The 106,701-nt window shown below is 34.3% G+C and overlaps 15 protein-coding genes, 1 long non-coding RNA gene and 2 pseudogenes across 25 annotated transcripts; 13 read left to right on the forward strand and 5 right to left on the reverse strand.

Moving 5' to 3' along the window:
* Positions 1-314: 314 nt before the first annotated feature.
* Positions 315-2,348, reverse strand: LOC125602392 (annotated as a pseudogene).
* A 16,036-nt stretch (positions 2,349-18,384) lies between these two features.
* On the forward strand, positions 18,385-21,969 carry LOC106451641 (serine/threonine protein phosphatase 2A 55 kDa regulatory subunit B). Of its 2 annotated transcripts, none has more exons than XM_013893590.3 (14): positions 18,385-18,660; positions 18,855-18,949; positions 19,050-19,148; positions 19,239-19,358; positions 19,493-19,636; positions 19,824-19,915; positions 20,034-20,152; positions 20,228-20,351; positions 20,552-20,675; positions 20,791-20,859; positions 20,949-21,040; positions 21,128-21,205; positions 21,293-21,357; positions 21,455-21,969. In XM_013893590.3, exons 1-14 carry the CDS (start codon positions 18,546-18,548, stop codon positions 21,592-21,594), a joined length of 1,476 nt encoding a protein of 491 aa, XP_013749044.1. In that variant the 5' UTR covers positions 18,385-18,545; the 3' UTR covers positions 21,595-21,969.
* Positions 21,970-29,122: 7,153 nt separating this feature from the next.
* LOC106454998 (dof zinc finger protein DOF1.7-like) lies at positions 29,123-30,086 on the forward strand. Its single transcript, XM_013897061.3, has one exon. The coding sequence runs from the start codon at positions 29,335-29,337 to the stop codon at positions 29,893-29,895; it is 561 nt and encodes a 186-aa protein (XP_013752515.1). The 5' UTR covers positions 29,123-29,334; the 3' UTR covers positions 29,896-30,086.
* A 5,274-nt stretch (positions 30,087-35,360) lies between these two features.
* Positions 35,361-37,034, forward strand: LOC106454997. Of its 3 annotated transcripts, none has more exons than XR_001290105.3 (5): positions 35,361-35,464; positions 35,630-35,736; positions 35,818-35,874; positions 35,993-36,056; positions 36,397-37,034. It is a non-coding gene; the product is annotated as an uncharacterized LOC106454997 (long non-coding RNA). The 3 variants fall into 3 exon arrangements; XR_002664751.2 differs by having other exon boundaries at positions 35,365-35,464; positions 35,590-35,736; XR_007334820.1 differs by lacking the exon at positions 35,993-36,056.
* Positions 37,035-38,791: 1,757 nt separating this feature from the next.
* On the forward strand, positions 38,792-39,745 carry LOC106454996 (ras-related protein RABA5c-like). Its single transcript, XM_013897060.3, has one exon. It carries the CDS (start codon positions 39,206-39,208, stop codon positions 39,527-39,529), a length of 324 nt encoding a protein of 107 aa, XP_013752514.2. The 5' UTR covers positions 38,792-39,205; the 3' UTR covers positions 39,530-39,745.
* An 891-nt stretch (positions 39,746-40,636) lies between these two features.
* LOC125575098 (RWD domain-containing protein 1-like) lies at positions 40,637-42,616 on the reverse strand. 6 transcript variants are annotated; one of them, XM_048774056.1, is made up of 11 exons: positions 42,425-42,616; positions 42,270-42,335; positions 42,106-42,173; positions 42,013-42,046; positions 41,871-41,940; positions 41,743-41,800; positions 41,517-41,645; positions 41,350-41,441; positions 41,181-41,259; positions 41,024-41,105; positions 40,637-40,937 (listed from the first exon to the last, which is right to left on the reverse strand). In XM_048774056.1, the coding sequence occupies exons 1-11, from the start codon at positions 42,429-42,431 to the stop codon at positions 40,879-40,881; spliced, it is 744 nt and encodes a 247-aa protein (XP_048630013.1). In that variant the 5' UTR covers positions 42,432-42,616; the 3' UTR covers positions 40,637-40,878. The 6 variants fall into 6 exon arrangements, with proteins under 6 accessions (XP_048630013.1, XP_048630011.1, XP_048630012.1 ...); XM_048774054.1 differs by having other exon boundaries at positions 41,871-42,046; XM_048774055.1 differs by having other exon boundaries at positions 41,871-41,935; positions 42,013-42,173.
* Positions 42,597-44,458, forward strand: LOC106454995 (FBD-associated F-box protein At5g38590-like). The gene is made up of 4 exons (XM_048774053.1): positions 42,597-42,741; positions 42,830-43,678; positions 43,763-43,903; positions 43,989-44,458. Exons 2-4 carry the CDS (start codon positions 42,851-42,853, stop codon positions 44,277-44,279), a joined length of 1,260 nt encoding a protein of 419 aa, XP_048630010.1. The 5' UTR covers positions 42,597-42,741; positions 42,830-42,850; the 3' UTR covers positions 44,280-44,458.
* A 217-nt stretch (positions 44,459-44,675) lies between these two features.
* LOC125602391 (uncharacterized protein At1g51745-like) lies at positions 44,676-48,084 on the forward strand. Its single transcript, XM_048774052.1, has 3 exons — positions 44,676-45,956; positions 46,064-46,291; positions 46,362-48,084. The coding sequence occupies exons 2-3, from the start codon at positions 46,104-46,106 to the stop codon at positions 47,758-47,760; spliced, it is 1,587 nt and encodes a 528-aa protein (XP_048630009.1). The 5' UTR covers positions 44,676-45,956; positions 46,064-46,103; the 3' UTR covers positions 47,761-48,084.
* A 7,893-nt stretch (positions 48,085-55,977) lies between these two features.
* On the forward strand, positions 55,978-58,747 carry LOC125602389 (IAA-amino acid hydrolase ILR1-like 4). The gene is made up of 5 exons (XM_048774050.1): positions 55,978-56,501; positions 56,917-57,042; positions 57,128-57,442; positions 57,518-57,646; positions 58,114-58,747. The coding sequence occupies exons 1-5, from the start codon at positions 56,151-56,153 to the stop codon at positions 58,516-58,518; spliced, it is 1,326 nt and encodes a 441-aa protein (XP_048630007.1). The 5' UTR covers positions 55,978-56,150; the 3' UTR covers positions 58,519-58,747.
* Positions 58,748-58,891: 144 nt separating this feature from the next.
* LOC106454994 (glycosyltransferase BC10-like) lies at positions 58,892-60,850 on the forward strand. The gene is made up of 2 exons (XM_013897056.3): positions 58,892-60,006; positions 60,086-60,850. The coding sequence occupies exons 1-2, from the start codon at positions 59,476-59,478 to the stop codon at positions 60,722-60,724; spliced, it is 1,170 nt and encodes a 389-aa protein (XP_013752510.2). The 5' UTR covers positions 58,892-59,475; the 3' UTR covers positions 60,725-60,850.
* A 246-nt stretch (positions 60,851-61,096) lies between these two features.
* LOC125602388 (probable LRR receptor-like serine/threonine-protein kinase At1g51880) lies at positions 61,097-68,130 on the reverse strand. Of its 2 annotated transcripts, XM_048774049.1 has the most exons (13): positions 67,913-68,128; positions 66,786-67,811; positions 66,557-66,695; positions 66,404-66,475; positions 66,262-66,333; positions 66,098-66,169; positions 65,824-66,005; positions 64,299-64,669; positions 64,075-64,201; positions 63,752-63,814; positions 63,468-63,657; positions 63,350-63,375; positions 61,097-61,615 (listed from the first exon to the last, which is right to left on the reverse strand). In XM_048774049.1, exons 1-13 carry the CDS (start codon positions 67,986-67,988, stop codon positions 61,233-61,235), a joined length of 2,799 nt encoding a protein of 932 aa, XP_048630006.1. In that variant the 5' UTR covers positions 67,989-68,128; the 3' UTR covers positions 61,097-61,232. The 2 variants fall into 2 exon arrangements, with proteins under 2 accessions (XP_048630006.1, XP_048630005.1); XM_048774048.1 differs by having other exon boundaries at positions 66,557-67,811; positions 67,913-68,130.
* On the forward strand, positions 61,622-63,757 carry LOC125602390 (nuclear pore complex protein NUP62-like). The gene is made up of 4 exons (XM_048774051.1): positions 61,622-62,344; positions 62,448-62,526; positions 62,623-62,736; positions 63,156-63,757. Exons 1-4 carry the CDS (start codon positions 62,118-62,120, stop codon positions 63,363-63,365), a joined length of 630 nt encoding a protein of 209 aa, XP_048630008.1. The 5' UTR covers positions 61,622-62,117; the 3' UTR covers positions 63,366-63,757.
* Positions 68,131-76,865: 8,735 nt separating the features above from the next.
* On the forward strand, positions 76,866-79,185 carry LOC106454992. Its single transcript, XM_048774060.1, has 3 exons — positions 76,866-76,996; positions 77,363-78,216; positions 78,294-79,185. Exons 2-3 carry the CDS (start codon positions 77,365-77,367, stop codon positions 78,969-78,971), a joined length of 1,530 nt encoding a protein of 509 aa, XP_048630017.1. The 5' UTR covers positions 76,866-76,996; positions 77,363-77,364; the 3' UTR covers positions 78,972-79,185.
* Positions 79,186-79,199: 14 nt separating this feature from the next.
* On the forward strand, positions 79,200-80,540 carry LOC125602393. The gene is made up of 3 exons (XM_048774061.1): positions 79,200-79,478; positions 79,570-79,651; positions 79,727-80,540. The coding sequence occupies exons 1-3, from the start codon at positions 79,354-79,356 to the stop codon at positions 80,408-80,410; spliced, it is 891 nt and encodes a 296-aa protein (XP_048630018.1). The 5' UTR covers positions 79,200-79,353; the 3' UTR covers positions 80,411-80,540.
* A 1,250-nt stretch (positions 80,541-81,790) lies between these two features.
* LOC106427514 lies at positions 81,791-84,248 on the reverse strand. The gene is made up of 3 exons (XM_022706702.2): positions 82,095-84,248; positions 81,916-81,984; positions 81,791-81,802 (listed from the first exon to the last, which is right to left on the reverse strand). Exons 1-3 carry the CDS (start codon positions 84,246-84,248, stop codon positions 81,791-81,793), a joined length of 2,235 nt encoding a protein of 744 aa, XP_022562423.2.
* A 7,721-nt stretch (positions 84,249-91,969) lies between these two features.
* LOC106453753 (uncharacterized mitochondrial protein AtMg00810-like) lies at positions 91,970-93,085 on the forward strand. Its single transcript, XM_013895968.1, has 3 exons — positions 91,970-91,990; positions 92,089-92,181; positions 92,279-93,085. The coding sequence occupies exons 1-3, from the start codon at positions 91,970-91,972 to the stop codon at positions 93,083-93,085; spliced, it is 921 nt and encodes a 306-aa protein (XP_013751422.1).
* A 4,910-nt stretch (positions 93,086-97,995) lies between these two features.
* LOC125602395 (LRR receptor-like serine/threonine-protein kinase IOS1) lies at positions 97,996-102,421 on the forward strand. Its single transcript, XM_048774062.1, has 12 exons — positions 97,996-98,620; positions 98,696-98,849; positions 98,941-99,321; positions 99,390-99,868; positions 99,952-100,093; positions 100,194-100,265; positions 100,367-100,438; positions 100,536-100,616; positions 100,717-101,137; positions 101,251-101,377; positions 101,460-101,715; positions 101,803-102,421. Exons 1-12 carry the CDS (start codon positions 98,533-98,535, stop codon positions 102,215-102,217), a joined length of 2,688 nt encoding a protein of 895 aa, XP_048630019.1. The 5' UTR covers positions 97,996-98,532; the 3' UTR covers positions 102,218-102,421.
* A 133-nt stretch (positions 102,422-102,554) lies between these two features.
* Positions 102,555-106,585, reverse strand: LOC125602394 (annotated as a pseudogene).
* Between the last annotated feature and the right edge of the window lie 116 nt (positions 106,586-106,701).

Raw genomic sequence — 106,701 nt, forward strand, 5'->3', positions numbered from 1 at the left:
TTCTGTTCAATTTACACAGAACAAAACAAAAGAAAGCAAGTGTAAGAAGGTGACAAAAAAGGACATTGTCGTTAACCCTAGGCGCAAACAAACCAAAACCATGTTCGTTTCATATAATTGAAATGAACGCTTTTACTGCCACGTTTTTGACTAAGGACAAAAAAAGCTTCAACGTTTTTAAATCTTTGGGGTTAGCGTTTGTTTTGTTGTTGAAGGGTGTCATCACTTTAACCACCACTAAGAATCAAAACATGCTAAACGTGTCGCTCACGCGACAACTACAGAAGATAGGGTTTTAAGTTTTTTTTTTGTACTTACGCGACAACGGCCACGTCCGGTGATATCCTGATGACCGATGAGGAGAGCCTCTAGCTCAGCCGGAGCCACTTGAAAACCTTGTACTTGATAAGCTCTTTCAAACGATCGACAATGAAAGCTCGTCGTCGTCATCGATCAACCCGATATCTCCGGTGTGAAGCCAGCCGTCTTTGTCAATGGTCTCTGCTGTAGCCGCCGGGTTGTTGAGGTAAACTTTCATGATCTGGTGACCACGGATGCAAATCTCTCAGTTTTGTTTTGGAAAGTGAGTCTCCGGTGTCTGGATCGATGATTTTCATCTCGGCGTTTCTAACCACCGTACCACAAGCTCCTGACTTCACTGGAAACGGCTCTTTCGCGAAACCTAACGACATTGCTAGCACCGGACCTGCTTCCGTCATTCCGTATCCCTAATCATCAAACATTTTAAAATAATTTAAAACATTTTTAAAATGCATAAATAATCGAGATTTATTGATCATTTGATTTTACATGTACCACTTTACAAAACTAATGACCAAAATAATAAAATATAAAATCTGAATTTATGTTGTTGGGTTACATCAAGTTTTAATTGTTACAAGTTTTGTAACTCTTTTCATACATTTTCTTGATTATGTCAATAGCAAATATCTAATAAGTAATCTAATAATTAAATCTTTGATAATACTTGTTTCTTGTGTAGATTAAAGATGAATATTCATACTAAAAACCATGAAATTACTAAGCAAGAAATCTACGTTTTTTTGTTGCTAAAATACTTCACTGTTCATAGCCAGCTTACTTAAATTAGTAAAATTTATCATTTTTTTTGAAAAAATAAATAAATTTAATCATTTTTTTTAGCTAATCTAAATATATACTATTCCATAATTTTTTTTGTAATGTGATTCAATTCCATATTAATTTGGATTTTCTAATATGTTACGATTCTGTATTTCCGAATAAAGAAACAAATCGAGACACAAACACAAACCTGACCGAGTTTGGCGTTAGGAAACTTGGCACTTACGGCATCTTCAAGCTCCTTACCCAGCGGAGCAGCACCAGACTTCACAACCCTAATCGAGCTCAAGTCATACTTCTCCGTCTCCGGCGACTTCGCCATCGCCAAAACAATCGGCGGAAACCATCGGAGAACCGTCACTTTACACCTTGTATGAGCTCCAAGAGCAGATTAATCCGAACTTGGGCATGATCAAGATGGAGGCACCAACTCTAAGCCCACACAGCATGATCGATTCAAAGCGTAGATATGGAACAGGCAAGACACAGAGTATGACGTCATCGCTGTGGAAGTAAAGATTCGGATTATCGCCGTCGACTTGCTGAGCGACGCTCGTGACTAGTCCCCTGTGAGTCAGCATCACTCCTTTGGGTAGACCCGTCGTGCCGGAGGAGTAAGGAAGCGCCACCACGTCGTCGGAAGAAATCTCCACCGTTTCGATTTCGGTTGACTGAGTCAACTCGGTGAATCGGAGGCAGCCTTCCGGGATCGGAGAAGGTTCCTCGTCGGTGCAGACGATTATAACGCCGTCGTTTTGGAGGGTCTTTGATTTTGTCGACGTAGCGAGACTGGTGACGATGAGCTTCGAGTTCGAGGCTTTGCCTGCTTGGCAATCTCCGCCGCGAGTGAAAAAGGGTTGGCGGCGGTTGCGGTTGCGCCGCGGAAGAGGCGGCGAGGAAAGAGAGGACGAACTCGGGGCAGTTCGAGAGGAGGATCATCACGACGTCGTTTTGGTTAACGCCGAGTTTTTTGAAAACCGGCGGCGATGCGACGGGAGGCGACATGGACGTCGGAGTAAGTGTACACGTGGCCGTTGGGACCGTTGATCAGGCAAGGCTTGGAGGCGAACTCGGAGATGTTTTGGAAGATGTAGTCGTGGAGAGGGAGGTGATTGGGGATGTAAATATCCGGAAGCTTTGATCGAATATGACGTCACTGTTGTTGTTGCTGCTCTGTTTCTGCATGGCGTCTTCTTGTGGAGCCATTCTAAGTTTTAACTCTTTGGTTTTGCTTTTCCAAGCTTGGGGAAGGTTTCGTTTTGTGATGTGTGTTTTAGGCTTTGGCCTGAAGGGACAGGAGCTGTCTCGGAGGAGCTCATATAGGAACTTCACCGGCGAAGAACTGTGGGGTGGTGAAAGGGTCATAATTGTAATTTTAAGATACAGGGGTATTATTGTCATTACATCAAGAGTACTTCTGAAATTTTCACGTCGCGTTTGGTAAGCTGCATTTTTATTGCTGAAAATCACATGTTTATGAAAAAGTCATTAATATTACTGTAATTTTTACATGATTTTATGCGTGTTAAACATATCCATTGAGTAAACCCATTGGGTATTTTAACGAAATAGGAAATATATATCATTACTTTCAAGAAATAATATTGCAAAAACGTTAAGATTTTTGCCACGTTTTGGATATGTGTAATGGATTTATACTACTTTGATATAAATCTTTGCATGTATTTTGACTTCTTGAATATTCTCTTTAATACCTGCAGATTTTATCTACTTTGTTCTATAAAAGAAACATACACATTACCAAGAAACATATCTGAACTCTTGACCTTCTTCATATATGAAATCAAAACCATTAATTCGAATCTGGAAGTCAATCAATTCAACTTTAAAAAAAGAACTTATGGTTGGAAACAGGAAGCATACGAAATACAGGGGTGTGACTGGAAATAAGAAAATGGGTTGGGTGAAAGAAGAGTGGGTTGGTGAAGAAAGCGAAATAGATATTGATTGGGCTTTGGTGGGAGAGTGGGCCCATGTTGTTGACGATAAAAGTCTAAGTAAAATGAAAAATAAAATATGTCATAATTTTCACAACCCCACCTATCTTAATATTTATATTATATAAATATATCAAAGATAAGAAAATTATTATGTTATCTCTCAAAATAAATGGACGTTAGTTCTCTTCACCAAACAGTCAAACAGTCAAACACATCCTTTTAGTGATATTTACTTCAATATCTCCTTTTTTTGTATATGAGGTCTTGGGTTAGGAATGGGTTAGTGGATTGGATTTATAGCGTTGATATTCAAATCTATAACATATTAAAATTCATTATTTTTTTATTTATTCAGTCATAACAACTTCAAGAGTCTAATAGGCATATATTATGTTTATAAAGTCAAATGCAAGTTTATATGTTGAATAGATTTACAACATGATTTAACTATTATGTTGACAATTTTGCAAAGTTATGACTTGTACACATGACAAATTTTGTAGGAAATAATAGCATGATTTAGTTTGATTTTGAGATAAATCATCACTAATTGAATAGATATAGAGAGAATGTCAATTGACCACACAAATGCAAATTTTCCATTCCTCTTTGCATTTAATACCAACATTATCATCCAAAAGGACAATAATCTCTAATGATCATGAGTTAGCATCAGGTTATTCGGTATATAATCCAATTTGACGCAATTTTATAATTTGTTTAAATGGTAAATTGGTTATAACCGAAATAATTTTTATTTTTTTTATTTCAACATTTTAAGTCGATTTAAATATTTAATAATTTATATTAGTCTAAATAAATATAAATTAGTCTAGTTAAACCAATAACATTAAAATGAATGGTGAGTAAATTTTGTCTATAATCAATGATAATATTTTTTTTCAACCTTTTGTATTATTTCAAGCACCTAAATTTTCCTGATTTTCAGTATATTTAAGTTTTTATATTTTTCATTAAAATAAACTTTTAATAAAAAAATATATTTAAAAATATCTAATATAACTATAAATATAGACAAATAAATTATTATTGACAAAAATTTTTTGTTAACTTCTTGTTATGTCTAGGTCGCGAATAATCTACCTAGATGCTAATACTTTATAAATCGTCTAGTTACTTTTCTTAAACACTTGATTCAATTGTCATTTGTGCATTTACTTTAAAATTCTAAATGTAAATTTATAATTCAGATAAGATAAGTGCGTGGAATTTAATATATATATACAATTTAATATTTAGATAAAAAATTATACACTTATTTGAATGATTTGATCAAATATCTTACCGATTAACTGATCAACATTTGTGAACGTCATGAAATAACTTATTTTGAAAAATGGTGGAATTGTTTTACTAAAACATTGTCTCTTTGTAATAATATTATAACTACATTTAAAATTTTGTAATTAATTAATTGATATATTGTAATATTTTTCTTATTTTTTAACATATAAATTGGAACACAAATTTTTTGAAATTTTAAGTGATAAATCTTAATTTAAATTTGTTTAATTGCTTGTAAATTATACTAAAATGCAAGTTATGCTTGTAATTAAAAAGTAGTATAAAATGAATTCATATTCGTTTAAAAAGGAAATAAATTTATAGGTACATTATTTATTTTTATAATGTAAAAACTAAAAGTATCATAGATTATTTTATTTTAGTGCATGATTTCTCCTACGAAAGTAACTATGTATTTATAAAATATCAATAAATTAATTATTTTGACTATGAATAAACTATCGAACAAAAAAATATTATATAATAACTTATAAATATTTTGTATATTATTTATATATATATATCAATTTTATGTAACGTGTGGAACTAACTTTAATAACTTGGTATCATCAGAAACATGCAATTGTAATAACCATATGATTTAGTGCTTTGAAAATTAAATGGTATATGATTCTGAAAATGATTGGAGATAGAAATGCTACAATTTTTATAGAAAGTTGCATGAAACACTAATATAATTATTAAATTTATGATTATATTTCTATAATATATATTCTTTCATGTACACATAGTATATACTATATTTATGTAATTATTATGAATACTTCATTGACTGATTATACATGTAAAACAATAAATAGTTATATTTGTATACGTATATGTATATAATCATTTTATGATAGTGTAGCCTGTATGATTATTGTATTGCTCGAAAGCACATATATCTTTGTCATTGTCATTTCATCGTCATTAATTTTTTTTATAAACCCTGTCATTAATTTTTTCAAACATCCAACAAAGTCAACTTGAATTAAACACAAAACAGAAAAATTAGCACACAATGTTTGTAATTAGTATTTTAGCAGTGATTTATGTCGATTTTTTACCATCGATTTAACTAACTTAATCATTTTAATTGTCAATAATTTATAATATTTTTGAGACAGGATGAACATTTTAAAATTACTCCCAAGTAGTTTTATACCAAGGATCTGAGTCAGATTTCTAACTCTTTTGAAGGGGTCATGCAAACAACTAAACTAAGACTTTTTTGATGGTCCTACATTGTTTTAATTTTTTGTTAGGTTAATAAAAATTAAAATTCTTTGATATATTTTCACTATATTGCATTCTTGAAAATAATAAAAAATTTCAAATAATTATAAACCTCTATCAACAAAAAGAAAAAAATAGAAACATTCAGAGAAATAACGGTTGGTGCAAATCAAGAGAAATTGCTAAAAATACTATATTGATAGTATCATTTTGCATGTTTACACTAACTTTTAACGAATGATAAAAAATATTTATAACTATAAGATTAACTAATATATATTTAGTGTTTAGAGTTGAGGGGTGAGTGGAGTAGGACTTTTAGAATGTAAAATTTATGATTCTAATAAATATATAAATAAATACTTAAAAATATAAATAAATTTTTAAAAATAGTTTCAAAAATATTTTTTTTGATTTTCAAAAAGAAAAATTGAAAATAAAAAAAAAATTATAAAAAGTTTGAATTTGAAAAAATATAATTCAAAAACATAAAAAAAAGATTTTTTTTCTTTTAAATTTTTTTTATTTAAATAATTATTTATTATATATATAGAAAACAATGATATAAAAGTCTTTTGCTAGTTAATGAAAAATATTTTTGCAAATGTCTATTTACTGATAGTAAACATGAATAATAATATCAAGAAAGTGGTAAACATGAAAATTTCCCGCGAATTAATTGTGACTTAGGATTTGTTTAATTTAAATAATTCATTTGTACTTTTGTCAATAAATTATTTTTTGTCAGCACTTGGACACTAATGACTGATTATCTAGTGGGAACCCAGACATCTATGGAATATAGGATCAAATATGAGCAAAATATTTGTCAAAAAAATATGAACAAAAATAACTATAATATATATATTACTTTATAGATCTGAGAATGAAACGACCATAAAACCGCTGTCTCTATGTAAAATCATGTTTTAAAGATAAAGGATACAACTATACAAGCAAATGGCAAGAATCAAGACGCATGTTTAGTTCGATACGGCAAAAATACTACGATTCTTACAGTGCGTCATGTCTTTTTCCAAATGTTAAGGTTAGGCAAAAAGTATAAAATATTTTAATCAAAATTTTAACAAATATGAATCTTGTGCTGGATTATTTACCTTTCAAATAGTTTCTTACAAAACATGCAAAAGAAATGACTGGAGAATATTTCTGTATTTGTGTCTCTATTTGGGTCTCTTATAAGTTATAAGCCTAACTTATTAACTAGAAGTTTCGAAACAAATCAGATATTGTTGGTAAAGGATATAACCGTCAATTTGATGGTCCACACCAAACAAATTCTAGAGGAACCATGCATGTGGGTTTGACCGAGTCATGTTTTTAAAGCAAAATTTTAATTTTCATCATAAAACTTATGAAGTCATTTCACAATCAAATCTGATGTGTTAGTATTCATGTTCTAGAACCCGGCCGCCTAGCCGAGTTAGCGGCCAAGAAATCACTATCCGGTGAGTCACCGTGGCGAACTGAGGGTATGCATTCTAAAAATCAATTTTTTTTAAAATTGCATTTTTTACTTATATAAACTTGTAAATCTAATAATCAATGTTACATCTATGAAGTTTTGATAAAACAATAAGAAAAATGAAAAAAAAATGATGTAAATCCCGTCAAAATCTATGACCATCGCATTTTTTTACAGTTGCATAAACCAAATACCTATGGAGGAAGACAATATATACAATGACGACTCTAGCCTTCATTAAAAATAAAAAAAAATTAAAATTAAAATTCGCTTTCTTGGATTCAAACTGGGAGTGATTGCGTATGTGATATAGAATTTACCAGTCACCACGACATATTACTTGTATTTTGTTACAATTATTTATATATAACCTAAAACAAATCGCCAATTAATCTCCGAGTAATCTCCGATTAATTGATTCAGCACTAGGCCTTACACGACCGTACGCGTAACGCCTACGGAATTTCTGAACAGGGGTTAGTATTGCTTAGTACCACGACTTGTACAAAATGAATTATAACACTTCATCAGATTTGATTGTTCGGGCAGCTGGATGAATCAATTTCTTGTTAGTGTTGTGTGCATCTTTTCGCTTGTCTTCGGCTTCTCCTTTTTTGTATGGCTCGGTCAGTCCTTTCGCTTGGATTTTCAAGATTTGTATATCTATTTGAATAGAATGACTAAAACATCGATTGCTTGTGATTTCATGCTTTTACCTTTTTGTCGTAGACCAAGTTTGTTTTACTATTGTTAATCAAGTTTAAACTTAAACGGTTCATTTCTAAAATAATATTTATTTATTTATTAACAAAAAAAAAAAATCAAGACAATGAAACATGTGAAACATGTAGTACATGTCCCTATGAAAGGATTTTGCTATCTTAGCTAATAAATAAGACGATACATTTTCAGAACGAGGAATAAAGATAATCCAGAAATAAATGAATCTACTCTTTTGTTTCATCAGCTCCTTTAACTCTGTGGAAAAATTAGGCCATGATCCTGGGTACTGAATCATGAAAACTAGATCCTTGCAATTGGTGCCAAAAGCCTGACATGTCGATAGCTGGAGCATGCACTCTATCACCCATGAGAGGGCGTCGAGCTCCGAGTGAAGGGGTGATATTCTTCGCTGTTGGTTTCGTGCTCCCAAAAGCTGAGTTATTTCCTTAGAAGTTATCCATGTCCATCCATAACCACTGAAGAGTGCATAATGTGTCGATGATCCATCTATCATGCATCTCTCAGAATTTGCTACATGTTCAAGATTTTATATAACTTCTGGTTCTTCCTCTTTGCGATTTGCTTCAAACCAAGCATGACATTCTACCTCATCATGACGGACAGGTTCCAATGGGTCCATATCTATTCTTCTGAATAATTTATCATTTTTTTGCTTTCCAAATGTATCACATAATCCAAGGGTATGGGTCTTTATCCATCTTGGGGTCTTCTATATCGTTTTCCGCCAAAAAAAAAAACTATGTTTGTAAAGTGGCTTGCACTGGAGAACCTCTCTGGTGCAAGTTAGAGTTTCTGCATGTGCCCATGTATGTAGAGTTGGGGGACATTCAAATATGGCATGGTTTATAGTTTCATCATCTGCTCCACATCTGGGCAGTGGTTGTCGCTTCGCATATAACGATGTGTTTGGTTGCTTGTCACTGCTAATTGTCCCGAGATTGTTTGCCAAATAAAGTGTTTTAGCTTTGGTGGAGCTTGTACCCTCCAAGCAAAAGCTTGGAGTTTAGTAATATTCGGCTCTAACGTTTCTGGCCACCCAGTATTCTGGTCCCATTCTTAGTATAGCTACAATAATACTCCTTCTAATGATATCTTTGGCTTATGGCCAAAAATTGAATCAATGGTATATCCTCTGGATTGACATAGTTTTCAAGCATCTCTGAATCCCATCTTTTGAGGTTTATTCCGTACTGACATCATTGGGTGGACCACTAGTGCTATTGGTCTACCTAGTCTTGTTGGTATCGTTGGTAACCTAAGGTCTTCTCAAACTCTAATCTCATTCTCGAAGTGTACCTTTTGTCTGATTCCCAACAAAACTAATGGTTTTGATGCCATAATACTCGTCCACCCATATGAGGGCCCATCAGCTGTGTTTAGCCGCAAAGGCGTGTTATATCTGAAGTATCTATACTATTAAAAGGGAAGGATTCTTAAGAAATCTACATATGAAAGGTTGTTACATCTATTCATTAACTATTCATTATATTTTGGTCTTACCTTTATTTTCTCTAACAATCAAAACAATAAATACATGAATACTTTTTGGAAATATCGTTGCTTTGTTTATATATATTATATTTTTTGCCATTGTCATTTATTTATTCATCTAAAAATTATTAAATATATTTTTGGGTATAGTAATATCCGTGAAATATATATATATATCTCATTAATAATATGTAAATGTGTAATATTCAAAGTATATTATTCAATTTATGTTCCTTAGTATGTAACATAATTTATTGACCGATTGAGCATATATTCATATTTTAATTTTAATCAATTTTCGATCATGTTATTAAACTGTAAAATATTAGAATTTACATTTTATACGATTATAAAATTATTGGCCTTCTTAAGTTGTATTTATACTAAATTTTATACAATTATAATATTTTAGGTTATCAGTTTTGTAATAAATCAAATTTTATTAAATCTAAATTTTGTAAAAATAATATCAGTTGGTAGAACCTCTGATAGAATGCTACGTGAAGAACATATGCCAATCCAGATTATATTTGGCTATCGGGTTTATCAAGATCAGATAAAAACACTGCTTATATCTTAATTTGTCTATAAACCATATGAACCCCTACAAAAAAGAGTTTTAAAAATAGAATAATTTTTCTCACTATTTAAATGTAGATGGACTGTTAGTCTTTAGCATTCAGTTTTGGTTTGATTATTTTGAGTTTTGGTTCTCGAAATTTAGGACAGTTATTTACAAAGTTTGATTTGGTTTGGTTTTAGTTGGGTTGTTTTTTTTTTTTTTGGTTCATTATCAAAGTTGAGAATCGCTTAATATGCAAAAAAATAAATTGGGTCCAATTAAGTAATGGTTCGATAGTGGTTTTCCAAATAATTACAAATTTATAGATAAATTTGGATAATTTGGGATTATCAGTTTAAATATCATGTAATTTCGGTTGTTAGGATAAAAATATTAGATAATTCGAATAATTTTAATAATTGAAAGAATTTTTTTTGGAAATATGTTTTATATATAGTATTTTTAAAATATTTATTTATTTAGAAATTAAATGTAATTATTATCAGTAACTATATAATTTGTATTTTAAAAATTCACTTACCCTTTTGGCTCTCCCTTACTTATGAAATTCAGTTTATTTTTAGTTTCAGGATTTTCAGTTTGGTACAGTTTAGTTCACGGTTCCAAATAAATGTAATCAAATCTACACAATATATTATATACAATATTTTTTTATTTTTTTAATTTCAAAAACAAATCTGCGCTTTCCAAACGCGGATCAAAATCTAGTTTTCTCCTTAAAACTAGCAACTAAGCAATATGGGACTTGTACTAGTCGCCATAATTATTTGCCTAGTAAGGCAAGATTGAATTCATGGATCATCCTGAATCTTATATCTTCCTCTTCTCTTGATTTGCATAGTTTTCCCATTTTACCCAATATATTCTTCCTTTAGGCAGATTTGAACTCCACCAAAACTGTGCAATGGCACTAGCTAGATTTTCACATGTCTCTATGGGTAGTAGCAGAGTCGAAATTAGGTAAGTAGGTAGGGCCAAATGATAGACTTTATTAGCACTTCCTTTCCTCCCTTCGTTAGCCATCAACTTGTCCATCGATTAACCCGACTTTGCAACCTCTCTTTCAGGAAGCAATGTTTTTAAACTCGACCCGGACACTGAACCAGATGACTTATCGGGTTGTCGGATCACTGGGTCGACCGCAGGTGAACCGCGGGTTAACAAATGAATTAATTTTATTACATAATAATATATCAGCTATGTAAATGAAAATATAGAAACTAAAGTTTAATATTTTCTAAATGTTTTTTTAAACATAAAATAATAGTTTGAATATATATATATTTTATGTTTAAAACATTTAGAAAATACTTAAGTTTAGTTTTTATATTTTATTTTCATTTGACATACAAAATATCAAAAAATAGTTTAGACTATTTAAAATTTTCTCTAACGAGGTAAGAATTATGACATCTAAAAAAATCAAGACATAAAATTTATAAATATTTAAATGTCTAATGTGAATAATAAATTAAACTTCAAATACAAAATAAACTAAAAATAAAAGATCGTTGTAATATATTGTCAATAACGGAAATAAACTAACACCAAATCACATCAACTAATTTTGGTTCTCTCTACCATCGTTCACTTCATTTTTTTCATATGGCATAGTGAAATATTCATCAAAATCTAAAAATCACAAATATAAAACTGAAAAGGGAAAACATAACTTTTTTTTTTGTCAGCATATAATTTTTTTAATTGGAAATTTAGTGTATAGAACATAATCTAAAACATAATTAAAAACTAAAAGGAGAAGTAAAAGTTATTTATTGGTTCAAATGGTGGTTCAATCGGTATTGGGTTCCGGTTTTTACGGGTTTTTGCGGGTTTCTAAATATTGTGTTTTTTACAAAACCCAAACCGAATTTTTTCTGGGTCACCGGGTTTACCGGTTCAACCGCGGGTCCGGGTCGGGTTTCAAAACACTGCAGGAAAGCAAACAACTTCCTTTTTAATCCACTAATGTCTTCAGAAATACCAAGATAGTCCCCATTCCCCCCTCATTTATAAATCTTGTTGATGTTTTGACAGCCTCCTTCACATTTCCAGGTATCTTCTTGCCAAAGAGTAATGATTATTTCTCATAGTTAACGCATTGTCCAGAAGTTTTCCCATAAGTCTTAAGAACTTCCATGATTTCATCACATTCACGAGGCTCCGCCTTACAGAAGAACATGCTATCATCAGTGAAGAGAAGGTGTGATACTGGAGGGCTAACGCATGATACACGCATTCCCGTTATCGTACCATGATTCTCTGCGTGATTGAGAAGGCTAACGAACGTTTCCGTGCATAAGATAGATATGAAAGGAGACAAAGGATCTCCTTGACGAAATCCCCTTTGTGGGGTAATGTTTCCTCTAGGTTAACCGTTGAACATGACATGATAATTTACCGACATGAGGCACCGCATTATCCATTCATATCTACCTTATGCACGGAAGCGTTCGTTACCGCATTCTATCCGATCATAGGCTTTACTCATGTCTTCTTTTATAGCCATCCTCATATTTCTTCCGCCAGGATCTGTACGAAGAGCATGGAACATCTCATATGCTATCAGTACATTATCAGATATCCGTCTTCCAGCAACAAAGGTTGACTGTGTCTTAGATATCAGGTCTGGTAGGATTTTCTTTAATCTTTGGCATAATACTTTCAATATTATTTTGTAACAGACATTGCATAGACTAGTGGGTCGAAATTTTGACATTTCATTTGGCTTTTGTTTCTTAGGTATCAGACAAATATTGACATCATTGAGACCATCCGCCATAAATCCATTGAATAAAAATTCATTAACCATACGGGTTAAGTCATCTTTCACAATGTCACATAATGTTTTATAGAATACGGCTGTGAAGCCATAAGGTCAAGGTGCCTTCTCTGGGTGCATTGCAAATAGGACCAGCTTTACCTGCCATTCTGATACATAAGATGTAAGATCCGCATTGAGTTGGTCAGAAATTGTTGTCGTAACATTGGCCAGAGCCTTCTCAATGAGCTCTGGATTGGAAGTTGTATATAGATCTCTAGGTTACTTGGTAGCGATGGCTACCAGTTTTTCTTCATCCTCCACTAGATTCCCATTAAAATCCAAAAGACCCATAATCTTATTCATGGTTCTTCTCTGTTTTGTAATGGCGTGAAAGAACATTGTGTTCAAATCCCCTTCTCTGAGCCAAACTCTACTCTTTTGCTTCCAAAATTATCCTTCTGCTTTAAGGGCCGCTGTGAGTTCTTTAAGTGTTGCTCTTATTTCTTCTGTTGTGGCATCATCGTCAGAGTAGAAGTTGTCGAGCTTAGATTTGAGATCTTCTATTAGTTTTGCAGCATTTAAGTCTTTTTTCTATTTTCCACTCTCTTAGAGCTCTCCTGCAACTGGGCATATGATCTATGATACTTGCATTAGGAGAGAGCTCAGGAAAATTCCAACCATCTATAAACACATGTCTTATCTCTTCATTATCCAGACATTGCTTATCAAATTTGAATGTTTTCCTTTTCCTTATTGGTTTGGATCAGATATCTGCTAGTATCGGACGGTGGTCTCATTCCCACATATGTAGTATTGCCCTTTTGAATGTGAGAATTTTTCATGCCAATCTTCGTTTCTAAGAGCACGATCAAAACAACATCGTACATATCCATTGGGGCGTTTTCTGGCCCATGACAATTGGTTCCTAGTGCATGAAAACTCAAGCATACCAAAATCTGAAATCATCTTATTGAACGAAAGAAATGATGTGTCAGATCTGTGTTTTCCTCCTTCTTTCTCATGGTATCCTGTTATTTCATTAAAATCACCTATCATAAACCAAAGACCATCTCTAGTTGTGGCAGAACGCGTAAGACGTTCCCAAACTTGATCTCTTATTTCTAAAACAGAGTCCCCATAAATAAATATATTATAGACATTTATTTCATTAATGACTGCTTTTACATTATTCGAAAATAAAACAACAACTTTAAAATCATCCATAAAAAAACAAAGGTAAACCAGGCCAAGTGGCTCAACGGTAAGCAATTTATTAAAATTTAAGCCAGACTAAATGTTTTGCAACAGCAGCTTCCTATCCTTCGTCTCAGTAAAGAATAAGAGTCTTGGGCGATGCTTCTGACACATCTCCGTGAAGTGTCGAACTGTGAGGTCATTTCTTATCCCTTGACAGTTCCAACTGAGTGTCTTCATTGATGAAGGTGGGGCAGATATTTGACATCCACCATACATTTATGTTGGCTACCAACACTTGTTGTAGCTTTCCTCGAACCAGATGACTTTAAGCCCCTTCTACCATGAGCAACATTCCCACTTGTGTTGTTTTAGCATTAATTCGCGGCGAAGCTCGACACTGGTTTCCCAATTGCAATGTTGGGAACAAAGAGCATGTGATACTTCTTGTTACTGTTTTCTCAGCCGCATTCTCATCAGCCTCATCCTTGTCTGCGTTTTTTGGTTTGCTTCAATCATAAGGATTAAGCTTCCTAGTATATTCTGAATGTTAGCTTCCATGTCCGGGGATTTAAAAGTTACAAGATCTTCTCCCAGCAAGTCATCTCCTCCATTATCATTAGCTCATTGCCAGTAGGCTCTTCCATGTCAGCATCAGCTGCGTCTCCTTCCTCATTATCGTTATCACACTCATTCATGGCAGCATTTAAAGCATTGTATGGAGGGATTAGGTCCTCTGTTGTGGCTTCTACATATGAGACAAGAGTTCGTGTGGATGAGTTTGACCTGAAGATTACATTTATATCAATAAGAGGCTGCTCAATAGCTGTTCTTGATTTTGGTTCAATGGAACCAGGTATCGCTGACCGAGGCTTAGTGGCCTCACCAGCTGAACCTGATGATGTATCCCTAGTTTGATGATTTATCTTCAAGGGTCTGAGCTGTTTCTCCTTCCATACTCGCTCTTTACTAGCGTTTTGATATCTTCCTGCAGTATCCTGCTTACGAACATATGAGTACGGATTGTATCGAGAGTTTCTAGGATTGGTAGCTCGATTAACGCGGCTTGAATGAGAAGACTGTTTCACTCGAGAATAAGAGCTCGTTCCTTCTTTGTAAGACCTATAAGTGGTCTCATCTATCACTCGTGCGTTTCCAGTGGTTACTCTTTAGCCAGCATCTGTATGTTCGCCTCTACTAGCATTTGAAGGAACTCGATCAAACATTGTTTCTCGAGTTGTCATTTGGCTTATCACATTACTTTATGTCGTCAAGAAATCTTGAGCCTCATGTGACATAAGACCACATGTGGTACAATGCTTAAAAAACTTTTCATAGTGGAGCTTAATGGTAATATCCTCCTTATTTCTTGTTTGAAGTTTCCTTGAGAACTTGAAGGGCTTAGAAGAGTCCATCTAAACATTGATCTTTCCCTTTGCAGCATCAATCTTGCCCACTTTCCCAAGTCGATTACCAATAGATTCTAGATTTGATGAGTGCAGAGATGAAGTGGGATCCCTTGGAGGTGAATCCAAAACATCACTATTGACGGATAGTGTTCGTCTATCACCGGCTCCCAGCGTACCAAAACGAACATACAGAAGTTGTGATGGAAAGGGCCTTGGTTGAGAACAAAATTAAGATCTTCCTCATTATCAAAATTGAATAGAAAACATACATTGCCCAAATCGTAAGCGGTAATCTTTTCTGATATAGCCCATTGTTCCGGCATAGCTACAATGAGTCTCTCCACATTTTTTTTAAATTTAAGATCTTGCTAATAAGAGACAAGTGGTATTCTCTTATGAGATGTTCATCGGCTTGATCCGGCAATTGTATCGGCTCATCATCATCTTCCTCGAGAAGGATACCTTTGCCCTTGCTTGATGCCATTGAATTGATTTCTACCGTACAAAGATAAGCTAGTTGATTTCCTTTAGATCGAGAACAGAGGACGTCGATAACAGGCTCCAAAGAACAGAGGGCGTCGAGGAAGCGTGAAAGTGAAGGAATCACCAATCAAATAAGGCCAAAGCATCATAGTTCAAAATTATTACTACATATTGACAATTTTCTTCACCTTTATCTCTCTCACAGTCTTTACTTTTCATGTTATCTTGAAGCCAGCATCTATAGTGTTAAGTATTAACAGTGAATGGACAAGAGTACAAAAGATATGTGGTTATTTTCGGTAGTAATGCATAAGAGTGTCAAAGACAGAGCATAAGAGGGTGGAAGATTTTTGTGTTGTGGCATGTGACCATGTAATCGTGTATCCTTATATACTAGACAAATCCAAGCAGAATTAGTGTATCATGGTATAAATCCACAAGCTTTAGAACCGTTTTCGGTGTATAACTCCATAACAAGAAATACACTATAAAGATGTTTTCGCACCAACAAGTTAGATTAAACATAACTGTAAACAAAATAGATAAAGATTCAAAATTTGCAAGAATTATGTATCTGCTAACTTCGAATTGATTCACCAAAGAAAATTTCTACCAATCCATACACTCGACATAGTAAATCACTCCTAACGAGATTCATTGAAACGTCATTCTTTTTCTTTGCATTGTTTTTCTTTGTGCACTAAATCTTTTTCTTCACATAAGCTTTCATAGCATCATAGTTCAAAATTATTACTAGATATTGACAATTTTGTTCACCTTTATTATCTTTCTCACAGTCTTTACATTTCATGTTATCTTGAAGCCGACATCTATAGTGTTAAGTGTTAACAGTGAATGGGCAAAAGTACGAAAGATATGTGCTTATTTTCGGTGGTAATGCATAAAAGTGTCAAAGACAGAGCATAAGAGAGTGGAAGATTTTTGTGTTGTGTCATGTGACCATGTAATCGTGTATCCTTATATACACGACAAATCCAAGCAGAATTAGTATATCATGGTATAAATCCACAAGCTTTAGAACTGTTTTTGGTGTATAACTCCATAATAAGAAATATACTACAAAGATGTTTTCGCACCAACAATTTAGATTAAACATAAATGTAAACGAAATAGATAAAGATTCAAAATTTGCAAAAATTGTGTATCTGCTAGCTTAAACGAAATAGATAAAGATTCAAAATTTGCAAAAATTGTGTATCTGCTAGCTTCGAATTGATTCACCAAAGAAAATTTCTACCAATCCAAACACTCGACATTGTAAAGCACTCATAACGAGATTCATTGAAACATCATTCTTTTTCTTCGCATTTTTTTCTTTGTGCACTAAATCTTTTTCTTCACATAAGCTTTCTTTTTTCTCCTATGACGAATGATCCCTACACTCACCGAGGCTAGTCACAGTCTGTGATATGGATGATCAAAGTGGGGTAAAAGAAAAATAAGAAGTGTACTGACCAATCGAAAAATTCAACTTGTATTTCTTTTTTTGAGGAATTATCCAAAAGGTCAATTTACATTTAAGCTAATCAATAGTATAATTTTTAGTGATGAAATAATATGGAAATTCTCACAAATATACAAAATTAATTGTATTTTATCAAATCGACTTTAAACAAAAGTAATAATTTATGTTGAAAACAACAACAAAACAAAAAACGTACTATAATTTATAGTGTCCAGACAAGACATAAATCTCACATTGCAATTAGTGTCTTTATATACACACATCAACATATGTGGGAAAAAAACACTGTCAATTCATGTGAAAATACTCAAATATTGTAGTTTTTACTGATATAAATGGATAAAAAACAAATGTATTATCTGACTAACAAGAGATCTTTATCCCAAAGAAACTTTGAAAATGACTTTAAAAAGGGGAAAAAATAATCTACATATCGACTAATTCTCAACACGTTATAAGACCATCTCCAATGTATTTTGCTATTTTCACTTCTAAAATAGAAGAACTCTATAATAGAGGTGAGATATGTTCCAATGTATTTCTCTATAATAGCAATCTCCTCCAATTATAGAGTAAAAAATAGAAGAATGCTATTTCTTCCTCTATATAGAGGAAAATATAGAGATCTCTATTATAGAGGAAGAAATAGAGTTGGGTTGGAGCAATTTTACCTCTAAATGCTATTATAGAGGTGAAAATAGCAATGGGTTGGAGATGCTCTAAGCGAATTGGGGGGGCAAAATAATAAAAATATAGATATATTTTCTTTCTTTTTATAATAATCGTCACATAGCCATTTGCAGGGGCGAAGCTAGGATTTATTACGACTGGGTGCAAAATAACAAATAAATGTAGTGTAGGGGGTATTGAACTCTGGTTCATTGGAAACTATGGGTGCATCATTGCCAAATTAGCCACTTGCCTTGTATTTGTACAAGTTGAAAAGTTAAATATTTTAAATAGACTGGGTGCACGTGCACCCTTAGTCATCAACCTAGCTTCGCCCCTGGCCATTTGTTACAGAGAAGGTAAAATACGGTAAGCTCCTACCATAAAAAAGCTAATAAAACCAAAAAGATGATTAAATCACATTTAACTAAAAAAATAAAAGAAAAATAAATACATTTTTCTTAATTAAGTCGAGAGAGAGAGAGAGAGAAGGGAGAGTGTTGTGTTGTGTTGTGATCTTATTTGTTTGTCGAAATCTGGGAATCATCTCAGACTCTCTCTCCTCCTCTTCCTTTCCTCGAACTCAATCGTAATTGATTTCTAGCCGCCCCTGATCGTCGGAGAGAGGGGATGAACGGTGACGATGAGGAGATCGTCGCAGCTTCGGTAGATCCATCTCTGCCTCTGGAATGGAGATTCTCTCAGGTCTTCGGTGAACGCAGCGCTGGTGAAGAAGTTCAAGAAGGTTTAACTCATCCATCTAATCTCTCCAACTGAAATTAAGGCATCTTTGAGTCTTCTTACATTTTTAATCAATGTTTTGTGACTGTTATGCTTCTTAATAGCTTATGACTTGTGACTAGATTACATTGTATTGTTTTCTTTATGTTATGTTATGTTGAAATCCTCAAAACTGGAAGCTTGTGTGTTCCTCCGCAGTTGATGTGATTTCAGCAATCGAGTTTGATCATTCCGGCGACCATCTTGCTACTGGGGACCGTGGAGGACGTGTTGTTCTTTTCGAGAGGAGCCATGTCAGAAACGTAACGTCCCCACTTTTTCTTTGCCTTTGCAAATGATTTCTCAAAATGGGAATATGATATATATGTTGTTGCATGCTATTATCAACTACAGAGCAGTGGAGGAGCTAGAAGGGATCTTGAAGACACTGATCACCCACTGAGGCATCCTGAGTTTCGTTATAAAACAGAGTTTCAGAGTCATGACCCTGAGGTATTATCATTTCATTACTCTCTTCTCCTAATACGTTGTGTGCTATACCTTTTATTTGCTGTCTTTTGATATGTGATCCTTGTCTACCAGTTTGATTATCTCAAGAGTTTGGAGATAGAGGAGAAGATAAACAAAATTAGATGGTGTCAAACAGCCAATGGCGCCCTTTTTCTCCTTTCCACAAACGATAAAACCATCAAGTATTGGAAGGTGAGAATATCATTTACTTCTCGATACCTTAATGGTCACTGACATTGTTTGTTGGGTTGCTTACTGTATCTAAATGGGTGCTAAGTCGTGAATGTTGTAAAGAATTTTTCTTTACTCATGTGAGTGTTTAACAGGTTCAAGACAAGAAGATCAAGAAAGTTTGTGAAGTAAATTCAGATCCTTCAAAAACTGGAGCGGTCGCAAGCTCTGGCAATCCAACCGCGTGCCTTGGGAACGGAGGAGTACCTGAAGCCATCTCATCGCTGCGGTTCCCACTGGTAAATAAATTCATTCTATATATGTTGAACATTCATTGCATCTGAGAGTCGAATTGAATGATGAAATTTGCTCGAATTTTACACTTCATTGATGCTAGACTTGTGCTTCTTAGCTCTAATCTCCCGTGCTCTTCTGTTTTGGAATTGATTCTCAAGTCATGCAATAGTTCAATTTTGGCATATACAGGTAACTAGCCATGAGTCGAGCCCTGTGGCTAGATGTCGAAGAGTCTATTCTCATGCTCATGACTATCACATCAATTCCATCTCAAATAATAGGTAGTTTATTCATATTCACCCCATTTTGAATTCCACTTGATTTATTAGTATGAGATCCATACTTTCATTGTCAATGTTTGGCGCTCCTAACAGTTTTTTTTCTTTCTATTTAAATCAGTGACGGAGAAACATTTATTTCGGCTGATGATTTGCGAATAAATCTTTGGAATCTGGAGATTAGCAATCAAAGTTTCAATATTGTTGATGTTAAGCCTGAGAAAATGGAAGATCTATCTGGTAAAGCCCTGGTTTACTTCTCTTTCTGTCCAATAAGCAATAGGGATATGCTAATACCGCATTTGGTTCTTGCAGAGGTTATCACATCAGCAGAGTTTCATCCTACACATTGCAATATGTTAGCTTATAGCAGTTCCAAAGGCTCAATTCGCCTGATTGATCTGCGCCAATCAGCTTTATGTGACTCACATTCCAAATTGTAAGTCTTGAGACTTGCAATCATCCAATATATAATATAACTTGAAAGGACAATCTAACTTGTAGAATCTAATAACTTGTCTACTTCATCAAAGTTTGCTAATTATTTTTCGCACCTTTCTTTGGAAAAGAAACATACAAACATACCAACACAAGAGATAAGTGTCTAGCAGCAAAGGCTAACATTGCTTGTTTCTGCAGGTTTGAGGAACCAGAGGCAGCAGGTCCTAAGTCGTTCTTCACTGAGATAATTGCTTCAGTGTCAGACATCAAATTTGCAAAAGAAGGAAGATATCTCCTTAGCCGTGACTACATGACACTCAAGGTCCGTACACTTTCATTGGCATTAGATATGACTATGCCCGTAAAGCTATCAGTGGCTGGTTTCTAATTCTTCTCGTAAGATAAACTGAACTTATAGTTATGTTTTTCTTTGTCAGTTATGGGACATCAACATGGATTCAGGTCCGGTGTCAACTTTCCAGGTTCATGAGTATCTGAAACCGAAGGTAAGTTCCCTATGCTTTTGAGAGATAGCTGCTTTTTACGAGCTGGTGCATAGCTGATTGATACTCCATTTCCCTTTGCCCATTTACAGCTCTGTGATTTATATGAAAATGATTCTATCTTTGACAAGTTCGAGTGTTGTATAAGTGGCAATGGATTGCGAGCAGCTACAGGTTCTTACAGGTATGCCCCCGAAAGCAGAGCATGTTTCTTTACTATTAGCATTATCATGTATACTCATATTCCTTCCGTTCACATTGCTCTATCCAGCAATATGTTCCGTGTGTTTAGTGTTTCCCCGGGAAGTACTGAGTCTGCAACCTTAGAAGCAAGCAGAAATCCTATGAGGTAAACTTGATAAAAGCTATTAAGAATTAGTGTAGTCGATCATATCTTCCTTACTTTTTTTTTTTTTTTTTTGTGGTTTTATCATAGGAGACATGTCCCAGTTCCCTCGAGGCCATCCAGACTAGGCAGTATAGCGCGTGTTGTAGGTAGAGGTCAGTCTCTCTCTCTCTCTCTCTCTCCCTTTCTCATTTAAGCTTATATATACCTTTTAAGATCAAATTAGTAAATACACTGAAACGGTGAAAGCAGGATCAGAGAGTGCAGGAGGAGTCGATGGGAGTAGCAATGCTCTTGATTACAAAACAAAGTTGCTGCATCTTGCTTGGCATCCAAATGAGAACTCTATTGCTTGTGCCGCTGGAAATAGCTTGTACATGTACTATGCTTAACCACATTACTCAGCCAAAAAAAAAAGGCGTATTTTCTCTGCTCTAGACTCTGTTTTCCTTTCTTCCTTCTGGTGATTAATGGGAATTGCTATATACATCATCATCATCAGTGATCATATAAGCTCTTTAATCATCATGCTGGACTTGTGCTCCTGGAAACTACTTTACAGGCCAAGAGAACGAAAGAGGTGAAAATCCGATTGAAAGAAATCGTGATTTTAGTAAAAGCTAATGTCATATGACTTTTGGATTGGATATACGATTAGATTATTTTACAATCTTTTCTGTCTTGTGTAATCATTGTTTTATTGATTCTTTTTCTTAGACTTGTTTCTCCTTTGTTGACTTATTAAAATAATACATTTCATTTACCTATATTATTTTCTTATTTATTTGTTTTGACTTTTTTAATATATAAAAAAACAAAGCATGCAACCCCTCCATAATAGGAATGGTTCATGCAAGTATTTGAAAATGGACAATTTGGATATTAAAAAGGTATTATTTGCAATATTCTAATTAAAACTGGACGCTAAATTCAAATAACGATTTCAAAACAAGCATTTTAGATATCATTTTCACTAATTTTAAACTGAACAAATAATTTGGTTATCCAGTCCTTTTGCACGTTGAGATAAATTAAATTATTCCAAATGATTAAGTATTATAAATTAAATATATGGGGCAAAACGAGTATAGATTTTTATTTTTGTTAAATGTATAAATAAAAAAGCTTTTTTAATATATTTTATTGGTTGATCCGGCCTGCCCAAAAAAAAAAAACTTAAGATTGACTATCACATTACTGTCTGATCCGAATTTTGAATGTTTTTCGACTAATGTTAGAAGATAACTGAACACCTGTTACTAAACTACCAGGTAAACTGCTTAGGCTAAATGTCCAAGCTCAGACTTCCCACATAAATGTGACTTTGTTTCAAGGGAGACTCGAACCTCAGAAAGAGTGTTGTAGCACATTCTCAGGTCTCATCTACCACTTGACCACACTCATGTGAGCATAAATGAAAAAAGTTTGTTACACACTGACATTGTGTTAATAAATTGCTTGACCTAAGATGATGATTTTATAGCAAAAAGATTTTTATTTACTTTTAAATGAAAACATATTCAATCGATATTTATCAACATTTCAGCATTGTACCATGCGATATAAGCAATAGTGATAAATAGCTTGAGTCCGACAAAGTCCATATGAATCAGATACCAAATCTCGTATAGTAAGTAGCACGAGGGATGCATTTTTCGACCGAGCGAGCCAGAAATCGTAGCCGTAGATGTGATGTCAAGATCGGGATACAAACGGTCATGGATGACGGCAGCTTAACGTGACGACAAAGATTGTCAAAACTGGTTTCGACACTTGTGCGGCTTTGGTTCAGTGTATCACGATAGAAAGTGACGATGGTGATTCAATGTTCCATGTAGGGTTTCAAGTCTAATGATGCCTTTTTTTTTATATTTTAGTTTCATGATCAAAACTCCAAGTAAAATAAAAAAACTGGCTTGTTAAGCTCGCAATCTGTTTTTTGGTCGGTTAATTCTGAGGCCATAGTGGGGTCAAGACTCAAGAGCATCATATCGTCTGTGTTTTCTTAACGTCTAGAGCATAATATCGTCCGAGTTTGTGTGTCCTCGTTGATTATAAATTCAAATTGTTTTATACTGCTATTTAAAAAATCAAGTAAACAAAAATAAATATGGTTTAATAAATTTTAAGAGAAAATATGATCAAAATGACAAGCAAGTAAACAAACTCTACAAGATTAGTTAAGTCAACAAGTCTATGACAAAGTTTCAACGCGTGAAGTGATGTCAATGAAAGGCATTGGAGGAAAATTCTAAGAAAGTTGACTAATTCCTACTTTTTAATTGTTTTTTTTTGTCAAAATAAAATAAATCATTGATATTTAACCACTACTCTTAACTCAAAAGTCAAAAAAAAGTTTAATTTTGTGCGCAAATTTTAAATTTTAATGATTTAGCATTGAACATACATAATTTAATGTCTCACCCTATAATGATTTTCATTTTAAAAAAGTAGTGCATTTTGTTAGAAGTTCATTACAAGTTAATGAAATTTCAGAAACAATGTCTTTTTGTTGGTTTTTTCAAGTTTATGTCCAACTTTTTGCCAAACGATTTATAGAAAGCATTATTTTTCGTTGAAAGTTGGAGGCTAATGATTTCACATAAATTTAGTTTTGGTTTTTTTTTTCAGAGTTGGATATCCTATTATAGAAGACATTATTTTTCTAAATTTTCAGTGTGAGATTTTGATTGCATGAACAATAAATTTAAAGCCAAATACTAACTTACTAGGTAATAACCCGCGCAAGGCGCGGGATGTGATTATTAGTTTCGTTATTTTTAATAAAAAAGACAATAAATCTGTTTAATCTGGATATTGGTTAGGTTTTACGTTTTTTTGTTTTTAATCTTCTAAAATATAACTATTATTTTAAATTAATATTCATTTTAGTTTATTCGGTTAAAACATTTGATTTTTTGGTTTTTTCGGATAAAAACCTAAAATTAATATTATATGTTTATTTTCATATTATGAAGTTTAAATAGTTGTCATGTCGAACCAATAGTTTCATATTATAGTTTTTAAACAGATAATAGTTTAAGAAAAAGAAAAGAAAATCATTAAGACAAATCATTTCACTACAATTTGGTCGGTAGTGAAAGAAACATTAAGAAAAAATATTTCAACTTTCAAAAAAATTAGATACTTCAGCTGTGGTGAATACTTAGTTATAAGATGCTCACATCAAGGTGCACATGTATGTTTATGTAAAAAGTATATAAAAATAGTTGAAAAATATATAAAGATATTGTTAATTAATATTAAATGACATTTTTGTTCAGAATAATACATGAAAGATAAAATAAAAATTTATTTAAAATAAAAAAGACCTTGACATTAGTCATTTTTTCATCAAAAGAAAATAAAATTATATTCGTAAATAGGGGTGGACACATATCAAGTATCTGGATATTTGGAAGCATTCTTGTCAATTCGATCTTTAGCCACCTAGATATTCGGTGACTCCGATATCCGAAATGTTTTAGAATTTTAAAGAATATCCGATTTGATTCGTAAATAAAATAAAATTTTAAAAATAATTTAATAATAACATTTTATTACAAAAATAAAACATTATATAACCTTTTAATTCTAGTACCTAATATAATAAATTTATATTGTAAAACTGATATAAAGTATAATATATATAATTCTTTTCATATATGTATATATATGCATATAACATATCGAATTAGATATATGTTCCTAAAAATATTGGTATTAGTGATTTGCTTCTTTTTTGGACATTGTATTTTAGTATTTGATTTTTTTCGTAAAGTTTCAAATATCAAGATTTTTTGGTTCAAATCAAAACGGATAACAAATCGAATCAAAATTTATGAATATTTTGCTCAATTTTATCTGTAAACAATAAAAATAATATATATATAGTTTGGCTTTTGATTCGTTATCTATTTTTATTCGAACCGAAAAATCCAGAGTTTTATTAGAACTATGTATGTGAGTTTTATATAAAAAAAAATCACAAAGTACATAGTGTGAACACATTTATGACTATAGTGTGAACGCGTTAACATATTTATTATCAAATCATTGTGAGGCTGCCACGTGTCTATTATAATGTGAATGCATTTATTACAATGCTTCTCTTTTAATATATAAGGGATTTAAATTTCCAGTGTGAACTTTAATTGTATCCACATCAAACTTTCTTCAAGCCACCACACAAATCATTAGCCTCCAATCTTCAACGAAATTCAGCACACATCTTATATCTCCGTAGTTATCAACAAGATTCATCACCTAACTCTTGTTACACTATTATAATTTATTCACTTAACCTTAATATCACCATTAGAACATAACCTAATCCTTACAACAACATTAAGAATTATCTAATTAATCTTTGTATCACATTAGGGAAATAATTTCTACGCAAGTCTCTTGCACCTCAATCGTAAGGTTATCTTGAGAATGTTCCTCCCAAATTTTAAACTTTTTGTTGTTCTCTATCACATATCTCTTCTTCTCACCGATGATTTGATTGTCATCCTTGAACTTTTTATATATTGTCATCATCTTAACTTTTAATACCAATTATTAGATTTTTTAAAAGTTTATATTCAACTATTTCGCGAACGGTTAGTATGGTATTTTTCACTTTAAACTTAAGAGGTAAATTCAAATGAATTTGGTTTTGAATTCTTTCTTAAAAGATCGTGTACTAATCATAATTTGGTTTTGGATATCTTTATATATAAAAAAATGTTTGGTTCTCTCCTGTGCTGCCACCTAGGATCCAGGTCAGAAAGTCATTCAACCTGCTGCAGACACGTGGATCTCTTAAAAAAATACAATCGAAGAGTTTAGTTAGTCGGTAAGTGTATGGGCCTTTGACATCATGTTTAAAGGTGGCCCAGAAAAATCTATATCAACAACGTCCAAATTTGTCTAACTAATCCACCGACTGTTTCCTACTATATATTTACGTGAAGACATCCTTAACATCAAAGATTCTCTTTTTTTTTCTTTTTTTTTCTTTTTGCAGTTTTGGTTTCTTCAATCATATGCGACAGATTCTCAACCTGGAGATAGTGGTTTCAACGTTTAAAGCAAAAACAATAGTTCTTCGGCGGCGTAATTTTAGGTTTTAGTTTTTCCAGATTTCAGTTTAAAATTACCTCAGTGGAAACCTGTTCTTCATATATTATGAATCTTCAATCGTGTTTTTAATGTTTTCTGATTTTATATATTATCCTTATGTCATTGTGTTCTGAGAAGACCTAAGAGCGTAAACAAATTTTTCATATCGATTCTTCTTATGCCAGATTAAATATACAACGACCTTTTGAATTCTCCATCGCCAATCAAGAATCGTTTCTCAATAATGAACTAAAACTTTATTTCGTTGCAAGTTTAACAGTCAGTTAATAACTACACGAAGGGATGAGGGAAATAAAAAGTAGTGGATCTCAAGGATTTATGATGGTAAGAATGGTCAATTGACTAACTAAAGAGGCTTTATTAAGCTCATATCATATGTAGTGTATGATTTTTCGTCACCATGATGGTAGTATTTAAAAATATTCAACTATTTCCACAAGTCAACCATCATCGATTTTCTGGAATATAGAGTGTCATTTCCGGGCTTGCATAGCTTAAGCAACTCTATTTCAAGCAATGATCAGGCAAGCGATGTGTTATCTGGATGTTATCTGCACATAATTTTTTCTTATTTATTCATGTATTGATTAGTACACTCTATTGTGGAAGCTAAAAAGGGATTTGAGCTTTGGTAAGCAGGACAATTGATGCTCACCTCTGTTTCTACAAATAGGCACGACGCATCTTTCTGTAAAAAAAAATTTAAGAAGCACACCCAACACAAAAACTTCCACTAAATTGAGCCAATGATTTTGGCTTTACAAGGAACTCCTTCTCTCTCGGCGAACTCATCTACCACATCAAATGGAGCCTTCTATCTTATGATACAAACTCTTTTGTATCATGAGTTTCTGTCTATGTATTTGGTCCTTTCTTAACTGAGCGATAGCATACTAAATGTGTTTGATTGAAGTCTTATTGCAGGAGTTGGCAGAAGAACACCAAAAGGATGTGAAAATCATAAGATGGTGTCACGTAACGAAAGGATGCAACAATACCAAAGCAAATTGATCGAATATGAACACAAGTGGTTCTCCAACTGGCATGAAAATACCTTTTGTACTGAGACTTAAATTGCATGTTAATTTTGAACTCAAGTGGTTTTCCAAATAAAATTAAAAATTTTATGTTAATTTAACCTCCGAGTTAATACTTACAGTACTAAAAACATTCCAAAAAAGTTCAAAATCGTCTACCTATCATACCACCACTAAAAACTCACTATTAATTTTGCACGGCCACATACGAAAACCAAAAAGAATTGTCGTCGTATTAACCCAAACAACATTTAAAAGACAGAATATAAGGACCAGTTCACGGACTCAAGCTTCCTATTTTAAAAGGGCCAAACACTAAAATTGAGATATAAAAAGTAAATTATTTATATGTTAATATGTAATAAATCACTGACATTAACTAAATGTGATCTTTTAAATAATTTAATAAAAAAAATTTAACTGAGAATGATATAATAACTCAATCATGGTAATATCCTAGAATCAAAAAGTCAAACAAAACTTATTTATAAATTAACTGACCAATAACTTAAATTAATAAAATAATATATCTCATACGCACAAATGAACCTAAACACACAAATTACAAAATTATATAAAAAATAATAACATAGATCACAAATAAAGTAAATCCCGCCCGTAGGGCGGGCCGACCTAGTCTTATTATATATTAGAAATTATTTGTCTAAACTTCCAATGTGTGATTTTGATTACATTCACAATATATTTTTATTGTAATTTTAGTTATAATTAGCTCACTATAGAAAAAAAAAAGTAAAAACAAATTTGATTGTCTTCTAATAATATTAGGTTGATTGTTTGTAGTTTTTAAAATGGTTTTTGGTTTTTGTTTCTGAAAAACTACTTTATTTGCCAATCAAAATTTTGCTAAAAATGATTTCCTAAAAACTAGGGAAACTAGTTTTTCAAATAACTACCTAATTCTACACAAAAGCCAAAATCTGTATTTTTTTAGTTTTCAGCCAGTTTTCTACGAAGATTTTTTTTTTTATGCATTTTTATTTATCATTTTCTTTTAATTGGTCTTTTTTATTTATTTTTTTGTAACTGGTCTTTCTTTTCATATTTGGCTCATTCCCACTATCATCCGTTTTTCACCATCACATCACAATACATTTTTTGTCCTTTATTAATATAAAATGGGTAAGTGATTATACATACAACTTTCGAGTATTTATATATATTTTACGATAGTTTTATTTTGTATTTATATATTTTTTAAATAAGTTTTTAAAATAAATTTATGTGTATTTTAATGACAGTGTTTTATATTTTATTATTTTCAGAATAAATATTTTACTATCCATAATATTTTTATTTTATTAATTTAAAAAATAAAAACTTAAACTAAAATCTAAAACAACCATTTATGTTTTTCAAAAAACCAAAATCTACTGCAAAATCAAAAACCAAAAATCAAAATCTAAAATCTAAAAACCAAAAACCAAAATCCAAAAACCAAAAACTAGAATCTAAAAACTAGGAAAACAATCATCACCAATATCTGTCAAAATTAACAAAACCATGATTTCAAAGTTAGAAATAGCTATTCGCGTACTTGCAGAATAGGAAAAATAGCTTAAGACAATAAGAAATTTAGTCTTGAAATTTTGATCAGCACAAACCCAATGTCAAATTAAAAAAAATCATCACAAACTCTTTAATTTCAGTTTGTGAAGTTGGTACTTTGGTTTGAATATAATCTAGTAAACGACAAAAAATAAGTGTTGAAATTCTGTGATTCCATTCAAATAATTCTCTCTCTCTCTGTCACACACACACACACACTATAAACCCACCAAATATCTCCACTCTTTATCTCTCTTATTCATAACCTGCAATTTGCTACCATCAAAAAATATTCCATCTTTCTCTTTAAAAAACCTTTGAAGACATAAGATTTCATTCACTTTCTTCTATTTTTCAAGAAAGACGTCATTTTGAACCAAAGGAACCAAACAAAAAAAGATGCAGGACCTGACGTCAGCTGCAGCGTATTACCACCACCAATCGATGCTAATGATGGCGGCTAAGCAGCAGCAGCAGCCGGAGTTACCGGAGCAACAGCAGCTAAAGTGCCCTCGCTGCGACTCACCCAACACCAAATTCTGTTACTACAACAACTACAACCTGTCTCAGCCACGTCATTATTGCAAAAACTGTCGTCGTTACTGGACCAAAGGCGGTTCCCTCCGCAACATCCCCGTCGGCGGCGGATCTCGTAAGAACACTAAACGGTCCACTTCTTCTTCTTCTCCGTCGAGCAGCAATCTGAAGGACAAAACCGTCGCTGTTCCCGACCAGAAACCTAACTCTGAGGAGGAGTCCCAAACGAAACTAGTGGAAGAAGAGAAGAGAATGACGGGTCAAGAAATGGATCCGACCCGGATGTTATACGGGTTACCGGTTGGAGATCCGAGATTCACTTCGCTGTTGGGTGCGGATGTCGGGATTAGTTATGAAACCGGGTCGAATTGGTATCCGGGTATACATTTGGGTTTGGGTCCGGGTATCCCGAGGGATGATTGATGACGTGCGTGAAGAGTAATAGTGGAGAAGAACTGAATGAAAGAACGTCAAGGGTAATGTAGTAAATTCCATATGGATATCTGTTTCTTTTTTTTTTTTTTTGATCAAAAGATATCTGTTCATCAATATATAACACAACAAAGGATGTCGGTTCATTCAGTGATATATCTTTTATCACTTTTTAGTCAGTATTTTTTATTTATCTTTTCACAATCAGCTCTACTGCATGCTATATTTTTTTTTCCCATCAACATATTTTATTAAACTAAAGTAGGATCATACAACACCAACAGATAATAAGATTCTCCGTGGTTAGCTAAACCGGCAGAAGACAGAGATATCTTCGGACACTAGAATCCACTGCGGGGTAGCAAACAAGAACGAAGCAAACTACACTCTTAACACAAGCAACTAAACTTCCAACCCTCCAAAAAAGTCTAACAACAACAGCAGGGATGACTAGCTTTTAGAGAATCTATGGCAGCTGTTTAACGTGAATGCCCTCGGCCAGACCACCGCTAAACCACAACGAAGAAACATCTCAAGAACCAAGTAACAAGGTTTCATAAACCAGAAGTTAGAATCAATCACAGATTCAGACGAGAACTTTCAAAAGCGGCTGGGTCTTCATCAACCCTTGAAAGCCTAGGAATGAAGCCACAAAACAACAAATCTCCACGAGATTTGAACAGACAGCTAGCGGCGAGGCCCACCTGATCCGGAAGACGAGCACAGGCCAAGAACGGCATAAGAGTGGACTAGATGGAAGCCACAGCAGACTCCACACAGACAGCCTACACCTACAAAGAAGAGACCATCCCAGAGGCGAAGAAGAAACGCAACATCAACTGGGCAAAATAGATCTAGAATGAGGTTCGAAAACAAAAGCCTTTGTAGTTAAACTACACCGTAAATCGATAGATCCGTTACTTTTGTAGCAAAAACCCCAACCAAATCAAAAAGCTCAAGTTGATTTGAAGTGAGCGAGTCTCTCCCAAAACAGAGGTAAAATTACACACCGACAAACCAAAAGTCATGGCTACACAAACTACAACCTAAAGGAGACAAAGCAAACTAGACCGGCCGTGGTGCTATCGAAGCCGCCACGCGCAGGTCAATCGGAGTTACAAAGCCGCCGCGAGAGTTGGAGAAAGGTGTAAAGATTACTTAAAGAAGACAAGAGTGATTAAAGGTTGAAGCTTTTGTTTCATTCATTCTGCTTAACGGCCTTGTTACATGGGTGTTTCTTATTTATACATAAACCATGACTATCCTACTACAGAAGCCCTAGACAGGTGTCATCATCTCCTCTTCAGCAAGAGCATCATAACGGTTCGATGTATCAATCATACCAGCTCGTCTTTTCCGTACGTCCAGCATGCTCTCTGCTTTTGTCCTGTAAGAGTGGTGATGACCGTTGTTCTGGTTTCGCTTCTTGAGTGGGCTTTGATTCGGTAATGGGCTTCGTAGTGACTATCTCCTTGGGCTTCCACACTTGTTTGATTGGAGTCTGCTTCACTTGATCCATTTCATTGACAAAAGGGAGACGAAAGAGGATCAGACTGGTTTAACTCTACTGCGTGATATATATGATAATATATATATATATATATATATATCTAATAAAAGTATATAATGAGATTGAAAAAAATCAATAATTTCGGTTAGAACTACTATATTTCTTACTAGGTGATTTTCCCATGCTGATTCACAAATATAAATATTTATAAAATAAACTAGGGTCGGCCCGCCCTACGGGCGGGATATACTTTACTTGTGATCTAGATTATTATTTTTGTATGATTTTGTGGTTTGTGTTTTAAGTTTGCATTTGTAAGAGATGTGTATGATAATGTTTCTTTTGTCTTTTAGAAAGTTTTAGGTGAGGAGGAATTATATGTGATAAGATATATGTTGTTTGTGTTACAATAGCTGATTATGTTGTTCAGAAAAAATAAACTTTATGATACTATATATTAGTTAAATTTTATCTACTTTATTAAATTAATTGATATATCATGTGTGTTGAATTTGATGATAGTATATAAATGTCTTTTATCTGCAATTCAATGGAAACATCGGAATGTTGAAATTGAAAAAAAAAATGAAAGATGAATTCATTTTTTAAAAGATGTTTTGTTTATGTTTATATAAAAGTTATATATAATAGTTATATTATTATTATTTTATCGAATTATGTTATATTTTACATGTGTCCAATTCAAGACCAATAAAACTTATTAATTATTGTGTCTATTCATTTGCCGAGTATTAATTTATAGATTTTCTACTGTATATATGTTATTATTTTTTTCATTATTTTGTGTCGATATAATGAATATCCACGTTATCGGTTAAATATTTATGTTGCTAAACATTATTATCGACTAAAGCAAGAACTTCATTGATTGTACAATTTGTTAAGAAAATGCATTTTAAACTGAAGCGAACATATAATAGAGTATGAATCAAAACCAATTGTTTCGTGTTAAGAACATCTCCAAAAGCAATTTGAAAAAATCAAATATGGAGTTTTACTTGCTCTAAAAGCAAGTTCAAAATTTTAAATTTTGATGTTTTGTACAGTAAAACTTCATATTTGAATTTATAATGTACAAAATCTCATATTTGAAGTTCCTTATGTTTAAGTCCTTGCAAGTATCTGTTTTTCAAATAACATTGTTACTTTTTGCTGTTATCACTTTAGTACTTCTAATTTTATTATCTTATACTATTTTTTAACTTTTAGTTTTTATAATGATATTGTCAACTTTCATATAATATTTGATAAATTGGAGTGAAGTAGTTTGATTAATTATAAATATTTTACTTGAAATATCATTAATTTATATTTTAATACATACTAGATTTTGACCCGCGCAACCGCGCGGGTGTTTGTTTTTACTTTTTTTATACATAAATTATTATTTTTAAACATTAGTGGTATATTTTTTTAACATTAATCATATACTTAAATGTTTATATAACTATTTCAAATATAATAATATTATATTTTACATGTTATAATCAATCATTTGATTAAAACCGTATGTATTTTTACTTCTTATTATATATTTATCTTATTGTATTTGCATTTAGTTATTAAGCAAATTAATATATTCATGAAAGAACATATTTGAAAATATTTTGTATTTAATTTATGCTAAATTCTGACTCGTGTTTCAAAGCTGTATTTCTTTTTGCTAATATTTTTTTAAGTTTATTCAATTTAGATAATATATTATTGTATATACAAAAGTCTAAAATATGTTACTTTTTAGACATGTATTATAAGGTTTGTTAATTTTAAGCCGTTCTATCATCATATTATATTTTTAAAATAAATAATTTATATTTATGAAAATAAAAATTATAAATTTATCAATTGAATATACTTTTATCATATTTATTTAAGTATAATAATTGTATTTTAACATGATCATGACATAAAGTGGATAAAATAGGATATAATTTATTTATTTTTTATTTTATAAACGATAACTTAAAATACATTAAATTATTGTTAAAATACTTTTACACAGATTTATTAGAATTTAAAATGAAAATATATTATGATTAAAGTAGTTACAAAGATTTTATATTATAAAGAAATACATGTTAATTTTTATACATGTATTATATATTTTCCTTAATCCATCTTACCAACATATTAGATTTTATTTTTGAACATAAATTTTTTATACTTATGAAAATAAAATTTATAAATTTAATACAGTTTTATTATACTTAGCTCAATATAATAATTTTCTTTAATATGATTGATTATTGTTATATAATATATAAAATATTACAGAATTTTTTATTTTTTATTTTATAAACGATTACTGAATTTATTAATGTATAATAATATTTCAAACTAATTTCGAAATTAGTGAAAAATATTTAAATATAATTTCGAAAACAGATTTGTTAGATTTTTAAAATAAATATATTTATATTTAAAATAAAAAGGATATCAAAAGATATTATGATAAAAGTATTTTAAAAATTCTATGTATTATTAGTCTTAATAAAATACATTTAATAAAATTTCTAAGTGATGGTCCAAATTAAAAAAAAATCACACATAAAAAAAGTCATGACTTCTCTTTTAATATATAAGATTTATATGCAGACATACGTAAAGATTCTATAAATATTTTATTGATCTATATGTATATTATATTTATTAAAGCATATAATTGAATTTAAATTATTCATTTGAAGAGAACGTAAATAATTTTCATCTCAGATGAATATTTATCTCTAAAAGAAATAATTTTTTTGAATATTTAAACATTTTAAACTTTGATGATCAATAAAATTGACACGGTGATAATTAAATCTTGAAGCCAAATTTTATTTTGAATATGTAAATTTATTTTGCTATTAAGGACAATCTTAAACTTTGATGTTCCTATAAAACATCTGTAAAATATTTTAGTATGAAATGTTTAGGGACTAACTACTTACACACATATGTAAAATATATTAGTATTGTGTAGGTACTGTGTCTTCTATATTTTTGAATTTTGAATGTTCCATCTCTGGCTTCTTTTTTTTTTTTTCTGATACATACTAAATAGTTATATAATTTGTGATAAGAACCATCAGTGAATGCACAAATGTGTCATATAAAGCTATCTGGCTCAAACTTTGCATTAATTTTCAACAGGCCCAATCAAATACTTTCCATGAAGAATGGCTTCTACAATACACCAATAAAGAGCATCATCTTGTTGACTTATTGATTCTCCGGAAGCACAACAAAGCTTAGGAAACAGATTTTGTTATCCGTACTAAGCTCCAAGAGACATAGAAAGTTATAACAACTTTCTCAGTTATCTGTAACATTAATTTTCACTATTTTTATAACAACTTTCACACATTTAATTATTTTACTTAACTCTTGATAATTGTTCTAAATTAATTTTGAAAGCAAGGATAATGTAAATTATAAAATTTATATCGATTGGATTTAACACAAAAACATAGATAATTTCTTTTGGTACGTTTAGGTAATTTATAATCGATTGGATTTAACACAAAAACAAAGTCATTAGTTTACTCTTCTTCTTCCTTTTTTTTTGATCAAAACTCTTCTTCTTCCTTTTGATTTAGTATATACTAGTATATCATCCCGTGCCAAGCACGGGTTTTGGCTTAAATAATTAAAATTAAAATATTTAAATACTAAACAAACATGTAGTGGGTGGGGGAACGATGGAGCCATATGTCGTCGTTTCATCTAGTTTATTGTAGCATGGCTGCGTTTGACTTTAAATCGGTGTTTGGTAAAGTTGTTTGTTTTTGATAGTATTAATTTTGTAAAAGTACGATACTGAACAATTACTTTCTGAGAAACAGAACGTGTGCCGGTTTAGAAGAAGAAAAACAACTCGCAGTCTCTTAAATTAGCATAAACATTAGAGGCAAACTCTTTAGTAGGGTGTGTGGGGTCTCTGTCTGTGCTGCTGTGTATCACAACTTTTTTACAATTCACATTTAATTGACAAAGCAGAAAAGAAAGAATTACCAGATCTTCGGCGAAAATTGAGCCTTCCATAAGGTAACGTATCCCTTTAATCTGATATGAGTTTTGAATATCTTCTTTTTAAACGAAAGATCTTCTTCTTCATTTCTGCTCATTTAGTGTTGTTATAGAAATTAAAATTTCTTAATGTTTGATCTCAGATTTTCCAAATTATTCAAATTTGAGTTGGGATCTTGATAGGTCTCTGGTGAAGTAGCGTTTTGTTTACATTAACAATGAGGAAGTTCGAAAGAGCTCTGTTTTGACAACCGTATATCTAACAGAGAAGTATACTTTGTGGAATTAAGGTGTTCAATTATCCTTTTTTTTTCTTCGTTCGTTTTCTCTGATCAAGGTGTTTTTAATCCTTTTTTTTCTTTTTTTCCCAGCCAGTTCAGGAACCAGTATTGTTCGCTTAATCGCATGCCTTCAGCTATGGATCTTAGGTCCTTACTTGACTCTTAATTTATATGTATAAACTGTTTTTTTCTTGAAAAAGGGCTTATGAATAAACTACTTTTGATAGTACTGAATTTGATTTTGTCTAACGGTTCATGTGGATAGTCAATAAATTCTTAATTGGCTGGTTTTAGTGCCGGATGCAACTAATGCCTATAACAATTGACAGGTTAGTGCTCTCTCTCTCTATAAATCCCCTAGACAATGAAGTAATATATTGATAGTTAAGTTGTGATTTTGCTGTTGTAGACTTTATGAAATTGATCAAGAAATGGCATTGCTTCCTTCTGAATCTTCCATTGTTATATTTACTTTGTCACTTAACGGATTGTAACGTGAATCAATATGTTAGCTCATTCAAACTCTGATATATTTATGTGCAAATCTGAGAAAAGTCAATGTATAAAAGCAATGTTATAGGATACATTTCGCTCACAATGAACAAAACAAAGCACTTCCTTCACGCACACATATATCCTTTTATACAAAGAATCATATATCGTTTTCAGGTGTAGGAAAGGATATAAGCTAATCTTGCTTGGGTCGAGGAGCTTTCGAGGAACTTCTTCTTTTGTGGTCGAAAAGAGAACGGAGGATTGGTGAAGTGGATCGTCGGAACATAGGATTGATCACATTCCTGCCCTCTAAATCTCCCGAAGCCGCAGTTCGGCGGTGGTGCTGCAGTCATCGTCTTTGAAGTCAGCAAGGAGAGAGAAGTTCGCCACTGGGGGAGATATAGTTAATTGAGACCTTAATGACAATGATTGAGCGCAGAAGGGATCCGTGACGGAGGAGAAGAATCTCAGACAAAACGACGCGAAAGAAGCTCGACCAAAAGATCCCTCTCCATTCAGGTAGATCGAAGAAGACGACTGGTCTCTTAATCGGGCTGGGCTATCAGCATCTTTCACAAAAATAAATAAGGTAGAGAAAGCCCAAAAATTGTAAAGAAGAAAGCCTATATTAAATCGAGACAACACAACAATAAATTCATTTAAAAAAAGATACACGTGTCACACACAAAGAATCTGACTTTGTGACCTGGATGCTGACGTGGTTCAACAGGAGGGAGGCAAACATGTTTATATATATATAGATATATTATAATAATTGATGATATTTATTTTTAATTTTAAATTAATTTATAATTTGTGTGAGTAATTTATATTAATAGTATTATATTACTTTAGTTAGACATATTATTTTAGATATGTTATATCTAGTCGTTTTTACAGTCGATTTAGTTATCATTTGGATACATTCGATTGCTTCTATTTTTTAAATTCAACTATTAATTGTTTTATTAAAAATACAATAAAAATTTCTAGTTAGATATATTACTTTAATTAGACATATTATTTTAGATATGTTATATCTAGTCGTTTTTTACCGTCGATTTAGTTATCATTTGGATACATTCGATTGCTTCTATTTTTTAAATTCAACTATTAAATGTTTTATTATAAATACAATAAAAATTTCATTAATTTTCTTATTTTCATTTAGATTGATTGTTATCTTAAATATGTAAATATATTTTAGGAAAATTATGTATATGTTAAGATATATTGTGCTTAGAATAAAATAAAAAATAAACTAAAGTGTCTGATTCCAAATGACATAATTAATATAATGATAATACTCTAAAGTCTTATGCATATATATAATTACATACATAAGTAACTTATACATTTTTGGAAGTTCATGAGAACATATCAATATTTACAATAATTAAAATATTTTATAAATTCTAAATAGTTTAAGAGAAATTTCCTAGGATAACCATTTTTAATTTTTGTCACAAAAATAGCCACCAATGAGAAAAATGACCAAAATAAGTTTTATTAAAGGGAAAAAGTATTTTTTTTATCCTAGGGTTAACTTATCTAGACTTAGGGTTTAGAGTTAAGAGGTGGAATTTCAAATTTAAAAAAATAAAAAATTAAAATTAAAATTTTCAAAATAAAAAGGGACTATTTTGGTCATTTTCGTTTTGAGGCTATTTTTTTATAAAAACTTAAAAAATGCTATTTGAGAGAATTGCCCATAATTTAATGCCTTAGATTTATTGAATGGTAAATTGAAATTTATTTTAAATAATATTAAAATGAGAATTCAGATTTGCTTTGGTATCTTGATTATATATTAATTTCTACAAATATAAAAAATTTAAAAGCAAATTATATATTAAGAAAACATATAATTTTAATAATTGATAAAATATAATGTATGTCCCTCGTTAAAGTATATAGTGTTATGCTATTTTAAAATATTATGTAATTACTTGATTTGCTTTGGTATTCACATTATATACAAATATATATTTTTCATATAAGAAAATATAGATATAAAAAAATTATTTTATTACTTCAAAAGTATATTTTATGTTATTTATAAATATTTTTGTAAATGGAATACTACGATTTTCTGAACTTTCATTTTTAATGAAATCATATTATATATACATATATTTTCGTTTTTAAATTTTCTTTTTAGACTTTATAAATATTTTCTTTTTGTTATATATATTATTTGGAAAATTTTAAAAAGGAAACTAAATAAAAAATTAATAATAGTATTTCAATATAATATTTTTAATTCATTAAGAATATCAGTGTAATCTACCATCGGTGAACGTGATAGGTAAGAAACTGACTTCTGGGTTAGTGTCATAGAGATAACCATAGAAAGTGAGAGTTGACATATTTTTTAATTTTCTTTGAAAAAAGTCACAGCGTTTACATGTGTCATTATAAATTGTATGATCACAACAAATACACCTATAGTCATGATTACTCATATTTATGTGAGAAAAGAACATATTGTAAGAAAAGTCAAAGATGAAAAAATGAAAGTGTGGTCCAAGTCTTTTAACACTAAGGAAATCAGAAGGGTTAACGTGCTATTTCTCCACGAGAACTATCGTATAGCATCAGATGTCCACGAAACTATGACCTCATGCTATATTTACATGAACTGAATATTACAAATGTATTTCTCCCCAAATTAAGAGTTACAGTCTTATTTCTCCCCGAACTATTGATTTTGACCTTAATTATACATAAAATATGATTTTGATTGGTTTATTATTTATCAAACCATATAAACTAACTAAACCAAACAAAAAACTCAATTTTAATTAAACCAGAACTTTTAACTCAAAAAAAAAATTAAACCAGACCCCACCCGACCCAATCTGACCCATTGTTCTCTTCTTCTTCACCCGACAAATTAAACCATACACACACACACTCTCTCTCTTTTTCTATCTCTTGAACAGAGAGCACAGAAGAAGTTAGAGGAAATTAAGGCGAAGGTATGTCGGAAAATGAGAGAGGTGAAGACTTTATCGTCGGCAAATCCAATCTCCTCACCCGCTACGCTCGCAACAAGTTCAACACGAACTCAAAAGCCATCATTGGCGTCGAGTTTCAGACTCAGAGCATGCTCATCTCCGGTAAAAAGGTCAAAACTCAGATTTGGGAGACCGTAGGTCAAGAACGCTTCCGCGCTGTCACTCCCGCCTATTACCGTAGAGCCGTCGGAGCATTCATCGTCTATGGCATCACTCGCATCTCAACCTTCGAGAACGTTGGTGGCTCGATGAGCTCAACAGTAGGTTCTCTTCTCTGTTTCAATTGAAACTTCGGGTGAAGAAGAAGAGAACAATGGATCGGGTGGGGTCTGGTTTATTTTTCTTTTTGAGTCAAATGGTTTGGTTTAACTAAAACTGGGTTTTTGTTAGGTTCTTAACTGGTTTATGTCGTTTGGTAAATAATAAACCAATCAAAATCATGGTTTATGTATAATTAAGTTCAAAATCAATGAATCGGGGAGAAATAAGATGGTAACTTTTAATTCGGGGAGAAATACATTTGTAATATTCAGTTCATGTACATATAGCACGAGATCATAGTTCCGTGGACATTTGATGCTATACGATAGTTCTCGTGGGGAAATAACACCTTAACCCAAATCAGAACAGATATAGTAGCCAGTCCTCCACTTCGTGGCTGTAAATAAAATGATTTGAAATGTTGACACCGATGAGTTGTTATCAAATCATATTTGCGAAATCTGTCATCTTACTGACTCTTTTGTCTTTTTTGATGGGTGATTCTATTTGTATTCCTCATGGCTGGTTTGATTCTAAGGACCACATTATTTGTATAGTGGATTGTTTTTCTTTTCTTATTTTTGAAGACGATTCCTGAATTATACAAATTTCAATTAGAGCATTTGAGCCATAATCTGCAAAATGCACCACCGATTATTTAAAATTTTGAAAAAGCAGAGTGATGTGGATTTTTAGACTTTAAATTGCAGAACGTATGCAAATCAACATATTTTAAATATTCACAATGCGGCTTCGACTCGCTTCCATGACTAATAACAACAATGCATGAATGTGAACGAGAACATGACAACCTATCAATGACTACTATTATCTCAGATCTTTATTTCAATTAATATCCACGAGAAAGACTGGCTAATTTTGGCACATTTTCTTATTATTGAAGCTTTTAAAAATACAGCACAGAAAGATGTTGAAAATGAGTCTTAAACCATCTCCAATAGAGTCTATTGGAGATGCCCTTACATAGAAACTGGCAGGAAGAACTTGCTCTAGTATTGGCAGTTTTAGTACTATGTTACTATATAAGAAAGGAACAAACTGAATTTGACTCACAGCTTCAACAAGGGGTTTCTAAATACGGATTCAACTATTCAGTCTCTTGATATTTGATCTGAGAGAACTGCTTTGTGCTCTGATACTAGCAAAAAAAGTTACAAAATCTCGGTGGCATTCTTATAAATGACAGACTGTGAAACTGATATAAGAAATGCAAGTCTCGAGGTAAGTCTTGAGCCATATCAAAGCTAGGAAAACTGAGGATATGAAAGATTGAATAATGCTGCTTAATGAAAGGTCATCCTGATCTCTATCTAGAAAAAGCTTTAAAAATAATTATGTAAAGCTTTGCCTAGCTTCAGGCCCTTGCATCAGATTTCTCCGCCAAGTAGTGCTCAAGCATGTCTTCTTCATCATCTGTGTATTAAAAAAAAAACAAACAAATATGATCGTTTGAGAAACATTGCTTCAGCGTTGAAACCAAACAGAAAATACCATTTTACCTTCAAAGTCATCGTCTTCAAAGTCAATGTCTTCATCATCTTCCTCGTCAGATTCTTGAGCAGCAGCGACCACTGTTCCTCTCTGAAAAATGGCGCAAGACAGATAGTTAACAACAACCGGTATCTGATTAGAAAAAGTAGATTCGGAGAAATATACCGCTTTGCCACTCTCAAACCACTGTCTTCCTGTAAGCTTCTTCTCCTTAGGCGCCGTAAGAGCAGACTCAGGCATCAGCCTAGGGAAGTTTATTCAATAACAATACTTATTCATTAGTGTATATAAATGAGAGGAAGGGGAACAAGGATATGGTGGAAAAGTTACTCACTTGGCTCGCTCAAGTGCAAGCTCTGCCTCATATCTCTCTCTCCATGCCACAAACGTCTCCAGCGTAACAGGTTCTCCATGAGGAATAATAACCTGAATCAACATATATTTAGACAGGAAGAGAACAGCATAGATAGATCATGAAAAACACAGAGCAGACAACAAGACCTCATCCTCTTTGGCAGTTTCTTCCTCGGCATAGTCATCTCCATCGTCTTGCCCATAGTGTTCAGACAACCAGTCCTTAGCTGATGAGACCAATGTATACATCATGGCCATTCCAAGATTTTCTGCTGCCTGTGAAAAACAGTATCATGAAGAGTTGTTATAATTCTAATGAAAACACCCACACCCACTCATCATCAAACACTAAAGTTGTAAGGGAGATCTTTACCTCTTGTTCAAGCTTCTCTTTTAAGATGGTGAGATCACTAACATGGATTCCTCGGATACTGGAAGAAAGAACAATCAACCAACCACACATGAGTGTCAGTCATCATCAAAAAGGGTGGAAGTAATTACCTTTTAACATCCAAAAGTGGAACCTCATCCGGATAATTATCTGTGTGGGAGAAAACCAAACCCAGCTGAACTGCAAAGACAAATTTGAGAGCTCCAAGACTAAGAAAGCATGCAGAAATGTATATTCTTAAAGAGTAGTAACCTGGTGGGATTGAAGACTCCTCCAGATCATCATCCTATGGAGGGAGAGCAAAGATAGTGGCAAATTACTGAAAGAGATGTAATAATAATTAACCTGAGGAGTGACTGTTATCTGAAAGCATGGGTTAGAAGTATTAAGCCCACTTTCACTAGAATGAATCTCTGTCACACAAAGACAAAAGTAGTAAAGAAGACTTCTTCAACATTCAATAGACAACACAAAGGAAACTAAAATTTTCTCAAGAAGGAAGAAAACACCTTTGAAGTCATGAGCAAGAATAGATTCAAGAGCTTCAATCTCCATCTCCTGTTCCTCCTTATACTCTACATCATCATAAAATCGAGATCAATAGAAACCCAATTGCTCTCCAAACTTGAAACTTCCTTTTTGTCAGGGATTTGATCCAACGTACCCGTCATGATGACCAAATTTGTCGTGAAAGGATTGAGATTGTCTCTGAATATCCAACTCCACAGTGAGTCACGTTAACGAGAGATTAACCTCCTAAAGGAATCAACTTTACGACCCCACAACGCTGCCGTTTCGTTCTATTCTTCTGTGTTAACTTTAGGTCCCAAAACGGTGTCGTTTCTTCGTAAAGTTACTCTCCAGATCTTTCTCCCGGATCCTCTTGAGACCCTCTTCTCCGGAGAAAAAGAACTCTTGTCTTTTCAATCCAAAGAAACCGTTCTTCTAGTTCTGTCACCTGTTTGAATCCGTTATAACAAGGTGAGAGTCGTTGTCTTGGTTTAAATCAGTCCTTGTCTAATGGTCTGAAGACAAATCCTTTTTTTTTTTTTTTCTTGTGTTCTTGAAGGGTATCTTGAACTTGTAAGAAATGGACAACTTAAGTAGATTGCCTGATGAACTGTTGGTGAGGATACTATCGTTAGTTCCAACAAAGGTTGTTGTATCCACTAGCATCCTCTCTAAGCGATGGAAGTTTCTTTGGATGTCTTTGCCTAAACTTGAGTTCGTTGATAGAGACGAGTCTCTCCTTGTACTTAAGGACTTTGTGAACAAGAATCTGCCATTACACAGAGCTCCGGTCATTCAAAGCTTCCTTCTCTCCTTGTACGAGTCAAGAGAGAAAAACATTAAACCTGAGGATATCAGACAATGGGTTGAGATTGCTGTATCCCGCCATCTACGCGAGCTGGACGTTTCTTATTCTTCTGATAATAAAGAAAACATGGTTCCCAACAGCTTGTTTGCTTGCAAGTCTCTCGTGGTCTTGAAACTCAGATTCTTGACTCTCATGGATGTTCCCTCCACGGCTTGTCTCCCCTCTTTGAAAACTTTGCTACTTGAGCTTGTGGTATACGAAGATCAAAAACCCTTTGAAGCGCTTCTTTCGATATGTCCTGTCCTTGAAGATCTAGAGGTGTGGTTCCGTGAGGATGAAAGTATCCAAGAGTTCACTATTAACGTCCCGTCTTTGCGGAAGTTGTGCTTGCATGTATCTTATTATTGGTCATCACTGGAGCGGTATGAGATTGATACTCCTTGTTTGGAGTATCTCGAACTTGCGGATTGGAGTGATAGTCCTTGTTTGGTTAAGAATATGCCTAAGCTGGAGAAAGCACATGTGGATGTTGTATCCTTTGCTGTCAAGAATGTTATTGGTTCAGTCACATCTGTCAAGCATCTTACAGTATGCTCAGAGGTATTCACTTAGTTTATATACTTTTACCAATTGCAAGTCTTCCATCTTGTTAATGAAGTGTATAATATTTGTGGGTGGGGGCAGGATGTGTATGGTGATGGTATTGTTTTCGACCAGCTTGAACATCTGAAGCTATGTATTTGCAAAGATGATTCGTCGAATGTCCTTGCTCGGTTTCTCAAAGATTCTCCTAACTTAAGAGTCTTAGTCATCTCTCAACTAGATGTAAGTTTCTTTGGATTAACAATCAGTAAACAAATATAGTTTTTTTTTTAAATCTAATTCTTCTTCTGCTTGGTGGTCTTCTTAGTTACATGCAGATTTAAAGACGAATGAGATGGGTTTCTGGAACCAACCGAGTTCTGTTCCTGAATGCTTGCTGTCCAGTCTACAGATTTTGAACTGGGAAGGATACTTTGGGAGACCGCAAGATAGAGATATTGCGGTTTATATCTTGAGAAACGCTCGTCATTTAAGGACAGCAACGTTCTGGGCTGATACAAATGAACATGATGTTCCAAACCTTGAGATGATCAAGGGGTTGACACTTTCTTCCCGAGCTTCAAGCACATGCGAACTTGTGTTTGTTGAGGATAGTTGAAACTTGAATCATTACATGTCTTTTCATTTGTGTAATAGAATCCTAATTTGATATGTTATCGTGTGTGTAAGAGTATTATTGCTGACAGAGGATATTGTGTTTCATCTGTTCTCGTGTGTGCGTGTCCAACAATGATCAGATTGTTCCTATATTATTATTAAACTTATGCATTCAATCAACGTCTGTCTAGGACAAAAGGTCTTGCTATCTTGGACACTGGGTGTTGTTTACTACCCAAGAGGGGGACGTTAAAGGGTAGGCTTGAGCATCGTAATCGCAGCTGTGATCCAATTTGAACTTGAAGGCTGAAGAAGAGAACTTCAAAACGGTGTCGTTAAGAAGAGAAAAGGATATAGCATTGAACATGAAGTATGTCATCTGAGCTTATTAGGCTTGAGACAATATTTTGAAGCTTGAGACTTAACTATGGATTCTTAAGAAAAGTAGCATCTCACCATGGAGGAAGATGAATGTATATATTAGTATCTTAGATTGCGAGGGAGTGTTACTATATTGATCTTACCTTCTTTTCTCTCTTTTGTGTTCATTGGATCTAGAACTTTGTCTACTTATCATCATGTGTTAGTGTAGTATCAATGAATGTATCATTGAGACTCTTTTTTTTATTTTATTTTGCAGATTACTGCTTTTATTAAAGCTTGCAAAGAACAGATCGATATTCTCAAGAACAGCATTAGAAATGAAGAATCAAACTCCAAAGGATGGCTTGGCCTCGCAGCAGCAGCGGAGGATAACTTCAATGCTGATACTATAGCACACAACACATGGAGTGGTATGAATATGAGCCAAATGGAGTAAGCCAACTTCGGTTTTATATCTTTTTTTCGTTCAATGTATCTAAATGTGTAGACATAATGGTAGATTTATGTTGTGCAGGTTTTGATTCTGAGCGAGAAGCTTCATTCAGTCACTGCACAGTTTGATCAGCTTAGAGCTACTTGTTTCCAAGATATTATTAACCGAGCTTTGCCGAGAAGAAAACCTAAGAGGAACGCAAAGGAAGCAAGTGCAGTTCATACAACTCTGGCCATTTTAGTGTTTCTCACTCAGCTTGACCGCTAAAATGCAACGAAGAACGTGGAGCTTGGAAACAGAGAGAGCTTTCTCAAGCAATCAAACGCAACAGCAGCATAACCTTTTTCTTCGTCCTTACTTTCTCTGTCTTGTTAGTTAAAAAGAGTCTTAACACCATTTAATCTCCAACAAACCTCACACACACACACAGAGGTTGTGTAGATTTTAATTGTTAAAACGCATAAAGTTATGAAAATTTGGAAAGGTGTTTTGATCAAAGTCACCGTCATTGTTATCAAAGTTGAGACGTCTTTTTAACATAGAAGTCACAGTTTATTTGACTCGTGGCTATGAGAGGTAGATAATAAAACCTAAAGGAGAGAGAGGACAAAGTTCCCTAAAACGGTGTCGTTCCGCTCTGTAGTTTAGAGTCTCTCTCATCTTGAATATGCTCCTTTGACCTCTCTCTCTTCTCTCTACATACAGAAGAAGCCGTTTCTCTCTCCTCTCCCCCTCACCTCCTGAAACTGAAGGGGAAATGCGGTTCGTTGAGATGGTACTGATTGATAAAAGAGATAGAGAAACCTAACTCTTCTACATAGACAAGAAACGCCGCAGAGATCCCTCCCTCTCCCTGCTTAGGTTCTCTTCCCAGATCTCTTTTACTCTCCTTCTTTAACCATTGTGCTTGCATGTTGCTTGGTTGCAGGATTCTAAAGTTTTGATTTTTTCTTTTGTTTTTGTTAAAGTTGAGTTGGAAAGTTTTGAGCTTTTAGCAACTCAGGGGTAATGGAGGGTAATGATGACCAAAACTTGAAGGCCATAAAGGCGTCGGTAGGAAGATTAGTGTGGGTTCGCCTCCGTAACGCCTCGTGGTGGCCCGCACAAACTCTGCTTCTTGAGCAACTTCCTCAAACCTCCTCCTCTCCACAACTAGGCACTCCTATTAAGCTTCTTGGTCGTGACGACGTTAACGTGTGAGTCAGTCTTTTCTTTTAACACCATTTCAAAGAATCATTCTGTTTCTTGATTCCTTATTACTTCCAGGGAGTGGTATGTCCTTGAAAAGTCCAAGAGCGTCAAGGCCTTTCGCTGTGGAGAGTATGATTCTCACATTGACAAGGCAATGGCTGTTGCTGCTGCAAAGGCTGCTAAGAAGAAGACTGCCAAGCTTACTCGCCGTGAAAATGCCATCAACATCGCTCTCCAGATTGAGAATGCACATCTCTGTAGCTCATCCCCAGAGCCTGAAGAAGATGGATTGGATTCAGCTATGTCTTCCCAAGAAACCTTGCTCAAGGTGCAGCCTAAGAGAAGAAGAACACCGAATGACTCAGAAGATGAAGGGATCAAGCGGATGAGAGGGCTTGAGGATATTGGCAAAGAACATGTCGGTGCTATTGTCGTGTACAGGCAAGAAGTGGGTTTGAACTGTGGTGATTCAGTCTCCAATGGAGGAGACAAGGCGTGCCCCCCGTTGTCACTGAAAAGAAAAAGGTCACAAGTAGTCATCAATGCTAACGACTGCTCCAAAAGAAAAAACCGACGCAGGCAACTGACTAAGGTGTTAGAGAGTACGGCTATGACTACTGTCACCTCTGGAATGGAGCCTGTGGAATCCATGAAAAGTGTCTCTGTTGTTATCAACAATAGTTCAGACAGTGTTTCATGCGAGAATGTTGTTGGAGCCAAGGCTAAAGACAGTGACATTTCCAGCTTATCAGTTTCTGCGGAGGATGATCCTTCTTACCAACTATATGATGTTCCACTAACCGGAAAGGCAGTTAATGGATCTGCTTGTAGTACAAATCCACCAGATACGCAGCTTGTCATCTATGATTTGAACAGGATTGAGAAGAGCACTTCTGAGTGGCAACTTAAAGGGAAGAGGAACTCAAGGCAGATGAGCAAGAAACAAGAAGCGAGAAGATTTGTCTACGGCGAAGAAGCTAATAACAACAGTTCTTTGCCTCTTCCTGCGCTGTTCGAAGTGAAGATTGAGGTGAAAGCCAGCTCTAACAAACCCCGTGTTCCCCTGGTTTCTCGTATGAGTGAGCTGAATGGGAAAGCTATTGTCGGGCATCCTGTAAGTGTTGAAGCCTTGAAAGAAGAAGGATATTGCAATGGTAAGGTGATGTCTCAAGCTGTTGTGAAGGCGAAGCCATTATCGTCCGAAAAGAAGAGCAAGAAGAGGAAATCACAGACTGCTTTTGGAAAGTCAAAGAAGAAATCGTCTTCTTCGGTATCGATAAAGACAAGGCGGCTCTCTACTCTAACGAGCCAGAAGCTGACGGGAAGAAGCAAGATGCAGACAACAGGAAAGGCAAAGGAAACGGTTGTAGCTTGTATACCGCTGAAAGTGGTCTTCAGTAGGATAAACCAAGTGTTGAAAGGCTCAGCGAGACAAACGCAACACCGACCATTGCCACCTTCAGTCAAAGCATGAGATAAATTTTTTGGAGAAGTCATCACTGATGGGTTTTGGGTACAAAGACTGAGACCTTTTTTGAGTCATGCAGAGACATAGAAACAAAAGAGAAGTTGCAAGTGAGCAAATGTATATATAGCAGTAGTTAGTCGTTGAGGTGTAAAACTGAAGGGTTTAGATTAGAGAGATGAGAAAGTTGCTTGTTTCAGGGTTTACTCATTGTTTGTGTTTGAATTCTCAACTTCTTGTTTTTGTGTTTGTCATTTGAGTCTCAGTTCCTTCATACATTTTGGTTTAACTCTTTAAGAGAGAACAAAAAGATTAAAGCTTTTATTATTAGAAGATTGAAACTTTTGTTCTTTAGAGGGAAAAAGTTAACTCAATTCTATGTGTGTGTGTCTTTTGTTGCCTCTTTTGTTTCGATGAGTACATTTGATTTTTATAAAGTTAAACTAGTGGATATCACCTTCAACATCGTGTCATCAATATCAACCAACTGAATATTCTGCAATATAAGGATTTAAAATTCAGAAAAATATCTGGAAAAATGGAAAAAGCCAATGGAATACATTGAACACGTTCTACATGTGTATATTCTAGCTGTTTGTATCAACAACAACAAATGGACCGGCCAACAATTCAATTAGAACCATTCAATATTTATTCTTCCTTTTCACGTGTCACAAATTACTTGAAATGATACTGAAGAAGATGAAATGATTCTCCAAACAAGAAAAAAAAAAATGATTTGAAAATCAGTACATGAAAGTGAGATGCACTCTGTCAGACGCAAACTTTTATATTTTTTGTCAACTTTAAACACTTCAGATCAGTGGCTAAGACAGCATGTTCGTACGGAGTAATGTGACTCAAAATTAGTTTAGTTATTATTAAATGGTTTATGTTGACTCTAACCCATATAACATTAAAGTGATTATGCTCAATATTCATAGGAAAATATTAAAATATATCCTTGTTCCGGTTGCAATTGACGGATGTGGGACAATCTGTGCACAAACATGACCGAAATCTCCTTTACGGCGTGTGTGCCAGAGGTTAACGATCTAAATTGATATACCATGGATTTTACCATTTTTATGTCATACTATATTCTTGTTTTAGAGTCTAAGATATGAGTTTGGAGTATATTTTAAAGTATTTTTAGGTTCATGTACGTTTTGGAGCTTTTTGAGGTGCAGAACTGCAAAGATACGTCATAAGTTACTTATGGATGGATACCTTTCCACGGTGAGATTGAGCTCATATTTTGACACAAGATCTATCTTTGCGTTAGCTTTCCAATGCAACCGGTTTGAGGTCAGTCAGCATCCTATATCAGAAGTTATGCCCGTTTTACTGAAGAGTGGTTGGTCTGCCTCACGAGAGGAAGCTGTCGAGGATTAGAAAGAATGTTAGATCGACGATACAGCCTTGGTGTCGATCGACAGTGGGACAAGCCTAATTCATGACCGACTTAAGCTCAGAAACCACCATAAATTACCAGAATGTCCCTGGATGACTTAAACCCTATTTATATATTTTCTAAGCCATTGTTGACTGCTATGCTTTCTTGACTTTATTATGTTCTTAGTTTTATGTTGGAGAAAAGAGAGGAACTCCTTCAGAGTCCTCTTGGAATTCCATTGGTTTTGGTTTTATATTTTATATATATTCATCTATTCTTTCTATGATATTTGTGACAACTATCTTGTCTGAGTACATTTACTTGCTAGATTTAGGAATTTTCTAGGGTTTAGAATGAACTTTTGAAATATAGAATTTATAGAGTGATTTATTGTATCTTTCAATAGGATTGTTCTTACTCCTTGTTTCTAGAGTAATTAACTAGAAACCTGACCATATGATAGTTAGACGCACAAAAGAGCATGGTCTATTACATGAACTGAATCCTGCTGAGCTAGATTGTTAGGCGCATACGAGAGCTGGTATAGGCATCTAGTGAACATATCGATTATGACGTTAATGCTTGTCTGAGGAAGCATCGGTCAATACCTAGTCAATAGTATTGATTGACGCTCATTCTTTGTTTGCATGCGAGAGCTGGAACAAAGACTTAGTCATCTGATTAGTAATAGCATGCGAGAGCTGGATTACTTGCTTTCTGAAATCAAGTTCTAGGATCAATCCCTTAGAATCTATAGATTATTAATCTGATAACCTGATTGAAAACCTAAGTCTAACAACCCTCATTCCATTAAACAACTCATCAATCAACTGAACAATCACCTTGTTCTCTGCTTTACTTTATTTACTGTTTTATAATCTTATTTACCTAGTTTAATCGCGTCTGCTTGAGTTTATTGTGTGCCCACACTCCATGTTGATTCGATCCATAAGTACTACAACTGAACATTTTATTCGAGAGTAAATCACTCCTTAGGATAATTTAAATAATATCACAAATCTAAAATCCATGTGCTCCTTCCTTTATACAACACTTATCACATAGACATAGACTATAACATCTATATCCAAACAAAACAATCTTTATTTTAATATACAATAGACTTGCTAAAAAGTAAATGAGTGTTTGGGCGATCCCATACATATAGAATAAACATACAAATTTGTAAACTATGTATGAAGTAGAGTTTCATCAATTGCGTTACTATATTATACAAGCTTACAATATAGTATGGCATACTCGACACGAACATATATGGATATTACATCATGTGTAAATAGTATGTAGATGATGTTGTTAACAGGTGTGCCATGGGTAAATCTTTGGTTTGTGTGTAATATATATGCAATGCCCAGTTTCCCGTAAATTGTGCTTGTAATTTTTAAGCTAACTGCCCAACTTGCATCAATTTTGTCCAGCAGACATACATTCTATAGAGTATGCCAAAAGTCTGCAACCAGCTAACCTTTCAAGGGTCATAATGTAGTAGAAGAAGGTCTTGCATATGGGTGTATCTACTGAGAATTTGTGAATTTGGATTCAAAAATTTGTGACCAGATAACTTGTGTACTTATGAGTATGTACACTAATAGATGAAACTTGTTATAAACAATAGACATGCTAAGAAGTTAATGAATGTTTGGATGACTCCATAGGATCCCAAATACAATATATAATATGCGTACAATTAGTAAACTCTGTATGAGGTTGGATTTCATCCATTGTGTTATTATACTATACATGCTTCTGATATAGTACATTATACTCGACATTAACACATATTCAGTTACATCATCTTTAAATAGTATGTAGCTGATGTTGTTAATAGGTGCAACATGTGTAAGCCTTCGATTTTTGTGTAATATAAATGAAATAATTGGTTTCTTGTCAATTGTGCTTGTAAATTTCAAGCAAACTATCCAACTTGCAGCAGTTTTGTCCAGCAAAGGTTAAAGCTAACTGAAACTGATGGAAAATAAACAAATATATCCTACACATACATTCTATAGAATATGCCAAAAGCCAATCTCTTAAGGGCTATAATGTAGTAGAAGAAGGTATTGCATATGGGTGTATCTACTGGGAGTTTATGAATTTGGATGAAAAAAATTATGAGGAGACAACTGGTGAACTTATGCATTGGTACACAGTTGGATGAAAATTGTTTGAAAGCATTGGACATACTAAAATATAAATAAGTGTTTTGGTGATTTGATACTATCATAAATACCATATATAATAGGCATATGAATTCACAAAATGACTAATGAGATTGAGTTTCATCAATTGTGTTACTATTCTATACATGCTAGCGATATAGTATGGCATATTCCACACGAACATATAGCTATTTAATTCCTGTGTATGTCAAAAATTCCTAGCTAACTAGGGGTGAAAGTTAGTGTGACAGATTGGGGACGTTAAATACATAACAACTATACCAAAAACCAATTTTAATTTTGTCCGTGAAATAAAGTTTACAGGATAGAGATAAGCCGTATACAAGGAAAGTTAAACCAGAAAAATAGGTTAATACATAATAGTAATGTAAGATGAAAGCAAGTGATATAAAGTATCTCACTGCGAGAGTAAGTCTGGACTGAAGCATGATTGCTTCAAGCACATTTGTTTGTGCTGCGACGTCAAATGAAGCTTATGTTAGGGCGTCGTACCAATTAAGTTTCCATGTGGCATTGAGTTCCATGAGAACAACTGTCCAACACATGTTAGTTCACAAGCAACACATGTAAGTGTAAGAGAAAGACATATAACTGGAAAATATAAGAATATAAGTCGCCATTTCCAAGCTATACCAAAGCTATAGTATAGTCCCCAACTAATCAAACCGATCTAACTTGTGTGAAATAAGTGGTATCCATACTATTCGAAAGTGTTTCATAGTATAGTATTCAGGGGCGGACACAGGTGGGGCTAGGGTGTGGCACGTACTCCATCCGTCTTTTTGAAATTTTTGTTCAAAATTTATAGAAATGCCCTTTATTTTAAGTGTTATTGCATCATGTGCCCCATACTTATTGTTTAGATATCCTTGTATTAACACTTTTTTATATTTTGTGCACCATATTTACTAATTTTTTGCGTCCGCCCCTGATAGTATTATTTTACAAACACATTTGCAGCATTCACCATTTAAACGATTACTTACAGTTATGAATGCAGTAATATCATGACACGGTAAAACTCGGAATGAATACTTGAGGTGAGCAACACAACATCTTCTATATAACAACAAACTAACATGTACTATACTATTATATTACTGTCTACTAATAGTATATAAAGTTCACATCTTATACAGTTACAATTGGTAGTGAAAGGTACTGCAATGGGCTAAACTATATTATCTACCAGATAATATAGTACAACCTCAACTATGAATAACATCGTTCTTACTCTGTAACCGTTACAAGGAAACCAAACGGAACACAACAACCATCTTCACAATACTATTTTTTTGCCGTAAAGTATCAAATTTTGAGTATAATTTATTTGTTAACACCACAATGTATAACACCATCTATTCGAGTCGCATGAGACATATCATAGTATAAATTATTAGAGCCATAAAAATTTAATCATATTTTACTAGTAAAAGATATTTATAAATCAATATAGTATAGACAATCATTTCAAAACTATGTAACATATCAAATGATACTATACTACTACACTTTTTACCATAGTATAGGTAGTTCGCTTGCAACATTTATCACTATCTCCAACCCCACAACCAAGAACCTTTGATGTACAATGCCTACATAAACACCCGCCCCACACATGCAAAGCTTTTTGCTTCACATAAAACATGACAGTAATGGGGATAATTTGGAATCAATGCTAGGTTACCTTCTAACTGTCGCCGCTGTATCCCTCTTCCACCGCATCTACAAGATCGAAGCAGTTGTTGAGTTAGTAACAGTTCCAATGTTGCCAAAAATTGGTCGCATCCCATAATTCTAGGCAACATAAACCGGATTTACCACCACTCATCTATTGTTTCTTCTTACTTGTCTCACCACGAATTTCAAATCTCTTCAAGAACCCAAAATTTCATTCGCGAACCACCCTGCCGTCACACGTTTATCCTCATTCTTTGAAATTTTCTCTATCTCTTCTCCACCGGTTACTCACAATCGCGTCAAGTGAAATAGATATGCTGCGGCATCGATCTTCACATGTATGTTTCTACCTGAACTAAGCAGTTTTGTTGTCGAAGAAGACATATCATATGTAACACCTTTCACGCGTATGTAAAGGTGTTATCGTCACTTTTCAGAATAATATATATTATGTCGTAGCTAAAGCCTTCTTATGGTTATACACTTAATTTTGGTTGAGCTATGTATATACAACCCAATTTCTCATGACATTATTGACCTCTATCGATGTAAAAAAAGATCTATATCAAATTTAATCTAACTATAAAATAATAAACATATAAATATATTTGTAAAATTTCTTACTAATTATTAAAAATATTAAAAAAAAATAATTGCTGACTACATAAAGTATTGGTCATCACATGGCTAACTATGCAAACTAAACTAACGTATACCTAGCTACACGAAGTATATGTTATGAATGACAATATCCCTTAACTTAATGATGTTATGTGGTTAACATCACGAGTTTAGTTTCATTCATCCAAAAACTAATGTATATGTCAGAGACTGTTTAAATATCTCGTTTCATCAATTAAAACATGACTGACCTTACCGTAATTTAACTAAAATCAATATGTTTTAACATTTTTTGATAAGGAGTGTTTTATATTTTAGTGTATTTGAAAACTATATAATTATATTATTTTATTTATATTAAATATGAACGTTATTTGTTTACAAACATATAAATAATATAATTCGTTAATTTAATTAATTTATATTAAACAAATAAAATTTTAGAATCAGTAAACTGACATCAAATAAGTTTTATAATAAAAACTGATCAAAAATATATATATATATATATCACACAGTTAATCAAATGAATTACATAAATTAATTCTATTAAAAGTTAATAACCAAACAGATTAAAATAATCAAAAAAAAATATCTTATATATTTTCATATTTAATATAAATAAAATAATATAATTATATAGTTTTCCAATACACTAATATAAAAATGTTAAAACACTACTTTCCAAAATTTTATAGAATCGATTTTAAAACGCGGGTCAAAATCTAATTTTAGTTAAATTACTGTCAGGTAAGTCATATTTTAATAGATAAAACGGGAGATTTTAACAGTATGTGACATCCACATCACTTTTTGGATGAATGAAATTAAACTCGTAATGTTAACTACATAATATTATTAAATTGAAGGATGTTGTCATGCATAATATATACTTCGTGTAGCTAGGTATACATTAGTTTAGTTTGCATGGTTAGCCATGTGATGGCCAATACTTCATGTAGTCATTAATCATTTAAAATATGAAGTATTGGCCATCACATGGCTAGCCATGCAAACTAAAATAATGTATACCTAGCTACAAGAAATATATGTTATGCATGACAACGTCCTTTAACTTAATGATGTTATGTAGTCGACATCACGAGTTTAATTTCATTCATCCAAAAAGTAATGTGGATATCACATACCGTTAAAATCTCCCATTTTATCAGTTAAAATATGACGTACTTGACAGTAATTTAATTAAAATTAAATTTTGACCCGCATTTTAAAATCGGTTCTATAAAATTTTGGGAAGTAGTGTTTTAATATTTTTATTTTAGTGTAAGTTTACTGATTCTATCATTTTATTAATTTATACTCATAAAAATCAAGATAAGTTAAAAAGATAGGTAACAAGTTTATTTTTTGGATTTCTTTCTTTATAATCATGAAGCTTATTGTAATCATAATATTACTAGTTTTTCTTGTTAAAATATAAAATAAAATAGTATTATTTTGCTTAATAAGTAACTAGTAGGAAAACAATTATTCACATAAATATTTTCGATGTTGTGATTCTGTTGAACATTTTTGTTTTTAATAAAATTAATAATACATATTTATAAAAAGTGAAAACATATTTAACATCCAAACTAGTGTAAAATAGTTTAATATATAAAATGTAATAAACGTTTTAAAATGTTAGTCAATAATAATATTTATTATATAAATAAAAAATATAGTTTATATAAAAGATACTGTGACTTCAAATGAAAAGAAAAATATCTTGATCAGCCATTATTTTGTACCCTCTATTCTAAAATATATGATGTTATAGATAAGTGTACAAACTTAAAAAAAAGTTACTTAAAAAGTCTCATTAAAATGTAAATTAAAAATAAACATCTTACATTTTGAATGGGGGAGGGGGGGATATTAAAGAGTAAACAAACGCACTGTCGACAAAAAAAAAAGAGTAAACAAACATTTTGGAACAACTTGTATTTCTATATTTTATCTCTTAAAATGTTTATAAACGAATACTTTTAGGATTCATATTTGGCTGCTTGTATTCCCATAAAACTGTTGAATAATACTTTTCTTAGACGTCATAATTACAAATTCCAAATGCAGAAACTCTAACAAAGACACATGAAGAATTGTAGAACCACTTTGGTTGGCTTATTTACACTTTAGGTTTTAATCCAAAGAAGATCCCATCACTCTTTTCAAACAGTTATCAAATTGATCATTACAATTAAGGGAAATAATATTTTTCTTGATTTTTGATAATTGATCAAAGAAAATTACAAAAACATTATTTTTTAATGATTTTGCAAAAGAAACACAATTAAAGTTAGTTTTTTTTATAAGTTCCCGTGTAGTCTTTTGCTTCCGCTATGTTGGATTTAAATACCGTTCTCTGCTTCCTGTTTCCCTGCTTCATCGGCACGCAGAGAACTCTCTCTCTCTCTCTCTTCTTCGATCTCATCTCTCCTCTCCACCACCAAATCGATTGGTTTGAACTTTCGAACCCAATCGATTCGATTCATTGAGCCATGAGTTTCTGCAAATGGGTTTCCTTTGTTTTGATCATCCACTCTTGTCAGATTTCATCTTCCTCTTCCCTAACCTCAAATGGGTTTTCTCAAATCCCTCCAAAGTTTCTTGCTTTAGCTAAAAGAGACGATTTTTTCGACTGGATGGTTGGGATCAGAAGGAAAATCCACGAGAATCCAGAGCTAGGTTACGAGGAAGTAGAGACATCTAGGCTCGTTAGGACAGAGCTGGAGAAGATGGGTGTGTCTTACAAGTACCCAGTTGCTGTTACTGGCGTTATTGGATATGTCGGAACTGGTCAAGCCCCTTTTGTTGCTTTGAGAGCAGACATGGACGCACTTGCTATGCAGGTAACTGATTTTCAGTATTATAAAATTGGATGTGAGAGAAAAAAACATTGGTTTGACCCTGTCATGGAGCACTTGAAACGAGGAACATGTGTTCTCTCTCTTCTCCATGAAAGATTCTAGTTATATATGTAGTTAAATTACTTTACTTTAGTTGAAAAATTCTTTGAGTTTGATTCTGTGTGGGATCTTTCTATGCAATTGCTTGAATTGTTCGTGGAATTACTTTGAAACATTGTTCACTCTCTTCACGGAACATGTGTTTTGTCTCTTTTCCATGAAGATTTTGGTTAAAAGTGCTAGTTAAATTACTATACTTTTAAGCTGTTTTTTTTTTGAAAATCTAACTGGTTTCTAGCAAAATGCTTTCTCTATATTTGACTTATAGATCTAGTTTCTTATGTGGTGGATTGTGTAGGAGATGGTGGAATGGGAGCACAAGAGTAAGGTTCCCGGGAAGATGCACGCTTGTGGACATGACGCTCACACTACAATGCTCCTCGGTGCTGCAAAGTTGCTCAAAGAACACCAAGATGAGCTACAGGTTGGTGTTTTTTTTTTAATATAAATTTAAATCTTTAGAAGTATCCTGATGTCTGGATTCTTGTACATTTCTTGGATCATCTTAGGGTACAGTAATTCTTGTTTTCCAACCAGCTGAGGAAGGAGGAGGAGGTGCAAAGAAGATCGTGGAAGCTGGAGTATTGAAGGATGTGAGCGCAATCTTTGGGTTACATGTTACAAATCAACTGAGTCTAGGTCAAGTGAGCTCAAGAGAAGGTCCGTTGTTGGCTGGTAGCGGCTTTTTCGAAGCTAAGATAAGCGGGAAAGGAGGTCACGCAGCTCTTCCTCAGCACGCCATAGATCCGATTCTGGCAGCTTCAAACGTTATTGTTAGCTTACAACACCTCGTTTCACGAGAGGCAGACCCTTTAGACTCTCAGGTATAGATACAACAATCTTTAGCTCTTCAAGTGTCTTTACTTGGAATGTGTTGATGTATATAAGAGTGTTTGCAGGTGGTTACAGTTGCTAAATTTGAAGGCGGTGGTGCTTTTAATGTGATTCCAGACTCTGTTACTATCGGTGGTACATTCAGAGCGTTTTCAACTAAGAGCTTTACACAACTCAAGAAAAGAATTGAGCAGGTTAGTACACACTGGTGACTAATGTGTAGTGTTGAGAACAATGTTTTAAAAACCGACCGGAAACTGGAAACTGAACCAGATAATTATTTGGATCACGGTTAATATGGTTCGACCGGGTTAAACTTGGTTTATTTACCGGGCTCAAAATATTTTATCTGCATAAATTTAATAGTAACATTAGTAAATATGATACATAATTCAAAAGTATCAAATATAAATATAAAATATAAAATATTGTAAATATAAATAGTTTTTAGTTCATTGGTTGGTTTATGGATTTTTGATAGTTGTAATGGTTTATATTCAGTTCAATAACTTTGAGATCTAATTTGGTTATTAGACTCAACCCAGCTATGTGACCGCTTCATGGTTGAGTCTGGTCCAACCATCGAGTCTGTCCGGTTTTTAAAACACTGGCGGAGACTTTTGTCTTACTCTTAAAGCATAGCTTTTAAACAATGTTTCAGGTTATCACAAGGCAAGCAAGCGTGCATATGTGCAATGCAACAGTTGATTTCCTTGAAGAGGAGAAACCATTCTTCCCACCAACTGTTAACCACAAAGACTTGCACATGTTCTTCAAGAACGTTTCAGGTGATATGTTAGGGACTCAGAACTACGTCGAGATGCAACCATTGATGGGATCAGAGGATTTCTCTTTCTACCAACAATCAATGCCTGGACATTTCAGCTTTGTTGGTATGCAAAACGAAGCTCATTCACCAATGGCAAGCCCTCACTCACCTTATTTCGAGGTCAATGAAGAGTTGCTACCTTATGGTGCTTCCCTTCATGCCTCCATGGCCACAAGATATCTTCTCGACTTGAAAACTTCATCGCCAAATAAGAGTTACCAAAAAGATGAACTTTGATGCCCTTGCTGGCTCTCTCTCTATCTCCCCTACTCGTCGAAATGTCATTTTTTTACAGAGGCTTCCATGTAAAGATCAATAAAGTGTAATGCAATGTCAAGCTTTTGGGGATATGATATATAAGAAATTTACTGCAAAGTGATTTGGCCATTGTAATGAAAGAGTCTTATTGTAATGGAAACATATGTTTCTAAGTGTGGAGTATTAAATGTATAAACAGTTTTCATCATTCTATTAGGTTTATAACTAGGCTTGTGTACATTTATTTGAAACTGCAGAGCAAAACTATACCAAACCAAAAAAATCGAAACCAAACTGAATTTTATAAATATTCAAAGTGATCATATATCATTGGAACCGAAAGAAGAACTGAATAGATGCCTAAGTTTTTAAATATTTAAAATATCACTTATATTTAGTTTTTTAATAAAAAATATCCTGAAAATATTATTTATAAGTCTAATTATTCGAAAACCAACTATCTGATTTTTTTTTCAAAAATATTTAAATTATCTAAATTACTCGATATTTTATTTCAAAACTGGAGCTACCCGATATTTTCTTTTAAAATTTTGAGTTATCCATAAAATTTATTTAAATTAATTGAGATTATCCAAAAATCAGCACCAAACCAATTGGATCATATTAGCCGGTTTCCAACTTTGTTATCCAAACTGAACCGAAACCGAACCAAATTTCATATATAACCGAATTGATCCTATAACCGAAAAAACTAAACCAAATTAACCTAACTGAATCGAAAACCATAATGCCCAGGCATATACATTTCTTAAATACACTGTTCCAATGCGACGTTATGCGTTTCCTAGGTTTATGCTTATGTTACACTAAAATGATAAATCAGATGAGAGTTTTTAGAATAACATTTCTCAATGGATTCGTCAGACAAACATTGTCGAAGCATAATAAAAATAAAAAAAAGTTGAGATCTTTTAGATGAAAGTGATGGATATGGAAGAAGGGGTTAAAGATAATGCTGCATCACCACCCCCTAAATCAAGAATCACAAACCAATCTAGGGCTCTTGTGTCAATACGTCTGCTTCAGGTATTGTTGCTGTTTCTTGTTTTGACTCTTGGGATCTCCGTTGTTAGTATACACATGATCAAGTTCTTCAAGATTCAAGATCCTGTGTCTTCGACCACGTTGGTCTCTATGTACGATCATGAAGCCGTTACGTTAGAGAGCTTTATTAGGCCTCCTTTGAATGTTTGGCACACTATGAATGACGGTGAATTGCTTTGGCGTGCTTCCATGGAGCCAAAGAGACATGACTATCCGTTTAAACGGGTTCCTAAGTTGGCTTTCATGTTTCTCACCAAGGGGCCTTTACCATTTGCTCCACTTTGGGAGATGTTCTTTAAGGGACATGAGGGTCTCTACTCAATCTATGTTCATGCATTGCCTAACTACAGATCAGATTTTGATAGGTCATCTGTGTTTTACAGAAGATACATCCCAAGTCAGGTACTGTCTTTGATTTTTCAGCTTACACCCATTTTATTAGTGTTCCTCCTCACATGTGTGAATTTTTTATGAATTATAGGCTGTGGCATGGGGAGAGATGAGTATGTGTGACGCTGAAAGGAGGCTTCTAGCTAGTGCGTTGCTTGATATATCTAATGAATGGTTTGTTCTGCTGTCTGAATCATGCATTCCTCTACGCGGTTTCGGCTTTATCTATGGTTATGTCTCTGGATCAAGATATAGTTTCATGGGTTGTGCTGACGAGGAAGGACCTGATGGGAGAGGAAGATACAGAAACGGAATGGAACCTGAGATCACACTTAGCCAGTGGAGAAAAGGGTCACAGTGGTTTGAAATTAACCGGAAACTCGCTCTTGAGATTGTTCAAGACATCACTTACTATCCCAAATTCAAAGAGTTTTGTAAACCTCCATGTTATGTTGATGAACATTACTTCCCTACAATGTTGTCTATGAAACATAGGATTTTTCTGGCTAACCGGACACTGACATATACAGATTGGTCACGTGGTGGTGCTCATCCAGCTACTTTTGGTAAGGCTGATATAACGGAAACTTTCCTCAAGAATCTTCCAGGAGCTAAAGCTTGCTTCTACAATGATCAGAGGTCTCCTGTTTGTTATCTCTTTGCTAGAAAGTTTGCTCCGAGTGCATTGGAGCCCTTATTGGAACTTGCACCCAAGATTCTTGGGTTCTAATAGATCTAACACTTGTCAATCTTGGTTTTGTTCTGGAAAGTGCTTGAGTTTGGACTGTAAACACTACAACTGATCATTAATAAGTCTCTTCTTACACAATGATATTTGAGGTATTGTGATTGTTATAGATAATTTTGACCTCAGAGATGGTTGAATAAAGAGGATTGAGTTCTTATTCAGTCATGTTGTTCCTTGGTTAGGGGTCTACAGTATTACACTTGTTGATTTCGACACTGACCAATTCTTAATCTACTTGAGCTTACCAGCACAACAACTATACTACTCTTTTTACACTCAACAAAGATGCTAAGTCTTTCTTGATATAACCTCACATCTTAGTCTTTTTTTGTTAGGGAGTGCAATGAGTTTGTATATTGTAAAGCAAAACCATTCAAGCCTAAATTAGGGTGGTAGCTGTAGCATTTTGTTACTCCAACTCACAAAAAGCAAATATACATTATAAATGTTTTTCACACCCCAATCATTACAACATAAAATCAATAACTTATCATCGCAAACGAGGAGGTGGATTAGAACCAAAGCCAAGTGCAAGATCTTCAACTGAGTCTGTTGACACAACAGGCAAATCCTTTTTCCTCTCAACTTCAGCAGCCAAACTCTCCTTAAGAGCGGTCACTACTTGACTCATTCCAGGTCTGTCACCAGAGTTTCTACAAACGCAAGCCACAGCGATCTCAACGGTCTTAAACGCAGAGGTTGGATCATAGTCTCCACAAAGGCTAGGGTCAAGAATCTCTTCAATGTGTTCTCTTGAGAGCAAAGACTCAACCCATTGACTTATATGCATCCTTTCCTCATCCTTTATGATCGCGGGTTTCGCAGTAACAATCTCTAATAGAACAACACCGAAACTGTACACATCACTCTTCTCTGTCAATAGAGATGGCAAATTGGGTACTGGCCCGCGGGCCTGGCCCGTAAGGGTTTGGTGCGGGGCGGGTTTGGGCCTAAGAATTCATGACCCGCAAAAAAGCGGGCTTTGCGGGATGGAGCTTGCACGGTACCGGGTTGAAAGCGGGACGGCCCGTAACAACCGCGGGAAGACCCAGATGAACCGCTAGACGCTTCAGTTGCTTTCGTCACCTGAAATTCTGAAAACAAAACGAAAGAGAGAGTGGGAAGAGATGGAGCTCCGACGATGGCCGTGGGAAGAGATGACAACGATGGCCGTGGGAAGAGATGAAGACGATGGCCGTGGGAAGAGATGAAGACGATGGCCGTGGGAAGAGATGGAGCTCCGACGATGGCCGTTCGATGTCCGACAGGCGACAATGCTTCTGGTGACCACATCGTGTTCAATCTGCAGTAGAGGAGCTTCTCTTCCTTTTCGTTCCACCACCGACGATGGCCGTTCGATGTCCGACAGGCGACAATGCTTCTTGATGATGTCTTCTCTGCTTCATCTTCTTCTGCGAGTGTTTCAGCACCATCTCCTTTCGGAGCAGCGCCAGCCAGTGGTTCAGCACCACTCTTTGGATCTTCCTCATCCTTATTCTCCGCTCCTTCATCTGCAGCCGGCTCGAGTTCTCCTCTCTTCGCTACATCCTCATCATCTGCTACTACAACGCAGACATCTCTTGTTGTGGCTTCGACGACTGGGTAATTGTCTCTGCTCTTCTCGTATGTGTTATACTGCTACTACTGCCTTTCACCATTATTTTTTTGTAGCTGATATATCCTTTTATGTGTTTCTTATTTGTAGGACAAGCACAACTGTTGCAGCTCCAGTGGCTGGTGCTCCCAAGTTACCATCTGAAATAACTGGCAAAACTGTTGAGGAGGTAGATATATGGCCTCTTATGATTTATTATTTTCTTGACTTGATATATTTACACAGTGTTCAACTGTGTATCTTTGGCGTTTTGAATATTATCAAGGAGTGGAATACTGAGCTAGAAGAGCGTACAGGGAGTTTCCGGAAACAGGCAAATGCAATAGCTGAATGGGATAAGCGGATCCTGCAGAACCGTGATGTTCTTTTGAGGCTTGAGGTGAAGTCTCTGAGACTCGTCAAAGACATTGTTCTAAGCTTACATCTGATTATGTATGCTAAGCTATATGTAGTTACAGCTTTGTCAACGAATCTATATATGCATATAACAATGATGCATATCAGCTGAAAGACTAATCTCCATAGCTACACGTACACGTATTGTTTCTTCATGGTATTGTGCTTGATAATTAAATTGTTCTTGATAATCAAATTGTCCTAGACACGTATACATACACGCATTGTGCTTGATAATTAAAATAGCCCTTCATGGTATGGTGCTTCATGGTATACGTATACGTACACACAAATAAAAAGAATTGTCTTAAGTGAATGAAATAGATTTTGCTATGATCAAGTCATTCTTGTTTGGTGTTTGTTCCTGCAGAAACTCATTCTTGTTTATGTTTGTTTGTGCAGGAAGAAGTAGACACTATAATACCCAATATCCCGCGGGACGGCCCGCGAAGGCTTGTAAAAAATGCGGTACGGGATTGGTCAGCTACTTTCAGAACCGCATCCCGCGCGGGACAAGCCCGCCGTGTCCCGCCCAAAGACAAACCCGCAGCGGTCCGGGACGGGACGGGACGGGAGAGCCCAATTGACATCTCTATCTGTCAAGATGTTTGATGTGTAATACCTGCAGTGAAACATCCAATCTTTGTTTGAAAATAGCAGAGTTTTTTTTTTTTTTAAAAGAAATTTAGCAAAGATTTGAGCTTAGATCTTTACTCGGGGTCGACATATCCAGGTGTCCCGGCTATGGCTGTATTCATATGACTTCCTTCTGCTGCATCAAACGCTCTTGAAAGGCCGAAACCGCCTAACTTGGCATTGAAGTTTTCATCTAAGAATACATTTGTGCACTTGACGTTTCTGTGAATGATGGGTGGCGTGCAGCCAGTATGCAAATACTCAAGTCCTATATATAGACAAGGGAGTTTCACACTTTACGTTTTATTACAGAACACACAACTCCAAGAGATAAAAGCACAGAGTGGGTTTCAAGTGCTAACCTTGTGCAACATCAACCGCAATTCCAAGTCTATCTTCCCAGCTAAAGACAGTTGGACTGTTCTCTGCACAAGACAAGTTTTAAAAATCAAACAGTGGTTTTACCTCAAGAAGAATATACAGACAGCACTTTACTAATGAAGAGTTGGCCTAGTGTATAAAACTCATAGATTATTTAGTAGGTAACTTATAGGTCATAGGTTCAAATCCCCTTGGGAGGACTGGCATGAGCCTTACTTTAGAGGATGTATGGGGCTACAGGCCCGGGATTAAAAAATGTAAAAAGAATATAAAGCATTTTACAAGTGGGAATGCAGTAAAGAACCTGAGATGTGTTGTTTCAAGTTTCCATTAGCCATGTACTCATAGATAACCGCCAGTTTATCGCCTTCATTGCAATAACCAAGCATGGTTATAAGGTTTTTATGATGAATTCTGAAAAGGTGTTTGACCTACAATTAGCATACACATAAACTCTTCTAAGTCTCCTCCCACCATATACTACAAAATTCATGGCAAGTTATTGTCTTAAAGAGATATGGCATATACCTCTGCTCTGAGTTGTTTGTAGCCTTGAGAAGACAATGAAGACACAAGCTTGACAGTTACTTCCTTACCATTTAACTGTCCGAGATAGTTTCTCCCAAACCCAACTTTCCCTTGATCTCTTTCAAACCCATTTGTGATATTCACAATCTCTGCGTATGTAAACTTTCTGTTTGCAGGTTCCATATCAAAGCCATCCACTGCTGTTTCATTCATGTCATGGTCAGTCATTCCACTCTCTATTCTCTGTAATGACGGACGCGTAGAGAAACCGGTTTCTCTTCGCTGCATTGATGGAGGCATTGAACCAGTATCTCTTCTAAGTAATGACAGTCCATTACTTGAAGCTGTGATTGTCCTGTGGACCGTTCTACCTGCAGCAGAATAGTAAAAACTACCGTAAATATTGGGAATAACCCGCAAACTAAACTTGTAGAAAGCAAGAAAACTATAAAAAAAAATTCAATTCAAGAAAATCGTTTTAGTTTGTATATTGATTGTATGAATCAATACTATTAAAACAGGAATATGACCTATTTGATATAGGTGTGATCCAACTATTTTAATAAAATTATTAAAACTTCTCATTAATCATTTAAGATAAATATTATACAAAGAAAAACATATATATGACTAAAAACACAAATATAAAAATTTAACTAGATTTTGACCCGCGCTTTAGGTTTTTTTTTTTCAATTGACAAATATTTAGTAAATGTCATATTTTCATATATTTGTGTTTTATTTTATAAAAGACTTAAATTTTTTATCTTTATTTATCGTATTTCATTTTAAATGACTATTTATGTTAAAAAAATTAAACATTATTTCTTTAATGAACTAAGTTGGTATAACTCTGATAAATTAATTTTATTATGTAGTTAATATTTTAATAAAAAAATTATATACTTTTAATAAAGATTTATACTTTTCAATGAAAAAAAATCAGTTTTTTATGAATGCTTAAATTATATTAAGAAAATAAAAAAAATTAAGGATAGTTGAAAAAAAATTATTTGAACTTGGACTCAATGGCCCAAAGAAAAAAAAATGTGAGAATTGGATATGATTTCTTAATCGGCCCAAATGGCCCAAGAGATATCTGATGTGGGCTTGATCAAAAAAAAAGATCCAATATAGATGTGTTATTAATATTACTTGATTGCACTTAATGAAACATGCAATGTTAGTAACGAAAAGGGTAGGCTAAGGTAAAAATGACAATATAATTCTGCTTTAATAGTATAGATTTCAACAAAAATGTGAAACAAAAAAATATACCCACCCTTAAAAGGGCGAATCAAAATCTAGTGAATAAATCAAAATATAGTGCTTTAACACATTATATTCTTTTTTTTTTTTTTTTTTGGAAAATTACGTTATCTATTATAAGCGGTTTTCCTAATCCTAATAGATAATACCGAATAGTGACAATTTACTGGTGCACCGAGATTTAAGTCACTTTTAGAATCAACAATGACCATTTCATGTAAACTAAGAAAAGAAGTAGCATAACTAAGAAGCATACCTTGTTTTTTCTTTCTCATGAAGATGAACAGTATAGCTGCAGATATAGTAGCGATGAGAATGAGCCCTGCAAGTGATGCAACTAAAGGAATCACAAAACTGGGAAGTTTCTTCTTCTTGGATTTGTTTTGTGTGAGCTCTTCACAGGCACCTGTAGCACAAATACTTGGATTCCCGTCGATACTGAAGATATACATACAATTGATTATGAGTTAAATCATATAACGCTTTTGAAGCACGTAATGAATGAGAAAGAGAAGAGAGTGTTTGAGTACCTGAACGACAAGCCGCTTTTTCCCATGAGAATAGACGGTATAGGCCCACTAAGCTGGTTGTTACCCAAGTTTCTACAAAAATCCACAGTGGCTGAAATCATATACTAATTACTGGGGGCTATTAATACTATAACTAGTTAGGTGTGGTTGAGCAAAATACACACATAACTCTAAGGAACTGAAGTTGAGCCAAGAAAGCTGGTACTGGTCCGGTCAAATTGTTGTTAGACAAGTCCCTAAAGGTAAACACGTTAGAGAATTCTACTATTTGCATATAGTAATTACCAACAAAAGCTACAAACTTACAGGACTTGCAACTGTGTAAGAAGCGATATATCAGATGATATATCTCCTGTTAATCCGGCTGATGATAAGTTTCTGTTTCATAGAGAAATAAACCAATTAGATTCACTTACAAAGATATTGCTCTAGGCATGGACCTATTGATATAACACTTACAAAGCTATTACTCTAGGCATGCTTGTGCCATTGTAGCTACAATTCACACCTTCCCATGTGTAAGCTTGAGGCACACACACATCTCCTTCCCAGTTTCTCTTGACTTTATATGTAGACTTAAGATTCCTCATAGCAGAAACTATATGATGCTCACAGAGAGAACAACAGTAAGACAGAACAAGAAAAACTGAAATGGACAGCACAAGGATAAGAGAGAGAGAGAGCTTACGGTCGTTTTGATCTGTTGAAGATTGCGGAAGCTTGTTTACAAAGTAAGCCTCCATAGCGTTGATAAGAGGTGGCAGAGTTGAATCTCGACTCTGACTAATAGAAAACTGGAAGCTCTGTTCCGACAAAGGATTTGAAATGGACAGAACTAAGGTCTCCAAGTAGGTAAGACTAAACGGCCTCCCAAAACTGTTTCCGTTGAATGAAATGATGAACTCTCTTTTTGATACAGAACCGGAACTAGGTTCTTGAAGTTCAGAGAAGTACAAGTAGAAGTAGAACTCAAGAGAAGGATCATCAGGAGTCCATCCAAAGTCTACAGACCCACCCACGGTTTCCGGTACAACTGCTGTTCTCATTACAGCTTGTGGAAGATGAAACTTACCGCTACTGTTGCGTGAGGAAGAAGTCGACCGCTCACTTAACTGCTTAGACCCGTCAGGTGTAGATGGAAACCATATTCTATCAAAAACATCATCTGGATACCTGACCGTTAGATTGGTCGATGACCCAAAATCCAACCGTTGAAAGAGCTGGAGTGATTCAGACTTGGTTGCGTAAGAGGAGTTTGGTAACTGTCTAAGTTCCAAAACCGATATAAAAGGTGTACCGTTTCCTGTATTCACCAAACACACTTGTAACGTGTCCGTCAAGACAGAGTATATAATCTCTTTGGACACTGTTCCCTCAGAAGACTCCAGTTTAACACTTTCCCATTTGTTTGGTCCCAAGTGAAGATCGAACCCAGGTAACTCGTTCCTTGCATCATAGTTCCCGTACATAAAAGCCGCTCTGATCAGATACTTGGCGCTGACGTTAACACCAATCTCGTAACAGTTTCTGACTCCCTCTGGAAAGCTTCTAACAGACCACATGCTCTGCATCATGTTTCCTCTATACTCAGGCGCCACGAAGCTGCTGGTTCCTGTATCCGTGTAACTCGAATCCGAAACATACTTTATACCTGTTGAAGACTCCGTGTAACTCGAATTATCCGGTTGTAACCCGCAATCTATGCTAATGAATCCTGATTTGTAACCAGTTTTAACAAACTTTCAGACATAACAAGAAAGAGAGACAAAAGCATAATCGTTGTTTGACCATATAATGATTTGAAACTTATCAAACCTGTTTGATCTTGTGCATTGGAAAGATTGATGAGAACCACACAGCAAAGGAGCGTAAGAGACTTGGATACCATCATCTCTGTGCTTTCAGGAAGTCATCATCTCTAAAATTGCAACTGTTTTATCCATTTCTTACAAAGGAAGCAAAAGAACATAAGAGTTTGTCTTGTTTTGTCCAAGTCAACTTCTTCTAACACAATGTCAACTTGTTCTTTTTTTTGTGTGCTCACAAGTCATAACGTATAGATCATTATCTTATACAACTAGTAGACACTTATCAAGAAAAGCCAAATTGTTTTATTTTTATTAATTTTAGTTGGTTTCTTTAAACAACTTGTATGCTAATGAACAGGTCAACTCTGAAGTAGACAAAGACCAAAGACTTTTCTTTTATTTCTTTGATTTGAGTTTGACAAAAGAAACTTATGTTCACATGGGTTTTATTCTCATTCTCTATAATTTCTCTGTAATTAATGTAGGCGTAAATAAAAAATAATTTTTTTCTAAATAAAAGATGCCTAACTTTGTAACCTTGCATGACTAATTCGGTACAGTATCTCTCACCATCATTTGATTGAACAAACCCTTTCCTAGTGGTGTGTGATCTGAAAACTGTCACATCCCGGTTCTCCCAAACCGGAATGATTTTGTTTTCTTATTAATTAACTTGATTTGGACCAAAGCCCATCAAGTCTTTCTCTTTTATTTCTGGCCCGCGTAGTAAACCCTAGGGTTTCCACCTCATTTTTTTATAAAAAGGAGCCTCCTCCTTCTTTTCTTTTCCATTTAGAAATCAGAGCGAAGCCCTGCAGAGTTCCAGAGAGATTTGAAAACCCTAGCCGTCATGGTTTCTCTTTTCTCTTCTCTCTCGTTCTCTCTCGCCTGCGTCTCTCTCTCTTTCTCTCTCCTTGATGTTCGCCGTTTGCTGAAGGCTGGAGCCAAGCCGTTGGAGATCCCCGATGAACCAATCCAATTCTATGTCCAGATCTCTCCATGTCTTCTTTCTAGATCTGGTCACTGGTGAGGTAAGGAACCCTAGTGTCATTTTCTTCTTCTCCTTTCTATTCCTCCTTTGAGATCTCTTATCTCGGGTCTTTGATGGTAGGACCTACCCGTTTATTTGTAGATCTGGTTCGTTGAAAGCCATAAGCTTCAGATCTGGTTCTACTCTCTTTCCCATTCTCAGATCTAAGACCAAGGTGAGGGCTTGTTGCAATTTCTATCTCCTTCTATCATTATCTCATCATGGTAGAAGTGTCTAGGTTGATCATTCATCCTTACTTGTTACTTTTTATAGATCTACTAATATAAATAACTATACATATGATATATATAAATATCTTGACGCTTGATGTGTGAAAAACATAGATCTATTGCTAAGGTTGTTAAAATATTGTTGAATGATGTTTGAGGATTGAATGTGATGATTGTATTGATTGGGGTTATTATATAAGAGGATGATATCTTTATAAATGGGAGATGTAAATGAGTTAGAGAAAGGCTTTAAGGCCTATGTGTGCCGGTGTAACGTGGTGGAATGACATATATGTATGTCTCGGGCGTTACATCGTTTCTTGTTGGGTCATGTGGCAATCATTTGAGTTGGCATGATTCATCGCCGGAGCGGGCATGCGGCGTGCCTGTAAATGAAGTAACGTAGAAGCGTGATGTCGTGGAGACAACGTGGAACGTATGAACATGGTGGCGGATCAAGCGTGAACCGGTGTCGGTAACTTGATTGCGTGAAGGCGTGAGACAGCGGGATGTCGTGGAGACAACGCAACATGAAAGTTCTCGCGCGACAACATGAGGAACGCGGGTACCGATTTAGGTGGCGTGGTCTCATTGTTGGCACCGCCGGGGTTTATCCTCGTTTCTTGTTGATTGCTTTCGATTTACTGAATGTTAAAGTTAGATGCTTATGCTATGTTGTGTGATGATTGTTGGTGATTGATTTCGGAGCTCCTAGAGCTTCCCTCACTGAGCTTTTGTCGAAATGCTCACCCCTCCTTCTTCTCTTTTCATTTCAGGTTCGACTCATATTGGTGGGTTTTTGTCAAAAGATGTCCTGGGATCCTAAAGACACTTTGTTTCGGCCTTGTGGCTGGAGACAAGTGTCATGATATCGCCGACCATTTCAGCTATGCTGGGTCGGGGTGTCACAAAAACTGACGGCGCCTTCGACATTGATACTCCTTTGTAATCGCCGGTGAAACCCTAGTTTCATCTACAGTTGGAAACTTGAAGGCGTTAAGACAAGAACAGTAATATGAAGATGGTATCTGTTGGGTCAGAATCATTGAAATCTGAAACTTGGAGATAGTTTTGGCTTTCCGAAAGCCTTTTTTTCTATTAATTTGACTAAACTCAGACCTATGGAGATATTTAAAAACATTTTAATCAAACCGGTAGACTACTAAGAGCATGATTAACCCACCCACCCTATTAGGTCTCTTAAGAGCAAGTCCAATGGAAATCTTTGTCCAATGGAAATCCTTAGCAAAAAATCCTTAGAAAAAAGTATTATAGTAATGTATGGGGCCCACTAAATTTAAGAGTTTATGTTAAACTAATCTTTAGTTAAAGATCAGATTTGTTACTGTGCGCGGATCCCACCGCTACGTGAAATCCCGCGATTGGCTCCTTTTTTTTTTAGCTAAAAAAATTAAAATAATAAAATAATTTAAAAAACTTATCTCGATAGAGTAACAACGTTGCGGATGGTCTAATGATTATTTTAGTTAAGAGACGCCTACAATTTGTGCTCCAATGCAAGTTTCTTATTTAGGAGTTTTTAAAAAATTATTATTTAAACATTGTTTTATTAAAGATAAATTTAATTATTAAATAAAACATAATAAAAGATAACATTTAAAACATAGATTTTAAAATAAAATATATAAAAACAAAGATTAGTAAAATAAACGAGAATAATTTAAAAGAAACATCCGAGTTCAGTTGTTGTCTTTATCTCGTCCAAATTTATGCCATAAATGTTCAACCAAATCAGCTTTCAGTTGATGATGTATTTGTGAAAGAAAAAAAAAGAACAACAATACAAGAGTTTAAGAAACTTTAAAGAAAAAACAACAATACAAGAGTTTATGATTCTTTTGGTATGGACTTGAAACTTTAAAGAGAGAACAAGAACAAGAGATTATGAAACTTTAAAGAGAGAACAAGAGTATTGTGAAGTTATATGAAAACTTTGTTAACCTTCACAAATTTCTTTTTTTTAAGGAATTGGACTTGGACTGAATAACAAGAAAATAAGCTTAAACATTTTAAAGATTGATATTGTAGTTCGGTCAAGATGATAATTTGATATTCTACAAACATTAATGCAACAAAACTTTGACATAAAACAGCCAAGTGCAAACCAAGAACCAATAGAACAAGCACAACCCAAGTGAATAATACGATATTTAGAAACTTAAAAGAGTTGATCATCAAAATCTTGTTTCAACGTCCGAGAGATCCAAGCCTTCTCGGTAAAGCTCAAAGTCATTAGCGCTCCATCTGCAGACCAAGTTGAGTTTGAAATAGCCAACTTGATTCCCAACAGACACTGCAACAAGTAACTATAATAACTAAAGCATAAACTAAAATGGTGAGACACATAAGTCAGAATTCTCATAAGCGTTAAATAAGCTGCAATGAAGAAGCTTTGTGAAAAGTTGCAACAAAGAGACATGATACAATTCAAGACAAGAGGGGGTTCAAGAGATAAGATACCTTTCTACCTCTTCCTTTGGCATATCCGTAATATGAAGTCCAACAACACCATGAAGCAGCTGAAACAACATAAGTAACTAGGGATGTTAACATGGGTAATTACCTATGGGTTTACCCAAACCCCTTAATAATGGGTTGAGTTTTTACCCGTCTAAGATTTATTGGGTCAACCATGGGTATTAATTTTAAAACCCATATTTATGTTGGGTAAATATAAAGGGTAGTGGTGTACCCATGGGTTTTCAGTTATATTATTATATATTTTACCATTTTTTAATTAAATTATATAAAATTTGCAAAAACGTTTTTTCCGTCAAAATCAAAAAATGATTTTTTTCCGCCAAAACCGTAAGAATAAATTATCTCACAGAAACCAAAATATGAGTTTTCACGCCAAAACCGAAAAATCGAGTTTTTCTGCCGAAATCGCATAACTGACTTTTCCCGCCAAAACCATAAAACCAAGTTTTCCCGTCAAAACCGCAAAACCGAGTGTTCCCGTCAAAACCGCAAAACCAAGTTTTCCGCCAAAACCGCAAAACCGAGTTTTCCGACTGAAAACCGTAAAACCGAGTTTTTCCGCCAAAACCGCAAAACCAAGTTTTTTCGCCAAAACCGCAAATCCCAATTTTCTCGCCAAAACCGCAAAATCCAATTTTCTCGCCAAAATCGCAAAACTCAATTTTCCGCCAAAATCGAAAAATCGTGTTCTCACCGAAACCAAAAAACCGAGTTTTCCCGCCGAAACCGTAAGACCGAGTTTTCTCGCCAAAACCACTTGCAAGTTTTTTCGCCGAAACCGAAAAACCGAGTTTTCCCGCCGAAACCGAAAAACCGAGTTTCCCGCCGAAACCGAAAAACCGAGTTTTTCCGCTGAAACCGAAAAATCGAGTTTTTCCGCCAAAACTGAAAAATCAAAATTTTCTGCCGAAATCGCAAAACCGATTTTTTCCGCCAAAATCGAAAACAGGTTTTCCCGCCAAAATCGTGAACGAGTTTTTACGCTAAAACAAGTTTTTCTATAAAATTGCGAAATCTTGTTTATATATTGAAGCTCACATTAATGATATTAATATTTTACATGATTTTTTAAAAAATAAATAAGATAATACTTTGGGTACCCATGGGTAAACCTATACCATATTGGATTATTTTTTGGGTTTGGATTTCAAGATTGATGTTTATGGGTTTTTGCGGGTTGGGTATAAACTGGGTTGGGTTATCTGTGGGTTGGGCTGGGCTGGGTTATTTTACCCTACCTTAACATCCCTATAAGTAACTGACAGTAAAAAGTTCAAGTAAGAAGCAGAGTACACAACCTTGGAGGCTTTGAAGATACACGGACGGATTTCATCAGAAGCAGAACGACCTAGAGCAACCTGCATCACTTTGTTCGAACAGAGGAAGAACCTAAACCAGTAGAAAACAAATTATAAATAAAAGACACAAAGAACAGAGAAGAAGAAACATAGAAGAAGCAGAGAAGAAGATAGATAGAACAGAGACGAAGGACACTTAACTGTGTGAAGAAGAAGAAAAATGTGAAATCGCCATTGAAGAGGAGAAGAGGATTGAAGGTAATTAATACTCTATTCCAATCTCAAAATCCCAACACAATCACACGATTCTACCTTTCGATTCACAAAACAGCCTCTTCGATTCGCCTCCGACGCATGCGATTTTCGGGAACAAGAGAGAGAGAGAAAGAGAGAGAGAGAGAGAGGACTCGGTGATCGTTTTTTTTTTCCTTCTCATTAGAGCATGATCCAATACACTGCTACCACGTGTCCTCTAAGGCACGTATCATCTAATCCCAAATTAGGAGACGTTTGTTGTTTTAATTATCACTAGGTAGACCGTGATAATTACATATTTACAATTATATAATACTTATGTTATATGTATATGGTTAATATGAAAGATTCGATGTTACATATTGATATTTATACTATGTTCATATGAACAAAGAATACATTAGAACGTTTAGAAAACGATCACATTTAACACTAATTTTAAACATCAGAAAAATATAATTGAGATAAACAAATACTTCACGCATAACCCCAATAAAAAAAACCAGCCATGAAATATAAAAGAGAGATTTAAATTACCTGAGATTTCTTATCATTGGTTTCATTGTAACAGTAGAGATGATTTACGGTTTTCTTCTCTAAGCATTGAGTCCGAAAAGAAGTAATTCTAAAAAAATATTTAAAGATGTAAACAATTCCCAAAAAATAACAAATTATATAATTGATAGGACAACGTTAATGAGTTTCAAAGTTTTTAAAAAGCTTTGAGATTACCTTTGGCTCTCAGACGTACCGAAGAGGATCACGCACAATAAATAAATTGCACTTGATTATAATACATATCTTATATTATATTCTTGATAAGTGATTTAACTTTATTAAAAAAGAATTACCTTTTTCGAAAGGGATGATCAGTTCTTGGATAAACAGAGTCGTCTCTTTTTGTTAGTTGAATCACTACTGATGCAAAAATATAGATAGAGATACAACATGGAGAGGAAAAAAACAAAAATAAACGGAGAAGAAGAATCCCCCATAAAATTACCAGTAATGGTGTTTCCGTCTATGAGTTACTTATTGATTATCATACACCTTCGTAAGATCACAAAATTAGAATTTAAATTAGAACGATCAAAAACATATGAAAACTTAAAAGATAGATGCGTGAAACTAATGGAGGTGGCGTGATATTTATATAGCAAATTAGTTTAAGTTTCTAAATGACCTAGTTTTCAAGAGAAGATATGAGATAGAATATCTTCTAATAAATTTTAATTCAGCTATGAGATATAATATCTTCTAATAAAATTTTAAAGATATTCTGGTTATAATATATACATAATTTTGGTAACTCAAATCTTGCTATATATATATTTAAATATTAAATGCATGATATTATGAAAGAAAATATCTCGCCAGTTGATTGCAACTGATTTTTGATAAAACAAATCCCACTATAAGGATTTAAATAATAGATAATAAAAAAAGAATAATGAATTTTAACGTTAAAACCCCTCAACAAAGTTTGTTTTGGGTAAAAACCTCCAATCTAAGTATTTAATGAAATGATAATAAATAATTTAATAACATTTAATGACTTTTAGTGATAAAATCCCTCAACTAAAGATGAATTGTAAAAAAAACCCTCAACTAAAAATCCTATGAAATAAACCCTCAACTTATAAACCGTTAACATATGTCACCCTCCGTCACGGTTTTTTAGACGGAGGGTAACATATGTTAACGAAACTAAAGTTGAGGGTTTATTTCACAGAATTTTTAGTTGAGAGTTTTTTTTACGATTCATCTTTAGTTGAGGGGTTTAATTACTAAAAACCCATGAAAATACACTAAACTAACTTTATTTAATGAATTAAACTCTAACAGGTCATAATTACTATTACTGCCAGTAATTTTTAGTTTAGAGGTTTCTACACTAAGTAAACATAGTTAAGAAATTTTACCATTAAAAATGAAAAAATTCAAAATATTGTAATAGGAGGATAAATTTTCAAAATACATTTTATAAATTAATGTATAAGCTTTTATAAATGATTTAGAACCTCTTATAATAATTTAAAACGTTTGATTTTTATAAATGTATTTATAATTTTATAAATGATTTATAAAGCATGCATTGAATTATTAGACATTAATAGTTATTATGATACTTTATATACAAATATAATTCTTTCTATACGGATATAAAATCATTATATCAATTCAAATAAACACTTTTGTTTATTATTTTAAGTAATTTATAAATATATAAAAAAATTGATCGCATTATTACTCTTTCATAGTTTCAACAATTAGTTACCATAAATAATTATTTATAATATCATGTATATTATTTGGAAAGTGGTAATTGAATTATGTTTTCCTTTTAGATATAATTATAATAAATAAAATTAAAAATCATCGGTCAATCAAATTATAACAATTTGAAGAGTTCATTTATGATCAACACGTAATTAAAATCACTTATGTGACTACTCAATCAATATATATTAGGATTTATATTTTTATAAATAATTTATAACACTATATAAATAATTTTAAAATTCTTATAAATTTATTCTGTAAACAACGATAAATAATATAAAAATCATATTAATAAACATGTTTGGATTTTTTAAAATTTAAAATAGTTATTATATAATTATATTCGAATACAATTCATCAAGTAGAGTATAAAACTATTATAATTATCTTATATAAAAATTCGTTCATTATATTTTATAGTTTATAAATATTAAAAGTAATAAATATAACAATATTAATTTTTCTATAATTTCGAGAATTAGTTGCCATAAATTGTTATTTGTAATATTCTTTAGATTATATGGCAAGTGATGTTAAATATTTTTAGACTTACCTTAAATTTTTAGATCTAATTTAAATAAATAAAAATTAAAAACAATCGACCAATCAAATTGTAATAATTTTTTTGAATCTTCACCTATGAGCGATACGTCACCAGACCTCACTAAAGTGACTTCTTTTTTAATATATAGAGGGATTTTTCTTTTTCTTTTAATCATAATTTGTCTTAAGAACCCACCTAAGATACATGGTTAATCCTGATATAATTTCCAAAAGAGAGCAAATCAACATGGTATAAAGTAAAAGCTTCACGTTGGGAGATGTGGTGGCCTTCAAACCCGGGCCGAGAACCTCGTAGTCATTGAAACATGGTATAAAGTAAAAGATTCACGTTGCCAAAACAGAATAAAAAAACAGAATGGTTGTCCCTATGGTATAAATTCAATCTAAAGTTGTCCCTATAGTATAACTTTCTTCATAATACCAAAACTAACCTTAAACTAATCCCATTATAAAATGATTAATTGTATTTAAAAAATATGAAAATCAATTTGTTTAAATGGTTGTCGAATAAAAAAGAAAAACAAAGGGAAAATAAAAACGGGATTAAAACCATTCTGTTTTTTTTTCCGTAACTCTAATAATTAAAACAATCTCTCCGCCTCTCTCTACGGCGACGACGAAGGCGATTGCGTCTTCTCCGGTGAAATCAACGGCGAGTGCAGACGCCACCGGTGGAACCCGTTTCTCCTTCTCCTACCGGTGAAATCCTTTGTCTTCTCCTACATATTGAAGGTAAACACCAACGTTCTCCATCCAATTTCAGTCATAAAGTTTGTTCCTTTCTCCTTCTTGTTCTAATACTTTTCTCTGGATCTCTGGATATCTCGACAAACAAAGGCGATTTCGGAACTTCTCTTGGTCATTGGTGAAATCGAGTTTGTCTTCAACCTCCCCGCCTCTCTCTTTCTCCGACATTGCTAGCGCATAAGGTATGTTCTCAATACTTCATATGTCAAGTGGTTTGAGTTCTTCATTCGGGTTTGAAGCTAGCATTTCTCTCTTTCTTTATCCGGTTCTTTATTGCATTTCTCTGTGTTTGAGTTCTTCATTTGGGTTACTCTTTTTATATTCGTTTCTTAGGATTTTAAGTGTTGTTAACTGATTATATGAACAGATTTCGATTGTGAATTGGCTTACTTTGATTAACTGATTTCGTTTGTGAATTGATTTCGTTTATCATGGGCTGGTTTATTGATTGTGAATTGGCTTACTTTGATTAACAGATTTCTTGTGTTTGTCTCTGCTTCAATCAATTTCAGTCTTTAACTAGAATCAATTTTTTTTGTCTTTTCTAGATATGGAGTTAGAGCTACCTAAGCGAGTGTATGCAGAGGGTTTAGAACCTCAGGTGAAGAAGATCAATAACTGCTGCCGCATGGAACTTATCAGAGATCTGAAGAAAGCTATGCCTGCGGAGTACGATGATGTCAAGATAGATCCTGTTTTCAAACATATCATGGCGATTGCGGAAAATAACCTCAAGTTTTCGGGGAAATTGGTGGATAGCTTCTTGTGTAAGCAGCTGATTACCTCGAAGATGCATGAGAAGTGGTTTATATTTGCAAGGAAGCCTCTCCGGTTTTCGCTTCAGGAGTACCACACTGTGACAGGCCTCAAGATCTCGCGGGAAAGTAGCTGTGACGTAATTAAATGGAAAAGTGATGGCGGATTTTGGAGTGAACTACTAAGGACAGGTGGTAAGATCACCTTGCAGTCGATCAAAAAGGTGCATCTACAAGAAGTTCACAGCTGGTCTCGGCGTGATAGGATGAGGTTGATCTACTTGTGTGTGATAATGGGTGTGGTGATGGGGAGAGATGAGAAGGTGAACATCCCTCATATGTACATCAAGCTGGTGATGGATCTCGAGAAGCTTCGGAACTTCCATTGGGGTCTTCACTCCTACGACTTCTTACTGAGTTCCATTGAGAAGGTTAGGAAGAAGTTGGGTAAGAAGAACAGCTACATTTTCGAGGGGTTCTCCTATGCGTTCCAGATTTGGATTATGGAAGCAATTCCGGATTTTGGAGAAATATGTGGCAGCAAAGTCTCGGACAGTTTCTGCGGTCCAAGGTGTGGAAATTGGAAAGGAGTTGCAAAAGTTTCTTATGAAGACATCATTCAACTTGAGGAATCGTTTACTGAGAAGGTATGAATATTTATTGTATTCTTTTATATGGCTGTTGCATATTTTTTAAAGCTTATAATGTAATAATTGTTTTGTAGGGAGATTTGTTCTCGGTAATTTCAGTAAGTGGCAATGGTGATGTGTTGAGGGATGCTGATTATACAAGGAAGGATGAGATGGAAGATGAGCGTGTGGAGCTTCTTCTCGATAGGATTAAAAAGAACTTTGATTGGAGCAACACAGAATGGCCAGTTATAGAGGATGAAGAGACTGAGATGGAGGAAGCCGATACAGAGTCAGAAGCTGATAAGAGTGTGGATGCTACTGATATTGCAGCAGATGTGGAGACATCTTCGGTCCATGTTGCTGGAAGAGGCAAGAGAAAGATTCAGGATGAAGGAGCCGAGTCAAGAAAGAAGAAGTTGTTGTGTAAGCGAACAGCAGAAAAAAAACAGAGTATTGATCAAGAAACTAAGAGTTTCATTGAGGGTTTGGTCCACTCATCTATCAGTTCCTTGGGCGATATACTCAGAGCGCAAATGGCGAGTATGGAGAGCATGTTCAAAGAGAGGATCGGCAACATGGAGATCGAGGTTTCACAGCTCAGGGAAGCAATCAGTTTGAGGGCAGAAGGAAGCGTTCCTAAGAGCAAAACCGATGAAGCTGCGCCTAAGACCAAAACCGCTCAAGCTCCTGCAAAGAAAAAGGTCAATCAAGCTCAAGCTCAAGCTCCAGCAAAGGAAAAGGTACTTCCTAAAAGAAAGTGTAGAACTTGATGTTCTTGTATCTAGGATGCCGCGTAAGGGTGCTGGAACTAGTCTTTTGGAGTTAGGTTGTTTTTGGAACTAAACATTTTCACAGTGTAATATTATGTAAAACTTTCGGATATTGTAATAGGTTTATAAATGTGTAATATGCTTGAATGTTTGTGTAATGATAACTCCATGAATGTAATGCTTTCTTTGTGTTTTGATTGAAAGACTTCTTACATATTTTTTTTTTGGTTTTAATGAATAGGATTGGTTAAAGAATGGTATAGAAACTAACGAGTTTGATTTTGGATTGAGCACACAAGAATTAAGGGAATTGTCCCAAGATACATATGTTGATGGGTTTGATCTTTCTCAAGTGAAAGTCGAAAACTCAAAACCCTTCAACATGTCCCCACCGAAGTTAAATGATGAGGAAATAGATCGAGCCGGAGAAGCCTCAGCAGATGCGGCATTGGTGTATCTTCGTAAAGAGGATTGGGAAAAAGTTAGCACTTGGTTAATTAAATCCAAGTAAGTAAATTCTCATTTTTATATCATGTGTTTTTAAAATTTAATCAAACCATATCATTGTTTTGAACTTTTATCATTGTTTTGGTTACAGACCTCTACGGATTGGACCTTCATTGTTAGATGCTGAGATTGGTACTCGTCTTATGGATAGAACCGAGTGGCTTCACAACTCGGTAAAACCTTTATACTTTTAGCTTTCATGTGTGTTTTCCATACATGGTGTGTGTTAACATCATCGTAATATGCAGGAGATTGACGCCATGATGTACGTATACAGGGAGAGAACATCTCTGAAACGATGGAAACTTCACCGTGTCGCCTTCATGTCTGTTGTCTTCAGCAACATGATTAAAAAGGAGTATGAGAGTTTCAAGGCGGGTATAAGAAAATACAAGCTTCATGATTTGCTAGTGCAGTACGGCAAAGGGGTCCTTCCACCACATGGACAGACACAAGAGATATGGAATGTAGATGTGGATCGACTGTATGTCCCTGTTCATGTTAGCGGGAATCATTGGATCGCATTGTGTATCAGTTTCGTGACGAGGAGCATTGATGTGTTTGATTGCTCGGGCAGAAAAAGGTACAAGGAATTGGATGGGTTCGCAAATCTTGTTCCTCGTATTGTCAAGGCAGTTCAGCCACCGAGTTACCAGAAGGACTTTACGTTCGCTGCATATACGGTTCACTATGTCCCCATGGGTAAGCTGAATAAAAGTGCATGTGATTGTGGTGTCTATACAATAAAGTTCATCGAGTGCCACTCGCTTGGATTGAAGTTGTCGATGGTGAATGATGGTAACATCAAAGAAGCTCGCCACAGAATTTTGTGGGATCTATGGGAAGCGGCAAACGACCCGGAATTGGTTGAGAGGATGTCAAATTATGAACCTCCAGAGTGTCTCACTTCAACCGTAGAAGAGATTCTGTGAGAATCGATTTTTAAATGTAACTAGTTCGGCTTTTATTCTAACTTTTAGGATAAAAATGCTTAATCTAATGTGTGTTTTATTAGGAACATGAATGCTTAATCCCTCTAATGAATTGCTTTTGGGTTTATTATTCTAAGTTTTTGACAATGTGTTTAATGAGACCCAAAAAAGTCATGTCGGCGACAACAATCAACCGTAACGAGACCCTAAACAATACCCTAAATGAGACAACGTTCGAAAACATAACGATACCCTAAACATACCCTAAACAGAAACCAGTCATTCAATCGAGAGTCTAAAAACACATAACGAGACCCTAAACATGCCCTACATAACGAGATCCTAAACATGCCCTACATAACGAAACCCTAAACATACCCTAACGAGAAACCAAAACAACATTAATCATGCATTCTAATAGCCGTTGTAGAAGAAATCAACCGATAAGAGTATATAAACGAATCAAATCCAATACACTAAACTTGGTTTCTTGTAAACTCGACTTTTGATCCAAATCAGCAATAAAACCCGACCCGAATTAGATCCACAAATAACCTAATACCCGACATATTTAAACCAAAAACCCGAGTTTTCCCCATTTTTTCAGAATTCTCTTCTCTGTCGAGAACATTTTTCTCTCTGAATCAATTTTCCTAAAACATGAATACTCCAAGGCGATATTCGTACGGGGTGCCATCTAGGTGCTGGTGTGGGAAGGGGGTTGTGATTTTCTATTCGAGAACAGATGAGAATCCTTACCGACGGTTCTATAGATGCGAAATTGGGTCACAGGTTCATGGTTTCGATTTGTTTAAGGATTCAAATACATAATAGTTATCTGTTCATATCGAAACTCTGTTTTGTTAAAGGCGTTGGTCATGGCTTTGATATCTTTTGTCTGAATCGATTTTTGATTAAGAGAGACGAACACGCTGTCCTGACTTTATTTTTCTTCTATGTAGCGAAAAAATGAAACCCATTTATTTAAGTGGGTTGATGAAGCTTTGGTTGATGAGTTTCAAAAGCTAGATGCAGAGCAAGGGAGAATAACAGAAGCAATTGAAGATCTGAAAACGAGTATGAAAGAGACAGTTGAAGAAGAAGTAAGGAAGCAAAAAAATTCCCTTGAATTAGGTTGTTTAGGAATCATTCTACTGTGTTTTGGTAAAGTCAAGAATGAATGAAACCAGTCTACTGGTTCTTAGTATTTTGCTTCAATCTCTTTTGTTCTTACAATGACTATGTCACATTTTATGGTTCTTACTATGGCTTTGTTTTGGTTCATTTTCGAGGGGTTTTCTCAAATCGAGAACAATGAAACTGAGAAAGAATGTTGATGGCAATGTATAACAATGAAACTTAGAAGAATGATGCCAATGTTTAACAATGAAACTGAGAAAAAATCCAAACGAAATTTATCCAAATGAAAAGAGAACCTATAGTGTTTAGAAGAAAAAAACCGTACAAAGCAACCTGTGAAATTTATCCAAATGATGAGAATGCACTTTGAAATAAGCTCGCCTAGCTCGCCTAGCTCGCCATCTACCGCCACTTGCAAACTTGAACAGAGCAACCTGTGACACAAAGAACCATACATCAAACACATAAACAAGCTATAAAAACACATAAATTTACCGCCTATATAACCTCACCCCTTACCATTTGTGACTGACTATATTGGTACTTGACAAGTAGCTCTGTTGTGCCCACTAATACCACATCTACTACACTTCCGAGGCTGCTTTCTTCGTGATATTTGCGATGACCGAATTTTGTCTTCCGCAGTTTCATATCTGCGTTTTCTTTTTCTTCCAACTGATCTTCTTGTCTGTGGTGGTAAAACAATGACTTTCTTAACATCTTCTGGTATAGACCAAGCATCCTCAGGAACATCAATAGGATTTATGCTTTCTTCATAAGCTTCTCTCCAAGCTCCTGTAGTATACATCAAATCAGTCAATGTGTGTGGCTCTCTTCCAACATGAAAACCAGCTTTAATTGCGTGCCTACAAGGGATCTTCATAAGGGTGTACTTTCCACATGAACAAGTCCTTCTATCCAAATCAACTAAGCAGTCGAATTTATCACCTCTAACAAGCAATCGACCAGCACTGACAGGGTAAACTACAAATGTGGCGCCTTTCCCGATTCTCCTCTCTATTTTTTTCTCTACATCTTTAGTCAGAGGATGTTTATGCTTTGAAATCAGTTTCTTACGCTCATAAAACCATTGTGTTAACATTTCCCTGATACTGTCTAACAAAGGGATGACTGGATACTCTCTCGGTGAACGCAAAGCAGAGTTGATAGATTCAGCAGGATTGGTTGTCCTTATGTCGTATCTGTATCCAGGGAATTGACATCTAGCCCATTTTTGCACATCAGCTTCCCTAAGATAATCTCCAATTGCCGGACTGATATTACACACAGTAGCAAATGTCTTCTCAAACTCAGAAACTCGATAAGCCTTGGACGCCTTTGAAACCAACCCAGCAAGTCCTTTCCCATGGAAATATGTGACCACATTATTCAACAAATGATGAATACAAATCCCGTGTCTGGCTGATGGATACACGTTTTCAATTGCCTTAGCGATAGACCCATGTCTGTCTGAAATAAAAGCCAAATCATGATCATCTGCAATGACAACCTTAAGTTGTCTCATAAACCATTCCCAAGAACGCTCATTCTCTGAGTCGACTATTCCAAACGCAATAGGATACAAATTTGAATTTCCGTCTAAAGCCGTAGCAACCAGTAAAACTCCTTTGTATTTATTCTTCAAAAAGGTCCCATCGATCACAATAACCCGCCTCATGACTCTGTTAAATCCTCTTATCGATTGCCCAAATGCAATAAATAGGTAACGAAAGTTCTCATTTCCGTCAATCTCATAGGATGTGTGTGTACCTGGATTAGCCTCTCTCAGCATGTGCAAGTATTTTGGTATTTTCCCATAACTTCTCTCTGGAATACCTCTAACTGCACTGATCGCATATTCACGCGCATCCCATGCTAAAGATTTTGATATCTCGCATCCATGATCACTACGCATAATCTGTATGATATCATTACATTTCGGCCCTTCCTTGACGCCTACATACTTATGCATAATCAGACTGCCTATTGTTTTTGCTGAAGCAGTCTTACCCGCTTTGGTTTTGCTTGAAGGTGCGCATGTATGTTTACCGACATACTTCTTGATCATGAAATATGATGAATCCTTCAGACACTCTGCTCGAACACCCCAATTGCATGCATTATCTGCACATCTAACATACCAAAGTTGTCTATCCGTTTTGATAACCTGGTAGTCAAAGTTATGCTTCATTGCACACATCTCGAAAGTCGCCTTCAACAAAGTTTTGTTCTCAAAAAATTGTCCGACCTTAACAACATGGAGCAGAGAAAACTTTGACATTTTATGTATGTTCTCTTTTTCAGAGATCATGGTATCAGCATCATAGTCCCCATCCTCATCAACTGCGACTCCTTTCCGCTTTTCATTCTTCTTATTCCCCTGCCTCTCAGCATACACAGGAGCTGATTCGTCCCCATTGTCAAACGAGTTTCCTTTCTCTTCATGAGTACATGGATCAGCTGGCGGTTTGTTAAGATCAAAGGCTTCTTTATTCGGATTCTCAGCCTTGGCTTTACATGTTACACACAATCGAGTAGAAGCACTCTTTTGAACAAATCGAACAAAATTATGAAGCTGACGATCGTTTGCAATGATCACAGGTGGACATCCTGAAGTATTGATCAACTCAGCAGGTAGATAACTTAACTCCAAATCGGCTATGATTTCTTCTTCCATACCAAAATCCTCCAAAACCATCCTTTTTAATTCATCTAAAGTACAATTTGATTCCACTAACAATAGCCTACCCCTTTGCCATCAGCCTCAAAAATCCATCCCGTAGTTGCACCTAATTCCCAAAGACCACATGTTGTATAGATATGCATCTAATCTAGAACAAAAGTTTCTGAAAATCAAAAGAGAAACTATGAAAAAATCATAGATTCATGAAGAAGAAAGGCAAAATCATTTTTTTTAAAAAAAATTGACAAAGAAAATCGAGCAGAACCATTTTAGGAAGTTAGAATATTTTTAGAATATTTTGTTAACTGACTTTCCTTTATTTTCGCCAAAAACAGGTGATTTTATTAGTAGAAGACACCTTCTACAATGCGTAGAACCATGAAAATAATAAGGAATGTAATTTCTACCTTCTTTAGACGTTTGTGTAGTTTTCAGATTTCACGTTCGATAAATGTTAGAATACTTGTTAAAAGTAGAAACTGCATTTTTCAGAAACGTAGATATCTTTACAATTAGTAGAATTCGCATTCCCCATATTTAGATATTGAATCAAAAGTAGATTTTACGTTCCAAAACAAGTAGATGTACGTGTTTATTCTGGATTTTGCATTCTACTAACCCAATTTCCGTAGAAGACGATTTCTACTTTTAGTAGAACGTAAATTGGAAATTTTATTTATCAAGTTTTTGAAAAAATAAAAAATATGTCCTTCTGTATATTGGTGTTCCATTAATAGTTTATATTTTTAATAATTTTTTTGATTCATAAAACTATTTATTTTATTAAGTTTCAGAAATAAAAGGGTAAAAGGGAGATAAAATGGACAAAGTTGAATTTATACCATAGGGACAACCATTCTGTTTTTTTATTCTGTTTTGGCAATTTTCCCAACTTTCTTGAAAAATAGCAATTTCAGTTTTCATTTTATTTTTCCTAACGCAAGTTTCATTTTTGATAGACCCTAGATGGTCACTGAAATTAGAAATTAGAAAACACATAATAATATGGTATCTTATATATTAAAACAGAAGTCACAACTTTGATTCATGTGTAATTTTTTTTTAAAATGGACTTATTCCTAAAATGTCATATAACATTTAATCTCTAACTAATTATTCTTACCTTTATTAATATGGCTAACTAATCCACACAATATTAAACCGTACCCTTTTAATTACGGTTTACATAACCACCATAATTTATCTTTGAATTAAATTATCTTTTATATTTTGGTTAAGCACGTGATGTTTTCAATATGGTTTGATTAGAATTATTTTCATATTTTGGTTTTGGTGTGTCTATACTGCCGGTTAACCAGTTATACCAACATTAAACATATCTTAATCCTTACCCATTCTAATTTTCAAACCACTTACAAGTTATGTGATCTAATTCAAAATTAATATTTTCTTCATTATAAATCCATATCAATCGTAAGTTTGATTCAAATTATCTCTTTTTTTTTCTTTTGGTTTTGATGTGACTATACTGCCGGTTAACCAGTTAAACCAACATTATACATATATTAATCCTTACCCATACTAGATTTAAAACTATCTATAAGTTTTGTGATAAAATTCGTTTTTTTTTCTTCTAAATAAACCTATACCAATCATTAGTTTTGAAACAGCTACAAAATTGGGATCAAAGTCAAAAATATATTTTTCTCAAAAAGCAAGTATAATCATAAAATCAATTTAGTTGTAATATTTTTTAACTTGAAAAGCAAGTATATAGGAGCAAAATATCTATTGAATTTCTTGCTTGAGACTTGCAACTTCTAATATTCTAACGATATATATCAAACATATTTGTTAGATTTCACTAATTTATGTTGCCATTATCTACTCAACAAATCTACTATATTTTCCATAACAACTAATACATAATATTGTACTATTTAATGTCTATTAATTATAGATTTCAAAGAATATACTCTCTACAATACCCTAACTATTTAACTATCTATAAATAACGACGCTAAGAATCATACTTCGAAATATTACAATATTTTCGAGGTAACAATAAAAATATATTTACCAATCTTTATATATAATTACGAGTTAAATAATGAAATAACAATCCAAAAAACATAATAAAAAAACCTGACATATGTGACAGTTTGAAACAATTTATTTAATAAAAAACATATATAGTAAAATTATTATGTTTTTAAAAGTGATAAACACACTTTATATATATTATAATATATTCCAATTTAGAATTGTAAGCAAAATGTTTATATAAAAAAAATGGAAACAAACATCCGCGCGGTTGCGCAGATCGAGATCTAGTCTATATTATTAAAACTGAAGTACCTTTTGGTACTGTTTGGAAACTTAGATAGTAGATTAAATGAAAGTTATTTGAAAACAAAGATAACATATTAAATACTTTTTTTTATTTACATATTTAGTCACTCTATTTATTTCTCATTTACATATTCTGTCGTTTGAAAACTTGGATAGCAGATTAAATGAGAACTAGGTAATAACCCGCGCCTTGCGCGGGATGTGATTATTAGTTTTGTTATTTTTAATAAAAAGGCATTAAATCTATTTAATCTGGATATTGGTTCGGTTTTAAGTTTCTTTTTTTGGTTTTTCATCTTCTAAAATATAACTATTATTTTAAATTAATATTCATTTTCGTTTATTCGGTTAAAATGTTTGATTTTTTTGGTTTTTCCCGGTAAAAAACAAAAAAATTAATATTATTTGTTTATATTCATGTTATGGATTTTAAATAGTCGTCATGTCGAACCAATAGTTTCATATTATAGTTTTTAAACAAATAATAGTTTAAGAAAAAAAAACTATTAAAACAAATCATTTCACTACAATTTTGTCGGTAGTGAAAGAAACATTAAGAAAAAATATTTCAACTTTCAAAAAAATTAGATACTTCAGTTGTTGTGAATACTTAGTTATAAGGTGCTCACATCAAGGTGCACATGTATGTATATGTAAAAAGTATATACAAATAGTTGACAAATATATAAAGATATTGTTAATTAATATTAAATGAGTTTTTTTATTCAAAATAATAAATGAAAAGTAAAACTAAAATTAATTTAAAATAAAAAAGGCCTTGCCATTAGTCATTTTTTCATATAAAGAAAATAAAATTGTATATGTAAATAGGGGTTGGCACAGATCGAATATCTGGGTATTTGGAAGCATTCGTGTCGATTCGATCTTTAGCCACCTAGATATTCGGTGACTCGGATATCCGGAATGTTTTAGAATTTTAAAGAATATTCGATTTGATCCGTAAATAAAATAAAATAAAATTTTAAAAATCATTGAAAATTTTAATAATAACATTTTATTACAAAAATAAATCATTATTTAAATTTTTAAATTCTAGTACCTAATATAATAAATTTAATTCATAAAAATATTGTAAAACTGATATAAAGTATAATATATATAATTCTTTACATATATGTATATAAATCCATATAACAGATCAAATTAGATATATGTTCCTAAATGGTATTTGTGATTTGCTTTTTTTTTTTATATTGTATTTTAGTATTTGATTTGTTTCGTAGAGTTACGGATATCCATATTTTTTTGTTCAAATAAAAACGGATAACGAATCGAATCAAAATTTATGAATATTTTGCTCAACTTTATTTGTAAACAATAAAAGTAATATATATATAGTTTGGCTTTTGATTCGTTATCTATTTTTATTTGAACCAAAAAATTCAGAGTTCTATTGGAACCATGTATGTGAGTTTTATATTTAAAAAAAAAACGCAAAATACATAGTGTGAACACATTTATGAATATAGTGTGAACGCGTTAGCATATTTATTATCAAATCATTGTGAGGCTGCCACGTGTCTATTATAATGTGAATGCATTTATTACAATGCTTCTCTTTTAATATATAAGGGATTGTTTGGAAACACAGATAGCAGATTAAATATTTCTTTTTATTTACATATTTAGCCATTGCATTTCTTTCTTATTTATAAATCTGCCACTTCACTTAAAATCAAAATTTTTAATTAATTAATTACAATTTATTGTTTTTTCTTTTTGTTGAAAATAAAAACACAAATTGTAATATATAGTATATATTAATCTGCTACAATACAATTTTTAAGAAAATCAAATATCATAAAATTAATAATAATTCATAAAAACCTACTGTAAAAAAAATTAAATCATTTTTAAATAAATAAACAAAAAATCAATAGGTTAATATATGAATATTACAATTACATCAAATTGCATCAAGTTATAAAATTATAAATATAATATTACGTACAGATAAAAAATTATTATCAAACATTTATATTATAATATAATATATTCTACTCTAAATATATTTTACAAAAAATAAAAATATAAATGGACATTTTATAAAATAAATAGTTTATAAATTTACATTGAACACAAATTAAATCCAACACCCGCGCGGAATGGTGAATATCTGAATTGAACGCAAATTAAAGATTAAAAACCCTAATCAGAGCTTTGCACGCCCTAAATTGACCAACACGCTCCCTCTTTTTGAGTTTGTGAATATCTGAATTGATGATTGGAGGAATGGTGAATTTGCAGCGTCTAAGGATGACGAGAAAGATCTTCACCTCTGCTCTTGGTTTAGCTTCCCTGGCCAGTGGTGCAGGAGTTACATCTCATAGTAATCTTCTTGCATCCTTAAACAACCATTATTCTCACAATGTCAACACTAATCTATTAGGGAGAAGAGTTTAGATAAGGATTACTTGCTTATACATAATGATATAACTATGTTTATCTGCTGTTTTATAGTACTTTAGGAGTATCTTTACGGTGTTCTCCCTTGTATAAATAGGCTCCTCAATGATCATGAATAAACAAGTTGTTTTGGTATCTAATTTTACATGGTATCAAAGCTATTCTGCAAAATCAGATAAATTTTTCTTTTCAGTCTCAAGGTGATACGACACCGAGACAAGCACACGTGTTGTGCCTAATTCACGATGGAAGTAGCCATCGTTTCTCCTTATACTTTACCTAACTCCAACAATCCAGGAGCACTTATTACTTCTGTTCTTCTCAATGGTGAAAACTACAACGAGTGGTCCACCGAGATGCTTAATGCTCTTCAAGCCAAGCGCAAGTCAGGTTTTGTCTAGGGCACTATCAAAAAGCCGGCTGATGATCATGCCGACTATGAAAATTGGATGACTGTCAACTCTATGATCATCGGCTGGATTCGAGTTTCCATCGAACCAAAAGTTAGGTCAACGGTGACTTTCATCGCTGATGCATCTCAATTGTGGAGCAATTTAAAGCAGCGTTTTTCAGTTCACAATAAAGTTCGACTTCATCAACTCAAAGGTCAAATATCAACGTGCAGACAAGAAGGCCAATATGTCTTAGACTATTTCGGCAGGTTGAGTTCTTTGTGGGAGGAATATGCTCTTCACAGACCTCTTTTGACTTGTTTGTGTGAGGTTGCAGAGACCTTGTCCAAAGAAAGAGAAGAAGACAAGGTTCATGACTTCTTGCTCGGACTTGATGATGCTAGATACGGGAATCTCTGTACAACTATTATCGGTCTTGATCCTTTGCCATCTCTAGAATAAGTATACTGTAAGGCAATTCGTGAAGAGCAACGAATACTATCCTCTCGAAGTCGAGAATCTCAACAGGACACTTTGGGGCTTACTACAAGTGCAAACTCCTCTGTTTTTCCAGAGTTCACACAAGAACAATAGCGAGCTCTCTCTCTCTCACTTAATTCAAGAAAAGTCAAACACCAGTGACAAGCTTTCTGGTAAGAAACGATAAAGTGATGTTATCCTCGACACATGAGCCTCTCACCACATGACCGGATACGTTTCCTTGTTAACTAACATTGTTTCCATATCTTTGTGTTCTATTGGATTTGCTGATGGCAGTAAAACGTTTACTGTTAGTATGGGCGATTTCCAATTGTCCTCAAAAGTTTCATTTAAAAATATGTTTCTTGTGCCATCTTTAAATTGCATACTTATCTCCGTTTCAAAGATTTTGAAGCAAACGGGATGCTTTGCGACATTTACTGATACAGTGTGTTTTACAGGACCGTTTTTTGAGGACTTTGATTGGAAGAGGTGAAGAGCTTGATGGGGTATACCTCCTAACTAAGGTCGCCACTGCCAAAGTTCACAGCGTCAACATCTCTGCGGATCAGGCTCTTTGGCACCAACGCTTAGGACATCCAAGCTTTACTGTTTTTTCGGCTTTACCTGTGCTTTCTTCTTCATCTAGTTCTGTTAACTCCAGTCTGTGTGACATATGTTTTCGAGCAAAACAAACTAGAGAGGTGTTTTTTTATTGCAATAATAAATCAAATGAATTTTTTTCTCTTATTCATTGTGATGTATGGGAACCTTATTGAATCCCTTCAACATGTGGAGCTGTCTATTTCCTTACCATTGTCGATGACCACTCAAGAGCAGTCTGGACTTACTTAATGCTCGCCAAGTCTGATGTTCGAACTATTCTGAAAAATTTCATCACTTACGCTGAGAAACAATTCAGTAAACCAGTCAAGGTAGTTCACAGCGACAATGGAACAGAATTCATGTGTCTATCTAATCACTTTCGTGAGCTTGGGATTATTCACCAAACTTCATGTGTCGCAACACCTCAACAAAATGGGCGTCTTGAAAAAAAGCACAGGCACATCCTCAATGTTGCTCGAGCACTTTTGTTTCAAGCGTCTCTACCTATCAAATTTTGGGGTGAAGCCATTCTTACTGCAGCTTACCTGATCAACCGTACTCCATCAAAACTCCATAAGAGTCTTTCTCCATACGATATTTTTCATGAACAAAAACCGGACTATGGACAACTCAAAGTCTTTGGGTCAGCTTGTTATGTTCATAAGACTTCACGCTCCAAAGATAAATTTGATTCACGCAGCCGCTTGTGCGTTTTTCTTGGCTACTCTCTTGGTAAGAAAAGATGGAAAGTCTTTGATTTGGAATATGAAGAGATGATTATCTAACGCGACGTTGTCTTTCGTGATGATTCACGTTTCCCATTCAGTGAGAAAGTGGCATTGCTTCCATCAACATCTAGTTCGACTCCACCTGATGATGACTGGGCTGTTACTCCGAGTGGGCTGTTACTCCGATTATTGTCGACAGGAGGAGCACATATACGACATCATCAGCAGTTGAAACCATGCCACAACCCACGGTTCTCGCTTCCTCTGCTCAAGAACCAGAGGTTTCTACGGATCAACCATTACATGTAGTTCAAACCACAGCACCTCCACATGAGATTTCAGTTACTCCAACTGATTCATCACCTAAGTCACCTCGTCGAGGACAAAGGGAACGGGTTCCCTCGGTCAAACTTTGAGACTATGTCCTTTATAATGTTCAAGCCTCTACTACCCATCACGCTCTTTCTCTCTCGTGTTAGTCCTCCGGTCTCAGGTACTACACTTTACCCTTTATCAGATTTTATTTCTGATTCTAACTTCTCTCCAGGATATCAAGTTTTTCTTGATGCCATAACTGCTGGAATTGTACCTAAACATTTTAAGGAAGAAGCTCAGTACGATGTTTGGAATGATTCAATGTACGAAGAAGTTGATGCTTTGGAAGAGCAACATACATAGGACATTACCACACTCCCTCCTGGTAAAATTGACATTCCAAGTCAGTGGGTCTACTGCATCAAATATAACGCCAATGATACTATCAAATGGCACAAGTCGCATCTTGTAGTGAATGGAAGCAAGCAAGTCGAAGGTAAGGATTACTCAGAGAATTTTGTTCCTGTTATCAAGATGACAACAATTTGATCTCTTCTATGACTTGTTGCATCAAAGAACTGGGAGGTCTTTCAGATATATGTTAACAACGCCTTCCTTCATGGTGACTTGGACAAAGAGATTTATATGTTGCTTCCTCCTGGCTTTCGTCACACGCATCCATGCAAGGTTTGTCGACTTCGGAAGTCTCTGTATGGTCTGAAACAAGCTCCCAGGTGTTGGTTTAAAAAGCTTTCAGACTCTCTCTTGCGGTTTGGTTGTTCAGTCCTATGGTGATTACTTGTTGTTCTCTTACGTGAAAAATGGCGTTGAGATGCATGTTCTCATCTACGTAGATGATCTTTTAATCTGCGGCAACAACAATCACATGCTTCAGAAATTTAAAGATTATCTCAGTTGTTGCTTCTCCATGAAAGATCTTGGAAAACTCAAATATTTCCATGGTCTCGAACTCAGCCGTGGACCAGATGGCTTCTTTATATCTCAATGCAAATACACACTCGACATTGTCAGTAAAACAGGTAATCTGGGTTGTAAACCAGCAATTACTCCTCTTGAACAAGGACATCAACTTGACAATCCTAAACTTCAGAGCCCTTTGCTTGCCTATCCGAAACTCTATCGTAGACTAGTCAGGCGGCTAATTTATCTTAGTCATACAAGATCTGAACTGAGCTATGCAATCCACATCTTAACTCAGTTCATGCACACTCCGAAAGAGGCTCACTGGGAGGCAGCACTTCGCGTGGTTAGGTTCATGAAGGGATCCATTGGCCAAGGAATTCTTCTCAAATCAGATTTTGATCTTTCTATAACAGTCTACTGTGATGCCGATTGGTCCGGTTGTCCTCGTACTCGTCGGTCTCTGAGCACTTATGTTGTTCTGCTTGGAGGCTCACCTATTTCTTGGAGAACAAAGAAAAAAGATACTGTTTCTCATTCATCAGCCGAGGCAGAGTACATAGCCATGTCAGATGCACTTAAAGAAATCAAATGGCTGCGACGTCTTTTGAAGGATTGGGTATTAAACAACATGTGCCATCACGTTTCTTTTGTGATAGTAAAGCTGTAATACATATAGCTGCAAATTTTGTTTTTCACGAGCGCACAAAACATGTGGAAAATGACTGCCATGATGTTCGTGATGCTGTCAAAGCTAAGCTCATTGAGACAATACATGTTACAGCTCATTCTCAGGTCGTAGACCTTCTGACAAAATCTCTGGGTCGTGCTAAGTTTCAAGAGTTATCATCCAAATTGGGTGTTACGAATCTCCACACTCCAACTTGAGGGGGAGTATCAGAGAGAAGAGTTTAGATAAGGATTATTTCCTTATAAATAATGATATAACTATGATTATCTCTTGTTTTATAGCACTTTAGGAGTTATCTTTACAGTATTCTACCTTGTATAAATAGACTCCTCAATGATCATGAATAAACAAATTGTTTTGGTATCTAATTCTGCATAATCTCACAAGATGCTCCGCAACTACACCAAAAGATAAAACAAAAAGAGTGAAGAAGACAGCTAAAGCAGAGGAGAAGAACAAAATAGTCGCAGCAACAAAGAAATGTGCAGCAGTATTGGATCCCTGGATTCCTGAGGAAATCAAAAGCAGTTTCCATGTTTTACAAAGGGTCACTACTAAACCCTAATTCAACAAGCCCAGCTTGAAGCAAGATTTTTCATGTTTCCGTTTTTCTTAAGTTTCAATGGATTTTGAGATTCACCATCTTTCTTTATCGATGAATTGTGTAGGAGAGCTATATTTACGACGCTACCTTAAGTCAGACACTCAGACTCATCTTGGTGAAAACAAGAACAAATTCATAATCAAGCAAGTCCTAGGTATGTATATATTCTATTGTAAACCAGTGATAAACAAGGCCGGTCATGAGATTTAATGAGCAGTAAACATTTTAGGTAAAGCTTAATAAAATACATCTTTTATAATTTGGGGGCATTAGTCCTATGTATTTAAGCTATTAAAAGTTGGGGACCAAGATAAAGATGTTTCTCAGGACCAGCTCTGGTGGTAATTAGCCAAGTAGGTTGCTTAATCTTTTGTGGTTTGTGCAGAGTCGGATCCCTACACAGTTTCATAATAAGCAAGCTTACTAATTATACCAGAGATGGGGAAGAGTTGGTGTGAAAGGCCAAACCAAACTATATGGCCCTTTTAATCAGGAAAGTTTTGCTCGTGTATCGTTTACTAACAAGTTCTATGAGAAGACAAAGACTAACTTTAAACCGTCGAATGTTCAGACGTAGTTCATTCCTTCTTCGATTTGTCCTAACCTCTATACACCATTTATAACCGACTACAATAGCAGTGCGGGGGGAAATTTGAGTCTTTTTGGCGAATCATTAGAAGTTGATAAACCTTTGGAATGATCAAGACTTGATCCTCACGTCGCCAGTTTCGTATCTCTCATTTTTAATGACAACATGATGGTTAAACAAATGGCTGAAATAGGTTATGATGCCAATAAGTTGCCACTTGGTAAGCTAAGCAAGTCCACAATTCTAAAGGTATCTGAAATAACTGCTATACTAGTTGCTTTTGTTATATTGCATTTTTAGAAAAAAATAAATATTTTTCTGTTTACAATTTGGAGATTTTTAAAACCTATATATATTCGCTCTTTACAGTTTAAAAGCCAAAGCTAATGAACCGGCCCTCTTGAAGATAAATTACTACATAAAACAAAAATCGGATGATTAACTGCTCCTCTTGAAATAGGGTTATGAAATACTGAAGAGAATATCAAAAGTGATTGAAGGACAGCAAAACAAGATTATAAACGAGGAAACACAAGCTAGACTTGAAGAACTAAGCGGGTAAGGTGTTTTACATATTGATTCTGTCAGCATCTGTTTGCGGTTACATCCTTCTAACTTTTTTTTTCGCTGTACACATCCTTCTATACCTTCTTTTGTGGTTACATTATTATTATTAATTCATGTGTTTACATTAACGGTGTTGTTGTTCCGCTTGGATGATGGTGTTGTTGTTCCACTTGGATGTCCCGTGTATCAGATGGATTGTAAGGTTTTCTTTTGTTTGTTTTCATAATTATAATTCAGGTTTTGTTTTTACCTTTACGCCAATAAAATTGTTTCATTTTGCTTACAGAGCACACCGAGTACATTGTTTATGATCTGAGACAGATTAGGATGCGTTATCTCGTCCATATCAGAACACAACCTGGAAACTATAAATATCCTATCATCATCTTCTTCTCTTTTTTTTTAATCATGTGATTATTCTTTTACAGGAAAGTCTACTAAGCAAAAAGAAAAAAAAAGAAACTCTACTATTAATTAAAGTCAAATTGTTTTTTGGTGGTCATCGTTTATAGGACAGCCATGATTATAGCTACGTATTAAAAGTATAAACTAATAATGGAATTTCCTTTTATATTAGTGAATCGGTATGGTTTAGTTGGATAAAGCTAATTTTTTTTTTATAATGTCAGAATCGAAGCATGCCAATGCGCATCCTATAACCCCCTCCCAGTGTTTATTATGTTTACGTAGTTAATTAGCCTTTTTTCTTTTTTGACATCAAACGACTGATCTAATACTCAAATTTGAAGTGGTCTGGAGAATCAGATCGGAATAGAACAACCAATGTAATACATATCCCTATTGAAGGATTTCACTATCTTAGCTAATGAATCAAACAATACATTTTCAGATCAAGAAATAAAAACAATAGATAATTATGAGAATATGCTCTTCAGCTTCTGCAGCTCGTCCAATTCAGTTGAGAAGTTAGGCCATGTTCTTGGGTCTTGAATCATCGAGATTAGATCCTTACAACCTGTGCCAAAAGCTTAACACGTCGATAGCTGAAGCATGTACTACATCGCACACGAGAGGGCCTCGAGCTTCGAGTGAAGTGGTGAGATTCTTCATCACTAGTTTCGTGCTCCCAATAGCTGAGTTGTTTCTCCTTAGGTCTTCCATGTTCATCCATAACCATTGTAGTGTGCATCATGTATCCATGATCCATCTATCATGCATCTCTCAGAATTTGTTAACTGCTCAAGGTTTTGTGCAACTACGTGTTCCTCTTGTTTGCTGTTTGTTTAGAACCAAACATGACATTCTGACTTAGCATGTCAGACGGTTTCCAAAGGATGTCTGAATATTCTTCTGAATAGTTTATTATTTTTTGCTTTCCAAATAAACCATATAATCCAAGGATATGGATCTTTATCCACCTCAGGATCTTCTATATCATTCTTTCTCTAAAAAAGATAGTATATATTCATGTAGTGGCTCGTGTTGGGGAAAATTGATGACGGAGTTGGGGTTGCTGCATGTGCTCATGTTTGTAGCGCTGGGGGACACTCGAAGATGGCATGGTTTATAGTCTCATCATCTACTCCACATCTAGGACAATGGTTATCGCTTCGCATATGACGATGTGTTAGATTACTTGTTACTGTTAGTTGTCCAGAAATTGTTTGCGAGATATAAATGTCTTAGTTTTGGTAAAACTTTTATCTTTCAAGCAAAAGCTTAGAGTTTTGTAATACTCGGTTCTCTCTGGATTTCTACCATCTCTTTGTTAAGAATGTTCAATATTTTGATTAACAGTGTACATCCCATTTGGATATAATATACATTTGAATAGTTAGTTTCAACTTTTTTACCAATAATATACAATCAATAGGTCTAAATCATAAATATTATTATATACATGCTAACCCTGAGCTAAAACTTATGAAGCACCATATTTACGTGCCAAACTTTATACATAAATTTACAAAGATAAATTTTTTGTAGTGTTTATAGGTTTAAATACAATTAAAAATTCATGCTTCATTCGGTCAAATATACTGGATCGAATTTGATTATTTAAATATAAAAAATTGTTTTATCATATATATATAAATAAATATTACACACGAAATTATATAGTATTATGAAAAAAATATTTAGAGGTCTAAGTTATGAGTTATGCACAGCATATTTATTCCGGAAAAGGAAAAAGAAAATGTCAACGGTCAAACCGTAAGAAGGTAAGGCCCCCCATGTCCATGTGCACTAATCGTTTTGTGTTCGTTTTCAAATCTTTGGAGAAGGATCGACATATATCAGCCGCCGATCACGTCCAAAAATATATTTTTGGCCACTTTGATTTTGGTTTTGATTCCCATTTTCTCTTCTCTAAGAAAATTGATTAACTTATAATGCGTTGTATTTTGGATTTCCATAACTATCTTGGAGTTCAGTATAATATATCAATTTATTAATTTTTATTCAAAATTGAAAGATACGAAAAATCTGAAATTTCGATGATTTTCAAATCCGACTTCAATTCTTATAAAATATTTACTAGTTATCCCTGATTCTCTCAATACATATTATTTTATTAGACAGTAGAATGATGTCTTTAAAAAACTTATAAATGTACATATCGCCCACTTGTCTATAATGTTCGCAAATCTTGTAATAATACAGCCAAATTGATATTGACCAGCTATTTTATTTTGAGTTTGTGTTCTTTTTAAAGTCGTGGTCGTCTCTCCAGACACAGTTTTACTGGTGCATGTATTAGCTAGCTCCTCACCAACCAATCTCGTTCTGACTTTCAAAACTTAATGTTTGCTTTCAATTTTAGTTTTCAGAAAGAATTACAAAATTTAACATGAGAAGATAGTAAAATTTCATTAAATCAAACTTTTAGTTAATTTAATTACAATTTATGTTCTCTGAATTAAATATGGTTAGTCATTGAAAAAGAAAATAAAGATACTATTATTTTGTCAACATCCGCAAATTTTATTTAGATAAGTTGGAGCTTCATCACAAAAAGACAACCAATCATATCTTATATAAATTCTGATATTTATTTTAGAGATAAGTTTTGAGAGATTGTTTTCTTTTATATAATTTTATGTATATTTCATTTTCTGGTGTTCATATTTCAACGATTTTTTATCAGAATATATATAATGTTTTTGCTTTACAAAAATATATATAATGTTTAAAAATTCTCTGGAGACAAGCTCTAAAAACTGCAACATATTCTCCATATTATTTATATACTGTAAAGATTTTCTCTAAAGATAATCTCTGAGAAACTCTCACCTATTTAACTACATAAAAATCAAATCTATATGCATAAAACCAAAAGAAATTAATATTCACGTAGTTGGAAGCAATATAAATCGGAACTGATGGTGAGATTAACAAATTAGCAAAAACTTCCTTCATATGTAATTATCATTTTTTTTTCAAAAAAAAAAACAATGTAATTATCAGCATATACGACTTTTTCATACGTCAACGAATTAACGTAAAAAAATTGCAATTGGTTACCTCTACCAAAAGGTTTGACTTTGAGTTCCCAATAATAGTAACCAGTACCAAGTATCAACGCGGTTTAGACAAGAAAACAATTCCCAGTTTCATTACTTTAGTTGCACCCCATATATGTTCATTTGATTCCTAATTTTATAATCTGCATAATCAAAAGACGAGAGAAACCTAAAGTGACGAATGCTAATGGCGTTTTCTGCTTGTCTTCTCTTAGTTTTTCTCGAAATCTTCTCCGTTTTTTTCCTTAGTCTTGCCCAAGATCAGTCAGGTAAAAGCTAGTTATAACATCTTCATCAAACCGGGTATGGTTTACTAAACACACTCTTCTTTTCTTCTTCTGTAGGGTTCATCAGTCTGGACTGTGGTTCGCCGAGGGGAACGACTTTTCGTGAGGGAACAACAAACCTTACTTACATCTCGGATGCGAGTTTCATCAGTACCGGTGTTGGTAGAAGCATCAAACAAGCATACCGGACCCAGTTTCAGCAACAAGCCTGGTATAGATAATATTCTCAGTATCAATTAATTTTAATAGCTTGAAGCTCAAGCTACATATTCTTTACAAGTTATTTTTACTTACTTCACAAGGAACCTAAGGAGTTTTCCACAAGGCATAAGAAACTGCTATACCCTAAACCTAACCATAGGCGATGAGTATCTGATCAGAACAAACTTCTTACACGGCGGTTATGACGATAATCCCACCACGCAATTCGAGCTCCACCTCGGGCCTAACCTATGGACTACAGTTTCAACCACAAACGAGACCCAAGCATCAATCTTTGAGATGATTCATGTCTTGAAGGCCGACCGTTTACAAATCTGTTTGGTCAAAACAGGAGACTCAACGCCTTTTATCTCCGCTTTAGAGCTTCGTAAACTCAAGAACACTACTTACTTGTCTCGACAAGGATCTTTGCAGCTCTTCATCAGAGCAGACGTTGGTGCAACTCTTAACCAAGGCTACAGGTATATAAGTTCATGTCAGGTCAGACAACTTAAAAAATGGTACTAAATATGCTTTTTTTTCGTTTTAGGTACGGAATCGATGTGTTTGATCGTGTCTGGACACCGTATAACTTTGGAAACTGGTCACAGATTAGTACCAACCAGACAGTGAATGTCAACAATGACTACCAGCCACCAGAGATTGCTATGGTCACAGCCTCAGTTCCAACAGACCCGGACGCACCTATGAACATTTCCCTAGTTGGCGTGGACAGCACCGTGCAATTCTACGTTTTTATGCATTTTGCCGAGATTCAAGAGCTAAAGTCCAATGAAACAAGAGAGTTCAACATCATGTACAATGACAAGCATATCTACGGACCCTTCAGACCGCTTAACTTCACAACTTCTTCCGTATTTACCTCTAACGAAGTTGGTGCCGATGCGAATGGAAAGTACACGTTTTCGCTTCAAAGGACAGGAAACGCGACGTTGCCTCCTCTACTCAATGGCATGGAGGTTTATTTGGTTAACTTGCTTCCGGAGCAAGAAACCGATGGAAAAGAAGGTTGGTAACTAACTACTTTTGGATCTATATATATATATAGTTGATCAAGAACCAAAAATTTACATGAGAAGTTTATTTATCAGTTGATGCAATGATGAACATCAAGTCGGGTTACGGTGTGAACAAGATTGACTGGGAAGGAGATACTTGCGCGCCACGGGCTTATAGGTGGTCTGGTGTTAATTGCAGTTATATAGACAATGAGCAGCCTAAGATCATTTCTTTGTAAGTATTAATCTTGTTCTGTTTTCATAACAGAGTTTAATTTTTTTCAACATAATGCCTATTTTTAAAAATTATTTTAAATATTTGATATTGAAAACAGGAACTTGTCTGCAAGTGGCTTGACTGGAGAGATATTGGAATTCATATCGGAGCTTACCAATTTAGAAGTTCTGTAAGTAGTTATACTCAAGTTTTGTTAGTAAATGCAGCCAATTTGTAATAAAAGTCATATATTTTAATATGTGATTTATTTTGGCTTTGATTTTCTTGCAGTGACTTGTCTAACAATACTTTAACTGGTTCGGTTCCAGAGTTTCTAGTGAACATGGAAACCTTAAAAGTCATGTAAGTTTAAGCACAAGGTGGCTCAAATCTAAAACTTGGTCAATGAACAAAAAGAAACCGAACATATTGTAACCTCTGTTCACTCTGTTTTGCGCAGAAACCTATCAAACAATGAGCTAAATGGTTCAATCCCTGCAACTCTCCTTGATAAAGCACGAAGAGGAAGGATTTCACTAAGGTAAAATATATCCCTTGCGTGTGAAACAAGTAAAAATTTGATTAAATCCTTAGACCTTTCTAATCATTTTTTCCTTTCAATCACATATATGAAACTCTAGTCTCGAAGGAAACACCGGGCTCTGTTCGATCATTTCATGCTCCACCACCAAGAAGAAGAAGAAAAACACGGTTATTGCACCTGTTGCAGCCTCACTTGTTTCAGTCTTCCTCATTGCAGCTGGAATCGTTACTTTCCTTGTCCTCAAGAGGAAGAAGAGAGTCAAGCTTGGTCTTAACCCCAATTCAGGCACCGGTACAACACCGTTACATTCGAGGTCTCATGGCTATGAATCTCCAGTGATAGCCAAGAACCGCAAATTGACTTACATTGATGTTGTTAAGATTACAAACAACTTTGAGAGGGTTCTTGGTAGGGGAGGTTTTGGTGTGGTTTATTACGGAGTATTGGATAACCAACCAGTTGCTGTTAAGATGCTCACTGAGTCTACTGCACTTGGTTACAAACAGTTTAAAGCAGAGGTAATAATAACTAACATACTGAATAATTATTGAACCAATCTTTCTCTAAAACATTTTAAAAAAGGTGTTTTGATTTAATTCTTGGATATGTTTCTGTTTTGTTTACTTGTTAGGTTGAGTTGCTTCTTAGAGTTCATCACAAAGATCTCACATGTCTTGTTGGATATTGCGAAGAAGGCGATAAATTGTCTCTCATCTATGAGTTCATGGCGAATGGAGACTTGAAAGAGCATTTATCAGGTCTGGTTTTGTCATACAAAATGTTCTCAACGTTTTGGGGTCTCAAAATTCTGATCCTTTTGTTTCAAAATATGATTTTCAGGGAAGCGTGGACCGTCGATACTAACTTGGGAAGGAAGGCTTCGTATAGCAGCCGAGTCAGCTCAAGGATTGGAGTATTTACACAATGGATGCAAACCACAAATAGTTCACCGTGACATTAAGACAACTAACATCTTATTAAACGAGAAGCTCCAAGCTAAGCTAGCTGATTTCGGGCTTTCGCGGTCTTTCCCACTTGGAACTGAGACTCATGTCTCCACCGTAGTTGCAGGAACTCCTGGATACCTTGATCCTGAGTAAGTTTTAATCTCTACTCTCAACAATGTTATTGAATTTTTTTATTTCTTGTTAATATTATGTGTTTGTCTTTCTTTTATTTTCAGGTACTACAGAACAAATTGGTTGACAGAGAAAAGCGATGTGTTCAGCTTCGGTGTTGTTCTACTTGAGCTAGTAACAAACCGACCCGTGATAGACCAGAAAAGGGAAAGGTCGCACATAGGTGAATGGGTTGGTTTGATGCTATCAAGAGGAGACATTAATAGCATTGTGGATCCTAAGCTTCAAGGAGACTTTGATCCGAACACGATATGGAAAGTGGTTGAGACCGCAATGACTTGTCTGAATCCGTCTTCTTCAAGGAGACCGACGATGACTCAAGTAGTAATGGATCTGAAAGAATGTCTGAACATGGAGATGGCAAGAAACATGGGAAGTCGTATGACGGATTCGACTAACGATTCTTCTATCGAGCTGTCCATGAATATCACAACAGAGCTTAATCCTGGAGCTAGATAACTCAAGCCTGTATAAACAAATCTATTTGAGGCTGCAAGTTTCTTTGTACACACGTTTCTTTTGCTTTGTTTGTGATGAACAGTGTCAGCCTTAGTCGTACTCTGTTGCGCTTAATTGTTTATTTAAATATCGTCGTTTAGAAAACAAAAGTCATCGTTTTTATATAAATGAAGAAAGTAATTGTGAATTAGTTCTGACAGCAAATACTGTTTTTTTTTTTTTTTTTTTTTTTTTTTTTGCAGTTGTAAGATCAAATTGGTTACTTCAGACAAACGTTTCTGAATTATTTTATCTAAACACAATGAAAATGCACCAAAAGATTGTTCTTTAAGCAAGCCTAGCGAGCCGTGGGGTTCACTTCGGTTCCAAATGTCATGGTCACTTCTCTTGAACCCCCGGATTCCATGTCACAACTCGTTCCTCCTCTCGAGTTTTCAAGTGTTAAACATTCGATTAGCTCAATAACAACTTGTGACATGGTCGGTCTACTCGCTGAAGAAGCATTGACACAAGCCATTGCTAGCTCAACAAATTTCCAAACAGAATCAGAGTGGTAATCGTCTTTAAGTCTTGGATCGATAATGTTTTTAATATCTCCTTTGGTGACCATTAATCCCACCCATTCTGCTATGTATGGTGTTTCACGACGCTGGTCAATCACTGGCAAATTTGTTATAATCTCCAATAAAACGACTCCGAAACTATAGACATCACTTTTTTCAGTCAGCCAATTTGTTTGGTAGTATCTGCAAAAGCGAGAATATACAGATATTGTCAGGATTTTTAAATGATTTGAAGTAAAAGTAGAACACACATGTTTTCAAAATGATAGTTAAGTACTCTGGATCAAGGTAACCAAGAGTTCCTGCAACGACTGTGGATACATGGCTTTCTCCATCGTTTGGGAATGATTTAGAAAGCCCAAAATCGGCAATTTTGGCTTGGAAGTTTTCGTCCAACAATATATTTGCTGTTTTAACATCTCTATGAACAATTGGTGGTCTACATCCTTTATACAAATACTCCAATCCTAGTGCAACAAATTCATTTTTGTTGAAGATTATCATATAAAACTACAGTTATTGAGAGGAAAATGATCATTAGGCTTCACTAACCTTGTGCAGCATCTACCGCTATTTTTTAGTCTGGTTCCCCACCTTAAAACAGAGGAGTGATGCTTTCCTATGTTTTTTCACTAAGGCATTAGTTTATGTTCAAGAGGGACATGTTACCATTGGATCCGCATGTGATTGGCTTACCGGACAAAAGCTCTTTTAAGTCTCCATTGGACATATATTCGTATACGAGAACCAAGTCCTTCCCTTTTTCGCAATATCCAACCAGGCCTACCAAATTCTTGTGATGAACTCTCAGAAGAAGATCAACCTAAAACACCAACACGAAAGAAAAAAAATACAGATAAATGGTTCATATCCAACAAAACGTGGTAAAAGAACGTGTGTGTTTACGAGTACCTCTGCCTTGAATTGTTTGTGGCCCTGATCTGATCCCTGAGAGACTACTTTAACAGCAACTTGTTCTGTACCATTAACATATCCATGATAAACCATGCCGAATCCTCCTCTCCCAAGAACCCTTTCAAAGTTATTTGTCATTTCAGTAACCTCTGCGTAAAAGTAAATCTTTTCTTTTTCGTTATTTTCGGTGGCTCCGGTCTTGGTGTTCTACCCTTTTCTGCAACACAAAATATTAATATGATTTTTTTGTTTGTTTGATATGTAGTGTTACTGTATACATGAAAATTAATAAATTTGTTATGAATACCTCTATTGTTTGATGATTTTTTCCTTTTGAGAACAAAGAATGTAACCAATGCACTTCCAATAATAACCATTGAAGCAACTGATGCAACAACTGGTACAATTATACTCTTTTTGGGATGCCCACTTTCTCTAGGTTTATTTACACATGAACTTTCTGTGCAATTAAGGTTAGGGTTGCCTTCAAAGGCTGAATTATAAATGCTATTCAGTATAAAGTGTATGGTATTCAACAAATGAAGATAATATGAGAAGTTTCCTACTTCAGCTTCAGTCCTTTCTTTTGTAGAAGCTTTTGAGGAACTTGACCACTAAGATTGTTTCCACTTAAGTTTCTGTTATGGTAGAAAATAAAACATAAAAGACAAGTAGGAAATTTATAAGATTGCTACCTAAAAGACCATTTTTTGCTTCATCTATACAGTCTTATAAAGTACTTACATGATGAAAAGAGATTTCATGTCAGCTAGAAATTCAGGCACATCACCGTTCAAGCTGTTGTTTGATAAGTCTCTAGCATTTCATGAATACAAAATATCCATCACAGTAGAAAAACCAAAACATTGTGAATATTATTCATATATGTTTGACACTTACAGTTCTTGTAGATTGGTTAGATTCTGAATGGCAGGCATAATTATATCGGTCAATCCACTTGAAGATAAGTTTCTAGTAATACATATATAATAAATTTAGAACAAAGAAATGACTTAACCATGATGCAAATATTGTAAGACCTTACAAGGAAGTGATTGTTGGTGGAATGGAAGTATCTGTGTTGTTACAGTTTAGACCAGCCCACAAGAACTCTCTGGGACATGGATCTCCTTGCCAGCTAACTCTACTCAATCCGTAAGCACTTTGGATCTTATTGATAGCAACCACTGGAGGCATTACATAGTTAATGATATTAAGAACTGAAAATATGTCAGATCTCCAATTCATGTGTATCACAAATGTAAATTTTTGTACACACCTTCATCTTGGTTTGTTTCTGGCTGAGGAAGTTCAACACCAGTAAAAATCTCCATAGCATTGAGGAGAGGAGGAAGAGTTGACTTTGTTGTTTTCACCAGCTGCAAATGGCAAGCCCCACTTTCGCATCTCAATGTCGATTCGGGTTGAGTTATCATAGTTACAATGCCTAACATTTTAGGACTAAAAGGTTTAGAAAATTCATTTCCATTCAGCAAAACGCTGAATTCTCTGGTCTCATTGGCTAACAGAGTTTGAATCTCTGCAAAGTGAAGGTAAATGTGAAACCGTGTTGTAGAATCCTCCATGTTCCAAGGAATATCCCACGTCCCATAACATTTACATAGGTTGCAGCTGAGGCCATCGCACCTTGAGGCGGATCAAAACCATTAGAAGTGTTTACATTGAGTGTTGTAGTTATTAAATTCCAATCCTTCTTCACCAATGGAACCACCTACGGTCATAGACATCATCAGGGTACCTGCCACAAATCTTGCATTGAAGATATAACAAAACCTCATGTGGTACTACTAATGTAAGTATCAAAAACAGATTCATTGTTCGATTTTTTTTTTCTTGTTTTATGACATTTCTCTATCTAGCTTTTTTATTTAGAAAATAAACTGTATGAAAATCCAAGATAAAGAATCCTTGTCACAAGTCAAAGCTTAATTACCGTAAAATGCTACCAGAACCTTTAAGATAAGTTCTTGATAAGAACTGCAAGGAGCTCCCAGTGTCACTAATGTAGATATCACTTCTCAGTGGCCGTAGCTCCAAGGTTGATATCATCGGCGTAGTTGTTCCAGTCTTAACAAGGCAGATCTGCAAAGAGCTTAACTTGGACAGGTGAATAATCTCCCTATACTGACCACCTGGTACGGTAGCATTCAAGTTCACCGTTGTCCACTTATTAGGGCCAAGGAACAGATCAAAGTTTGGGAGTGTTTGAAGACTATCGTAATTCCCATAAAAGAAGGAAGCTCTAACCAGATACTTTGTTCCTTGCGTGACCTTCACGTTATAACAGTTCCGTTGTCCTTCTGGGAAGTATCTCAGCGTTACAAAAGCCTTTTCGAAGTTTCTCTCAGAATCCTTATCAACTCGACCGTTCTTTCCACTCTCGACGAAACTAGCATCTGAGGTGAATGTTAATCCAGTGGATGGATCGGTGTACGGAGACCCATCAGGTGAAAGCCACAATCCAAAGTGATGAATCCTAACAGACAGAGGAAGGAATAAGGAAGGAATCGTCTTAATCAATCTGAGGCTTTGAAAGCAGAATACAAGATTTACAATACTTATACCTTTTTGATCCTGCGCTTGCACAAAATGTATAACAGAAAATGTGATAATGAACACATACAAAACTCCATGAAGATGCCTCTCCATTTTCTCAAATTCTTTGAGGAGTTTGATACCAACATCGTGTCAAGTTCCTGAAATATTAATCGGTTTTCAGATAATCAAGTTGACATTGAAAAGTATTCTTGCTTAGAATAAACTAAACTCACAAAGTGTCAACTACTAAATTAAAATAACAAAATTTTAAATTTTGTTTAAGTTTTTCTTAGTGGAGATGATGATATTATATAATCTGTATTAGCTTTGTATTTGTGATATGGTTATATAATACAATTATAGATTCTAATATTCTAGTATATATATATACATAATGGAATATGAATGTTTTGATTAATATCAACAAAAGAATGACAAACGATTTCT

The sequence above is a fragment of the Brassica napus genome, unplaced genomic scaffold (genome assembly GCF_020379485.1).
Source record: "Brassica napus cultivar Da-Ae unplaced genomic scaffold, Da-Ae ScsIHWf_2831;HRSCAF=3611, whole genome shotgun sequence".
NCBI classification, from domain to species: domain Eukaryota; kingdom Viridiplantae; phylum Streptophyta; class Magnoliopsida; order Brassicales; family Brassicaceae; genus Brassica; species Brassica napus.

What these genes read in the sequence shown, in the direction of transcription:
- LOC125602393 (XM_048774061.1), top strand. Translation starts at nt 79,354, where the DNA reads ATGTCCCCACCGAAGTTAAATGATGAGGAAATAGATCGAGCCGGAGAA. An exon ending in ACTTGGTTAATTAAATCCAA is followed by an intron (nt 79,479 to 79,569) that starts GTAAGTAAATTC and finishes TTTTGGTTACAG; the next exon opens with ACCTCTACGGATTGGACCTT. An exon ending in CCGAGTGGCTTCACAACTCG is followed by an intron (nt 79,652 to 79,726) that starts GTAAAACCTTTA and finishes CGTAATATGCAG; the next exon opens with GAGATTGACGCCATGATGTA.
- LOC125602388 (XM_048774048.1), bottom strand. Translation starts at nt 67,988, where the DNA reads ATGATGGTATCCAAGTCTCTTACGCTCCTTTGCTGTGTGGTTCTCATC. An exon ending in CTTGAAACAACACATCTCAG is followed by an intron (nt 63,815 to 64,074) that starts GTTCTTTACTGC and finishes TGTCTTGTGCAG; the next exon opens with AGAACAGTCCAACTGTCTTT. An exon ending in TGCGGTTGATGTTGCACAAG is followed by an intron (nt 63,658 to 63,751) that starts GTTAGCACTTGA and finishes GTCTATATATAG; the next exon opens with GACTTGAGTATTTGCATACT.
- LOC106451641 (XM_013893590.3), top strand. Translation starts at nt 18,546, where the DNA reads ATGAACGGTGACGATGAGGAGATCGTCGCAGCTTCGGTAGATCCATCT. An exon ending in GAAAATGGAAGATCTATCTG is followed by an intron (nt 20,153 to 20,227) that starts GTAAAGCCCTGG and finishes TGGTTCTTGCAG; the next exon opens with AGGTTATCACATCAGCAGAG. An exon ending in GTGACTACATGACACTCAAG is followed by an intron (nt 20,676 to 20,790) that starts GTCCGTACACTT and finishes TTTCTTTGTCAG; the next exon opens with TTATGGGACATCAACATGGA.
- LOC106454998 (XM_013897061.3), top strand. Translation starts at nt 29,335, where the DNA reads ATGCAGGACCTGACGTCAGCTGCAGCGTATTACCACCACCAATCGATG.
- LOC106453753 (XM_013895968.1), top strand. Translation starts at nt 91,970, where the DNA reads ATGGAAGCAAGCAAGTCGAAG. An exon ending in TGGAAGCAAGCAAGTCGAAG is followed by an intron (nt 91,991 to 92,088) that starts GTAAGGATTACT and finishes GAGGTCTTTCAG; the next exon opens with ATATATGTTAACAACGCCTT. An exon ending in GTCACACGCATCCATGCAAG is followed by an intron (nt 92,182 to 92,278) that starts GTTTGTCGACTT and finishes TTGGTTGTTCAG; the next exon opens with TCCTATGGTGATTACTTGTT.
- LOC106427514 (XM_022706702.2), bottom strand. Translation starts at nt 84,248, where the DNA reads ATGGTTTTGGAGGATTTTGGTATGGAAGAAGAAATCATAGCCGATTTG. An exon ending in ACAACAGAGCTACTTGTCAA is followed by an intron (nt 81,985 to 82,094) that starts GTACCAATATAG and finishes TTTGTGTCACAG; the next exon opens with GTTGCTCTGTTCAAGTTTGC.
- LOC125602389 (XM_048774050.1), top strand. Translation starts at nt 56,151, where the DNA reads ATGAGTTTCTGCAAATGGGTTTCCTTTGTTTTGATCATCCACTCTTGT. An exon ending in AACACCAAGATGAGCTACAG is followed by an intron (nt 57,043 to 57,127) that starts GTTGGTGTTTTT and finishes GGATCATCTTAG; the next exon opens with GGTACAGTAATTCTTGTTTT. An exon ending in CAGACCCTTTAGACTCTCAG is followed by an intron (nt 57,443 to 57,517) that starts GTATAGATACAA and finishes GAGTGTTTGCAG; the next exon opens with GTGGTTACAGTTGCTAAATT.
- LOC106454996 (XM_013897060.3), top strand. Translation starts at nt 39,206, where the DNA reads ATGTCGGAAAATGAGAGAGGTGAAGACTTTATCGTCGGCAAATCCAAT.
- LOC125602395 (XM_048774062.1), top strand. Translation starts at nt 98,533, where the DNA reads ATGCTAATGGCGTTTTCTGCTTGTCTTCTCTTAGTTTTTCTCGAAATC. An exon ending in TCTTGCCCAAGATCAGTCAG is followed by an intron (nt 98,621 to 98,695) that starts GTAAAAGCTAGT and finishes CTTCTTCTGTAG; the next exon opens with GGTTCATCAGTCTGGACTGT. An exon ending in ACAAACAGTTTAAAGCAGAG is followed by an intron (nt 101,138 to 101,250) that starts GTAATAATAACT and finishes TTTACTTGTTAG; the next exon opens with GTTGAGTTGCTTCTTAGAGT.
- LOC106454992 (XM_048774060.1), top strand. Translation starts at nt 77,365, where the DNA reads ATGGAGTTAGAGCTACCTAAGCGAGTGTATGCAGAGGGTTTAGAACCT. An exon ending in AGGAATCGTTTACTGAGAAG is followed by an intron (nt 78,217 to 78,293) that starts GTATGAATATTT and finishes ATTGTTTTGTAG; the next exon opens with GGAGATTTGTTCTCGGTAAT.
- LOC125602390 (XM_048774051.1), top strand. Translation starts at nt 62,118, where the DNA reads ATGCTTCTTGATGATGTCTTCTCTGCTTCATCTTCTTCTGCGAGTGTT. An exon ending in GTTGTGGCTTCGACGACTGG is followed by an intron (nt 62,345 to 62,447) that starts GTAATTGTCTCT and finishes TCTTATTTGTAG; the next exon opens with GACAAGCACAACTGTTGCAG. An exon ending in CTGGCAAAACTGTTGAGGAG is followed by an intron (nt 62,527 to 62,622) that starts GTAGATATATGG and finishes AATATTATCAAG; the next exon opens with GAGTGGAATACTGAGCTAGA.
- LOC106454994 (XM_013897056.3), top strand. Translation starts at nt 59,476, where the DNA reads ATGAAAGTGATGGATATGGAAGAAGGGGTTAAAGATAATGCTGCATCA. An exon ending in GAAGATACATCCCAAGTCAG is followed by an intron (nt 60,007 to 60,085) that starts GTACTGTCTTTG and finishes TATGAATTATAG; the next exon opens with GCTGTGGCATGGGGAGAGAT.
- LOC106454995 (XM_048774053.1), top strand. Translation starts at nt 42,851, where the DNA reads ATGGACAACTTAAGTAGATTGCCTGATGAACTGTTGGTGAGGATACTA. An exon ending in ATCTTACAGTATGCTCAGAG is followed by an intron (nt 43,679 to 43,762) that starts GTATTCACTTAG and finishes GGGTGGGGGCAG; the next exon opens with GATGTGTATGGTGATGGTAT. An exon ending in TAGTCATCTCTCAACTAGAT is followed by an intron (nt 43,904 to 43,988) that starts GTAAGTTTCTTT and finishes TGGTCTTCTTAG; the next exon opens with TTACATGCAGATTTAAAGAC.
- LOC125602391 (XM_048774052.1), top strand. Translation starts at nt 46,104, where the DNA reads ATGGAGGGTAATGATGACCAAAACTTGAAGGCCATAAAGGCGTCGGTA. An exon ending in GGTCGTGACGACGTTAACGT is followed by an intron (nt 46,292 to 46,361) that starts GTGAGTCAGTCT and finishes TATTACTTCCAG; the next exon opens with GGAGTGGTATGTCCTTGAAA.
- LOC125575098 (XM_048774054.1), bottom strand. An exon ending in AGATAACAGTCACTCCTCAG is followed by an intron (nt 42,047 to 42,105) that starts GTTAATTATTAT and finishes CTCCCTCCATAG; the next exon opens with GATGATGATCTGGAGGAGTC. An exon ending in AAACTGCCAAAGAGGATGAG is followed by an intron (nt 41,442 to 41,516) that starts GTCTTGTTGTCT and finishes ATGTTGATTCAG; the next exon opens with GTTATTATTCCTCATGGAGA.